This window comes from Peromyscus leucopus, chromosome 1, assembly GCF_004664715.2.
Source record: "Peromyscus leucopus breed LL Stock chromosome 1, UCI_PerLeu_2.1, whole genome shotgun sequence".
Taxonomy (NCBI): Eukaryota; Metazoa; Chordata; class Mammalia; order Rodentia; family Cricetidae; genus Peromyscus; species Peromyscus leucopus.
Window position 1 is genome coordinate 182,845,487 of NC_051063.1, and position 129,152 is coordinate 182,974,638.

Consider the following 129,152-nt stretch of genomic DNA (forward strand, 5'->3'; position numbering starts at 1 on the left):
CACAGTCTAAACCCCAGCCCTAGGGGATCCGATGCTCCCAGCTTCTGTGGCTACCTGTACGAACCTCTACACAAACACATGCATACACATAATTTGGGCGTTCTCTAAATCATCTGCCAGAACATGGCTTCTCTTTTCTCATGAGGACTGTCTCAGCAATAACTCAGCCATGATCACAGTCCAACCACCACCATTGTGCACTAACTTTAGGCCACGTCGTTCTCTTCACAGAGGCCTCAGAAAATTGGCCGACGAAGAACCTTGGGGAAGATGCGCTCTTCCACTGCCTCTGTCTCCCTCCCCCAGACAGACTTCTGTCTTGATTGTTAATTCCCGTCCTGGTTACCATCCATTCCCCAGCACAAAGCCAACCTCTTGTCTACTCTTAAGGCTTCGGATCCTTCCCCTGTAAACTTCAGTGATCAGAGGCTCGGTCTCCCTCGGGGTGTGGTGGGGATTACACAACACCGTTGGGTCTCCAGCCTCTTTGCTGGGAAGAGAATGTGCTGAACGAGGCATGCATCGATCCAGAGGGGGCTTAGCAGCTAATCATGTCCTTGGATGCAGCTGCCTGGATACACGTGCACACACAGGATCTTGGTCTTGGCTGTGCTGTTTGTCCTTGGTTTAAAACTATCAGCAAATGCTGTGGGATTCAGTGGAGCCAGAGGAAGTGGGGAGTTTAAAAAAAAAAAATTTTTTTTTTTTTCAGAACAGCATGTGAGGGTCTACAAAATGCAACCAGAGCTGATCTAAATCTTGGGGGTAAACACCGAGTGAGCTATCAAAATTCCTGACATTTACTGGGGGGCAGAGGGCAGAGGGGCAGGAAATGAGTGAAGAAGTGGGTAAATTATACAAGGTTCTAAGAAGCAGCCTTGTCTCAAAGACGCTGCATGAAGTGTGAGAGCTCGGGCGAAGCCTGAAGCTTAACTTCGGGATTCGGCTGGCGAGATGGCTCAGCAGCTAAATGCTCGCCACCAAGCCTGGTGACCCGAGTTGGGTCCCTAGGACCCAAACAGTGGGAAGGAGAGAAGGGATTTGTCCTCTGACCTCCACACATACACTGTGGCATGTGTCCACACCCCCCATAAATAAATAGATATTTAAAAAAAATAAAGAAGTGTGAGATAGACGGTGGAGTTGGTAAGGAACCCCGCACAGTTGTTATTGGAGCATACACCTCAGAGACACAAGGGGGGGGGGGATCAATTCGCCAGACTCAGCAAACAAAAATACAGAACACCCAGTTAAATTTGAATTTCAGGTAAACAGCAAATGAATGTGCGATTGATACTGTGCTTACATTAAAATATTATTCAGTACACTGCCATCCAAACCAAACCGGTGTCCCCGAACCATGAAAAAGGATGTCAGCACACACATACCACATGTCCCAGACACTTCACACCCAGATTATTTGCCCAAGAAAGATGGAAACACGACTTCCCCCACACACACTTGTACATGAATATTCATATCAGCTTTGTACATAACAGCAAAACCTAGCAATAACCCAAAAGTCCACAGATAGGGGGATAAACACACTATTGCGTACCTACACAAAGGAACACTATGCCGTCACGAAGATGAAAAGATGACTGGCTTTTGAAACAAAATGTAATCCCCTAAAAATAACTATGGTGGAATGGAAGAAGCAGGGAAGGAGAAAGAGATCCCACTATCCAGTTTCAAGTATGTAAAATTCTGGATATTAAAACTGAATGTAGCCAGGTGTGGTGGTGCACACCTTTAATCTCAGAGCTGTGGAGGCAGAGGCAGACTGGTATCTGTGAGTTTGAGGCCAGCCTGGTCTACAGAGTGAGTTCCAGGACAGACAGCCAGGGTGTTACACGGAGAAACCCAGTCTCAAAACAAACAAACAACAACAACAAACCTAAATGTAACGACACAGAGCAGATGTGTGGAAGTGTGGGGCGGTGCACGAGGGAAGGTAAGAAAGGGAGAAACGGAAGTGTCTGAGACCGACAGCTGTGCTCACGGCCTCGGGCTGTGGCGGAGGTCGCCTGGGTGTTTGTCAGCGCGCACCACATTGGAACTGGTTGAGATCTCCTTCCACCATGTAAGTCCAGGGTTGGAACTCAGGTCATCAGCCTTAGTGTCAAGCATCGTCATTGGCTGGGCCATCTCGTCAGCCCAGAACTCCCCATTTTTATCATCTCTCTGTGTATAGCTCAGTGGCATCATATGCATTCACGTAGTGTGCAGACATCACCAACATCCGTCTCTGGGATGCTTCCCATTTTGCAAAACTGAAACTTTGGGCTGGGGGTGTCGCTCAACTGGTAGAGCCATCTTGGAGCATGCAGGAAATCCTACGTTCCATACTCAGTGTCACATAAACCAGACAAAGTGGCAGATGCCTGTTGTCTCAACACTGGGAGGTAGAAACTGGAGGATCCCCCGGGGCCACATGAAACGCAGCCTAAAACAAAAAGCTGTGACTCCACTAAACAGTAGCCCTCCACCATCTTGCTTTCCATGCTTGCGCATCTGAATCTTTTGGAGACCTTATGAAAAATGGAATCACACAATGTGTGTCCTTTCATGTCTGGCTCCTTTCATGGAGCAAAATGTCTTCAAGTTCCATCCATATTGTAGCGTGTGTCAGAATTGCCTTCCTTTGTAAGGCTAAGTAATAGTCCCTTGTATATGCAAATGACATCTTAGTTATCTCACCATTTGTTGAGGGACACTTGGGTTGTGTCTGAGATGCCACCCTTGGTTTCCCTTCTCCCTGTGTATGAGACGGACTCTTATGCCACCCTCACAACCCCAGGCTTTGCTGCCATTTTAGTTTAGGGGAATCCCTGAAAGTTGAGCTGTATTGTGATATTTTGATGTATACATTTTTAAAAAGCATGTGTGGGTGTGTATGCTTCGTGTTTGTATGGGCACACATGTGAGGGTGCATATTTGTGGCTGTGCATGAATGTGGAGGCCTCTGTTGATGTCAGGATTCATCATTCATTCATCTTCCACCTTTATCATTGAGTCAGGGTCTCTCAGTCAAACCCAGAGCTCATCTTCCACCTTAATCATTGAGTCAGGGTCTTTCAGTCAAACCCAGAGCTCATCTCCCACCTTTATCATTGAGTCGGGGTCACTCAGTCAAACCCAGAGCTCATCTCCCACCTTTATCATTGAGTCAGGGTCTCTCAGTCAAACCCAGAGCTCATCTTCCACCTTTATCATTGAGTCAGGGTCTCTCAGTCAAACCCAGAGCTCATCTTCCACCTTAATCATTGAGTCAGGCAGGGTCTTTCAGTCAAACCCAGAGCTCATCTTCCACCTTTATCATTGAGTCGGGGTCTCTCAGTCAAACCCAGAGCTCATCTTCCACCTTTATCATTGAGTCAGGGTCTCTCAGTCAAACCCAGAGCTCATCTTCCACCTTAATCATTGAGTCAGGGTCTTTCAGTCAAACCCAGAGCTCACCAGCATTGTTAGAGTTACTAACCAGCTTGCTCCAGTGATTCCCTTTCTCCTCCGTCTGAGTCTGGATTGACAGGCCGGCTGTCACACCCACCCCGCATGGGGATCCCAATTCTGGTCTCTGATCTTACTCAGCCAGCACTGAGCCACCTCCTGAGCCCTGTCATGTCTTTTCACGGTAACACAGAGCACTGTCCGATTTCACTCGGTCTCCCACGTCCTGTGTTACTGACACGAACTTGTAAGGATCAAATGTGTGTGCTCGTGGAGGTCAGAAGTCGTTATCGGTTATCTCCCTCTCCGCCCTGCTTTTTGAGACAGGGTATCTTACTGAACTGGGAGCTCATCCTTTGGGCTCTCTGCCTCGCAGTGCTGGGGCTACAGACGTGCCCTGCAGTGCTCAGCTTTTTACAGGGAGGTCCTAATTCAAGTGTTCCTGTTGTGCACCAAGTGCTTAACTGACTGAGCCGCCTCCCCCGGATCTCAAAGATCAAATTTTAAACACCAGAAAATGTCACAAAATGGCAGCAAAGGAGGGTCACAGCAAACAAACACCAGCCCAGGCAGGGGCTTCAGAGTGAGTTTTGCCAAACAGCCTTGAAGCTGGGGATTAAAGTCTTTCTCCCATCTGGAACCTGGCGACTGCAGAAACAGTGACCACATTGTGTTCCTTCCCAGAAAAAGCACGGAGTTGCCTGGCTACCCGGCAATGTATATATGACTTGGCAGCTCGCCTGGCTTCGTAGCTGGGAGGAAAATTCCAGGGTGGGATTCAAACTGAGTTTTCCAGCGGCAAATGGGCTGGAAGGCTTAACCCCTTCATCTTGTGGATTTCAGGCCCTAGGTAATACATAAGCCAGGTGATCAGATCTGCAAGGGGGCCTGGGACTCTTTCTCTGCAGAATGGGCTGACCAGATTGTGAGCCAGTGACACAGTCTATCGGCTCCACAAGAGTCAGAACCAAGTTACCATCTTTGAGACTTGGCCTTCAGAAGAAGGCCTTCCTAGCCAGACCTAGCCTCACTCGACTCTCTGTAGTCTTGGAGCCTTGGGGTTCGTTTTGGTTTTTAATTCATTATTATTACTGTGTGAGTGTGTACCACAGCCCACACATGGTGGTTTGAGGACAGCTTTGGGCAGTCTGTTTTCTTTGTCCACCTTTGCGTTGGATCCAGAGATGGAACGCAAGTCATCCAGTGTGCCCAGCAAAGGCTGTGTGTGTGTGTGTGTGTGTGTGTGTGTGTGTGTGTGTGTGTGTTGGGGAGGGGGGATTATGAGACAAGGTTTCTCTGTGAAGCAATCCTGGCTGTCCTGGAACTCACTCTGTAGACCAGGCTGGCCTCGAACTCACAGAAATCCATCTGCCTGCCCCCCCCGGCCCCCCCCCCCCCCCCCCCCCCGCCTCCAGAGCGCTGAGATTAAAGGCGTAGGCCACCATCACCCACCCAGCACGGTGAAGGCTTCATTTCCTGAGCCATCCCGCCGCCCCCAGAGCAAAGTTCTAGTCCATAAACTAAGGGTGATCAGATCCCTCTTGTTGGGTTGTACAACCACTCTGCCTTGGAGCACAGAGGTAAGAGTGAGCTCCTCTCTTCCTGTCTTTTCTCCCGTGTGATGTGTTTATGATCTGGCTTCAATGACACCGGACTCTACTGATTCTGCATAAGGCATTGCCCTGGATTCCTATGCTCATACCTAGCAAGCAAGTTCACCCATCATACAAGGCCCTACCTCCTGTCTGCCCAGTGTCCTTCATCATGCTCTGCCCTTTGTTCATCACAAGAAAAGAATTCCTCCCTCCAAATCACCCTGTGCTCAGATGAAGGCTCCTGCCTGCTCCTCCAGTTTGGCTGGAATTCAATGTCATTCTAAGATGTCTTTCCCAACTATACCACCTGACCAGTGGTCAAATCCAAGCCTCCAAGCCCTGCTTACCAGCTCATACTGGGTGCTACAGGCCCTCTGAAGTCTAGCCTCCCCTCACACATGCTGTAGGTTCCCTATAAAACTCACTCTTCATGTTACACATGGTGGAGCATACCCATGATCACATCCCTTAGTAGGGTCATGCAGGAGGATTATGAGTTTGAGGCCACTGTGGGTTATAAAGTGAGAGGTCCTGTCAATGAAACAAGACAACACAATCACTCAGAACACTCTCCAGCCCAGCAAGAGGGGCACCAGCAATCAAAGACATGTAGACTGACTTAGATGTGAGCCCCAGGATACACACAGTAGAAGGAGAGAATCAACTCCTATACATTGTCCTCTGGTTTCCACTGCACTGGACATGGCACACATACACACATGCATGTGCGCGCGCACACGCACACACACACACACACACACAATAGAGAGGAAGAGGGTTAATAAATATGGACCAGTGAGATGGCCTGACAACCTGAGTTTGATCCCAGGGCCCCACATGGTAGAAGAAAAAAACAGACTCCAATCGAATTGTCCTCTGACCTCCACATGCATGCCATGGTGAGTGTGTACCCAAACATACACAATGAAATGCAATAAATAAATGTAAATAAGCAAAATAACTCCCCTGTACGACTCCCCACATGAATGTGTACATGTTGAGGTAGGCCATCGATGAACCGACCTTCTCTAGCATTTTTTTCTCTACCCTTATTCTGACATTTTCTATTTTACGTGGGGAGGCAGATCAGCTGCACTCTCAAGTCCCACAGTTTAGGGGGAGATGACAATCTAGGCATTCCAATCAGGAATGAAGTCTGTTCCAGGGCTGGGCAACAAGAAGTATCTCAGGAATTGACTCATCAAAGGGCTTGAGACATTTGTGGAATTATGTTGTAATAGAGTCACTGTTTTTCCTGGGATGATTTAGCTAGCGGTACCCATTCCCATTTTTTCACCAGTAGCCATCTTTGCCCCTCTTTTAGATGAGTCCTCTTGGACAGAATTGGGCCAGACTAGAAGTTAACAGCTCCCAGGGACTGAGAAATAAAGATCACATCTTGACAGTATCATTTGCGACTCTGATATTGAACAGCTACAATCTCCCTTGTTTTGTTTAACCCAAGTGAAGTTTATTTTTCTTTCATGGGTACATGGAATAGACATTACAAATAAAATCCCTGTCTTGGACCCCTGCACCTCTCAGATTGGAAACATTCAAGCCATCCCTGGCCTTTCCTTCTTCTCCATCCCCATAGCCAGAGACCATGTATGTACTATGGAGATAGATAACTACTCACAAACGTATCTCCCACCTACTTCTTTGCTGTTTTCTAATCTATTTATTTGTGTGCAAGAGAGTATGTGTACCACAGTGCGGGTGTGGATGTCAGAGGACAACTTGGAGGAATCGGTTCTGTCCTTTTCACCATGTGAAGCAGACAACTGAGAAGCTCAGAGGCAGTTGGCTTCAGGCACAGCTGCATGCGGACGTCTCAGAAAGTTCAGCAGAGATCTCTCATTGTCCATCTCTAGACTCTGATTCTCTGGCAGGAATTATCCCCAGCACATCTGACAAAACTCTCGGGGACACTCTTTATTGGCTCAAGCTGGGCCACGTGTCCTATCCCCAAACCTGTTACAGTGACTTCTGAATGGTTAATAGAGGGATCACAGGAGCTGAGGAGAAGAGAAGCTGCATACATCCTATGGAGAGGGTCGGAGGGGAGAAGAAATTTGGGGTGTCTTCAAAAGCACAAGGTGATTTTATGGGTCTGTAAATACCAGGTGTTGATGACATGGCTCAGCAGGTAAAGACACTTGCTGCCAAGCCTGAGGACCTGAGTTCAATCCCCAGAACCTACACGGTGGAAAAAGAGAACTAACTCTCGCACGTTTTCCTCTGACTTTCACATGTGCCCGGTGGTATGCATGCACCCAGACACATATACAAAATAAAATAAAATAAAATAAAATAAACATGTTTTTTTAAAGAGTAAACACTGGTTAAGCAAAACCTCATACCACTGTAACCACCTAAAATGTACCAGGACCCCAGGGTCAAGTTTAGTGTGCTTGGATAGCTCTTGGGAGTTTCCTCTATGGTCATATCTCGCAACCATCACTGTAGCTTACATACGTTAGGTAGAACAAATTTTTGGTGTCTTTGTCTCTGATCTCTGACTTCTGTACATTTCTACCCTCCACACAAAATACTCACTCATTCCATTGCCCTTTTCTACAATCTTGTGCTCCACTTGGAGCCTTCCCACCCTTAGCTGTTCCTCCAGGATGTTCCTAAGCCTCCCACAAGAATAAGATTTTGTGTCTAAGGCGCATTTTACTGTTTAAAAAAATTTTTTGAACATGTATGTAGTGCATGCACCCTCAATCCCAACCTTTCTACCAACCCCATCCACCCTGTTCCGTCCCACAAATCTCTCCTGTTCACATCTATTTGTGTTATTTTGTGACCCGCTGAGATAAACCAGGGCCATCTGTGAGACTATGGTTTTGGAGCTAGGTGTTGGAGCCTGGTGGGCTCAGCAGAGGAAACACAACTAAAGGCAGTTGTACCCCCACTCCCCAGAGTCTATCAATAGCCAATAGTTCAGATTTAAAGGGGAGGATCTCCCTGTTTCATGACTGATGGTGGACAGAGCTGGTCTTGTGGGGGTCCAGCAAGGGTAACCATAGTTTCTGCTAGTTAATGATTGCAATGGTTGTGTGGATAGAGAACGGCATCTCACAGCCTTTTATGCTTATCTTTCAGTTCAGACGTGCTTCCTGCCTTCCTGGTCTTTAATGCTCACTGAACCTTAGAAAGGGTGGTAGAAGCCATCTGTCTAGGACCAGGTCTACATCCCTCTCTTAATTTTCTGCCTCTCGGGCAGCTGTGAGTCTCTGCATTCACCACTGTTCCCGGAAGGAACGGCTACTCTGATTGTGAGAAACTGGGGGCCACTTTCGATGATGGACATAGGCATCGGTTTAGAAGGTGGTTGGTTTTAGTGGTCCATCTATGTTGTTTAATTTATACAGAAACTAGCCATCTTGGTGATTTTCAGAGACTGCTTCTCTCTCACCGGTATCTCCACCACGGATCAGCCTAATACTCCGTGTGGCTTGGGAATGCATGACCCATAGCAGGCCAGCTAAGGGTATTCTTCTAGGAGCAAGGGAAGCCAGCCCTTCCCACACAGATAGATGACCTGTAAATAGTACCACTCTGAGGTCATGGGGAAGCTTTGCGTGACAGTCCCCTGTCAGTGTACAGGCTCAAATGGAGAAGAGACAGCTGCTGGCTGCCTTCCATCACCCCAGGACAGCTACGCCCTCTCCTCCCTGACAGCCAGTTCCCGGAGCCAAGAAATTCTCTCCCCCACCCCATCCCTTGCTGAAACTGGTTTGAGCACTCTGTCATCCTTAGGCCTCCGAGCCAAGTAGGGGCCCCTGCCTTTCCATGCAGTGGCCATGTGTGTTAACTGAAGACCTTCATCTGCAGGGTGAGACTCACAGCGAAATCATTTGGGGGTGGGGGGGCATTTATTTTACAATGGGGAGTCCTACATGACCACCTGCTGGGAGGGACATACATTCCTGTGAAACATTTCCTACCGTACTGAACAAATTGATTTTAATGCACGGATGGCTGCCATTTGAGACGCCACTCACTTGTGAGGGGACATGACTGCCTAGTGACATCAGGCTGCATGAGAAAGCTGTTGAAATGCATCAGGTTTCAGAGACATAATGCAGCAGGTGTCGGCTAAGGATGGCATCTCTGCAGCTACCCGGTCTCCACTTCCATTCCAGCCCCGCAGGCGACTAGCGGTGTGCCTGGGCATGTTATGTGCCTTCTGTTCTTCGGTGTCGTTGTGGGTGAAATGAGGATGATGCTAAACATGGAAAGGGTGTTCCAGGATGGGTGGTGAGGACCAAGTAGGAGAGCTGATGTAAAGTACACAAGACCATGCCACGCGTTTTGGAAAGCCTAAATAAGCACAAGCTGTGACTCGCCTCCCACTTTTGCTGAGTGTTTCATAGAAAGAGGCAGGCAGAAAATATTTGCCATGTCACCAAAAATATCAGAGGGAAGAGGGAAAACACGATGATGGGTCTGAATCGAGCTGATAGGAGTAGCCCGCCATCTGAATACCCCAGCAGGCCTTCCTTATAATAGCTACGTTGTATCCCACACCATATGTCCTCTTCTCCTGCCAAATACTTAGTGGCTTTCCTCTGAGGTAGTTTCTTCCCTGGCTCTCATCTCCTAAGGCTCAGCGGAGCTGAGTCCTTAGCTGAATCTAAGAATGGGATGGTCACACCCATGATTCAGGCACGGTCACCAGAGCCCCACCTGGGCTGAAGCCTCTGACTTCAAGCTACTTTTCTTAGTGAGGGTTGCAAGGCCTTAAGGGCACACTGACAATGTTTGTTAGGGGCTAAGAAGTTTATTAGAAGAAGGTGTTAACGACAGAGCAGATAGACAACAGCATGGGTGGGTCACTGAGGAGATTCCGGCCCCAGCGCCATTGGGGGACAGCACAGGGGCAGGTTTGAAGAGGAAACCAGGTCCGTGTGGCAGAGTTGGGAGCCGGGGTTCCTTCTGAGGAGTAGGTTGGGGGTTTAAAGCCAGGCTTCCTGAACCCCCCCAGCAGGAGGTAAAATAGAGAGTGGGGAGAAGGGTATGTGGCCAGCGATAACCCTATACCCTCTTTGATGTGAACTTACTTCCCCAGGTTAGAGGCGTGGGCGGATGGAAATCTGTTAGCCTCTCAGAGGGCGCACTCACTAGGGGCTGCCCGCATCTCGGGGACCGAGGACGGGCTTCTGCAAGGCTTGCGGGGGACGCCGCACTCGGCTCTGGATTCTAACAAGGCTTTTTTTCCCCCCTTTTGTTTCTGTTGCTATAAAATACCCTGACAAAAGTAATTTAGAGGAGAAAGCATTTAGTTTCGCTCACAACTCCAGGCAGCAATCCGTCATACTAGGAAGCCAGTGAGGCAGGAACTTGAAACAGCTGGTCACATGACATCCATAGTCAGGAGCAGCGGGGTAGAGTTAATGCATGCAAGCTGGTATTCATTTTCTCCCCTCGCATACAGTCCAGGACTTGAACTCAGGGAGTGGTGCCACCTACTTTTAGGCTGAGTCTTCTCATATCAATGAACATGATCAAGGAAATTGTCCATGGGCACGTCCAGAGGCCTACCTGATCCAGACAACTCCTCATGTTAGCACTAACCATCACAGATTGTGAGGCTGGAGGGGTCACCCTGCTGCAAGTTGGGGAGATGCTAATTGAGTTCCACTGAGAAAAAAAGCAAAAGACAATACGGGACATGGATGTAGCTCCATTGGAAGAGTGCTTACCCAGTACATAGGAAGCTCTGGGTTCAATTCCTAGCACCATGTAAACTGGGTGTGGGTGACACATGTCTGAAATCCCAGCACTAGGAAGGGAGAGACAAGAAGAGCAGGAGTTCAAGATATCCCTGGCTACATTGTGAGTCTGAGACCATCCTGGGCTACAGGAGACCATGTCTCAAAAAAAGAGGGGGGGGGGGCATTGTAATGGACTTTGAGTACTGCATCCCACCTCAGACAGTAAAGCCCACTTCTTTTTATCTTGGTGGATGGACCTATCTGAAATGGTTTATCCACCCTTTCGACTGTAGGTCGAAAGATGTGAGTGGGAATCCTCATTACATTTCTTGGTTTAGGACTGTGGTCCTTCAGACATGACAGCCATTACCACCTTAATCAGAGCAGCCTTGACTGTCTGCAAGAAATCTTCAACAAGGGGGCCTGTTGACTGGTCCCTCCAAGACAGAGAGGTTGGAAAAAGTCATCAGACCCTCACCTGAGGCTCCAGCCACTCTTTCCTGCTCCACCTCCCTGGCAGCTGTATGACATTCTGCCCCAACTGAACATGGTCCTCAGCATCTTGGAGGAGTACACAGAGTAAAGGTGAACTGAAAGGGTCTATCTGTACAGCTATGGGGAAGTTGGATCCCTGCTAGGGTGAGATTTCATGCTGATACAACACCCCTACAAATCCCTCATTTATTCAAACCAATAAAGTCATTAGTTTACCTAGCTGAGGGAATATATGTTCGCAAATGTCTGTATCACTGGTGTGTGTGTGTGTGTGTGTGTGTGTGAGAGAGAGAGAGAGAGAGAGAGAGAGAGAGAGAGAGAGAGAGAGAGAGAGAAGGAGAGAGAAAAAGAGAAGGACAGAGAGAGAAAAAGAGAGAAAGAGAGACAGACAGAGGCAGGGAGACAGAAAGAGACATCAGAGAGATTGTCTCTTCTCTTCACCTGGTTGTTTGGTTGAATCTAGGAACCCAATTAATACAAGAGCTAGGGAAGAGGAGAAAAGCATTAAACCCACATTAATTTTACACATCCATGGAGGTTTTCATCAGTGTATGATGTCCAAAGCAGGGCGCCTCTACACACTTCAGACAAAGAGTTTTATGTTTGAGAAGGAAAGACAAGACAGATGGGTCTCTGACCGGGGGAGTCAACTCCATGCTGTCGCTAGGAGATATATGGGGCCGTCAGGCTGGGGGGAGATAAGGACTACCTCAGGGTATTTACACAGGTTCAGGGCAGCCCCAGTCAATGGCCTGTGGTGATCAAGCCTGGGTCTCAGCCTCCGTGTTTGAAAGGGTCTTTATGGCCTGCTGCTCCTGGGAGAGGCAGGCTGAATGGCCCTTCTTGTGGCTACAGTTCCTCTGGCAGTTTCAGCTTGAAACAGCCCCAGAGCCAACGTGGCGTATTTTGAGATGGGTTTGTCTTTAAATCTTTTGCTTTCCCATGTAAATATCTCTTTCTTTCCTGGATAGTTTGCATGGAATTTTACAAATTGCTACTTTCAGAATTATAGGGAAACTTATATGAATCAATAAGCCAAAAAAAAAAGCATCATAAATATGGAAACAGGGAAGAGCGAGCCAGCTAAGAGAGTGAAGGCGCTTTGCTCTCACCGAGCCCAAGGACCCGCATTTAATCCCTGAGATCCACGTGGTGAAGGAGAGAACTGACTCCCAAAAGTGCACGTGTGCACAACACACGGATACGTAAATAAATCACTGTAATTTTAAAACTCAAATTTAAACAGATATGCGGTGGTCATGGCTCTCAGGCAGGACAGGACTAGGAGCGAAAAAGACTTTCCAACAAACATGAAGGCAATGTATGTCGGCATGCCCCCCCCACACACCCCGCCCTCCTCAAGAGTGCAGGGGTCTTCTGTGGCTAGTCTGTGTTTCGATTTTCTTTATTTTAATTTCTTTTCGTGCAAGTACATCTGGTCCGTTGCGCACATTATCCCACACCCACTACGCTTTCTCTCCTCCCTGGGTTAGTCCCTTTGGTCCCCACAGCTCCACTTCACGTTCATGTTGTAATATCCACACGTGATTTTTAGGTGTCTGTGTAAAATCCAGGAACTGCACATGAGAGAAAATATACCAGTCTTCTGGCCTGGCTTAGCTTGCTTAATACAACTATCTCCCGTTCAGCCCGTGTGTGGATGCTGGCGTGCATGCAAGTGGGTGTGAATGTGGGTATAGACTATAGGATTAGAACAGAGACCATGATGTGGGTGGGGGGGGAAACAGGGGTTGAGGAAGTGGAGGTAGAAGGATACAGGAGAATATGGGGGGGCAGGGAGAAGAGCTGGGGAGGAGGATAAACAAAAACAAATTTTGTTTGAAAAATCCATCATGAAACCTAATGTTTTGTCTACTAATTAAAAACTAAGTTTAAAAAAAATACATTTCTGGGCTGGAGAGATGGCTCAGAGGTTAAGAGCACTGACTGTTCTTCCAGAGGTCCTGAGTTCAATTCCCAGCACCCACATGGAGGCTCACAACCATCTGTAATGAGATCTGGCACCCTCTTCTGTATACATAATAAGTAAATAATCTTTAAAAAAAATACATTTCTAAGATGCACCACTTTCCTGCAATTAATGTAACTATTTTTCTTTATGGAAAATAATTCACATGTATATATGTAAGTATATGCTTAGATAGACAGATAGATGGATGGATGGATGGATGGGTGGTGAGTAGGTAGATGGATGGATAGATAGATAGATAGATAGATAGATAGATAGATAGATAGATAGATAGCTCACATTTTCTATATCTATTCCTTTGTTGATGGACATGTAGGCTGTTCCCATGTTTTAGCTATTGTGAACAGTGCGGCACAAAATCTTGATATGCAAGTGTCTGTGTGATACATCGGTGTGAAATCCTCTGGGTATCTGGACAGAGAGGTACAGCTGGGTCATATAGAAGGCCTATAGCTTGAATCCTAAGAAAGAAAGCAAGGAAAGACCCATAGAGCCACTCGATCTGACAACGAGCTCCCCAGTTGCTCAGCCTGGCAATGTCACTCAACGGAAACCTACCAATACAGCATTGAAATCTCCATTTGTTCATCTGAAAGCAAGGCAAGGCTTGCTGTGACGTCAGACACCGAAGTCTCGGCATTTGGGGAGGAGTGGAAGGAAGCCTGAGTGTTCAGCCTGGGTTACCTTGTGAGACTCCAGGCCAGCCCCAACTACACAGCAAGGGCCCTGTCTCAGAAAACAAAAAGATGGCTCAGTGGGTCAAGGAGCTTGCCGCCATGACTGATGAATGATGTATTCACATGGAGAAAGGGGAGAACCAACTCCAAAAGAGGAGTTGCTTCTGCACCTGTGTTTTTCTGTCTTCTGCATCAACCAAGTCAACAAGCACACACACGGGTGCAATGGAACAATACTCTTGAACCCAGAATGGGTCTTGGACCTCAGAAGAGTCAAGCAGTTCCTGCCTAGCAAGGTCTAGGATGGTGCTGTTGGAAGGTCCCGGATGTAGAGAAAAAGTTTGGCTTGGAAGAGCCAACGTGTTATCTATCAAGAGCATGAGAAGTTGCTGGCATGGTGAGCACTTTTTACCAACTGACCATCTTGCCGGCCCAGCATCAACGTATTAGAATGTACGGTGTAAGTGATCTTATTGCAGACTGTCCATCACTTATGACATCACTTCTGTTTCACCTCGGGCAGTGCACTCATGTCAGTGGGGCTAAATTAGCAGACTGATTGGCAGCAGACTGAACACTCTATTGAGTATTGACTGGTTAAACAACCGCCCTTCAGTCAAGACTGGTAACAGCTGCTTCTCCTCATGTAAGTAAAAGTTCCAGACAATGGAAGCCATTATTCCCAATGTGTTCCTTGACGTTTTTTTAAAATTACATTTATATAGTGTGTGTGTGGTGCTGGTTGGGGGGGGGGGGGGTGCACATGCCAGAGCGCTTTTGTGACAGTCAAAGGACAACTTTCGGGAGTCGATTCTCTTCTCTAGATGCTATTTCAAAAAACAAAACAAAAAACAAACAAGCAAAAGAAGATAAAGGAATGAAAGAGAGCTAGTGAATAAAAGCGCTTGTCCCCCAGCCTGAGACCCTGAGACTCCCCAGGACTCTCATGGTAGAAGAGAACTGACTTCTGAACACAGTTCTCTGGCCTCCATCAGCAGATCCTGCGGCTTGAATTCAGGTAACCAGGCTTGAGGGCAAGCACCTTTCCTGCTAAGCCTTTTTGTCGGCCCTCCCATATAGACCTCGTTATCTGATTTTTAAAATAGCTAAGCCTCCTAAGCAATTGTGAGCCATTTTTGCTTCCTGATGCTCCTTCCTACCTTGTAAAATCTGTACCTGAGGCTGCTAGATGCTTCCAGACAGGAAGCTGAGGGCTGCTGGAAGCTTCTCTTAGCCCCTAGACCACAGTGCTCTTTTTGTAAGGGGTTGGGAAGGACTGTATTCAAAGGGCGCCTCTCTGGGAAAAGAATTGGGCTCAAACATCTGCCTTTTCCCCCCACCCCCTCTGAGGCTGTACAAGCCTCCAGGGTTACCAGGATTCTGATTCAAAGGTCGCCATTCAGTGACCTTCAGACCTCTGATTGATTTGGGAGCCTCCAGCCCTCTGGCCCACTCGCCTCTCCTGGGACATCCCGGGCAGCCACTCCAGACTCAGGGACGCCAGGAGCCTCTTTTCTTAATCCCTCCAGCTGCCGGCTGGAGGCCCCAGCAAGGGCCAGGAAGAAGGCTCATTTTCCTGACCCCAGCAGAAAGGGAGGGGGAGCTGAGTCCTTGTGCCTGCCACCCAAGAACCATATTTCTATACCAAGAGGGTCTAGGGAAGGCTGCTGCCTGACTAGGGAAGAGAAGAAAAAAAAAATAAATTTCAACGCTGTTAAAGAAAAAACAAACAAACAAACAAAAACCTCATGGTTAGCAACACTGTAGGAAAAATTTTATTGAGGACTGTCCCCATACATATAAGGACCTTGGTAATGGACTTTAAGAAAATTTACATTAACTTATTTATTTTGTGTGAAGGAGCATGGGCTCTTGTGGAGGTCAAAGGATAACTTGCAGGAGTCAGCTCTCTCCTTTCCATGATGGAAAGGATGGCTAGTCCTGAGGGCCAAACTCAAGTCTTCACGCTCGGCCACAAACACCCGCCCAGTCATCTCACCGGCCCTGTTTTCCTTTTCTTTATTTTTTTATGGGGGGCTCAGGGGCCAAGATGCAGTGTAACTCCAAACACAGGATGGGCAAATTGGGGTTTTTATAAGCAAGAATCGGGATGCAAGGGTATGGATAGGAAATGGCCAGGTGGAAACACCAGGAAGGAGCTGGGTTCTCTCCCCTCTGACCCAGCGATCTTGCTGAACACAGGGCAGGGTGTTGAGACATCGCCAGGTGACGGGGAAGGTAATCAGATGTGTCAGATGTGGGTTGTAGGTTCTTCCGTACACAGAAGTACGGAGCCCAGCTCAGAGGTTTCGGGAACTCCATGAAAGCCTGACAAAGCCAGGAACGTTTGACAGTATCCTGCAGTGGGAAGCTGTGGCCCCTGATCAGATGTCCATATTCATGAAGACATTGAAAGCTGAGGGTGAGGGGTCCACTCCCATCCTCTTCTTAGGAAGTGACCCTCAAAACATACCTTGAGCTGAGGCAGAAATGGTGGAAATAAACCAAGAGCTCCTTTGCCTTGCTCTGGCATCCCTTAAAAGCCTCAGGTTCGTGCCCCCTCCAAGGGTCCCCTCCCATGAAGAGCACAAAGACTCCCAAGTCCCTACTCCACTGCAAAGCCCTCTGGGGACTCCAACAACTTCAACCCATCCCTTACGTGCCATATTATGGGATGGTAGATGGCTCCTCTCCTGAAACCCTTATCCCTCCCTCCCTTCAGAGCATTCACTAGAAGAATCTTGAAGCACTGCCCAGAGACGATCAGGTGTAAACTCTAAAATTAAACCTTGTCAAACACCCGCAATGGAGCACTCGGTCACTGAACAAGTATTCTGCAGGCCTGTGGCCAGGCACAGTTTATATTCAGGGTTCAGGAACACACAAGAGTCATGGCCCTGCCACCTGGGTGTGGTCGTGCAGGCCTGTAAACTCAGCACTCTGGGGGCTAGGGTAGGAGGGCTGTGAGATGCAGGGCAGCAGGGGCTATATAATGAGTTCCAAGCCAGCCTGGGTGATCTGGTGAGACCCCGTCTTAATGCCCCCCACATCACCATAGACCAGTCAGGCTTTTCTTTACCTGGAGGGGATAGAATTAGGAACCAGACACTGATGACTAAGGCAAGGACATTTTAAAAATGAATAGAGATCTGAGGCTCTAGCTCGATCGGTAGAGCACTCACTTAGCATACACAAGGCCATAGGTTCAATCCCCAGTACTGCAAAATAAAAAATTTCTAAAAATGAATGGGGTTAGGCATTGCCATGCTCAGACACGCCATCAAAAACACAGGGGAGAAATGTGAAAAGAGACCAATAGAATCATACCAAACTTACAAGTTCCATGGCCAGACGATGCAATGATTGACAGGTTATGAAGGCAGTAGGGACCGTGGAGATGGCTCAGATGGGGTGCTTTACACTGGGCCTGACAACCTGAGCTCTGCCCACATGGTAGAAGGAAAGAAGCACATCCCCAAAGTTGTCCTCTGACCTCCACCCATGTGCCGTACACACACACCACACACACACACACACACACACAAAGAAATACACATTTTACAATGGCAATCTATGAAATGAGAGAAAATATCTGATAAAGTGTAGAAGTTTAAACGTAGGAGGGAATTCCAACAACTCAACAATTTAAAAAAAAAAGTCACGTGGCTGGAGAGGTGGCTTGGAGGTTAAGACGCTGGCTGCTGTTCCAGAGGACTGGGGATCAGTTCCCAGCATCACGGACACAGACGGCAACCGAAACATTCACAATAAGTAAGTCTTAAAAAACAACAAGCTGTTGTTGTTTATCTTTAAAAAAAAAAAAAAGCAAGAAGATTAAATGACTGTTTCTCCAAAGACATAAAATGGCCACCAAATCCACAAAATGGCATCTGACGTCATCCATCGTTAGAAAAATGCAAACTGGTGCCAAGATGCAACACCACGAACCAGTTAAGATGGCCACAGGGCCAATGAGATGGTTCAGATGGTAGAGGACCCTGATACCGAGCCTGATGACCTGAGTCCAGTCTCAGGACCCACAAGGTAAAGGAGAGAACCAGCTCCCGAGAGTTGTCCTCCGACCGCTACACGTGTGCCAAGACAGACGCATGAAGCCATACACGCACAGTCAACAATAAATAAATATGTTAAGAGGAGGCAGGGTCAGCAGCTTCAGGAATGCCTGGAACCGCCATCTTTATTTCTAGATCCACAGATTTAACTATCAGAAACAACTAGAATCGTACAGTGTTTGTCTTTTTTGGTATCTGGCCTTTTACTCACACATAGAGCATGTCTCCACATTTCCTCCCTTCTTGTGACTGAGTAGTATCCCACTGTGTGGGCATGCCACATTTTGTTTATTTGTTCATGTACTCATGGACACTTGGGTATCTTCTGCCCCCCAATTAGCGTATGTAATACTTCTACGAACATAAGCATAAGAACATTTCTTCAAGACCCCCTGCTTTCATTGCTTTTGGGTGTCTGTCCGGAGTGGAATTGCTGGATGTGGACAACAGAGACCTTGTTTTGCAAATTCCTGTTGCCCAAGCATAGTGCTTGGAATTCGGGAAACTTTGAACTATGCTTACAAAACAGGCTTAGGGAGATTCCTCTGCTAGGACTCTGGACGCATTATCTCCTCTAAGATATGATCTCTCTGTGTGCATAGGGGTGGTGGAGCTGGGGGTGCCCTTGGGTGTTCATGGAAGCCAAAGGACAAACTCAGTTGTTATTCTCAGTGCAGTTACTGGTCACCATTTTTTTTTTTAAAGACAGGGTCTCTCACTAGCCTGACCCAGGGGCCCCACTGTTCCAGTTCTCCAGCACTGGGATTACAAGAGCATGGCACCACCCCCCTGCTTTTGCTCGATCGTTTGTTATTAACGTGGATGTTGGGGGTTGAATTCAGGGTCTCATGCTTGTGAAGCAAGTACTTGACTGGCTGGGGCAGAACTGGTGGGATGGCTACCCATTCCACTGGGGCTTAAGAAGGCAAAATAAACCGATGCCAGGGAAGCAGGAACAGCGGGATGGCTGGCAGCCTACTGGAACGTCGGGTGGATGCAGAGGGGGCGTGGTCTTCATCCTAACGGGCACTGGCCAGTTTCAAGCAAGGAGGTGATGCCCTCCGACTTTCCTCTTGAAAAGACCCCCGAGGCCGCAAAGTGCTGAGTTCATCAGAATCCCACTCAGGTCCGGGAGTATGTTAGGGAGACACAAAGGTGATCAGGAACACAGGTACAGCCATGGAGACATGGAGGCATGGGAAAGACCTGTACGGGGACAGCTGAGTTACTGCGTAAGACGTAGGGCTGATGGTAGGGTGGGGAGGTGCGACATGAAACACCGTCTTCTGGACATGGCATGCAATCATGGACACACAGCAGCTGTGGCTACCTGCACAAACAAAGAAGCGAAGTCATGAAAGTTGGAGGGGACTCGTTGGGAAGAAAAAGGGGGTGTCGTCAGGAGCGGGAGGGGGATAAGAGAGGGCAATGGGAGAGGTGAGATGGTCAAAATGTAAAGATTTATGACTGGCAAGATGGCTCAGTTATGTAAGGGCATGCCACGAAACTATGAGGACTACAGTTGGGATCCCCACAACCTATCTAAATGCTGGGTGGCCGAGGCCCCGCTCCCCACCCCCTCCCGCCACTGTAATTCCAGTCTCAGAAGTTGGAGACTGGGGACCCCGGAGTAAACTAGCTAGGGAGCCTCACCATACAAGTGAGCTCCGGGGTTTGATTGAGAGACCCTGCCTCAGTCAATAAAGAATACCCAGCACTAACCTCGAGTGGGCCTCCACGCATGTGTACGTGTGCTCACACATCTGTGCGCATGGGCCTGCACACACGCACGCACACACTCACACGCACGCACACAGGAGAAGAAAAAAGTTAAAATGTATGTGAACAAAGACATAGGTCCGATGGAGTTACCGGAGCCAGCCCGCTTCCCACCTCGTGCACCATGTGGCCAAATGCCAGGCAGCCCTTTGCTGCTCACACCGAGCCCATGTTTAGACAGAAACAGTTGGCGGTGGCTGGGCAAGTGTCTCCGGGAGCTAGAGGAGGGTGAGGCGCGAGTTTCCTCCATATGCTGAGCCAGCAGATGTGTGCTTGGATCGGATGACAGCTATGGGGGTGGAGAGGCAAGAGGAGCTGAGGCAACCCAGCCAGACTTAAGCCTCCACAGTTGCTCTGGCTTTGAGGCACCTACGTCATCTGGGGTGCTCTGCTCTCCCCTCCAGACCTCTCTTTTAAAGAATTTTCTTTAAAGTCTTCTCACGATAAAAAGGAGCATGTGTTCTTTGTAGCTGCGTTGGAAATCACGGGGGGGGGGGGGGGGGGGGGGGGAATCAAAGAAGAAGAAGAAAAAAAAAAGTATCCACAAGCAGACAAACCAGAGATAAACTGGAAACATTTTTGAAATCTTTTCACTCATCCTTTTCCACGAAAATACATTCGTCAAAAATGAACATTTGAGAACGCGGTTCATGTTTTTTCAACGGTTTTCGAGTGAACGCCTGTTGACATGTAAAATTCCGTTTTTAAGCATGAGGGTCACAGAAAGGAAGCAGAAACTCCACTGTCTTGGTGGATTTTTCATATTCCACGTGGCTTTGCCGTGCCCACCCCCAACTCCATACATTACCTCACCAGCCTGACTTCTACTCTGATCGGACACTTTTTAGAGACACCATCTCCAGTAACGGCTTAAAATTTCATATCATGGACATGCTTATTTGCCACTCAGCTAGTATTAAATATTTAGTCTATTTTTTTTTTGTTGTTGTTAAAGGTAAAAAGAACTAGAGAATCCTTTTTTTCCCGCTTGTGACATTTCATTACATTATTTACTTCCTACGGGGGAGGACACAGTGTGCACTTATGGAGTCCAGAAGACAAGTTTGGGGAGTCAGTTCTCTCCTTCTACTCACCATGTGGGCCCTGGGATTGAACCCAGGTCTTCAGGCTTGGCAGCAAGTGCCTTTACCTGCTTCCCTTCTTGTGCACAATTACTAAGACTGAAAATATTCAGTGGATGGCATAAATGGTTGAAGATTCTTGAAAAAAGATTAAAATAATCACTTCCATAATCAGACAATATGAAGGCAACGATAGTGTGTGTATATTCACGTGTATGCACATACATGTGTTTGTGTGCACGTGTGTTCATATGTGTGTGTGTGTGGAGACCAGAGGTCGACCTTGGACATCATTCCTCAGAGATCTTTTACTTTTAAGACACTGTTTTCCACTTTTACCTGGAACTCACCAATCTGGCTAAGGTATCCCTTGGGATACGCATGTTTCCATGAATCCAGAACTGTTATTACAAAGCTTCAACACTGTGATATTCAACACTCCCCACCCCCACCCCCTCAGACAAGGTTTCTCTGTCTATCAGTCCTGGCTGTCCTGGAACTCACTCTGTAGACCAGGCTGGCCTTGAACTCAGAGAGATCTGCCTGCCTCTACCCACCAAGTGCTGGGATTAAAGGCATGTGCCACCCCCCCGACCCCCCCCCCTCCCCATGTCCAGCACTTTTATGTGAGTGCTGGAGATTGAACTTGAATCCATATGCTTGCAGGGCAAATATTTTATCCACCAAGCCATCTCCCAAGCCTTTGGGTAACTGCTTTTTCCTTTTTAAACAAACACCTCTTGCTTATTTATTTATACCCGAGTTCTATTGCTGTGATAAAGACCATGACCTAAGGCCGAGTCTACTTCAGCTTACAGATTATAGTTCATCAGGAAGGGAAGGCAGGGCAGGAACTCCAGGCCAGATCCTGGAGGCAGGAACTGAATCAGAGGCCATGGAAGAGCCCTGCTTACTGGCTTGCTCCCTCATTGCTCAGTCTGCTTTGCTATTTAACCTGGATCACTCACCCAGGGATGGCACCACACACAGTGGGCTGGGCCCTTCCACATCAGTCATCAGTCAAGAAAATGCCTTCACAGACTTGCCTACAGGACAATCTGATGTGGACATTTTCTTAACTGAGGCTCCTCTTTCCAGATGACTCTAGCTCATGTCAAGTTGACAAAGAAACGCACAAACAAAAACTGACCTGCACAATTTATTTATGTATCTTGGAGAGAGGCTCTCAGGTGACCCAGGCTAGCCCTGAGCTTTCTACATATAGCTGAGGATGACCTGGACTCTGATGACTTCAGCTCTTTGGTGCTGGAATTGTGGGTGAGCACTACGCACCAGCTCTGTGTGGTGTTTGGGTTGAACCCAGGGCCTTGTGCATGCTGGGTAAGAGTTCTGCCAACCTCAGCCTGGGATAGTTCTTTTAAGGTTTAGAGGGTTTTTTTTTTCTTTTTGCTATCTATCTATCCATCTATCCATCCATCCATCCATCCATCCATCCACCCATCAATCTATCTATCATCTGTCTACTATCCATCTATCAATCTATCATCTATCTACTATCTATCATTCATCTATAATCTATCTTCCATCTATCCATCCTGACTATCCTCTATCTACTACTTATCATCTATGTATCTACAATTTATTTGTCATCCAGTAATTATCTATCCAGTCATGTATCAATCTACCATCCACGTAGCTCCTTATCATCTATCTTCTCTTCACCATCCAGCTATGCATCTATCATCTGCATAGCTATCACCTATCATCTACCTGTTAATATTCTGGACCTTATCATGTTAGAAACTGCATTATGTTAGAAATCGTGATATCAAACAGAGCTTGCTGTCATGGTTAGTCCCTGTCCCAAGGGTGCTCCTCAATTCATACATGTACTTTTATTGGTACATTCATTCTATCACCCCTGACTTTATTCTTCTTTATCTAATTTAGAGTCCATGGTCTATCCTGACAATCATTTGCTATTAGTGTCCCACTGATATGTAACAAATTACCATACGCTTTGTAGCTTAAAACAAAGTTCATAGCCAGGTGCCATGGCACATATCTTTAATCCTAGCACTCAGCAGGCAGAGTCAGCTGGAGCTCTGTGAGTCTGAAGTCTTCCTGATCTACATAGCAAGTTCTAGGCCAGCCAGGGATGCATAGTGAGACCTTTTCTCAGATAAATATTTTTTAAGTTAACATCATTTCATGGTCTCATAGGAGACCAGGAAAGCTCAATTGGACTCTTTCTTTGCTTATAGTCCTCCAGGACTGGACTGGGTTCTAATTTGTGGGCCTTGGAAGAAGAACCGACAGGTCCATCCCTTTGCCATTTCTAACTGCAGTAGCCACTCTCCAAGACACCTCAGTGATCCTCACCTCCCAGTAAAGTGACTGATGTGAGGAACTGAGACTTCCTGCCAGCATCAAGCAATCAATCACTAGCTCTAGGGTGAGCCACCTGGGGTGTGGCTCCTCCTTCCCACCCTCCTCAAGACTTCCGGCCAAACCCAAAATGGCCAAACTCTTTACAAACGTAAGGAAGAAACTCCGAGCCAGAATGATCTAGCAAAACCACTGCTGACTCCCTGGACTACAGAAATGACGAGAAGACCAGGTGTGTGTGATGCCACGTGCCTTTAATGCAGAGGCAGGCAGATCTCTGAGAGTTTGAGGCCAGACTGGTTTACAGCCAAGGGTAGAGTGAGACCTTGTTTCAAAATAATTATTGGGGGTAGGGCGTGAATACATTCAAATACATATGTATGAAATTCTCAAAGGATTAATAAAAACATTGCTTAAAAGGAAATGGCAGGAAATAATACTGTTGACTATTTTCAGCCACTGTGTGTTTTGTGTTTCTTACATTTTGAAAAGTTTTTATTATGTTTAGTTGTGTGAGTATGTGTAGGGGTATGAACATAGGAATATAGGTGTATGAAGAGGTTCTATGCCACTGAAGGTGGAATTACAGGTATTTGCAGCATGGTTGTTAGGAACTGAACTCAGGTCTTCTGTGGGAGCAGAACACACTCAACTACAGAACCATTTCTTCAGTCCCTCTCTTTAAAAAAACACAAAAAAAAGCCTCTGTGTGTGTGTGTGTGTGTGTGTGTGTGTGTGTGTGTGTGTGCATACACACACACATGCCTGAGGAGCTGGATACCCCAGGACCTGGAGTTATGAACTGCCCAGTGTGGGTGCTGGAAACTAGGCCCAGGTCCTCTGCAAGGGCAGGATGTGCTCTCAGCCTCTGAGTCATCTCTTCAGGGATTGAAGTGGGAAGACACAGCCTGAATGTTGGAGACACAACTGCATGGGCTGTGTCCTGGGATGACTGAAAAGGAGGGAGTGAGCTGACAAGTATGTGTTAATTCACTGCTCTCTGCCCTTGACTGTGGACATGAAGAGATGCTTTAAATTCCCACCTCCTTGTCTTCCCAAAATGATGCACTGTAACCTGGTTGGTCTTGTTTGTTTGTTTGTTTGTTTTTTGTTTGTTTGTTTTGAGATAGGGTCTCACTACATAGCGCTATTGGCTGCTCTGGAGCTCATTATGTAGACCTGGCTGGCCTTGAACTCACAGAGATCCACCTGCCTCTGCCTCCTGAGGGCTGGGGTTAAAGGTGGATGCCGCCACACTTCATTTGGACTGTAACCTGGAACTGTGAATCGAATAAACTTTTTGTCTTTTAAGTTGCATTGGTCTGGGTATTTTTTTTTTTTAATCATAGCAATAGGAAAGGAAACTAAGATGACACTCATGATCCAACCACCTCTCCATGGCTACTAGTTGGGTGGTACCAAGCCACCAACGCATGAGCCTTTTGCAGGGACCTTCGTTTCCAAACTTTGATATGCAGGGTATTTACTCTGCCAGAGCCTGGTGAGAACATGACTAATCTATAAGTGGTTTAAATGTGCCCACCCCTCCCCAAATTCATACATTGAATTTCAAATCCCCATTCACTCAGAATGTGACTATACTTAGAGCTGCGATCTTTTCAGAGTAATGGAGGGTTTTTTCTTTTCTTTTTTTAAAGGAAGTGGGATGAATGCTAAGCGAATATGACTAACATCCTCATAAGAATAGGAGAATGGCACTCAGATACCACACAGCGGGGAAGAGCATGGAGTCTGACGCAAAGAGGATAGAAACCTGAAGGTCATGAGAGAGAGCTGTGAAGGAGCCAACCGACTGAGGAAAGAGAGAAGGAATTAATGAAGAAGAAGAAGGCTCTATCAGGCAGAAAGATGGTGCTGGACATGTGCCGTGAGACAGTGCTTTCTGTATAGGACAGGGAAACTGTGCCCATGAACTTCCAACAATACTGTTGCCTGAACAAGACCAGCATGACACACACCATCAGTTGAGTTGCCCGTGTGGCAGGGGGAAATCTCCCAAGGCCCTGCCTGCCCCCATAATGAAGAGCTACAGGCAATTAATGACTGCAGAGAGATGGAGAATCAGTCTTCTCCAGGGAGCAGCCCCCTGATAGATTACACAGTACCACGCAGTCAGCCCTAAACACATATACATACAAGCAACACTAAATGGACTTAGCAGGAGGTAGGAGGTAGGGGTGTGTGTGTGTGTGTGTGTGTGTGTGTGTGTGTGTGTTTGAGAGAGAGTGAGTGAGGAGATGGCACAAGAGGAACTGGATGGGGCAAGTGGGAGGGATGGAAATGTTGTAAATGCAGTTCTCATGTATGAACCTCTCCAAATTTTTTCAAAATAATAATAATAAAAAGAAATTAACATACAAAAGCCCCTGGTAGTGGAAAAAACTGGCAGCCATTAGCTCACCTGAGCTTCATGCACAAGCAAGCATGCTCTGCCCAAATTAAAGGCACCCAAGGAGGTGGGTAGGGTGTTAACAACCCATAAAAAGTCATTGCAGACCTCACCTCTCCTCTTCTCTCCTGTCTTGCCCTCTGGGAACCAGGCCGGATGGCAGGCTTGACATACCTCTCCCCTCCTCTCCCCTTTATCTCTCCTTTCACAAGCTCCCCACTTCCCAGTAATAGGTGTAGAGATCCACCTGTCTCTATACAATTCATTATGAAGAGGCATAAGCACCTAGAAACTTCAGCATCTGCCTCCTAGACTCCCATCAGCATCTTGATCTTAGATTTTTAGCCTCCAGAAATATGTTATACACTTCTGTTGTTTAAGTCACTGGGTCTATTGGTATTCTGTTAGGGCAGCTCTAACAAATAAATCCAGCTAGATAGATATCTGAAATTACAAAAAAGACAACATTCAATGTATTTCTTCCCACAAGAGAGAGCTAGGCTAATCACAAGTCTCTCTGAAGCATGGTACTGTTTATACAGAGGGTCCAGGGGCAGCAGAGGACAGGTGCTGTCCGGCTTTCAAAGACAGAAAGGGATTGACGGTGACGTCATCTGCAGAAGTGTGGTCTCTGGAGTGAGACCCCGCTGGATTGGTTGGCATGCAAAGGCGTGTTTATCAGACTGAGTCCATCTTTGATGGGCTCGGCTCTCCAAAGCAAAGCAATTGTTTGGCTTGCAGAAGCGTGTCCACTGAGGCGAGTCGTCATTGATCAGCTGAACGGGGTTGTATCTGATTCTGATAGCTACTTCCTTCCCTGGCTATGAACCAATATAGCTTTTCCTTAGCTCCTGGGAACTTTCTTATTCTTGACATACTGTTTTTCAGGTAACTGTGGCCCTAATAGACTGTCGGTGGACTGAGGCAAGAATGTGGTCTGCATTACTTATCTAAACACATACAAATGGCCCACAGTTTAGCATTCCATATGTGTGGGAATTATCATTATTTCACTGGGAGAGTGCATTCTTGGGAAATTTGCATGAGAATGGGTCAAGGATGTGCCTATGTCCAAGCTTAACTTTTATTTACTTATTTTTTTAATTTTAAGATTATATTTATTTATTGTGTATAGGGGTGTGGGTATGTGTACATATATAGTATGTATGTATGTATATGTGTGTGTATTTATAAGTGAACAGATCTGTGAGGATGAGCTGGTGCCGATGATGTTGACCATGAATCTGGAACCCTGAGTCCCTCACAGCCTACAATTATGAGTAATTTTCCAAGAGCTCTTCAGTTTGGAGTTAAGCATGCTTCTGGCCCAGGAGAATCTGGTCAGCTCCAGAAGTGACCTGATAGAATCCCTCAAAACCCAAAACCAAAGCAAAAACAAAACAAAACAAAACAAAGAGGCAAAGGGGGGAAAAAGGGAAAACAAAAACAAGACAGGGATAGGCCAGTCGGACTGACGAGAGCTGAAAAGGTGCAGTAATTGATCAAGAGGCAAATCATGAGTGTGAGGACATGGCGGTCGCTGTCGACCTTGACAAGAGAGTTTTCAACGGAAGGGCAGCCGGTAGACCTGACTTTAGTCAAAAAAAGAGAAAATGTGAGCAGAGGAATGTGTGTGCAGAGACTATGCCGCCAGCTCTTCGGAGGTGATATGGCTCTCACTGGAAACTGAAACAGCCGTGACCATCATCACACAAAGGCCCAGGAAGGAAACAAGGTGATCATTCCACCCGAGTGATGCTGGGTTTGAAGAACTTCAGAGGTTGAATTGGCCACTTAGACCTCGTTTAGGTGGAGGTGCGCAGCCATTCAGGGATTTGGGCAGGAGGCAGTAATTAAAGTTGGACTTTCTTTATAGCCACTATGTGTGTATGCCAGTGTGTTTATGTGTGTGTGTTTGTGTGTGTGTGTATGAATATGCGCGTTATGTTTGTATATGTGAGTTGTGCATGTGTGTATGCCTGTATGAATGTGTATATATGTGTGTGTCCCTGTGTGTATCTATGTGTATGTATATATGTATGTATGTATATATGAATGTGTGTATGTGAGTACATATGTGTATGTGTGCATGTGTGAGTGGGTGTGTGAATGTATGTGTGCGTGCGTGCGTGCGTGTGTGTGTGTGTGTGTGTGTGTGTGTGTGTGTGTGAGATAGAAAGGGAGAACATAGAGGAAGTAACATCAGAAGCCTAGGGAGACACGGTGGCAACAAGGGTGTGGTCATGAGGACAGACAGAGACTTCCACGAGAGGTTGGTGGTCAGACTTCTTAGGCAAATATGGGGATAGAGCCCTAAGCCGGGCATCTCCACCAACGCCCTCTGGCAAAGGTCAAGACCACACCACTGAGAAGGGGTGGGAAGAACTCAAGAACCAGAAAGGCAGGGGGGAGGGTGTGAAGTGACATCATCTGGCCATGGCATGGCCGTCACACTCATTAACTCACAGCAGCTGTGGTCACCTGCACAAGACCTGACCAAGACCAAACCACTCAAACTTCCAGCATAGGTGGGCAAGGGGGTTCTCGAGACCCCACCCTTCGCTGAGAAGCCACTGGCGGATGGTGACTTCAGGGGAAGGGACGGTCAGTTTTCTTTGAGGGTATGCCATTGGTAGGTTACTTGTGTCCCAGTGTCCGTCCCACACCCATAAGAATGTGGGTAGCAATGATTGAACTTGGTGCATTAATTTTTTTTAAAAAGGACATGAAGATGGAAGGAGAGACATTTTTTGGTGGAGAGGAGACATCTAGGGAGAGTGGGGGCAGGGAGTGGAAGATGGATATGATCAAGATCCTTTGTAGACACAAACAAAATGGTGGAAGAATGGATACAGAAAAATTTCTAAAATTTAAAACAAACTTTGAGAAAGTTAAAGAGATGTGGAGATCTGGGGAGAGGAACTCGGAGGCTGAGGTGTGTGATCCCTGAAGGCCTCAAAGCATCCACACGGAGCTGCGGGTCCACAGGGACCTCCTGGCCCACATCCTCACCTTAGTACATTCCCTTCATTTCTGAGCTAAATGCAGGTTGGGGCTGAGACATGTCTCCCTTGGCATCCAGTATGCAGGGGGTGGGTGAGGAGGGGAGGGAAGGAATAGCGCTGCTTGGGAGAGCTGCCACAGTCTCTTCTGAGTGTCCCAGAGTCCCAGAGGCACACATTTCCCAGCCAGCAAGAGACGTGCTTGTTACGGTTCTTCCCGATCAGACCCTAGTTCCTGGTTTTTATGATACCTTTTCCCCATTTGGGGAGGCCAATAATCCCCCATCATGTCGTGACTCGAAAGCTCTATATTTTTCACAGTGACCAGCACAGAAAATGGGCATGACTCTTACCTATTGAACTAGATTCTAAACTATACCGCAAGTTAAATTATAAAACCATAAAAATTTATTCCCTGGGCTGGTGAGATGGCTTCTGTGCATAAAGGAGCTTGCCACCAAGCCTGATGACCTGAGTTCAATCCCCAGACCCCACACAGTGGAAGGAGAGAACTAACTTTCTGCAAACTGTCCTCTGACCTCCCTGCATGCATGCTCTCCTCCACCACACACACAATAATAAAAAAGGTAACTAATTTTTTTAAAGAATTAAACTCAAATTATTTTTTTAAACTTTCACTATTATGACCTTGTATCTGTAACCAAGTACAAATTCATAAACACATACATAAATACACAGTCTTTTATTTTTTTAGTGGGTGTTATCTGGTTTTCATAAGGATGTAGCTTTCGGTTGCATTCAGGGAGCAGTACTTTTAAGTCAAATGTCGTGTGCTTGAAAGGCCTTCTGGTCTCTCCTGAGGTGTTGTGACAAACTGGGCTTCCTGCTAGAAAACGCCTCAGAGACCTATCTGCAGGATCTACCATGTATTCTCATTTCAGAAAGGTCACAGGGAATGGATTAAGGGTACAAATGCTGCAGGATAGGGCACAGGGCAGGAATTCAAGCTGAGGCTGTAGTGGCCCTCACCGAATTGGAAACAGTGAGGTGGGGTGTGAGGAAAGAATTATTTTAGGAGACAGCATGAGGGAGGCCGGTGATTGACAGGGCGCACCAGGTGTGGCAGAGACAACATCCCTAAGATGACCCAGAGTTAAGAATATGAGGATATTAAGTTGTCTGCAGGAGCAGAGTCACAGTCTGATGGACACCAGTTCTGGTAGAGTGTGTCCCCTCGCTAGCAGGAGAGACAGTAAGTTCTGAAAGTAGAGCTGGGTCTTTCATCCTTTGTGGGACTCCATGAAAACTGAAAATGGTTCAAAAGTCAGAGGAAGTGCCTGGGGAGCTGGCTCAGACGGTAAAGTGTGTGCCTGTACAAACACGAGGACCTGAGAGCAAATCTCCAACAGTCACGTAAAAAAAAAAAAAGAGTCAGCCCTAGTGACAAGGCCCTGTTATCCCAGTGCTGGAGGCTAAGACAGAAAGAGCCCTGAGGCTCACCGGCCAGCTGGTCAAACTGAAAGAGTGAAATCCAGATTCGGTGAGAGACCCTGTCTCAAAACCGAAGGTGGAGAGCCATTGAAAAAGACTCGTGATGTCAACCTCTGGCTGGCACACACACAAGGGCAGGAAAGGCATCAAAACCACTAAAGTCAGTCTGTGACACAGGCCTCTGAGCCCAGCCTTTGTGGAAGCTGAGGTAAGAGGTTCAGAGGTGCCTGGACCCATTGGGCTATCTCGCCTGCACCAGCTTGTCTATTTGTTTTAAGGGGAGGAGTAAGGAGATGAATTTTGTTTTTACCGGAAGACAAGACATCAGATTCATCCATGTGGAGCCCCCAGAAACAAGTGGATAGAATACTGGGGAGATCAAAAGAGTGTGATTGGGATTCAAGGCGAGTTTAGAAGCCGTGAAGGAGACTCTGATCTGCCAGGGATCCAATATGGAAAACAAACCCAGCACAGAGTTTTGATGACCTCAACACTAAGGCTTTTAAACACCTAATTGAGAGGATGACTTTCAATTCATAAAATCACTGTGGGAGGTAGCTCAGTGGTCGAGTGCTCGACCAGTATATATAAGGTCCTAGGTTCAATCCCTGGTAACAGACATAAATAAATAAAAATAAAACCTTACAAAACCTGAAACACTTGTCTAAGATCCTTAGACAAAGATATGACCTTGATTAATTCACTATTTCACAATTTCCTCCCCTAGTCTTGTCCAAATGACAAATTCTGAAAAATATGAATTGTCCAGACTGGTGATCTAGCTGAGAGGGAGCAAGGAGGAGTCCAGAAAGCAAAGACTAACAGAGACGAGACTTCGACTCCCACTGAGTATTTATAATGCTGTGAACCACATTTATCTATCCACCCATTCATCCCTCCATCTAGGAAAGAATATATACTTTGTGAATGGGATGGTTAACCAGAAAGGCAAGAACAACTCATAACAAAGCATTATGTTGACCATTTTATCTGTGTTCCTGATGGGGCAAGGAACTGGCAAACAATGACCCATTGGTCAAAATGTGTTTTTGTATGGCCCACAGGCCATGGGTTGTTTTTGTTTTTGAGACAGGGTCTCGGAGCCAGTCAGAATGGGCATGGCTTCAGAGTGGAGTGGCCAGACAGACCTGGGTCGGATTTTAACCAGTTCCTTCATGGGAAGGATGACCTTTGTCATATGAAGCAGAAGAGTACTGGGCAGAAAATTGCAGAAATTGTAAGTGTGTTGGGGGAGGGGGAACAGGGTATATGTGTGAGTGTGGTCCTGTGCCCAGTGTTTCTGTAGAGATCAGGGGACCGTCTTGGCAGTTGGGTTTTTCTCTTCCACCTTGTTTTTTGAGGCAGACTCTGTTTTGTTTTTTCTACCATGCTGCATACTGTCCAGCAAGCTTCCAGGAGGTTCTCTTATTTCTGCTCCTCATCTTGCCAAAAGGAGTGCTAGGGTTATAGATGCATATCACCACCTTCCCTCCCCATTTTTAAAAATGCATTCTGAGATTGAGTTCCGGTCATCAGACTTACATGGACAGGGCTTTTTTACTTACCCAGCCATCTTGCTAGATTATATTTATGACTATTAATGACCCCAACTCTATGTCTGGAATTTTCATTTACTTCAGTCAATAAATTTTCCTTTTTATTGAAGCCAGTTTGAAGTTAAAATATTGTTTTAGATCCCAGGTCATTTATGTATTTTTCTCTTTTTCCCCATTGACAGTAAATTCTATGAGAACAGATGGAAAATATATTTTGCTCACTGGTACGGTCTCCTTGCCTAAAACCTTCTCTGACGTTGCAAACATTGCTCAGGGTATGTGAGTGTTTTTATTATTCATTTGATATTGATCTCACCCCAATCCCAACAGGCTCATTTCCACACAACACAGTGTTTGACTTTATTTTCATTCATTTCTACATCCCCCAGACCCTAGCATATGTTCCATGTATGATAGCTCCCTCTGTACCACAAGAAATAAGAGAATAGATACCACATCTGTTTTAATAACAATGCATCCTGTGGACCCAGCACTGCCTAACACACAAAACCCTACTCCCTAATCCTCATCCGTGGAACGACAGACTAAATGGATCGATAAATCGTAAGTACGCATGCAGTCAACGCCACTGCAGTTGTTGGTAGGAGCTTCTGAAATGAGGATCTGTGACTTGATGGGATCTGCAAAGAGTCACAGAACCAACTTTCTACAGTTCTGGAGAGATCAACAAGAGTCTTGCATAAGCTAACAGTGAGTTAGTTAGGACTCCAGAGGATGCTCCCTTCCCCCACTAACTTAGGTTGACTCCAATTGTTCTGGTTTAGCCCCTCTCAAGAGCTGTTAGCTGTTGTGAGCCACAGAGTCAGGTTCATCCTATTACCATGGAAACTGCAGCTGGAGTGAGGAAGGAAGGCTGAGGAATGGGCAGGGATTGAAATTTTCCAGCTCTCCAGGCAGACTGTGTTGGGGGGAAGAAATCTGATCAGCATACCATCGGGTCTCAATAAACTTAATGAACATTCAATGTTTCATGAGGATGTGAGACCAAAAATTAACCATGCTACTGGATAGGAGCTCTCAATTAAGGTGACATAAAGAAGGGCTGGAGAGATGGTTTCAGTGGTTAGGAGTGCTTACTGCTCTTGCAGAGGACCCTGCTTGGATTCAAAGCACTCACGTTGGACAGTTCAAAACTACCTTTAACTCCAGACTCCAGACTGATCAGACCACACACACACACACACACACACACACACACACACACACACACACAGATTTAAAATTTATTTTTAAAAAAGATGATAAAAGTATCACATACAGCACAGCTTTATAAACTGCAATTTGTTTGGGCACAGTCTCCTGATCTCCTTGGACTGTGTAATTGTTCAGAGGTGCTTATTTATAAATTCCATCACAGTACAGTTTTCTTTCCTCCTCCAGCTCTTCTTTTTCTAAAAGGAGAAAAGCTGTCTTCCCCCTCAGACTTAACAGTTGCTTTAGGGTGCCAGACAAAATACAGGCCAGCCAGTATATCCAAGTTGGACATTCTTGTGTGTGTTTTTAAATTGTTTATCTGAAATTCAAATTTAGCTGGGTTATTCTGTGTTTCTTTTTTCACTTGCTAAATCTGGAAGCACTAGCTCTCACACTGGGTTGCTTTGTAGCAAAGGCAACATCGGTTTTATCAACTCTTCTATTAGGCCATTCACCTAGCAGTAGCTCTAGACACTGTACTCTTTCAGTGCAAAGTCAGGCACTGGGAAAATAGTTATTGAGTGGGTTAGGAATGCAGTTCAGTTGACAGAGTGCCTGTCTAGCGTGAATGAAATACTGAATTGGATCCCTGGGGCTTAGGGGGTGGGAGGCAAGATGATCAGAGGTTCAAAGTCATCTTGGCTATCATAGTTAGTTTGAGGCTAGCCTGGACAACATCAGATTTTTGTCTAAAAATGAAGAGAGAGAGAGAGAGAGAGAGAGAGAGAGAGAGAGAGAGAGAGAGAGAGAGAGACATGTCACAGAACACCTATTCCCTGCCAATTACCATTGCAGATGAAATAAATAAATACTTCATGGAACCCATGTTGGCTCTCTCCTTCAGAGCCATAAAAATCATAGATGTGCCTTTTTCCTCTCCAACATAATGAAACCTATTGAAGGTAACTCTAAACTGGAAAGTTACTTTGAAAGGATTGCAGGTCCTGGTGTAAAAGGAGTGTGCACAAATATGCATCTCAAAGAACCTCAGATCCTTGGGTACAATGCATAGAGGCCATTCTTCCACTGTCCACCCTCTACAGAAGAATCAGTGAGTAACCTATAGCAATGGGCATGTGCAAACACTGGGAGTCAGACTTGGAAATAGATGGGATAGGTGAGGCTAGCTACACGCACAGAGTGCCTAGGACAGGAACTCATAGGCATCCATGCAGGTAGACGTCTCAGGTGGCTGCCCTTGGCAGCCCATTGGGAGTCAAGGATTCACTTGATGACTGCACAGCCCAGATTCCTGAAGGGTTAAAAGATCCTAGAACCAAAATGAACACTAAAAGCCTGGGGCCCTCTCCTACCCTCCCCCCCCCACGCACAGCTGATCTGTTCACCGAACTTGGTGTTCCTAATTAGCATGGACCAGAGGGGAAGAAAACCTGTAAGAAGCTTAGCAAGGGGTCTAAGAATCCTTTGCCAAGGTACCTGACCTTTAAGTCCCTTTATTGAAATTCTGTTCACGGAAGTCAAAAACTGCACCTAGCATACAACTCAGTGGTGGTGTTTTAAGGAAATTTATGGAGTGGTAGTTCCTTGCTGCCGATCTGTTTCCGGATCAGCTGTGGGCCATCACCAGCATTCACTTTCAGAATACTCCCATCCACCCCTCACCCGGGATGAGGTGGAGTGGGGGGGTCACAAAAAACCCTTCCCATCAGCCTCTTTGTGTGGGTTGTGGCTCCCAGTTCCAGGGAAGCACCCATTTGTTGTCTTTCTTTAGGTTTTTCCATTCCCAACATTTCATAAAAAAAAAAAAAAAAAAAGGAATCTTCGCAACTTGCCATCACCTCTTTTAACTAATCAGCCCGTTTACCAGAAGTTTGGGATCACTCCTAAATGTTTTAAAAGTTCAGAAGCGCGTGCTGCAAGGTCAGGTGAGTTACTATTGAGTGTGTCTAGAAAGAAGACGTCTGGCCACTCCACTCCCAATCCCCACCACCACCGACCTTACGTCTGGCTTCTTTGCCCAGTTTCTCTTCACCCTCGATTGAACATGCTTGTTATTTTCTAAGTCACTGATAAAAAGACTGTTAAGGAGTGCCCACTTTGTCCTCTACCTGGCTTGGCTTTGGATCTTGGTCTTCTCCCTCGCTACCCATGTGTCTCTAGCACCATAGTTTGCAGGGAACACCAGTTTCTGGATTAAATGAGTCACTGGAGGGAAAGTTACTGCATAGATGGAGTCCATCTGGCTGAAAACATTAGCTCTACATTTCCCACAGGGATTCTTAATTTTATCTTTCTACTCATCCATCCATCTAACTCTTTATGAACTCTCGAATTAAAAAAGAAAAAAAACCCACCAAACTGGGTGTGATGAGAAATGCCTTTTATCCCAACACTCAGCAGGCAAAGGCAGAAGGCTCTCTGAGTTTGAAGACAGCTTTCTCTATACAGAGAGTTCCAGGCCAGTCATGGCTACATAGTGCGATCTTGTCTTAAAAACAGACGTGAAGCAAAGGGTAAAATCCTAACCAAGGTGACATGGCTTCAGAGTGGCTATTCTAACCGTATAGAAGTCCCCTGAGATATATAAAGTTTGGGGACGGAGCAAGTGTTTGAGTAGCTATTAATCTAGCTGTGTGGTGTTTTGATGTGTGAGTTCATTATCTCTGGTCTTAGAAAGGAATCTTTGAAAAAATTATTTCATGTGTGTGTGTGCATGTCTTTGGGTACATGGCTGCCGCAGTGTGTAAAGAGAGGTCGGAGAACCAAATTTCAAGGGTTGGTTTCTTCCAGTGGGATCAAACTCAGGTCATCAGGCTTGGCAGCAAGTGCTATTATTACCCACAGAGCCATCTCATCTACCCTACCTATCTAGAGAAAGAAGGTCTCTAGTCCAGGGTGGCCCCCCCAACTTCCTACATAGACAAGAATGATCCTTAACTTTCTGTAGCCTTGCTGTGCTGGGGTCACAGGCTTGCACTGCTCTATGTGATTGTAATCAGTGCTGAGGATCGAATCCAGGGCTTAGTACGTGCTAGGCAAACATTTTACCAACAGATCCACAGCTCTATCTGGGATCCTGTGTTTGGGGAGGAAAAAAAAATGGTGGTATTAAATACCGCCGGCATCCTGCACCCCACCCCCACTTTTTTTTTTAATGATGCAGGTCAATTTATAACACAAAATTATTTGTTCACTTGCAGTTGATGGGAATTTATTCCTCCTTCCTCCAAGATCATTTTGATAATTTTGGCATTTAATATATTTTCAACAAAGGTTGTTCAACTCTGGAAATGAGGCATTTGCTTGATGTATGCAGATTTATTTGATTATAATCAAATGCTATAGTGTTTCAGAGCGTACACAGTCTGCCGCGGTGGAGACGGGTTAGAGGCTCCACTTCTTCCTAACGGATGGGGTTGTTGGGCATCTTAACCCTTTGAGGCCCGGGCTTCGGGCACATAGACGGGTAACAATGGCGTACTACCTTCCCTGACCGGCAAGGGGATTAGCTAGGAGTCTCCGTGCAAGCACGGTACCTGGCAGCAGACAGGCGATTGCACAACTGTCAGCTGTTGTTATTTCCATTATGCCGAGTTCCTTCCAATTAAAATCACTTGGGGATTGTAAACCTCCGTGAACCAGTTAATTAAAATGAACTGGGAAGAACTCCACTGGTTTCTAGGCCTTGGCACGCTTTGTGGAACGGATGAATTATCTGTTCCTTGAAAGTTGGAAGGAAGTTTCTGCTCCTTCTAAAGTCACCGTTTCGAGTCATGCCTTTTCTTCCCTTTGCGGGGGAGGGTGTGTTTTTGAATACTCCCCCACCATTTAAATAAGGGTTTTTAAAATTTAATCCTAAGAACAGGGTCAGCCAACTCTTTCTGTGAAAACCAAAATAGTAAATTTTCAGACTTTGTGGAACATACAGTGCCTTCTTTTTTTTAAAGAACTATTTTAAAAGTGTGTGTGTGTGTGTGTGTGTGTGTGTGTGTGTGTGTGTGTAGGCGGGCACACCGAATGCAGGGGGCAGGTGCTTTTGAGCTGCTGCGGGAGTGCTGGGACTTGAACCCCAGTCTTCTGGAAGAGCAGCCAATGCTCTTAACCACTGAGCCATGCCTCCAGCCCTACAACCTGGGTTTTAATGGTGGTCAATTACTTAATGGGCCCGTGTGACTTTGAACCCATTACTCCACCCTCTCCATACCAGTCCTCCTCCGTAAAAGAGGATTCGCTGATAGTACCTGCTGTAGACAGGTGTCATGGGGATCTGATAAGCTAACAGCTATTAAGTCCTTAGAGGTTTTCTTGGCACTTATCAGCTGTCGATATTAGCTTCATTACTTCAAAATAAGGTATACCTGGGGTTTAAAATGCCCGTGCTGCGTTGTTAAGATGTCTCTCTCTTCTTTTGCTGCTGTTAAAATGTATAATGCATGAGAATTATTCCTCGGAAGGGTGAAGAAAGTTGTCTATAAAATGACAAGGGCTTGGAGCACATTTTGATGAAAGCACTTCTCTGACATTGCCAAGTTCTTAGTATCTACCTTTCCAGAATGATAACATTTCATTATGGCTTTCAAATTTAATAGCCGAGAAATGTACCCAGTGGTTATTGAAGAGTTCAGACATCTGGCAGATTTGGGCTTGATTCTGAGACCTGCCATCCTTGCTAACTTGTAACCTGGAGGGGAAAAAAAAAAAAAAACAACCCAAGAATAAAAGACACTACCCTTTTAAGGCTCACCTCTCTTCTGTGAAAGCTGGCTGGAAAGGGCAGTTATCTCAGAGGGTCGTTACAGTAATTAAATACAACTTGTGTAAAGAGTGGGGGGGGGCTTACACGCTGTAAAATTTTAATGGGATAGCTATTATTTTTACTATCCTCCAGGGCATTCACTCAGGAAGATCCATTTAAGATTAAAAGCCATTTGCCGGGTTCCTCATTGAGCAGTGTTCCCCTATTACTGTAGCCCGAAGTGCCTAACTGGGGTGGGGTGGGGTGGGGAGATGGCTCAGCAGTTAAGAGTGTTTGCTGCTCTTGCAGGGGGCCAGAGTTTGGTTGCTACCATTCAACACCCAGGCAGCTCATAACTGCCTGGAACTCCAGCACCAGGGGATCCCACCCTCTCCTTTGGTATGTGTATACATGTTTGATGTGTGTGTTTTAAACATGCGGAGGCCCAACGGTGACACTGGATGTCTTTCTCAGTTACAGTCCCTTTCATGAACTGAGGCAGAGACTCTCAAATCAAAAATTTCAAACCTATATTTATACTTTCTGATTCATGCTTTACTTGCTTTTGCGTTCGTTTATTTACTGTGGGAGGAGCACATGTGTAGAGGTCGGAGGACAAAGTGTGGGGGTGGGTTCCCTCCTTCTACCAGGTGGCTCCTGGGATCGAACCTCTGCTGAGGCCTCCTTGTGATGGTTCCACGTTTAACTTTGGTCTCCTGTTGTTTTTTCCCTATTCTCTTGAGCTCTGTCCTGTGGTGCAGGAATGCATTTTCTCTTTTGTTGTGGAAGCCACACTCCTAGTTCCTGCCAGAGAGCCACAACTTCTGGTTGTGGCTCTCTGAACTCTCTAGATGTAAATGGCTGACAGGGCCCTGAAGGGGTCTGATTCCTTCCTGTTAATTATTCTGTAGCTGCCATCTCATGATACTTCTGTGTGGTTTTGTATGTGTGTGCGCACACACATGCATGCATGCGAGCCTGCGTGAGTGCACACATGTGAAGGTCAGAGGAGAGCTTGCAGGAATCAGTTCTCTCCACCATGAGGGTCACAGGGTGGAACTGAGGCCATCAGGCTTGGCTGTAAGTGCCTTTGCCTGGGTAGCCATCTTGATGAGCCCCAGGAAGTAGTCTTTTAATATTTGGACTTAGCAGCAGCGTTTGTGGAAATGTTAGTTACCTTTAACATGAACGTTTAGCTTTAGATTGTGTAACTCCTTGAGCAGGTAAAAAAAAAAAATGAAATTTAATTTTTTCTTTAAGAAAGCTTGGTTGGGCTGGGCAGAGGTGGTGCACACCTTTAATCTCAGCAGGCAGGAGGCAGAGGTAGATGGATCTCTGTGAGTTTGAAGCCAGCCTGGGCTACAGAGTGAGCCCCAGGACAGCCAGGGCTACACAAAGAAACTCTGTCTTGAAAAACAAAAAAAAAAGAAAAAAGAAAGTTTGGTTGGATTTTCTTCACAGAAGGGGTACAATTTGGATCTGCACATGAATTTATGTATCAACCAAACACACACAGTCCCCAGAACTTGTTTATTTGTTTTGTAAATTAGTGTTTATTGTAATCTGACTACTCAAGCAATGAGCCAGCTCGGTCCTGAGGACTTCCAGAGCTCTGCCGGCGGAGACCTCCGGAGTTCCCACTTAACGTCTCCACTTACTTTAGAATAAGCAACTCAGCCGTTACATATCCCAGAGACCTCTTCCTCTCATGCCTCGCCTGAGTCCTGCATCTCAGATATCCACTAAATAAAACTCCTGTCAACCCAATCTCCCCAGACGCAATCACAGGGCTAATGTCTGATGCCTCTTCTCTTTGCCACACATATACAAATCATTAGCGAGATTTATTTATACAGTCTTCAAAGAAAGTCTTGAAACTGTCCGCTTCTCCCTGTCTCCGCTGTTAACTGTGCTCAGAGTCTGTTGTTCTCTAAGCAACTGCCTCGTGGCTGGCCTTTCCTCCCCCTCTCTTTCCTATGTCTGGTCTCCTAGCTCTGGGGAGAGGGAACAGCCAGAATCATCTTACAATGGATGGTGTCAGGCCTTATTTAAAAGTATTCAGACACCCCTTACCATATTTAGGATTTTAGAATTACATTTTTCATAGCTTTTGCTCTTTTTTTCTTTACATTTTTATTTTTCCATATTCGTGTGTGTGTGTGTGTGTGTGTGTGTGTGTGTGTGTGTGTGTGTGTAGTACATGTGCCAGTGTGTGTGCATGTATGTGTGTGTGTTTGCATGTGCACATGTGGAGGCCCTCGGCTGATATCTATATTCATCCTCCATCACTCTTCCATGTTCTTTATTAAGGCAGGCCTTTCAAGCAAACCCAGAGCTCTCTGACATGGCTAGTCTTGCTAGTCAGCTTGCTTCAGTGACCCCTGTCCCTGTTTTTCCCCAGGCTTGCTTCAGTGACCCCTGTCCCGGTTTCCCCACCACCACCACCCCGGGGGCTGGAATTACAGGTATGTGGCCATACACACCCAGCATTTATCTTAGTCCCAAGGATCCGAACTCCGGTTTCCATGCTTAAGCAGCAAATGCTTGAACCACCGAGCCATCTCCCCAGACCTTTGTATTTGGAATTAAATGCAAAGTCTTTGTGTTGTTCACTCTGCAGTCCCCATACAATCTCACCGGTCCTGTTTTATGCCCCACATTGTCCTTCAGACATTCTGGTGGTTTGTCTGCCTGCCTGCTTTCCTTTCCTTCCTTCTTTCTTTCTTTATTTTTCTAGCATTTATGGTTTTGTACAGCGTAATTTTATCCATCTGGAATGTTCTTGCTCTTCCCACACCTGGCTCTTCTTAAAATTTAGTCTTAGCTTCCCTTCCTCGAGGAGCTTTTTTCTGGCTACTCTGTGTCCGCCACAGCAGCATACCATCCCTCACTTGCGTTTTCTTCTCCTCCTTCCTCCTCCTCCTCCTCCTTCTAAGCCTTTAGCATCTTTACAGGTTCATTTGCCAGCTTTACCTACTGGATGTGTCTTCCAAGCTCAAGACTAAAACTCTAAAGACACAGTTAATTAAATAAATGAATTCACGTGGGAACCCTTTTAATTCCATTCACTAGGAGCCATGCCCATGGCCTGGCTTTTGCCCTTATCGGTAGTAGGCACCCGAATATTAATTAACTGGAGGCCAGCCGTATCCACTTCTCCTTATGTGGACTCTGCCTACTGCTATCAATGGTTCCTGACTCACGATGGCTTGACTTACATTTTGTTTCTGACTCTAGGATCGAGGGAGTGTAATTTGCATTCATTGGAAGTTGTATTTTGGATTTTGATCTTTTTCCCAGGGTAGCAATATGTACTATGATGCTCTCTAGGGAATCTGGGCAGGAAGCCATCACTCCCAATCAGCCACATGAGCATGAGGCTAAATAACAGATATCTTCTTTTTTTAATTTTAATTTAATTTTTTTTGCCCTTTGAGACAGGGTCTCGTGTAGCCCAAGCTGGATTCAAACTCACTATGTAGCTAAGGATGACCATGAATTTCTGAATCTTCTCCCAGTTGCTGGCATTATGAGCATGCTTCATCACATACAGCTTTGTGTAGTGCTAGGGGTTTGACCCAGGGCTTTGTGCAGGCTAGACCACTACTCTCCTCACTAAGCAACACTACCAGCTACAAACAGATATCTCACAGTATTCACATTGTTAAGCTATGTTTGGTAGATGAGATTTTTTTTTTAATTTAATTTCTTTAATATGTATGAGTGTTTTACCTGCACGTATATATGTACACCACATGCATGCCTGGTGCCCAAAGAGTCCAGAAGAGGTCATTGGATCCCTTGGAACCCTAGGGGCATGGTTGTGAGCCATCATGTGGGTGCTCGGAATTGAACCCAGGTCCTCTGCGAGAGCAGCAAGTGCTCTTAACTGCTGAGCCATCTCTCAGCTCCTAGATTTATTCTTGAATTTGAGAATTTTTATTTAGTTTTTTTTTTTTTAATTTATGTAGTTTTATTTAGAAGTTAAAATGTCGGTGCTGGAGAGATGGCTCAGTGGTTGCTGCTTGTCTAAAGGACCCAAGCAACTATGGGGGGGCAGCTCACAGTTGTCTTGTAACTCCAGCTGCAGGGGATCCATCACTTTCCTGACCTCCTTGGACATGGCATTCAACACTCACATATTATTAAACTGAATCTTAAAAAAGAACTAGAATATCTAACTAAATAATTTTAAGGAGATTGAATACATCCCAGGAGAAAAGCTTAGGACATGAAGACTTCAGTTGTAAATCCAACCAACTCTTCGAGGAAGAAGCAACATTCACATATCTCAAAGAAATGCAAAGATACTGCAGAGAAAGGAATGCTTGCCCACCCATTTCCCAAGGCCAGTGTTACGCTGACACCAAATCCAGGCCAGGATACTGTAAGAAAATAAAAGTCACTATTCCCGCTGAACGCAGGGGCAAAAATCTTCTACAAAACACCAGCAAATTAAATTTAGCTCATGAAAAGATCAGGTACCATGCCCAAGGGGAGGGCAGGGTGGCTTAACAGTCCCAAGTCAGCTCTGTGGCACACTACGCCAATCAAAGAGATCAACTCACAGCTCTGCAGATGGAGAAAGAGTACTTAGCCAAGTTCAACATCCTTCCAGAATAAAAACCCAGGCAGGAAGTGTAGAAGGCGCACACCTTAGCACAACAAAGCCTGCTTTTGGCAAACTCACAGTAACGCAGTAATGATAAAACAAAACACAGAAAGTTTTTCCTCTAAGAATCAAGATAATTTCTTTCTTTCTTTCTTTCTTTCTTTCTTTCTTTCTTTCTTTCTTTCTTTCTTTCTTTCTTTCTTTCTTTCTTTCTTTCTTTTTTTTTTTAAAGACAAGGTCTCTCTAGTAGTTCTGACTGTCCTGGAGCTCACAACATAGACCAGGCTGGCCTCGAACTCACAGAGCTCCTCCTGCCTCTGCCTCCCCATATGTTGGGATTAAATGTGTGTGTCACTCATGCCTGGCAGGGCAAAAAATGCATTCCTGTCAATATGATCCTGATGTTCCTACCCAGAATGACTACATCAGGAAAAATAAAAGGCATAGAAACTAGAATATAAAAAAGTAAGTTGATCTGTTTGTGGTTGACGAGATTCTACATATAGAAAACTCTAAAGATAACATAAAAGTAGCCTGCCAGAATTAATAGATGAATTCAGTAAACTTGTAGGGCACAAAATCAAATAGAGAAACCAGGACCTTGTACATCAACAATGGACTATCTGCAAAAGAAATCAAGAAAGCCGAGCCAACAAGATGGCTCCGTGGGTCAAGGTACTTGCTGCCAAGCCCATCTACGGCCCTAGTTCAAGCCCGTGGCCCCCACATTGTGGAAGGAGAGAACCAACTCCCAAAAGCTGTCACCTGACCTTTACACACCAAGGCATTCTTGAAATTGAGTGTGCGTGCACATCAGCACTATGCAATGTGGCCTAAAGACTCAACACAGTCATTGAAATTTTAATGAAAAAAATTTTACAAGCACAAAAAATTACAGGCAAAAATTAACTAAAAATGGACTAAAGATTTAAATTCCAAATAAGTCTTGTCTTTTGGGCAATTAAAAAAAATGTTTGATACCTAACTCAAAAACAAACAAACAAACAAAAAAATGGGTGGTGGTGGTGGTTAGCAAACCAATTTGGAGCTTCCACACAATAGAGAAATGTATAGTGCAAAAAGCACGTATAAAATAAGAGAAAATACATGTAAGCCATATACCTGATAAGGAGTTAGTGTCCTAAACGCATCAGGAAGTCAATAGCAATAACAAAAACAATTTTTTTTAAATCAAATCAAATCACTTTATTGTAATTAACTCATCGACAAAGACATCACGCAGCATGTTTAAGGGAGACACTCAATCGTGAGCCAAGTCCCGGACTCTACCCATCCCAGTGAGCGTCTATACAGTTAGGAAGACCACAATGAAGCCCTGGAGCTTTGCTTTTTGACATCGTCACTGTCACTCACATATTTATGCACACACGCACACACACACACAACTATGACAGATTAAAAACTAGAAAAACATTATCTTTAGAGCCTTCTTCATGAATCAAATGTCCTTTACCTGCCTTTTGCCCTTCCTCATCACTTGCTATAACCCGTTCGTGGTCTCCTTGCTTATCATAGTATAATCACACGTTTATCTATATATGTGTGTATGTGTATATATATACAACATTAATGTATGTTATATACACACACACACGTATACATTATAGGCTGGGATATGCATATGGAAACCAAGGTGTTTTGTTTTTCCCTGAGTTTTAGTCACTAGCTTCGTATTTTCCAAATCCATCCATTTAACTGAAAATTCTGTGATTTCCGTTTCTCTTCGTAGTTCAATAATCGTCCATTCCTTTCCCTCTCCCAGGAATCTTTAAAAATGACAGTGACGAAGAACTCTAACAGACATTTATCTGAAGACGCCATCAGGTACGTGAAAGCATGCTCAGTGTTAATAATCATGGGAGAAAGGCAAGCTAAAGCCATGAGGAGATAGATGTTACCTCATACCTTCTAGAATGGCTGTTATGAAACCAATGAATGGGCATGGATGTGGAGAGAAGAGAAGTTAGAGAGATGTAAATAAATATAACCATTGTAGAAAACAATATGGAAGTTTGCATATATATATATCAAAACATACCACCACATGGCATAAAATATAAGCAATTGTTACCTACCAGTGCTTACCTACCTTAAAAGACAAGACATCGAACCATGTTGAATGCACACCTACTAATTTAAAATAATAGTAACAAACCCATCACAAGTTAACACTTGAATTGAAAAAGGTTCTTTGGAACAAAAGCTTACCTGGTAGCATCACTCTACATCTCTGCAAATCTCTTCAGTGCCAGACTTGATGGCAGACAGCTGGATTCTCATCTGCTGGAGCCTTCTGACTGTTACGATGTCACAGGTCCTGCCTCAGGCAAATGTCACTGTACACTCGGAAGCAACAACTGCTGTAAGCAATGAAGACAACACTGTGTGCGTGTGTGTGTTTGCATGTACACACGTTCGCGGGTACGTGTGCGTATGTGTGTGTAGGTGGAGATTAGGGGTCATTGTCTGCTGTCTCCCTTAATCACTCTCTGGTTTATATTTTGAGACAAGGCCTCTCACGGAAGCTCACCAAATAGGCTACACTTGCTGGCAGCAAAGCCCAAGGGACTGTTCTGTCTGTCTCCCGAGCACTGGGATTCTACATGGGTCCTGTGACCAGCTTTTTTATTATGTTGCTGCTGGGGATCAAACTCAAGTCTTCACTTTGCAGCGCCAGCTGAGCCGTCTTCCCAGCCCAAATGGAAATCAGGTTGGCTGACGTGATCCCATGAATTTGTGGATTCATACTCAGAGCTAAAGTCTATTCTAGCGTAAATTTGGAGCAATAGAGACATTTTATAATAATATTTAAGATACGCTAATAATAGAGATATTTAATGACAATGGATACATTTTTTTTTTCAGTTTTTAAGTTTCCGACTAGAACGTTTTATATATCTCAAAGATGAACATTTTATGGATACTGTATTTTTTCAAGAATGTTGAAAATAGGGGCTAGAAAGATGGCCCAGAGGTGAAGGGTACTTGTTGCTCATGCAGAGAACACAGGTTCAGATCCCAGCACTCACTTGGAGGCTCACAATCATCTGTAACTCCAGTCTGAGGAAGAATAGAATGTCCTTTTCTGGCTTCCTTGTATTATGTATTATGCCAGATACCCACACAAATTAAAAAACAAAACAAACAAACAACAACAGCAAAAACCCTAAATCTAGAAACCCAGAATTTTAAAAGGCAACAAAATGGCAGTAAAGGGCTGTTTAATTAAGTACATATTAGCTAAGAATTCTGCAGAGTAGAAGAAAGACCCCTACCCCCCACCCCAACTGATCACTGATATTCCAAGCGTCTTCCTGTTCTAAAGGCTGCGGAAGAAAACCTGCATCCTTAGAGACATTATGCCTGATGGGAAGGTCTCGTCTTCGGTGTTAGATGACAAAGCAATAATATTGTCAGGCCAGAGAGAAAACAAAGAAGCAGCATCTTTAAACCCCTTACCTGGCTATGCTGTTACTCAAAAATGCCTGTTAAAGGTGTTGCAATGATTGGGGAAATGAACCTGGAAGGAAGGAGGGAGACTTGAGAAGGAATGGCCTGGCAATACGTCAGCCAATATGACTAATCTTTTCCACTATAAAATGGATTTGGGAGTGGCTGGGGGTTAAAGGATATAACTAACTGGGTGCCATGGTGCATGCTTTTAATCCCAGTGCTCAGGAGGTAGAGAGGGGCAGATTGATGTGAGTTCAAGGCCAGCCCGGTCTATATAAGTGAGTTCCAGTACGGCCAAGGCTACACAGTGAGACCCTGTCTCAAAACAAAGCGAAAAGCCAAACCTAACGACTGAACGAACAAACAAAAAGGTTTAACAACAGTTAAGGTAAAAAGGAGAAATCCAATGCATTGCTAAGGTGTGCCAGAATCTTTGCTTCCGTACACTGAGCAATTTTTTTTAAATGTTTGTGTATAAATTAAGAATTTAAAGAATTAACAGAAATTGAATGGAAGAATGGAATAAATAAACAAAGGAAATAAAGGCTGGTAAGGAAAATTCAACCAACTCAACAGAAAAGCTGGAAAGGAGAAACTGGAAAAGAAAAGGCGTATTGAAAAATTACGCCAGTGATTGCAAGTGTAAACAGACCCGCTTCCTTGTGTCACTTAAGGGAAGGACTCTGGACTTGTTCACACCTAACAATGTGACTTTGAAATACTTAAAGCAAAAAAACTACAAGAAGTGATGGATAAAAGCTTTGGTGTATTGGTTTATAATTGGAGCTATTTAGAATGGCTAGATAACGCAGACAGAAAAGAACAAAAATTAGTGGCAATGTAAACACAGTTAAGAAGCTTGGTCTTGTGAACATAAATAGAAATTAATGCCTAGCAATTAGAGAATTACTGTTTCTTGCCTAACACCTCAAACAGTTCAAATCAACCATACCTTAAACTAAAGGGAGCCGAAAGAAATGACATATCGCACAGACTAGTTCTATTTGACTGCAATGCAGTGGCTTTTCAAACATCTACATTCAAGAGACATTTCTTTTCTACGTAGAATTCAGAATCGTAAACGCATTCCTTTACGCCACTAATGGAAACAAAGTGCAGATCTGAACCACGATGAGGTATGTGGAATCCGGCTCAAGTGGCACTTGGAGGAGAATTTATAGCCTTCGATGCATATGTTAAAAATTAAGAGAGAATAAAAATAAATGAGATAAATATGCAACTCAAGAAGCTAGTAAAGGGGGCTCAAATAACTAGGAAAGAAATCAAGAGCAAATTAAATGACGAAGAAAGAATGCAGTCGGAGGAATTAAAAGCCACTTTTAGAAAAAGCAAAGACGTGAAGAAGAAAAAAAACCCCAAGAACTGTATCAATAAGAAACATAATCTCATTGGAAAAGAGATTATAAACTGTAATCTGAAGTATTTTATAAGGCTTGTATAACTTTGATACCAAAGCTAGACAAGGACAGTATAATAATAATAAAAAAAGTGTGAACTGAGACGCAAAAATGATATCCAGCTGCACGTGTGTATAAACCAGACCCTCATAGGCACGGTTAAGTAGGGCTTAGGAATGTAAACACATTTTAACCTCAGAAACTGCTGTGATTCACATCTTTAGTAGATAGGAAATCATCAAATCGCAACAAATACAGAAAAGCCATAAAATTAAATTCATGAATGGTATAATTTTTTTTTTAAGCTAGGATCTTTATAACCTCCAATAAGAGGCTCTGCCAAAATGTCCACAGTGGACATCTGTACTCGATGGTAAAGACAGGACTGTCCTTTTTCGCAAGCCTGGGATCAGAGTTATTTTGTCTCACCACAGAGATACAATTGTTAATAAAAGTTTCAAACAAACAAATAAACAAAAAGCCAGTAATTAGTGAAGATGTTAGCATATTAAAAATCCTTGAGAAATCTATAGAAAGATAATCAGATAACAACAACAACAACAACAGAAAACCTGCCAGCCAGTTCACCGGCTCACACACCAACACACAGCCAGCAGCGGCCAATATTCCCTTCAAAAAATGTATAACCCAGGTCAGCTCATGAGAAAACATCATATAAACCCATACTGAGAAATGTTCTATACAATATTTCCCATTGTACATACCCCAAAACAGCTAAGTTTATGGAAAATCAGGAATGCTAAGAAACCCTGAGGGCCTGAATGTAAGTGTGTGTGTGTGTGTGTGTGTCTGTGTCTGTGTGTCTGTGTGTCTGTGTGTGTGTTTGGTGGTAGTGGTGTTGGGGATCCTGTGGTGTGTGTGTGTGTGTGTGTGTGTGTGTGTGTGTGTATGGGTGGGTGTTTGGGGTCCTGTTTGTGTGTGTGTGGGGGGGGTGTTTGGTGTCGTGTGTATGTGTATGTGTGTGTGGTATTGTGGGTTCCTGTTTGTGTGTGTGTGTGTGTGTGTGTGTGTTTGGTGGTAGTGGTGTTGGGGATCCTGTGTGTGTGTGTGTGTGTGTGTGTGTGTGTATGGGTGGGTATTTGGGGTCCTGTTTGTGTGTGGGGGGGTGTTTGGCGTCGTGTGTATGTGTGTGTGGTATTGTGGGTTCCTGTTTGTGTGTGTGTGTGTGTGTGTGTGTATATGTGTGTGATATTGAGGGGTCCTGTGTGTGTGGTATTGTGGGTTCCTGTTTGTGTGTGTGTGTGTGTGGATGTGTGTGTGTGTGTGGATGGGTGGGTGTTTGGGGTCCTGTTTGTGTGTGGGGGGGTGTTTGGCGTCGTGTGTATGTGTGTGTGTGTGTGGTATTGTGGGGTCCTGTCTGTGTGTGTGTGTGTGTGTGTGTATGTGTATAGTATTGTAGGGTCCTGTTTGTGTGTGTGTGTGTGTGTGTGTGTGCGTGCGTGCGTGCGTGTGTGCGTGTGTGTGTGTGTGTGTGTGTGTGTGTGTGTGTGTGGTATTGTGGGGTCCTGTTTGTGTGTTTGTGTGTGTGTTGTTGGGGGTCGTGTGTGTGTGTGTGTGTGTGTGTGTGTGTTATGTTGAGAGTCTTGTTTGTGATACAGACATTAATGGAAAGATGGATAAAATCCAAACGCAGTCTGTATTCTCAAGTTTTCTGCTAGTATTGATTTCTTTTTGACAGTGTCCTGTGCCAAGGTTCTGTTACGATGTTCTCATCCAGGGAAAATTGCAATAGGAATCTTTGTGTTATCTTGACAATTTTTATAAATCTGAAATTATTTCTTACAAAATAACCAAGTAGAAATGACCCACAATAATGAATAGGAAAACACCTCCTGAAGGCAAATAGGACCTTTAAAGGAAAAAAAAAATACCTATTACATTATCTTGTTCATATCTGTAGGATCTGAAAAAACAACAGCACAGACCGTGGTCAGAGATGAAGGCATTTGATAGCATGACATTTGCTGCCTTATCTAAATTACTCTCCAGCCTTAATAAAACATGAATACAAATCTCAGGAGGCTATTTCATCAAACTCGACAAGCCCATTTGAAAATTCATTTGGAAGCAACAAGGTGAGGAACGTTCAGGAGCATTTAGAAAACCAAAGAGTGGAGCGGCCCCTTCAGAAGTCAAGGCACCATAAATCGGTATTAATGAATATGGTGTGTTAATACACAGAGGTAGACAAATGGGCCAATGGAACAGACCAGACACATGAGTGTCTTCCTGATATAGAAACGTAAAGTGTGTGTGTGAGACATCCCTACCAGTAGAAATACAAAAATACAAAAGTCAAAAAATGTCCTAAAACCTAATCTTTATTAGAATATTAGATCTCTATTAATTTTCTTGAGGGCAGTTTTCCTTAAGCCAAGACTCCTAAGGAAAAGGTCATTGGATTTTATAGTACCAATATCTGACACTGTTTCAAAACCCAAAGGTACCACGGCTCTTTGCATTTTGTTGGCGGTGGTTAATATGGGGTCAGAAGGTAACTCGAACTTGGGGGAAAGGGAGGACCTTTCATTTGCTTTGAAAGATCATTCTATGGGCCTTCCACAGTCAATCCAGTGCCATGTGGGGAGTGTCAGAAGGAAGAATTTGGAATAAAAGAAACTTCGTAGGAAAACTGGGTGGGACTCTAAGGGACAAATTTGGGGTGTGTTTTGGATATAGTCAGTGGGATATCCTGAAATAAGAAATAAAAAATTTTGAGATTTTGCCTACAACAACTGACCCTGTTTTTAGAGATGAGGAAAGAGAAAAACAAATATGGCGTTTGATATTGGGGATTGAATTCAGTGTCTCATGCATGCTAGGCAAGCACTGTGTCAAATGAACCACATCGATCCCTAGCCCCTAACAGGTTTTTTTTTTTGTTTTTTTTTTTAAGTGCTTTTGAGTTGCCTGTTAAATACAGGAATGAAGCATCTGGCTTTCATGTGGATTATTGAATATATGGGATTGGGACTGTGTGGAGAGTTTTGTGGCGTAGGATTAAATTTGGGGATCTAATGGTGGATGACTAGGCATTTAAACCTTGTGATTAGGTTAGGAAATAGGTGGCTACCTAGGGAGAGATTGTGTAAGAATGGTGGCCATGTTCTGAGGAGAGAACATTCAGCATTTGGAGGAGGCGTAAAGGAAAAGTGGGCTCTGACAGGGGAATAGGCCATGGATATGGATACAGAGGACCCTGCAGTGTTGCCCCAAATAAGACACAATGGCGAGGGCTGTTGTGACCGCTCCATTTCAGCTGTTGAATGATTAAGCATGAAGAGAATTTGTAAAATGGTCACGCAATTTCAGGGACGTCAAAAGGAAGTCTTCATGGCATATATGTTAGCCAAAGACGTGTAGTGAGGCTGTGGGGTCGGTGAAAAGAGATTGACAGCGGTCTGGGGAGATCGTGAGCTTGGGGAATACTGAGGAAAGGGGGTCCTATCTCTGTGGCAGCATACTGAATTCTCAGAGAACCGATGACCCATGACCCAGAGATAAACCGGTTTTTCATGTAGAGGGGATGGAGCCCTTTGAATATGTTAAAATACACCCCTACCCCAAAAAACTTTAACAAGACATTAGGATTCCCTGGGGGGCTCCGAAACCAAGCTCTGTGGAGTCCTGAGCATGGACGTAGTTTAACAGCTCTCCTGGTGAGCAGAATGAATAGTCAGATTCAAAGCCCGAAGCATAGTGTGGCATTCACCTTCACTGCATGCGCTTGTATAGGAAGGACAGTATTTTCATTCATATGTTATGCTTATGTGGCTCTCAGAAAAGAGAAAACCTTTCTAAGGTTCGGAGATTTAAAACTACGTAGCCCTCCCCCCCCCCAAAAAAATAAAACTGCGTACCCTATTCATACCCCCCCCACGTCTCTATCTAGCAAGCAATCATGAATAACTCTTTAAGTACAAATATAAAATTGAATATAAAAATGAATCTGACGTATCAGATTTGCTGTACTCTTAGGTAAAACTGTTTTTAATCTATGGACCACGGTCTTGCGTGTTTTTTTTTCCTCTCCCTTTAAAACGAAAATACTGCATTTTATGTGCCTAATAAAAATATATAACCTGAAATTTTAGCGGTCACACAAAAATACAATTGTGTGGATTTACTAGAATTTAATTCTGTTCTGCAAAGTACATTTTTAATCATAAGAAAGGACTCTCCGTAAATACCCCCAAAATTAGTCTTTCACACACCTGTACGTATTTCCTTTACTTAAATTCCTTGGCAGTGAAATGGTTCCATCAATAGTACATTAACAAACTTTTAATAATTCATCGATTTTACTGCCAGGGAAAAAATACCGTTTATCTGCCAAGGAAATTCATGGGCACGGAGAATAAAGCCAAAATCATCTTTCTGTAATCTGCCTCCCCTCCCCCATTCCTTTTCCTAGAGGTAACCAGTAAAAATTTTCTTGCACATCGTTCCAGAATCTTCGCCCACATTTCTATTTATTTTTAACAAAGAAACAAATGAGAGGAAAAAAGAGAAAACCACACTTACCGTTCCGTTTGTACAAACTTCAGCAATGCGTTTTATTTCCTTGAATCTATTACGATCTTGGTCCTTTATGGCAGCGATACCCCGTTATTTCTCCCGGTGACGAAATTTCTATCAGGAGCAGGCTTGGTAATCTACGCACTCACCCCCCCCCCCTCGCAATTTCTCGCTAGTCTACGCAGTGGATTCGTGCAACGGTGGTGACAGCATGCGATTCAGCGCACTGCCATAAACCGCCTTCACCCGGTATCTCAGGTTGGCGTTTCGCTATGCCGAGTCAAGTCAAGATTCTTCCAGCCATTTGTATTGTCCTGTGACTTGCGGTCTCTTTGCCCCCCCCCCCCTTTTTTTTGGTTTGCCTTTGTCTGTCCCTTGATGGTTTCCAATATCTCTTCGTTTATTAAGGAAATTAGCTTAGTGCTTGGGTGTTGCAGGCAGAAAACTCCTTTCTTCCACCTTTATCGTTCGTGGTTAGACCTCAACGTATGTTTTTGCCTCGATTTTTCACGGCTTTTTTTTTTTCTTTTTTCCCGTTTTTTAGACAAATATACGCTTGTCCTTTTTCCCCCTTTATCTTCTCAGATTTTGCATTGGGGCATCATTAGTAGGTATTTCTGTTTCACCTCGATTTCTTTTGGGGGGGCTGCATCCCTTCACACCCACATCCCATCCCCCTTTTCCAGACCCTGCTTCGGGGCCCCTACCACGGACTCCGTTGACGTCAACTCCCTGCCTTGGCGCCAAGCTGTTGCCTTGGCAACCGCAGTCTGATTGGCAAGGTGTGGGAGGCGTGGCGAGGGACCGAGGCTGGTGACAGGGTCTCGGATTGGTCAGAGAAGAAGCTCCGCCTCTGCAGAGGACCCTGACAAGGAGGTGTCCCGCAGCCCTTGCTGCAGACGCTGGGGAGTCAGGAGTCGCGGGAGGACGAGCATTGGAGGAGAAGCAGAGAGATGTCCACCCTGGGCTGGTGGCGCCGCTGGGCGCCCGGTTCAGTGTGGGCGCACTAGACTGCCGACCTCGGTCGGGGTGTGTGAACGGAGTGCGGTGCTCCGGAGGTAAGTCAGCCAGCTACCTGCCTGCCCAGTGGCATGCACCCTCTTGGATACCCGTCTGCAGAGTTCAGACAGTGTTCAGGGTGCGTTGCTGCGGGCCAGGAGCGGCAGAAAACATGTCACAGTTCCCCACGGGTGATTGACAAGGCTGCAAAAACTGCGCCTTCGGAAAGGTGGTTCGCCACGAGCGGCCGTGTTGCCGCGGGGATATAATTTCTGGGGCTAAGACCTGAGGGGTACTCCATGTATCATCGAGGCCTCGGAGCCTCGGAGTCCTGGAATCTTAGGATCTTAGGATCTTTTTAGGGGCGAACCACCCAGGATCCCGGCAGAGTCTAGGCTCCCTGTCTCGTCTGCACGGCAGACGATGCCCGAGTCCTGTCATAAGACCACCCAAGTGGACATCAGAGTGCGGTCTCTGAGTCACCTCTTCTGTGGTTTCATTTCCCTTGCTCAGAAGAGTCTAGGGGCTCTGCGGTTAACCCGATCGCCGGGGCGCCTGGCGAGCAGGGTCTCCGCAATCCAACCATCTACCGCTATGTGCGTGCGGCACTGTCCTTGGGGCGGGTCTTGTTTTGCCGCAGTGGCGGCGGGCGGGGCTAAGAGCAGCATGGGGGCGGAGCTAAGAGCGGCGTGGGGGCGGGGCCAGAGCGGAGGCCGTGAGATACTTTGGGGCTCCGCCCAGTTTGGCGCCATCTTGGAGGGTGGAGAGAGGTTGGTGGCGCAGGCTTATCTCAATTGGCTTCCTGTGGCAGGGGGCGGGGCTAAGGCCGAGTGATGGGCAGAGGCGGAGGCAGCAGGCCCGGCCCACCCGGCGCCATCTTGAATGGGTAGCCGGACTGCCGCGCATGCGCGGCTCTCGTTTCTTGGCGCAGGAGACGCAAAGGCCAAAGTTAAAATTTAAGTGTTTTGGGGCACGATATCTATATTTCATATGCTGACTGGCCGCAAAGATGCACCCCAGTTATTGTCCTGACTGACTGGCGCAGTGGTCTGAGTCCCCCCGGGCATCGTCTGGAGCCGGCACGGCCACTAGGTTGCCGCGCCAATGCTGCCACCTCGCGGCCTTCGATCTGAAGGCTGGCGCGATAGGTGGACGCGCTCTGGTCATTTTTCTGCGGCTAGGTTTTTGGGGGGCAGCGCCCCCCTCCAGTCGTCCCCGTCTGATGTGTCCTTTGACCCTGGGGTGTATCTGGCTCCATCTATGAGGAGCGCTGTAGGGGTTACAGTCAAGGATTGTGGTTCCCCCCCCCCATGTCCGGTGGGCGGGCCCGAGGGCGGGGCCAGCGTCCTGAGTGACAGAGACAGCCGCAGACACGTAACCGTGTGGGCTGCCATTCAAGATGCAGGGGGGCGGGCCTTAGGGGAGGGGCTATCATCCTGAGTGATAGGGCCCCGCCCACCCCGTTGGCGCCATTTTGTTGGCCAAGGGCAGGGCTTCGATGTCGTCAGCTGGTATCTTGAGTGACAGCTGGGCGGCCTTGGTGCAAAGAGGCGGGCTAGAGGGAGGGGCTTTCTGGGCCTGAGTCACCGCAGAGCCCCGCCTACCCTGACGCCGTCCTGCAGGCTGCTGGCAGGAAGGGGGCGTGGCTGGGAGGAGTTACGAAGAGGGAGCGCTAATACGATGTGGGCACCATCTTGAGTGACAGCCCATCCGGCGGCAGGGGGTGGGCCTGAGGGAGGGGCTCTCGTCTTGATTGGTGGATGGGCGTGTGTGACGCCCTCTGCGGGTGTCATCTTGAGTGACAGCCGGGCTTGCTTGCGGCAAGAGGCGGGCCGGGGGGAGGGCCTCTCTGGTCCTGGGTACCCGCAGAACCCCACCCAGCCGGGCGCCATCTTTGCTGGCCGTGGACAAGTATGGCGCAGACGCCATCTTGACTGACAGAGGGGCTAGCTGTCGGGGGGCGGGTCTAAGGGAGGAGCTTCCTTGCAATGATTGATGGGGCCACACAGGATGGCGTCATCTGTGTGCCATAGATGGACCGCAGGAAGGTGTGATCCTGAGTGACGGCTGGACTGATGGGCTATGAGAGGCAGGCGCCAGAGGGAGAGGGTCCCGCGTGGCCGGCCCCTGAGCCCCAGACACCTTGGCGCCATCTTTACAGGCCACAAGGGAGCCGCTGGCATTCTCGTCGCGGGCGCCATCTTGCACGCGAGCTAATCCGGGTGCCAGGGCAAGCCGCAGGGCGGGGTTACCCTCCTGAGTGACGGGCGACATGTCCCCGCCCACCCTGAGTGCAAACCAATGTTGGCTATGGGGGTGGGTCTGAGGGGCCCCGTGTCATCTTGAATGACAGCTGGCCTGGCTCGCTTCGAGAAGCCGCAGCCAGAGGGGCGTGGCCTCTTGCGGCCTTGAATGGCAAGGGAGCCCCGCCCACCTCGGCGCCATCTTTGCTGACGTTAATGGTGCAGTAGCCACTTTGAGTGACAGCTGGGTTTGCCGCAGAAGGAGGTCCCGAGGGCGGAGCTATGGCCCGGACTCCAGAGTCCCGCCCACTTGGGCGCCATCTTCGCGTGTCCTGGTTGGGGGTTGGCTGGCATTATTTGCGCAGCTGTCACCTTGAGTAGCAGCTGAAGTGGCCACTAGGGGAAGGCCGGAGGGAAGGACCAGCGAGAGCCCTGTTACCATGGCACCAATTTTGATGGTGCGTTTAGGACGCATGCGCCATCTTGAATGACAGCTGGGTTGGCTGCAGGGGGCGGGCCTGAGGGCGGGGTTTTCTCTTCTTGAGTGACTGGGCCACAGAAGCCCGCCCACCCTGGCGCCCTCTAGGTTGGTCACAAGGGGGCGCCTGGTGTTCTCTCTGCAGATGTCATTCACATCTGGGCTTGCGGCAGGAGGCGGACCAGAAGGCGGGGCTCTCTGGTACCGACGGCAGCGCCCTACTCCCTCCGGCTCCATCTTTGCTGAGCGCTAGGGGGCATCTGGATTTTTCCGCTTTGCAGGTGTCGATCCAGATGACGTAGCCCTCACAGCCTCACCCACCCTCCCCGGCTCCATCTTTGTTGACCGCTAGGGGGCATCTGGTTTTTCTGCTTTGCCGGTGTCGATCCAGATGACGTAGCCCTCACAGCCTCACCCCACCCGCCCTGGCTGTGCATGTCACCTGTAGGCAGCAGGTCTGAGGGAGAGGCTGTCTTTTTTATAAGTAGCAGCTGCAGAGCCCCGTGTCATCTTGGTGGGCTAAGGACTGGGACCTTAACAGGTTTCATCCTGGGTGCTGCAGAGGGCAGGGGTCGCAGTGCCTCCATCTTATATCCACACATAGTTGACTGCGGACACTCTTTTCATACATAGGTACCAGAAGGTAAAGGGTGGAGTCAGACGCAGTGGGAAGGAAGAGGTTGTTGGGGGGGGGGGTACTAGGAGGGAGTGTAAGGGGGGGGGGGAGGAGTCACTGGCAACACCCAGAAGACTAGAGCGACTAGAAGGCTATTTTGGCTGTCAAACTATGGGTGAGCTCTCCCAACACTGTTTACTCGGAGATTTTAAATCCCTCCTTGACCATTTGTTTTCCTCTAATTTTCACCTGCAACATGTTTCCTTGCACTTAGAGGACGGGAATGTCACATAGCTAATTAGTAACCAATTAGGCTCTCGAATTGATACCTTAATCCAGAGTCCCCTTGAAGATACCAAGAGACCTCAGGAATTACTTCAGTGCCCTTGACATAGGAAAAGGCTATAATTAAAGTCCAGGGCGCAACATGTGTCTTGGGAAGAATTGATGGCCCATGACCTTTCATTCTGGGTGGAGTCCTGAACTCATTTGATGTCTGCCTTTGTAGGGAAAGAAAAGGTGAAGCTGTTGTGGGGTTGCCTCCCACCCAAAGAACACTAATTGTAAAATAAATGCAGTGCTTCATGACTTCTTTTTCTTCCACAGCTCGGCCTCCTTCATCTTCTGTCCTTCTTGAGACAACTGGCAAGAGGAAGACTAACTAGGTCCTCCAACAGCGAAGTGGCTGGTCCAGGTGAGTTTTACTCACACCTCAGAGTACCACACCCTTCCTCACACTGACATTTTCCTGATGTACATATATGCCACACAACCATAAGAATACCATGTGTACTCTCTGAGAACACACATACCTGTCCGGTGGGTCATGACATTGCTAGGATTTCCCCCTCTTAGCCTTGCTCCTCCTTTCCAGTCTCCTGTCTTCCCCCCTGACGCTCAGGCACTCCTTCAGGCTTCCTGTTTGCCTTTTGCTGGGTGATTTAAGGAGCAGAAGAAATTCTATTTACCTGCCACCACCCTAGAGTATTCTTTGTGTCATGTACTAGGAACACCATCTCAACTAGAAAAGGAAGTATCTTCATGGAGTATTTATTAATGGGGGAATTAAAAATGTATAAAACATGATGGTATAGTTTATGCCCTTGAAAGTACACATTTGTACAGAGAAATTAACTTAATCGGGAAGAGGCCAGATGGGGCCTCCCTGAGATACTCAGGAACCTTAATGAGCTCTGAAGATTATAAATGGTATGTTTCATGGGGAGAATAGACTGATCAGAGGGGTCAAAGATGTTCCTGAGGGATGCAGAGAAGAGCTGAAAACCTAGGATGTCTGGAGCAAGAGAAGAGACAATAACTGACCAAAAAGGTAAGAAAAGGTAAGTTGGGGGGCTTCATTATGAGAGGCCATAAAAATCAGTGGTAAGTATTTGGGCTTAACCAGAAAAGCAATGGGAAGCCACTGAGGCGTCTGAACCACAAGAGTGACATGCAGATCACATGGACACTTGTAGGGACCATCTGCTTGCAAGTTGCAGAGCGCAGGGTAGCCATACTTGGTTCGGGGAGAACACCTTGAGTTCGGGTGAGAGATGCTTGGCTTAGAGTCCCACCGCTGGAAGACGAGAAGGGGCATGTCGGCGTGGTGCCATCAAGGGAGACCTTACAGAACTTGCTCCCTTTTTTACTAGTTTGCTGACTGATTCAGACCAGACATGATGAATCACATGATGAGGAGAAGTGAGCAGACTATCCAAAGGTTGTGCATTTGTTCAATCCATCTGCAAGTGTTGATACTCAGCCCATTTGGGACAGAATCATGCCAGGCTCTGGCACTCCAGAAGTGAGTGGTATACTCCCTACTGAATGAGAACTCCTTTTACCTACCTGGAAAGTAAGGAAACGTGCTTAGCAAAAGAGCTGCCTATGCTTGCAGGGAAGCGCTGCCTGGGGAGGGGCTGACACGCAGAGCGGGCCCCTGGAGCTGGGTTGGTGTTTTCCCCGGCCCACAGGAAGGCCCCAGGGATCCAGGGGGGCGGGTTCCAAGCCTGCAAAGAGCTAGAGATCTTCCTGTACTGAAGGATTTGTGTGCGTAGACCCACATTTTCAAAGCTCAGGGACTTTCCTTAAAACTATAGTGACATGGGAACTGAAAACAAAAATGCTCCTGTCCCCTCAAATCCAGTTCAGAAATTCACGGTGGGAGAGGAAATAGCAGGGACCCAACTATAGGAAAGTGTGTGATCAGCAAATTCTCTCCCTGTAGGCAAACCTACATGGGAAATGAAAGCATAATGAGGAGGTTGATGGGTGAGTATGAAATCAGAACAAAAGGGGTAGAAGAACCTTGATAGCACTGGCCTTTAAGACAGCCAAGTGCGACCACCTGGTCATTGTGATGCTGGTTGCTATGGCGATCAGAAGACCAGACTCTTTATTTATTGCCCTGTTCTCCACCATCTCCATTCAGGCTAGGTCTGATTAGAGAAGATCTCTTGCCTGTAGATGGTTGGATTTGCCATGCATTGTGACTTAAATTCCCATGCCCCTCTCCCCTAAAATAAATAAGATCAGCTGGCCATTCAGATAAGGTCAAACATGTCACGCTGGTCTAGAAGACATTTTGTGTCTTTGAAGTAGCCTTGTCTTAGTGCTGATCATGAAACTTGAACACTTAGCTATTATTTCCTCTCTTTCTGAACTTTGGGGAAACCCCTCAAGAATGGACAACAATAAGGAGATTTGGCTGGAGTGTGGTAAGTGCTAAGCTTATGTTGGGTAGAAGAAGCCCAGGATGTTATAGAGATGACCTGGAAGAGCCACTAGACTAGAGGGTAGAGGTCATTCATTCCTTACTCACTTTCCCATGTCAGATTACTGCCCTCCCCCCCCCCAAATCCCATATATACTCCTTTCTTATTTTTGATTGGACCAGACTGGACACTTAAGCTTAGAGAGGTAGGACCAGAGGCTAGTTCCTAGAGACCCAGTTCCAATGCCTATGCCCTAGGGAGTCATCCGCTTCTTAAGTCGTCCCACGACGACGAAGCTAGCTGCCCTTGTCCTAAGCATCCCAGCTGACCCTTGAGTGTATGTGAGTGGGAGACCCACTACCAGAAGAAAGCAGGCTGAAGCACGCACTTTCCAAAGGGAGCCTTGGGGTGAAGGGACGCAGGCTGATGACCCTGTTGGGGTTAGGGCACTGAACCTGAGAGGTGAGGTGAGGCCTGGGACTGGGACAGCACTGGACTCCATGAACACACTGAAGTAGAGAATGCCGGTCTGCAGAAAGAGGCAGGAGACTGGAGCAAACGAGAAGAGAGGAGGAGGAGGAGGAGAGACTGCACACCATGCTGTCCCTGAGAGATGACAAGAGTAACCTCCTCGGTTCCTGACTTTAAAGTTCTCAATTCCAGCCCCCTTTAAATGAGGTAGGTAGAATGAGTTAGCGGGCTGAATGTAGGTGCGCCATGATGAGGGCCCAGAGTAAGTAAGTAGAAATGGGGTAGGAGGAGATGGGGTGGAGCTCATCTTTCCTCTGATGGGGATGTGGGAACGTGAGACCAAAGACTGGAAAGTCACACGATTTCTCTCATCACACACAGCCCCAGACACATTGAGCCCCTAATGTGTGTGTCCCTGTTTATCAGAATGCTCCCCACTCCCTACTTGGGATGAAATACCTAATAAATTCTATCTTTCTTATACATTGTGCTAATTGACATGCCACTCTTCTAATTTTGAAGTGAGACAGAAGTAAAGTCTTATAAAATATTCAAAGATTGGCATCAGTGTTACCATACATACCACAATGGCAATGGCACTGACCTGTGGGTGTACGTATTCCAGGTCGTAAGTTGAACTTATTCTCCATACAAAAGACTGTTTCATGCCTCTGTGTTTATGAACAACTCTTCAGAAGTGGAATAATAGCCAATCCTCCTCTGCCCAGCATGGGAAGGCAGGTTCATTCCTAGCCCGCATCACTTGGCTTTTCTCATCAGCTTCCCTTGGTCCTAGCTCAGAGTCAGGCTAGTAAGTATCTGTGGGCTACTCGGGTGCCTTTGGCTAGAATCCACTTATGCTAAGGTTCCTGCATGAAGAGAAAGCAGAGGGGCATGGGAGAGTCAAGACATGAAGGAAATAGGTTTGCCATGGGTCTGGGATTCAGTCTTGGTCTGTACAGAGGATGAAATGAGAGTCGGGGAGAGGGAGTTCAGAGCCCCCCTTGAGCTTGAGTGCTCTTGACTGGGGAAGAAAAGCAAATGGCAGCAGGTGTCCCAGGCGGGCTTGGGGAGATACAGGAGTCGGAGAGGAAGGGGCCTTGTCCTGGGGACCCCAGCAGAGCAGTGGGGAGGCTGGAAAGCCAGAATAAACTAGGGAAAAGGGAAGAAAGAATCATTAGATTTATTTCTAATTTTTCAAATAGTTTTTTTTAAACTTTATTATAAGAAAGTTGCAAATTTAAAAAAAAAATCACACACATAGATAAACCGCACCCAAAGACTGACTGTGAATTTAAAATAACACCCTAAATAGACGTTGGGTTTTGGGTTGGGTTTTTTGTTTGTTTGTTTATTTGTTTGTTTTATTTTTGGTCTCTCCATTTCATGAGTAGCAGACATGAATGTATTTGAACATTTTCTTCCAGCTTAGTTTATATTTACTTCCATAGATTTAGATAAACACACAGCTGTAGTTTTCGTGTGAGATCAGGTCATTCGCCAGCCATTTCAAACTCAAGCTCCTCGTCTATGATTGTGTTTCCTTAGGCAGCAGCATCCTTTTTTATTACACACAAATCGGTATTTTTCAGTAAGAGCAACACACGTATAGGCTTAAAAGTCTTTAGTAGGGGTCGCAGAGTGGCTCAGGGGTATTGTACTGGCTGTGCAGGCCAGAGGATGTGGGTTCAGATCCCCAGTGCCCATGTAAAAGCTGGGTGTGGTAGCCTATACATATAACCAGAGCAATGAGGGCCTGGGAAGGGGAGTCCATAGGGCTCAGTGGCCAGAGAGTCTTGCCAAAACAAAAGGGCCAGATTCAACAAAAGACTGTCTCAAGCAATAAAGTGGAGAGTAATAGAAGAAGAAACACAAAGCCCACCTCTGGCCTCGGTATGCACATGTATGAACATATATGCACACACTCATACCGGTACACACATACACATGTAATAATAAAATTTTAAAACTAAAATGTGTTAGTAATAATACTAAATTTGATCAGTGGGTGTGGCTTACAGTTTCTCCACTGACTATTTTAGAGTACATGAACGTATTGCTGTGTTTTACATTTATAGTAAGGAAATAAAGCCATGGCATTCATCAAGAATGTGAATTGCTGATTAGGTTACAACACATTAAAAGGCTTTGTTCTCACTTTCAGTTATTAATAAACTCAGGAGGCATGTTCTCTTCTGGGTACATTGACTTATTTTAGTTAGATTACAATATGTTTGTCACCAGGCTTTAGTGGCCTTCCAAAGAGGTATAATTGAAATACATCATTTTTTAGGGAGATTTGATTCAGCACTGGCTCTTGCTAAGGTCAAAGACTATCTAATCTTGGAAATAAATGCTTGAATAACAGATCCAACAGTATAAAGTGATGGTTCTTGTCTCTTTTGTTGAAATTGACTTTTCATTTACTCCTAAGAATAATTTACATGTAAATAACCCAACTATTTTTTCCTGATTTAAAAATCCTTCAGTATCAGTCAATTAAGTCCCCATATGTGTATGTACTTCCACACAAGTGCATATCTGGACTTCCTTATATTCCTTGTGTTGGACAGAACATGTCTTCATACATCAGGGTCATGTTACAGATAGTCTCCCACCTTTCCTACACCTGCTTTTGTAGAGTGCTCATCATCTCTATACATTTATTCTCTAGAAGTTGTTTGTGACTTTGTCAAAGCTCCTCACAAGAAAGGCTAGTGTGTGTGTATGTGAGAGAGACAGACAGACAGACAGAGACAGACACAGAGACAGATAGATAGATAAACAGAATGTGTGAGTGTGTGTGAGAGAGAGACAGAGACACACACATAGAGACAGAGAGAGATAGATACACAGAGAATGTGTGAGTGTGAGTGTATGTGAGAGACACCCATACAGAGAGAATAAATATGTGTGAGTGTAAGAGTGTGTGTTTTATGCATGTCTTTATTTAGGATATAAATTTTGTGTCTTTCTATACATTTTTAAAAATTTATCCAGACTTGTAGGTACTTTGCAAGCATACTTATGGGAATTTATTTATTTTGCTAATAATGGGATTTACTATTGCTAAATTTACCATTTTTTCAGTTCAAGATAATACGATGTAATATACAGCATTATACAAAATAATTATATTTTTGTATATTCAATAATAATCAAAATAATCCAGGATTTCCACCTTTCTCTTCCTTTAGTTGCATTAGTCAGGGCCTCCAAAGTAAGGTGGACTGGTATTTGTGGTAGAGGGAAAGCCTTCTTCCGCACTTCTGGAGGAACGCCTTCAATGTCTACTAATCTGTCTCCTTGCATTTATTTGAGGGAGATCTTTATTGTATGAAAGCTCCTTGAAATGTGGAATGGTGCTTCTGGGCTCCCTCTCTTCCCTTTAATTCTTTATAAAGTTTACCCAGAAGAGCACCATCCTTGGATTGGTAGCACAGTCTTTTGTGGACATGGATAATTTATTTTTTAAATTTTGCTAGGTTCGACTTATTAAATATTTTTGCATGTATGGGCAGGACAGATTTGCTATAAAACACAACAATGAAAAAGACAAATGAGTCCTTTCCTCAGGGTCCTATGGGAGGAGGGTATACATGTGGATACTTCAGTATTCTGTTGTGTCCATTCATCTTCAGGTGTATCTCTGAGCCAGTACCTTTTAAAAGAAGAATATCTTTTATTTATTCTTTGAAAATTTCATACATGCATATAATGAATCTTTATCTTATCCTCCCACCTCCATGGGACCACAAAGTCAGACTCATGGGACCACAAAGTCAGACCTTTGTATTGGTGGGCTTTCTGAGATATTCTGGGCTAGACTTCCTCCTCGGTCTTAGTGTTTCATCTGATGCTTTGACACATCAGTATATTAGAGACCATTTTGCACCCATTTACTTAGACTTGCCTAATTCTTTGAAAGGCTACATAATAATTGACCGGTGACTAGGCTACGTCTTGTCTATTTCCAACACTGAACGATGGCCATATTTCTTGACTATCTCAGGGGTCATTCATAGCAGTGGGGCTGATAGGAGTGAATATACACACTTCTCATTCTGATGAAATCTGAAATTCTGCAAGCAGCACACAAGTGTCTCCTCATTCTCTTGCAAGCACACAAACAGGAATAGTGTCCAACTTTTGATTTTTTTTTTTGTTTCTAAGCCCCTCCCCTCCCTTTTTTTTTAAATTCACAAATGAGTTTTTTTTGTATTATCATAGGAAAGGGTACATCTGGTGTCTGGTGTGGGTTTGATTGTTTTCTTCTCCCCCCCCCCCCCGTCCCTCTCTTTTTAAAATATTGTTTGTTTTGGGCTGGAGAGATGGCTCCATCAGGAAAGTGCTTGCTTTGTAAGCATGAAGACCGAGAGGATCCCCAGAACCCATATCAAAAATTAAATTCAGGGAGGGCGTCGTGGCGCACGCCTTTAATCCCCTCCACTCAGGAGGCACAGGCGGGCGGATCTCTGTGAGTTCAAGGCCAGCCTGGTCTACAGCACTAGTTCCTAGACAGCCAAGGCTGGTACACAGAGGAACCCTGTCTCCAAAAAAAAAAAAAATGTTTTACTTGAGGTGTGAGGCTGGGCATGGTGACACATACCTTTAGTTTCGACACTTGGGAGGGCAAGCCTATCTCTATGACTTCAAGGTTAACTGATCCACCTACTGAGTTCCAGACCTTATCTCACACAGAAAAAAAGAATCTGTGGTGTTGATATTTGTAATCCTAGTATCGGTAAGGTGAAGATGGGTGTACCAGTCTATGTGGTGAGTTCCAGGCCAGTGAAAGACTCTATTTCAAAAGAAAAGACAATTGGCAACTGGGCAACAGAGAGACTAAGCGTACATATGTGGACACGTCTTAGACGGTACCTGAGGAAATGATGCTAACCTCAGCCCCAAAAGGACCAACCAAGTTTGGGGACTGACACCCCTCAGAAGGTTGTGTAACAGGGAAGGAAGAGGCTTGGCCTCCCTTAGGTGAGCTGATAGAAATAATGGAACAGTCCCTCACTGTGTAGTTGGGAGCTACCAGCAACTAGTACCTGCTTGGCACCTGAAATGTACTGGTACAAATGGGAGAGTGGGTTCCCTGCCTTGAAGTGGGGACAGCACACAGAGTCGATGGGGATGTGGTAGTCTCCGAGGCCTAACTAGCAAAGAGAAAACGTAATCATTTGTCACCACAGTGCTCATCGTTGAGCACCATTGACATCTCTGTATGGTCGTCCATTCCTCTGCAGAAGTGGCAGGGTCAGGTCCATTTCTGGTGTTCTCCCCTTTAGCACTTTGGCTAAAGAGGAACACTGACATCCAATCTTAGTCCTGGCTGGGGGCCTCGAGAACATTCCCCATGCTGTGCATTGCCAAGTTACACTTCTTAGGAATCTTAGCTTTTTCAAGATAAGGTATAAAGGAATGTAGGTGCTGCTCCCATTTCACAGATGACAGAGTCCAAGGTACTAGATGAACTGCCCACTGTCACGCAGCCTGAGAGCTCCTCAGATGTAGTTCTGGGGCAATTCTTATTCCTGTGCCCTGGGCAGCACATGCTGGTGCCCAGCCTTTGACTTCTGCTACACGCACAAAGCTCCTTCCAGTGTCCAGGTCCATGCGTGCTACCACAGGCTTTCTGTTGATTTGTGTGTTTGGTTCCTCCAAATAAGACCTTTGAGAAATACTGACTCCAAATCACTTGCCTACCACCAAACCCGAGACATTCTGTGTGAGCTAGAGAGTAACATGACTAAAGAGCTAGATGCCATCCCAGGAGAAGCCCCAGCTGGTCTGAAGTTTGTCGGCAGAGGTTTTGGAACTTACTGTATGTGGAATCTGTTGGGCCTCGGAAAACCCTGCTTAGGCTCTGAAAATTCTGCCTCGATTGGTTACAGGCAGACCCTCACAGCAAGAGGAGATCAGCCGGCCATCCCTGAAAAGCTCAAGCCCTTGGGTGTGAGCAAGACAGACTGTGAAAAAGTCACCACTCCACCGGAGAATTACAAGATGTACCACCAGGAAGGTGAGACACTGCAGAGGTCAAAGGTAGCTGGCTTGGACAGCATTCCCTAGGCCTAGGTCTGGGCACTACCGATGACTGTTCTGGTCCAGTCATTCTCTCTCGAGGGGCAAGGAAATAGGGCCACCCACTAGATTTGGCCGCTTAATGTCTCCATATGTGGCCAAATGATTCCTGGAAAACCAACTGTCCCCAGCTAAGAACTACCACTGAGCCAGCAGAAGAAACGTAGACCACCCTAAGGGAGGAAGTCCATTAGGTAGAGAACCTTCCATTACTGTCATGGTGTGCTACCCTAGGAAGTAGCCTGTTGGCTGCTTTTGTGTGGGAGTGAAGTAGAGATGGTTGCAGCCATGTTCCCTACCCAGTATTCAGTAGCAGGAGTAGAGAGATGCCACTAAAGTCGGGGGTTGAGGTGAAGACGAAAGCTCTGACCACTGGAACTGCTGGGGAGGGGTGGCTGTATGCGGGAACACAGGCCAGCTGTGCAAAAGCATTAAGTCACTGTCTGGTGTCTTCTCAGACGACACCAACAGTGACATGACCAGTGACGACGACATGAGCCGTTGTGGGAGGGAAACCCCACCACCTCGATCATCCCATTCTTTGAGCAGTGAGTACCCCACCCCACCAGGGGCCCCATTATAAAGGGGCACAGAGGTGTCAAGGCCTCTGTGAAGGCCACAGAGGATGCCAGAGTGTTGAGCATCACTCAGAGAGCTGAGGAGAGCAGTTTCATTGAGGCATTTTTATATTGAAACAGACACCTACAACAGAATGACATGCAGGGATCTTAAAACAATGAAATATTGATACTATTTATCATCTACTTAAGGCTGTGCTAGCAGAATTGCTCCTAGGGTAGACACGTGTTCCACTTTCTCAGGTTCTTTCCAGTGGAATGTTGTATAATTTAAAGTCAGCTAGCCTGTGCTAGACATAGAAGAAGGTCTATGGTCCGTTTCCTGGATTTGGACTTGACCACTTGGAAACTGAGAGAACAGTTGGGAGGTCTGAAGTGGAGCTAGCTTGCAGACTTGACTCCAGTCCTTGCTGTGAAGCAAGCCCCACTTGAGAAAAGTGTGTAGGAGAGCTACTGAGCCTATGAGTCTGGAACCTTTCCACGTTGGAAGCCATCTCCTCGAAGGAGGCATGTGTGTACACATGAAGGAAACACAAACATGTCAAAGCACTTCTGACCACTCAAATACCTGACCTGCCTAGGTGACCGAGACCAGGAGCGCAGGGGCAGAAGCAGAGAAGTGGAGCCTCGAGACCGCTGGCCATACATCAGGAATCCCAGAAGCAGTAAGTCGTCTGCTGGCCAGAGGCTCAGGACAGAGGCTGTGGGCACAGGGCCTCAGAGGGCCCTAGCACTCAACTTGGGTTGTATTCCTGTCACTAAAATGTCTAGTCCCAAGCTCTACTTCCTGCACTTCCTCTCACCAGAGCCGTTTCATGCTGCGTACCTATGTCAGCCTATGCTGTTGTTCACTCAGCATTTTTCCTAAGCAGATATATTTAAAAAAAAAAAAAAAAACAACTAGATGTTTCTATATAAAATGAAAACCTGTATTGCTACAAAAAAGAAAAAAATATAAAGTACTACAGACAGATATGATCATGAAAAGTGAACACATTTTCAGTACAGCAATGTTGTAAGGAAACCATGCCTGTTATGGTTTCAGGCAAGGGTGGGGAGACACTGCATCAAGTGCCCCGCCCCGCCAAATTAGCATGCCATGACTAAACACCATGTCGATGTATTCTTGGTATTCCTGCCACCAGAAACTATCTCTTGCTTCTCCTGGACTTGAAAGATGCTGCATTTTAGCAGCAGTGCATCCTAAAATTGTAATCAGGAAGAGATTTGCAAGTCCACCACACTTACCAATAGTTTGGGGGTACCTTTGATGACCCTCTAGGCTTTATCTCTGGTCTCAGATGAGGGAACCCAAGAGAGTCAGTGACTGACAGCAAGAATGCAGACACCATGCCCGGACCTACACAACTGTGGTGTGAGTCTGACTCTAAGATAGGAAGGAAGGAGGCGGCAGGGGTGCTGGGATGTTGCAAGGCCCTTCCACAGAAAGCAGAGAAAACATACACATTTTTTTTGCACACGCTCATATCCCAGGTGGGTTCTGAGGTTGGCAGGGATGCCTGAACCCTGCCCTGTTGGAACAGGTCTTACACCCCTCTGATGCCTCTCTTCCTTCTAGGGCTGCCTCATCGGGATCTTTCCCTCCCTGTGATGTCAAGACCACATTTTGGACTGGAAAGAGATGATGACAGACGTTCCATGGATTATGAGTCTCGATCCCAGGTATGCTCAGGTTTCCTTTCTTTCCAGAAAAAAAACCTATCTTCATTTCACACCAAAGATGCCCGCCTTTTCCCTGACGATGTCTTCATCTGCCCCTAGATGCCCGCTCGTGGCTGAGAGCCCTCAGTCACTCTAAAGAGGAGGCAGGGACCATCCCAACAGGTGACCAGTGGCCAGGGTCACTGCTGCCTGTCTTTTAATTGATCTGCACAACCAGAGGAGTGCTTGCCTCCTCAGTGTGTGTGTCACGTGACAGGTTAAGCAGCAGCAGGACTCCAAACATCTTCCTGGGCCCCAGGAAGTCAGGGGCATTCAAAGTTGGGAGTCTAGAAATTGGACTGGGCAGGGAGAACACAGGCTCTGGAGCTGACGAGAAGGGGCCCCAAACCTGGCTCTGCCACCTACTGCTGTGTGAGATTGGGCTACTCGACTAAGCTGAACCTCAGTTTCCTCATCAGTGAAAATGGATGTAGGGATTGTCTCCCAGCTCCATTGTGAGGAGTCAGTGAGTCACACACCCATGTGTGCCGTGAGTTCCTAGTATATTGTCTGGCACGTGGTAGACACGTTGTGTTAGCAGTCACAGCAGTCATTGGTTCAGGGGCAGTCAGTGGTAGGGCGGTTGGCAAAAGGGGAGAGGACATGGGCCTTGAGCTGGCTCTTGACACAGGAAGAGGAGGAGGAGACCCTTGGCATCAATTAGGCCTCCGAAGAGAGGGAGGAGCCAGGGCCGTCATCTCCTTTGCAATTAAGCATCTAAGCCCTGGGATACATGGTCATGGCCAAGGCAGACAGGACCCCTGCTCTGAGATGCTGTTGCCCGTGTGAATGTTCACCAAAATGACAGCATGAGTCTGGACTTGGATCAAAGGAAAATGCCTTCAGGCAGCAACACCTGACCTCTGAGGGGCTGGGAGGCATGGACCAGGCTGGAGGCCAGCTCTCCCAGCCTTTAGGGACAGTACAAGCAAAGGCTTTGTGATCAGAAGTAAGTGAAAGCCAGGCATCTGGCAACCAAAGAAGGGCTGCACTGCTGGTGTCTGATAGCTGAGCTTCGTCTAGTTTCGCTGCTTATATTCCTTTCCGTGTGCGAAGAGTTGCTAACCAAGGGCCATGTCTGCAGAACGCACAAGTCTGGATGCCGCAGATCCCCAGTGACTCAGAGTAGACACAGGGGCTAGATGGGGCAGATCACGTTTTGAGGATGTGCAAAACAGGAAGTTCTCTTCCTACCTTTTTAATCGCATGTGGATCCCTTAATAGCTCATATGTATAGCTCATGTTGTGAAAACCCCAACTGTGCCATGTTAGCATTGCCCTCAGGCTACCTCTTGCACTCAGACTTGTTTGCAGCTCATGAACATTTGAGGTACCATAGTTGATGGCAAACAAAAAGCCAGCAACTACTTCAAGGCTACTTAAATTAACCTGTCTTTGTACAAAAGCACCATTTTGTTTTATTGAAGCAGTATAGTTCAGACTTTGATCTATGCAAATTAGACAGATAAAGTAGATATTAAAAATAATACATCTGCCATCGCCCTTGGGCTCTGGTGTCCCAGGGATGGTGACCCTTTTGTCTTCCACACTCCCAAACTCTTGGCTCCTTCCTTTGCCTCTGGCAGCCTCCCTATTGTGGGCTCTGGTTTCCTGTGTCATCACAGGTACATCTGTTACCGCTTGCCCTGTCTTTCATTGTAAGTGAATTCCAATGCCCCCACCAAACCTGGGTAGCACAGAGCACTTACCTCCAAGGAACTGACCATATGGAAAAGAGGAGAGAGACCCCAAAAAAGACTTTCTTCAGCTTTCTGGGGTGGTAGTTCTGTGAAGTTTGTAGTGCTTCCTGAAATTTTCTTTGTAGTGTGGTTTTGGTCCTCATTTTCAGCCCTAACCTAGAAAGACTTCCATTTCTGAAGCTCTACTTCATTTCTTTGCCCTAATTTTTGTGGTTCTCTGCTGATTAATAACTAGACATGAGCAGTTGCATAGATAAAGCTTCTTCAAGTCTGATGCTTGTTTTGTTTTCTTTTTGCTGTATTTCCCATGTCTCTGTTAAAGTCCCAGCCTCTTTCTAGTAACAGAACAATAATAAATTTAACATCAGAACACTGATTTTTTTGCATAATTTCTCTTAATATTTAAACAATAACCACATTGTGGAATCTTCACTCACAACGTTGCAATATTGCAAGTTCTCACCATTTTACTATGAAGAACCCGAGGCTCTGAAAGATTTCCATATCTAAGGTCGCACAGCTCATACATGGTGCAGTCTGCTTTTGACCCGCCAGTTCTCTCCAGCTCCAAAGCCTGTAGACTCCCACAGCACCCTCTCCATACTCCAGGATCCCCTTCTGGCCTCAGTCCATCACCCCTGACATTGCAGCTCACCAAGGCAGTGAAACTCCAGTACTGCCTTCGGGTGACAAGCAAAGGTCCTTTAGAATCCTGCAGAGAAGACTCTCCTGAGTATGACAGGCAGTTTTGTATTTCTTTTTGAGAGAAATATTTATTAAGATTAAAAAGACAGCTCTAAGCCGAGAGCTTCGGATGCATTAAGTTACTTGGAAACCACACACACTGGAAACTCTACTCTGTAGCCATGCTATGCAGTAGAGAGACAGGGAGGGAGCTTAAAACCACACAGTCTGACCAATGTCTGCTAGAGCACATTTTCTTTCTGTTCCCATGAGTGCACCATGCATGCTGATTATTTAGCCTGCATGGGCTTTCCCAACAGCCCCTTTTTACATATTGTAATTTCACCTACCACTTCAAGGCCCCACTGGAGGCCCTTTGCAAGACCTTTGCTCACTGTTCAGGCCCACCCTGAACTGTCCCTCCAATAAACCCATGTAGCATTTATTATCTGTATCCCAATTTACTGTTTATTGTTCTCTAATTGTTTCATGAGTCTTTTCTCTCCAACCAAATTATAAGCTGCATGAGGGCAAGGAATATGTGTCATGCGTCTTTGGGATCTGCCTCAGAGTGTAGCACAAGGTAGGTACGATGTAGGCCCCTAGTAACACTTGCCTGGGATCGCTCAGAACCCCAAATACCGTGAGCACTTCCTATATAACTCCATATACGTAGCTCCCATGTCGCCAACATTATTCTCGTTTTGAGCATCCATGGGGACAGATTCCATTGAGAGGCCTATGTTTGATGTTTTAGGATGCTGAATCATACCAGAATGTTGTGGAACTCAAAGAGGACAAGAAGCCTCAGAATCCAATTCAGGACAACCTGGAGAACTACAGAAAGCTGCTCTCACTGGGTAAGCACGCCCTTCCTTCGGCCACTTCCAATCCTGTGACTGGAGCCTTTTGTTACCTTTGTTTCAAGTTATTTGAGTCCATGCCTAGTATATTTGGACCTTGAGGATCACAGGAAGTCTTTGGTGACCTTGCCCATCTGTGGAGAAATGAGTTTTGAGTATTAAAGAAATCCGTCTAGCTTTGGTTGAAGAATATATTGTATAGACTGCGGCTGAGCAGGGAGATGGCTTTTGTCACAGACTTTTTCTATCCGATCCCAGGTCCCCATGTGGACTCCTTCAGGAACCTAAGCTAAATGGGCAGTAGGCAGTTGCTGTGACAACCCATAAATCTGGGGGATTTGTTGAAGTTAGAGACATGGAGATGTAGGGGAGGAGCATCGTAGCACGAGCCTGAAATCACAGGGCTGTGTGCCGAAGCTGAGCATCACACATTGAGGCGAGCCTTGGCTACCTACCTAATGAGACTCTCTAAGAATGGAGGCTCTCAAAAAAGTGATCCAAAGGCAGAGACTACATGAGGGTACCGAGTTCATGCGCCTATGGAGTCTTTGTGTAGTTTTCTAGGTACGAATGCACTTAAGGGAGTCAAAATGTGGATTGCACCCGATTAGAAAATGAATACAAAGAAAATGAAAGGCATTCAAAGATTTGAATATGAGACAGTTGGTCTTTCCTGTGGGTGGTTGGGGGGAAAAGATCCGTTTATGACGCCGAGTCTGCGTCTTCCACATAAATTTGAGCTGCCCTTTTGTTCTTGTAACAGGAGTACAGCTTGCCGAAGATGACCGACACTCTCACATGACACAAGGCCACTCTTCGAGGTCCAAGAGAAGTGCCTACCCAAGCACCAGCCGAGGTGAGTGACAGGCCACCCCCACATGGAGACACTTCCACATTTCACATTCGCAACCACCACTGGCAACGCACACACTGTCCTGAGCTTAGGCACAAGGGAAGAATTACATGTGGGGTTTCTTTGCAGGTCTGAAACCCATGCCTGAAGCCAAAAAGCCGGCCCACCGACGCGGAATCTGTGAGGATGAATCTTCTCATGGAGTGATAATGGAAAAATTCATCAAGGATGTGTCACGCAAATCCGCAAGAGCGAGGGAGCTGCACGAGCGTCCTCCTCCTCCTCCTCCACCTCCGAGGTTCCCCAGGCCCAGTGACAACTGGAAGGACGGTGCGTCCAACAGAAGAGAGTCAGTGATCCAGGAGAGGGGTTTTGAGGGGAGCGCGTACAGGGGTGGCTTCCGGTTCAATGCAGACCTGATTTCCAGAAACCGAGTGCTGGAAAGGAAGCGGCGTTATCACTTTGATTCTGATGAGAGGGGTCACGAGCATAAGAGCTGTGTGAGGAAGAAGCCTTTTGAGTGTGGCAGTGAGATGAGGCAGGCTATGAGCATGGGTAACCTGAGCTGCCCTCCCGTCCCTGAGTCTCAGCCGATCGATTTTCCGGCAGATCCGTATGTGTGTGATGAGTGCGGGAGGTCGTTCAGTGTCATCTCTGAGTTTGTCGAGCACCAGATCATGCACACTAGGGAGAATCTCTATGAGTATGGAGAGTCCTTTATCCACAGTGTGGCTGTCAATGAGGTACAGAAAGGTCAGGGCGGGGGGAGACGCTTTGAGTGTAAGGAGTGTGGAGAAACCTTCAGTAGGAGCGCAGCCCTGGCAGAGCATCGCCAAATCCATGCTAGGGAGTACCTTGCCGAATGCAATGACCAGGAGAACGAGGACACCATCATGCCTAGCCCGACCTTCAGCGAGCTGCAGAAGATATATGGCAAAGACAAGTTCTACGAGTGCAAGGTGTGCAAGGAGACCTTTCTGCACAGCTCGGCCCTGATTGAGCACCAGAAAACCCATGGCAGAGGCAACTCAGACGACAGAGAGAATGAGCGTGAGCGCGAACGCCAGCGCATGCGTGCGCGTGCACGGGAGCTGCGCGAACGCGAACGCGGGGAACCCTTTCTGACCTGTCCAAACTTCAATGAGTTTCGGAAGATGTACAGGAGAGACAAGATCTATGAATGCAAGGTGTGTGGGGAGAGCTTCCTTCACCTCTCGTCCCTGAGGAGCATCAGAAAATCCACACTCGAGGAAACCCCTTCGAAAATAAGAGCAGGATGTGCCAGGAGACCTTTGTCCCAAGTCAGTCCCTCAGAAGGCGCCAGAAAACTTACAGGGAGAAGCTGTTCGACTTTAACAATGCCAGAGATGCACTGATGGAAAGCTCAGACCCCGGTGACCACCAGAAAAATCGTTCTCGAAAGAATTTCTTCGAGGGCAGGGGATATGAGAAGCCCTTTGCCGAATCTCAGAAGAGTCATACTATAACAAGACCACCTACAAACGAAGATGACAAGCCATTCACCATCAGTGTCAACCCCAATGACAAGCCGAAGTCCCCTACCATGGAAAACGGCTCCCAGGGGAGACCCTATGAGAGGCCTGTCATTCACAGCTTGGGTCCTGCACTACCTCTGAAGAGTCGCGGCGCATTCGGGTTCCCTAAACCAAGATCAGTGACGGAGTCTAGCACCCAGACCACGGGAGGCATTCTCCCCAGAATCCTCTCCAGAGGGAGCATCTTTGAAGGAAAGGAATTCAAGAGATCCATCTTCCACAGCTTGCCTGCTCCCCGACCTCTGAAACGTCATAGGGCAAATGACCTGCTTGGATGCTACGATGAGGAGGGCGAGTCCTCCATTTACATCCCAGAGCTGAGCAATAAGCGTCGGAAGATTCCTACCGGAGAAGACACTTATGAAGGAAGCAACAGCAGCAACCACACGGATTCCATCCCCCCGGGTGTACCCCGCGCTGAGCCTCCAAGCCTTTCTGGAGAGCCCCGTGAATCTAATCAAGATGTCACATTTTCAGTGCCCAGCTCAAGTGTTCGCGAACACCAGAAGGCTCGTGCCAAAAAGAAGTACATTGAGACCAGGAGCAGTGAGGCCTCTGTAATCCACTCCCTGCCTTTTGGTGACCTGCAAGCATTCCGCCGTAGAGCGAAGTTCTTTGAGTGTCAGGAATGTGGGGAGGCCTTTGCTCATGGGTCTGACCTCATCGAGCACCAGAAGATTCACGACAGAGAAAGACCCTCTGGGAGCCGACATTTCGAGCGATCTGTCATCCGCAGCCTGGCCCCTAGCGACCCTCAGACCAGTTATGCCCAAGAACGCTTCATTCAAGAGCAAGTGCGCAAATTCAGAGAATTTGGACAACGCTCTGCTACCAGCAACAACCTCAGTGTACAGAAAACCCATACCCAAGAAAAATATGCCGAGGAGCCCCATGATAAACAAACTCATGGTCAAAAAAATTCATGACAAAGAGCCCAATGGCCAAGAACCCCATGGCCAGGAGCCCCATGGTGATGAGCCCCAGGACAAGGAGCCCCTTGATCAGGAGATGCGCAACGAAGAGCCCCACGGTGATAAGCCCAATGGCCAGGAGCCCCATGGTGATGAGCCCCATGACAATGGACTCCTTGATCAGGAGATGGGCAGTGAGGAGCCCCATGGTGAGGAGCCCCATGGTGAAGAGTCCCACGGCCAGAACAAAGAAAGACACTACCATTCAGGCCTCAGGTTCTGATGACCACAAGAAAGATGACGCCGGCGACATGATCTATGAATGCCAGGACTGCGGACTGGGCTTTACTGACCTCACAGACCTCACAAGCCATCAGGATGTCCACAGCAGAAAGGATCTGGTTGACAGTCGCGAATACGCACCCTCCGAAGTTCATGCCACCCCGTCAGCGAATTTGAGAATAAATGCTCTGGAGAGAAGCTGTACGAATGTCCAAAATGCGGGGAGTCTTTTACTCACAGCTCACTGCTTCTCGAGCATCAGAGAGTCCATGAAGAAGACCAGCTGTATTCTGTAAAGGCCTGCGATGATGGTTTCATCGCTCTCCTGCCGTCACGAGGCCAAGGAGGAATCGCGCTGCAGAGAGGAACCCGCCGCCGTTACTGGGTCAGCCATTCGATGCCGTCAGTGCGGGCAAGGCTTCATTCACAGCTCCGCCCTCAACGAGCACATGAGACAGCACAGGGATGACGAAATGCTGGAGCAGAATGAGTTGACGGAGGAGATTTTCATCCAAGGCCTGGCCCTCACCGAGTACCAGGGAAGCGAGACCGAAGAGAAGCTTTTTGAGTGCACGATCTGTGGGGAATGCTTCTTCACTGCCAAACAGCTCGGAGACCACCACACCAAAGTCCATAAGGACGAGCCCTATGAGTACGGGCCCTCCTACACCCACGCCTCCTTTCTCACCGAGCCCCTCAGGAAGCACATCCCACTGTACGAGTGCAAAGATTGCGGGCAGCCCTTCCTCGACGACACGGTCATCACCGAGCGCATGGTGTTCCACCCCGAGCGAGAAGGGGGATCGGACATAGTAGCCGCCACTGCCCAAGAGGTCGAAGCCAATGTCCTCATCCCACAAGAAGTCCTGAGGATCCAGGGGTCAAATGCAGAAGCGGCCGAGCCGGAAGTGGAGGCCGCCGAGCCGGAAGTGGAGGCTGCAGAGCCTGAGCTGGAGGCCGCAGAGCCCAATGGAGAGGCCGAAGGGCCAGATGGAGAAGCTGCCGAGCCCGACGGAGAGGCGGAGCAGCCCAATGCAGAGGCGGAGCAGCCCAATGGCGATGCCGATGAGCCAGATGGAGCCGGCATCGAAGACCCAGAAGAGAGGGCTGACGAGCCAGAGGAAGATGTCGAAGAGCCGGAGGGAGACGCCGACGAGCCTGACGGTGCAGACATCGAAGACCCCGAAGAGGAAGGCGAAGATGAAGAGATTGAGGTCGAAGAACCGTACTACAACTGCCACGAGTGCACAGAAACCTTCGCCTCCAGCGCAGCCTTCGGCGAGCACCTGAAAAGCCACGCCAGCGTGATCATCTTCGAGCCCGCCAACGCTCTCGGAGAGTCCCCGGCTACCCTGAACGCGCCAGCACCAGCGCCAGCGGGGCCGAGCAGGCGGATGATGACAAGTATTTCAAGTGCGACGTGTGCGGGCAGCTCTTCCAAGACCGCCTCTCCCTCGCCAGACACCAGAATTCTCACACTGGCTGAGGAAACACAGAAGAAAACCAAACCTTCCTCCCAGAACCAGACCCTTAAAACACTCACAGCGAGAGCCTAAACCAACCCAAAATGTTAATAGAAATTCATCTTGCTTATTCTCATACCGGACTTCTCATCTCATCATCTCATTGGAGAACTCAGACTGAAAAGTAGAGATTGAGAGCAGAGACTTCTTTCAGTCTTAGCTCTTCCCTATGGACATCAGTGTACATTCAGGAAAGATAGAGCACACATCTCATTTTTCATCTCAGTAACTAACTAGATTGAGGGAAAACCCAGTGCATATTCAAGACCACAGAGGTTGCCCCAATCGACTGTAAATGGCATCCCTTTCATACCCCATACATGATTCATGCCGTGTATATAAATGAGCAAATCACAGCGAATCATTGATACATATATTTGGATTTAGTGTGCTATATATAGAATTTACAGTTTACTATATACAGAGCTACCTAGCCTGGGGCTCTGATTTTTTTTTTTTTCCTGAGGAGGAAGAGAGCAACAATTTAGCATATATTTGTAAGTGTTGTCCATCCTGCGGAAGCTTTACTGTGCATCATTTGAACCCCATTAGTATCCTTCCCAGTAATGGACTATTTTGTCCCCTACCTCTTAGATAGTCCTGTGAAGGTGTGAGTGTGAAAGATCATGTGTCTTTGAATCCTGGCTGTGTGGAAAAAAAAGACATTTAACTTCCACAGCCATTTGGTGTGCACCCAACCCCCCTTGAGACTGACTGTGTAACCCTTTACAATATGTGGATTTGTCTCTGTGACCCGACCCATCACCACATTTTATAGACCTTACCGTGGTTTTCATGCAAAAACAAAAACAAAAACAAAAAAATATGTTACATTTCAGGTGTTCTTTAAGGTTTGGGTTTTTGTTTTCTAACCCGTTCATCGTGTGTTTGATTGTGAATTCCTGAGACCTGAAGCTTTGCCCTGTAAATCTTCGTGTCTTTGCCTTTAAAGAGTGGGTGACAACCGTCGCTAGATCACAGCAGTGCCTAATGAAGGTTGAGAACCACAGGAGAGGCTCTTACGTTGTAAATAAGGAAGCGGACTGGCAACCTTTCATTAACTCCGCTGTGTGCTTCCTGCCTTAAGTGACAAGTGGCAGCGTCGCTTGAGTCACCTGTGTGGTGTTGTGTGTGCTTGCCACAAGTCAGTGTGCTCCCTGGGCGCCCAGGAGCTAGTATCCTTAGACCTTTGTATCTCCAAACTTAATCCCCCTGTTCTTTATGTGTCCATCAACCCCAAGTCAAACTTGCATTTTAAAAAAGCAAAAACACACACACACAAAGCTTTCTTTATAGTTAATCCTAGCTTAACATGGACTCAGGTTCCCCAGCAGCCTTAATTTTTTTTGTTCCCATTGTTCTTTCTCATTGAGCCCTCCTAAGTATTTCTGAGCTTTCCATAGAGTGTCACGTCTGTCTTGATGTCATTGGTTGTCCTCTTGAACACAAAATGACTTCCCAGCTTGAGATTTCCTGCGTCCTATACATGGACTGCCTGCGCTCCTTTACTTCCCCTCCCCTCGCATAATGGCTATATAAAAGACAATTTTTTGGCCTTCTGTTGGCTGGGGAAAAAAAAAATTAAAAATTTTAAAAAACTTAAAAAAAAAAAAGCGGATCTGTAGCTGAAAGATCGAAAGCTGTGTACAGATCTTCAGAGAAAGTGAAGTGAGATAACCTGCTGAGGAAATGGGTCTGACTCTTAGGCTCCTAGATCTGTAGAACTGGGGCTCACAGGGAGTGTGTCAAAGACTCAAGGAATGCCCAAGTCTTGTCTTCGGAGGTTGATGAGTAAAGAGCAAGAACTAGACCTGAGTGAGCCAAAGAAGGGAGTCCCAAGATAACAGCAGATCTAGGAAGGGAGTGAGACAGGCCGAAGAAAACACCATCAGCAGGACTGGAAGGTCAGGGTGGTAAGAACAAATGGAATGAAGTGTCCTGGGTAGTTGGAAGAAAGGCTTTTATGATGGCATGGCACAGGTGAAGGCCAGCTGCATAGCGAGACCCAAGGTTGGAACTGACATCCAGGGAAATGGAGGGGTAATGACGCGTTGGGGAAGCACCCTTGAAAGAGAAGTCAGTGTTGACGTCATCGGGTAAATTGGGGGTTCGTTATCGTTGACAGTGTTACCCCCCCACTAGACCCCTTTTAGAAAGCAACTTGCCAAGAAGTCTGAGTGTCCATTCTAACCGTAACTGAGTGAGTAGAAGATTAGGAATAACTGAAATGCCAGACTGTAGAAGAATAATTAAGTCAAAGTGCCCTGGATTCTTATGCAGTTGTTTAGAAGCAATCATCACGGAGAGTTGTGTAGTAGACATTCACAGAATATGGAGTGGAGAAAGCAGGACACAAAATTATATTTATACTACAATTATAAACTGTTTAAAAAATGTACGCTTATAGTCAAAAGCTATTGTGTTGTTGTAGGCTTATAGTCGAGCATTATTTTCTTAAATTTCTAGAATGTTCTTTATGGTAGTGTTACTCAAAAGTTAAGGATCACATTTCCATCGTGAACATAATTGGAACTCATTATGAAACAGTTGGAAAATAGCAGAAAAGTGGAGGAAAGATAATCCATGTCCCACCATCCAAAGATAGATATACTCTTTAATATCTTGTTTTCTTGTTGCTGTGCACAGGTTTATATATTATAACTGTGTCAAAACGTGTATTCAAGATAGTTGTTCTAGTATTCCTGTGTAATTACAGTAAATACTTTGATCTGAAGTTTTCCCTATGCTCCTTGTAACAGTATCCTGATAATAAGGCTTAGTATGCAGTGTCACCATTATAAGCATACTATGTACCCAGTGAAAAATTGGAAAATACAGTTGAAAATTGAAAAGAAAAATCTGCCCATATTCCCCATATCCAACAACTGTTAAGATCTTCATCTGTGTTCTCCATCTTGTGTCATCGCACAAACTTGTGATTAAAACAGTGTTAAATAGATTTGCATAATGTCTAAAACAAAAACGTGGAAACAAAAAATAGTGTTGGGGTGGGGGGTCATGGTTAAATATTTTGTTCCAAATTTCTTGAATAATCTTTGGTGTTTGGTAAAAAAAAAAAAAAAAAACTTTATGTATGTATTCTGTATCACAAATATAAAGACATACTCAAAGAAAACTGGGAAACTGTTGTGAAGTAGAAAAAGCAATTATATTTCCAACAAGTTCCTAGTAACATCTGATCTGCGCACCACGTATGTGATTATTAGGACATCCTCGATAAGTATGTAGTGTCATCAGATGGAAGAAGTGTGGAGAAGTGTGGAATAGCGGGGTAGCTGTGTGGATTACAGTGAAGTGCGTTTTCTCAGTTTCTTGGAGGGGTCTTTATCATAGTGTTCTAGTAGGCTGCCCTTATTGCTTATATTTCTATTATATATGCAGTATGTGTCCATCCTAGTAGCCTCAAAGATGTGGAAATGTAGAAGAGACACTCACCCATATTCTCATCGCCCAAAGACTGTGTTTAACATCTCAATATATTTTCTTTTCTTGTTTCTGTGCACAGGCTTTTGGTTTGTTAATATGGTTGTAGTTGTTCTATCTTGTAATAGTGTCAACAATAAAATAAAGTTAAAAATAAGATCATTCTCAGTCTCTTCTTTTTCCAGTTTATGTGTTTGGGGTTGGTAACTTTGTGGGACTTGTTTCTGTGATAAAGTTAAAAATTCAAAACGTTAGTGGCCCCTTAGCCTTACAAAGTTTGGCTTACAAATCTGGCTCTTCGACAACAGCTGTGTGTATGTACATGCGTGAATGGATATTTGTGAGAGAGGATAGGCACATACACTCATGCCCCAGGGTGGTGTGAAAGTCACACGACAGCCTCTGGGGTCAATCCCCACCTTCCCATTATTTGAGAAAAGATCTCTTTGTCCCTCACAATGTACCCCAGAGCAGATGGCTTGTGAGCTTCTGGGGATACTGTCCCAGCCTCCAAGATTGCTGTAAAAGTGCTGAGGTCACAGATACAGGCTCTATATACGTTCTGGAAATATAAACTCAGGTTTTAATGCTTTTGTTACAAAGTGCTTTGTCTTTTTTTTTTTTTTTAAAGATTGTATATTTCAATAATGACTTCTCAGGGAATCTATGGATTCTACTTGGGCCCATGTGTTTAACTGCACCCCGAAGACTAAATCATATTTTGATCACAGTAAATCATAATCACCCAGTAGTGGTTTTAGATTTTGTTATAATTGTAAATATATTTTGATTAGTTGATGGAGTATTTTTAATTGGAAATATGAGGTTCTAAAAACAAAGGTTCATGAATCCTTGATGTAAGAATAGTAATATTAGGGTTTAGTGCCTCAATGAGGCATTTATTCCTAACTTTTGCAGAAGATTAAAAAGTGTTTATTTCAGTTCATTATACTTTAGCCCAGGTTCACCAAAAGGAACATAACAGTTTAGCTGGTTATTCTAGCTATCATGGAGAGGGTGTGTGTGTGTGTGTGGTACATGGAGGCCAGAGTTTAACCTTGGGGGTGCCATTCCTTGGGTACCCATCTTGTGAGGCTCCCTAATAAAGCCAGGCTGGCTGGCCAGTGGTCTCCAGGGTTCCTCCCCCACCCACTGACCAACAATAGCAAAGTTCCGGGATTACAAGTGTGTGTCACCACACGTGGCTTTTTATATGAGCTCTGGGGATTAAACCCAGGTCCTTATATTTGAATGGAAAGTACTATTCCAACTGAGCTGTCCCCCAACTCCTCTGAGAGTTCATCATTAAGCATGCTTGCAGCTTCATAATGACCAGAGATTTAAAGTCCATTAGCTAACTGGAGCCCTATAGGTGACCATGATGGGAAGACCATACACAATCCATGGCTCCTGCATCTCTGATTCCATAACTCAAAGGTGATGGCCAATGCACTTCACTTCCTCTGGATTAAAAGTGTGTGTCATCCAGCCTCAAGGTCTGAATCAAAGACAAGTTGTCTTCTCGCCTCAAGGTCCAGATCACAAGTTTACCCTCCATTTCTGGATTATAACTCATTCAAAATATAATCAAGTTGACAACCAAGAATAGCCATCACAATCCACCCTTTGTCAACCTGACACACAATCATATCTCCTTATGTCATGATTAATTTCCAAATGTAAAACAATAACCAGGTCATAATTATGCTTAAGCATTATAACTATTCCACGTAGAATCGCAAATGCATTATATATTTAACTAGGTCATAATTATATCTAATATGATATAACTATCCCTCATACAACTGCAAACACATCATAAATTTAGAATAGTGGCAAGGATTCATCCAGTAATTGATGGAAACAGATGCACAGATCCATAGCCAAGCACTGGGCCAAGCCCCAGGAGTCCTGTTGAAGAGAGAGGGGGTGGAGAGGAAGGATTGTACCACCTTAGGAGGAGTGGGATGGTCAAGGTCATGATGGGGAACCCACAGAGATAGCTGATCTGAGCTCATGGAAGCTCACCAACTCTGGACTGACAGCTAGGGAGCCTGCACGGAACTGACCTAGGCCCTTTGCATATGTGTGACAGTTGTGTAGCTTGGTCTGTTTGTGGGGCTCCTAGCAGTGGGATCAGGACCTGTCCCTGGCACTTGAGCTAGCTTTTGGGAACCCATTCCCCATGCTGGGTTGCTTCACCCAACCGTGATGCAGGGGGAGGAGCTTGGTCCTGCCTCAACTTGATATGCCATGCTTTGTTGACTCCTATGGGAGGTCTGCCCCTTTCTGAATGGAGATGGAGAAGGAGTGGATGGGGGGGTGAGGTAGAAAGGAGGTGGGGGCAGAGAATGGAGGAGAGGAGGGAGGGGAAACTGTGGTCAGAATGTAAAACAAATGAAAAAAATTTAATTAAAAAATAATGGCAATGTCCCTTGGGAGACATCCTTCTAGTATCTTTCACTTACATACGATAACCATTGATATTTCCTTAATTGATGTTACAACATATGATAAAAAAATTGAAAGAAAAACACAAATATCTATACAAATACATTCTTAACAAAATACAACAGAAGTACTCATGTCAGTTACAATCCTCATTTCTGCAACTGGTCCTGTGGCCTTAGATGGTATTTACCTAGAACTACCTTCCTCTACTACCCATTCTGTATTTTCTTCACACTCTGCAAGCACTTCAGCAGGTCTTGGCTCATTTCCTGGAGGATTCTATTGCTGTGTAGAGACACCATGACCACAGCAACTCTTATAAAGGAAAAAACATTTAATTGGGGTGGCTCACAGTTTCAGAGGTTCAGTCCATTATTATCATGGTGGAGAGCATGGCAGTGTGCAGGCAGACATGGTGCTGGAGAAGTAGCTGAGAGTCCTACATCTTGCAGGCAACAGGAAGTCAACTGAGACACTCGGCAGTATCCTGAGCATAGGAAACCTCAAAGCCCATCCCCACAGTGACACACTTCCTCCAACAAAGCTATACCTCTTAATAGTGCCACTCCCTATGAACTTATGGAGCCTATTACATTCAAACTACCACAGAGCCATTCTTGAATAGTCATATGTTGTTGTTGTTGTTGTTTTTGGTTTTGGTTTTTTTGAGACAGGGTCTCTCTGTGTAGTTTTGGTGCCTATCCTGGATCTCGCTCTGTAGACCAGGCTGGCCTCGAACTCATAGAGATCCACCTGACTCTGCCTCCCAAGTGCTGGTATTAACGGTGTGCGCCATCTTAACAAGGGACTTCAGTATAGGTCAAGGCAAGAGATTTTTCCTTTTTCAAGATTCTTCTACCCTGATAGAAGGTAATAGAGAAAAGTAATAAAATGCATGTCCATTGAGATTGCATGACCAACCCTTATGCTCTTAAGGAATTCTTTCTCCCCACCACACATACCTCATTCGAAAGCATAATTAACTCCCTACCACCATATTTAGTGCATGAGATTGGACATCTTTCTAGCATCAGCCGGTATGTGCTCATTGGTTCCCAATATCCAGTCATAATCAAAAGAAACTAGTAGCTAACTAGGTAAGTGATCATATAGATCAGAGTTGGATATATCAAAGAGATATGTGGCCAGGGCAAGCTTGGTTCCTAGTGCCCCATTCTCTTTTAGAGTCTGACTGAAAGGCCTATCCTTCTCACTGTTATAATGAACTACCCGAGGCAATTAACTTGTGAACAAATAAGGTTTATTTTTGGCTTAAGATTGCTGCCCAAGATCAAATGGTTCCATTACTTTGAGATGCTGGCAAGGGTGGCTGAGGGTGGGAGTGTGCTTGCGGGATAAACTACTCTGCTCACAAATCAGGAAGCAAAAAGTGTAACTCAGGATCCAGAATCCCACAGATCCCTTCAAGGGCATACCCTAGTGACCTAAGAACTGTCAATTAGGCTCTGCTTCTCAAAGATTTGTCACTTCCCAAAAGAGCCAGGTGGGGGGACCCACACCCTTAACCGACAAGCCCTACGAGACTCTCACCCCAAACCACAGCACACAAATAATCCATTCATTGGCCAAAAGAAACAAGCTTTCCAAGAATGGCTGAATGTTGAATGTAAACTAGTATTAATTCAAGGAGGGAATGTTGTAAAGTGGGAAATAATTACAATGTTATCAGCAATGGCAAGCAAACCAGTTCCCTCCCCATGAAGGCAAGAAAGAAGGCAAGATTGGTACTCTACCTACCTCCAGTCAGACATCTGATAGCACAATGGTTAGTCACATTAAAGTTACTTTTCCTACAGAGAGGGCAATACTGCATCCTCAATCAAGCAGAGACTTCTATATCTGGAGTTATCCTCCTCCACCCTGGCACATGCCAGCTTCACATTAATATTCATGAACTTATTGCATACCTCATAAACCACTCATATCTCCTGTAGCAATTAACTATGGTCATGATAATAAGGCATGGGATGATTCACAACCACCTAACTCCAGTTCTAGGGGATTCAACTCCCTCTTCTGGCCTCCACAGGCGCCCATACACGTGGTGCATATGCATACACTCAGGCACACACAGACACATAAACACAAAGGAACCTTAAACCATAGATCTTCCTAGCTAGGTGTGGTAGCACACACCTCTAATTTCAGCATTCAAGAGGCAGGTAGATCTCTGGATTCTGAGGGCAGGCTGGACTACACAGAGAGACTTTGTCTCAAAACAACAACAAAACTTCCATTGGTACACAAGTGCTTCTTGTTCACACCCCTGGGATAAGCCCAAGACGGGCTAGGTGACACCATTTATCTTAATAGGGGCCACTTTTATGTCTAGTGCTGTGTGTGATCTAACCTAGGCCCTAGGTACAGCATTTCCATCTTATTTCCTTTTCCTGTTGCTGTGATAAAATACTCTGACCGAAGCAACTTAAGGGAGAAAGGGCTTAATTTTTATTTCATAATTCAAATATAGTCCACCATGGGACATGGAGGTGGAGAGTAAAGGAAACCTCAAAGCCCACCTCCAGTTGACGCACTTCCTCCAACAAGGCCATACCTCCCGATAGCACCTCTCCTGAGGAGGCTTTGAGGGCCATTTTCATTCACATCACCACATCTCGGGGCATCCGACTTGGTGATTGTCACCTTTTACCCACTGAGCTCATGAGCATTACCCATGATCATTCATTCATTCTGGCAGAAGGGCAACAGAATTGGTGAACCGGCCCGTTGCCACATGGAGTTAGCGCTACCCACTTCATTGTGTTGGCTACAGCAAGCTTCCTGGGATGAGGAAATTATACTCCGCCCTCAAGAGAGAAATACCATACCCTGCGACACTGAGTTTGAATATGAAGAGACGTAAAGCCATAGCCGCAGCAATAACTCATACATTTTCCTCTGTCTGACATATATCCTCCATGCGCTGTAAATCTATACAACAGGGGGAGGCTCAGTTGTGATCAGCCATGAGGAGAAACCACTTGTAGAAGCTGAGGAGTTTTTCTACCAGCCGGGAACTATGCCCAAACCTATTCTGTGGCCGTGATGGTAACGTAGGTTCAGAAGCAAAGAAGTGAAAACCGAGTAGATTGGTGACTCGCTTCAGTAGTCCCAGCACTTGGGAAGCTAAGGCAAGAGGATCATGAAGTTGAGGTCAGCCTGGTCTACATGGTGAAACTCTGTCCCAAACAAAACCAAACCCCTTTTCCCCAGTGTATCATTACGTAGTCTGAAAAACATCTTTCCTTTTCCTACCATGGGCCTCTGTCAGTTTAGAAATTTTGCAACCGAAGGCAAGTTTTCCACCAGGAGACGCAGGAGCTCAACAGCACCAGAAGTGGAGCCACAGAGGGGCAGCGCCCGTAGAGCGCTTACAACGCCCTATCTTGCCGAGGACTACATTTCCCACAGGGCCTTAGCGCGCTGTGTTCGGGCTCTGGGCGCTTCATCGAGAAGAAGCCGCGGGCTGGGCGGCGCGCGAGCTTCTGGGACGTGTAGTCCGGTGGGTGGTGCCCTCGAGCAAGGGGACTTGGGTTTGAAAGTCTTCCCGCGGCATTCCACTCCCGGTGACCGCGGGCTGCGGTGCCTGGAGGAGAGTGCGGCTGGAGAACCGAGCGCGGGGATGCGAGGCAAGGACACGGGAGAGGACTGAGAGGCCAGGGTGTCTGCATGAGGCCTGGGACCCCCACCTTGTCCAGCTCCGTCGAGGACAGTGGTCTGGGTAGGGGGTGCGCTAGGGAAAAGTGTGGCATAGCTCTCAGAAACTTTTGTTACTTTATGGAATTTCGTGTAACTCCAATTTGGAGAGTCTGGACCCTACAATGTATCTGGTTTTCCCTCCAACAACCTTAAAGTCCATGGGCGGCTTAGTTTGTCTCGCCTGTGCGGTTGTAGCTGGTGCTAACTGGGTTATTTGAACTCGGTAGACACACATTCTCTCCTTGTGAGGGTGTGTGTGTGTGAGTTTGTGTTGGACTTTCTAACCGTGTTTGCTTTTGTGTACGTGTGAGCTGCCCGTTGTGAGTTTTGCCCAACCGCCCAACTGTGCCAGTGTGGCTGAGTGTGGATTTGTACAAGCTTGGATTTGTACACTGGGTGACGTGTCTGTAGTTGAGCCTGACTCCATGTCTCATTCTGTGGGTCTACTACTGTGTCGCATGGTGAGTGTGAAATTTTTATTACATTTATCTATTTGTGCGTTTGCATGTGTGTGTGTGTAGGTATTTGGACAACTTTCAGGAGTCGATCATCTCCCACCCCGTGAGTCCCCGCGACGGAACTCAGGTTGCAAGGCTTGGCAGCAACCGCCTTTATAGCTGAGCCACCTAGCTGATTCCAGATTGTGAGTTCATACTGTGCCTCTCAGAGGGTGTTGGTGTGGATTTTAGGTCTCTTTGTATCTGGTATGGCGGGAATGTGTTGGTGTGGTTTGAAAGAGTTGGGGCTCAACTCAGCTGTGGGAATTTGAGTGGTCTGGGTTTGTGTATAGTTAGTGAGTTGCATTTCACCGATTTGTATGCAACGGATTCTGTACTCTTGGGTGTGTTTTATGTGTATTTGAGTGTGTTTGCTTATATGTAGGTAAGGGTGATATTTTGTACATACAGGAGCCGGTTTGTGTGATCAAGAAGTTTGATCATTGATACGCTACCTGGATATCTATTAGCTAAACCTGTGGGTACCCAAGGGAAAGTTGCACCAGGCAAATCATTTTACCCCTACCCAGTGACCTGTGGCATGAAACCCTGGATAATTTCAACCCAAGCCCAGAAGACGCCTCCGCAGTCCCAGTTCAGGCAGAATATACTGTTCTAGGACTGAGGCGCTCATGGAGATAGATGACTTCAGAGTGGCTACAGGGCAGTGGCATGGGACCAGGCAGAGGGGTCTTTCCTACTTACTAGAATGTGCCTGCTGGTGTCGGGGCACGGGGCCGACTAGGGGGTCTGGTGAAGGGTGGGCAGGGATCCAGATTGGGAACTGAGGGGTTTCTGAACCACAGAGCCACCAAGTGCCTGGATGTCTCTAGACACCAGGAGAAGAGGAGAGAAGACAGGAAATGGAGGAAACTAGAGTTTGCTCAGAGGAGGGGGTTGTGGTGGGCTCTTCAGGACACACAGCCAGGCATTGCAAAGAGGGATCTGGGAGCCCCTGCGGCATATTATTCTAATGAGCCAGGAGGAAATGGGAGGAGTCTTCCCAGACTTTAAACCGATCGGTTGGGAACCAGAAGAACCAGTTAGTCGTTTGCTTTGATGGGTCTTAGAGGGATATTTTAGAGAGAGACCCTTAAGGGAGTTAGGCTATGTCCAGAACCGTGGGGAGTTCAGGGAGTATTTGGGGCTCCACACAGGACACGTATGAAGATTCCTGGATGAGAAGGGTGCTCAGGAGAAAGTTTTGAACATCTGCAGCAAGTAAGTATGCATTAGTGCTCAGCTGTGGGTGAGGGCAGGATGCATCACTGGATGGGACTTGGTACCATTGGACCCCAAATGAGGCTGAAGTCGGCCTTAGAGTCAACCAGAGAGAAGTCTTCCATCAGGAGGGTGACTGGGAATTTTAGAATGTACTTCTGACGATGGCATGTCCACACCTGAGTACGCTCGGAGGGGATCTCAGCGTTTATAGATAGAGGCCAGGCTGAGTGGGCAGATTCCTCAATTTTCTTGGCATATAACTGTATGTCTGTGTGCTAGGGTGGTCTCGGTTTTTCTCTGAAAGATGTGTTCCTGGCACCTCAAGTGTGGCTGGATTTTTCCCAAGTCTGAAGGTATATCAGCATGTATGTGTGAGAATCTACCACGGGTCTCAGTGTCTTAAAAAAAAAAAAAGCCTGCAAAGTTGAGGGTGTGTTCAACAATTCCATTATTGTTGTTGTTGTTGTTGCTATTATTTTTGTTGGTGGTTGTATTTCTCTTTGATAATTTCACACGCGTATAAAGTGCATTTGCTAACAGCCCTTACTCCCTTTTTACATCTCTCCCACCTCCCCCCACCCCTCCACCCCATAACAGGTTCCTTTCTCACATTTACGCCTTTCTGTTTTGTGACCCACTGACTTTAACCAGGGCCGGCTGTGTGGCTGCAGGTTTGGACCGATCCGCGGGAGCCTGGTGGGCTCACCATTTGGTATACAACTGAGGGCAGTGACTCTTTCTTCCCCAGATCCCATTAGGTGCCATAGTTCAGTGGGGAGCCTCTCTCTAATCCGCGATGGCTGCTGGTCACCCCAGTCTGTAACCTCAGTCTTGTGTGGTGGCTGCGAATTCTGGAAAGTACAACATTGTAAAAAGAACGAAGTGTGTCTTTGTGAGTAGCAAAGTTCGTGCCAGTCTGTAAAGGGGGTCACCACATGTTGGAGGGCATTTTATGTCTGCTGAACCTGCCAAGATCCAGTCTCGGCTGCCTAACCACCATTCCTGGGTACTGAGCCCTGATGCTTCTTCGGGGCAGAAGCATAAAACTCGGTGATCCACGGATCCTTTTTTTTTTCAACAGCAGTTTGCTTCTTCCAGGAGGTCGCACTCACAGGGAAGGGGGGGGGGGGGGAGGGGGGAGAGCATGGCCACGTGTGGCCTAGCTGAAGACGTCGACGATAGGGACACGGTGCGGGGTGGGGTGGGGTGGGGTGGGGTGGGGGTGGAGTGGGGTGGGGTGGCGTGGGTGGCGTAGGGTGTGGGGGGAGTAGGGGGATGGGGTAGGGTAGGGTGGGGTGGGGAGGGATGGGGGTGGGTGGGAAGCTGAGGTCAGAGTGGAGAAAGAAACCCCCCTGGGACCCTGACGCTGGAGAAGCACTAAAATTCAAACCAGTGCACAAAAAGCGTATCCTCCATCTTGGGCATTGTTCAATTACTTGAAACATTGGGCCTTCATATTTTTAAAAACCTTTTTTTTTTTTTTTTTAACTTTTTTAAGTAGGTATATGTGTGTGTGACGGGGAGCTCTGTCTGTGCATGCGTGAGCACAAGTGCTCATGGATGTCAGATCCCCCCTAGAACTGGCTGTTGTGGGCAGTTGCCAGCCACCCTCTGTGCTTGCTGGGAGCCAGACTCCAGGACCTCTGCAAGAGCGACTGGTGCCCTTAACCACGGAGCCATCTTCCCAGTCCTTGAATCCCCATGTTTAATAATTTAAGAAATATTTTTATTTATTTATTTGTGTGTTGGTTGGTGTGCGTGTGTGCGCACATTCTGTAGCCCTCAAATGTCATCCTCACTTTTCATCTTCTTTCTGAGGCCGGCCGTCTCTAGCTCTGCCGCTGTGCTGTGTGTAGCCTAGGCTGGCGGGCCGGCCTGTGAGCTTCTTGGGCGTTGCCCGACTGTGTCTTTTATTTCGCTGGGGAAACAGACTAGAACGGCCGTGCCAGCCCTTTTACCTCCCTTGTGGGAATCTGAACTCCAGTTATCAGGCTTGCGTACGTGGCAAGCGCTTTGACCCACCTCGCTATCTCCCTGACCCTCTCCACCCATTTTTGTTCTCGTTTTTGTTTGTTCGTTTGTTTTGTCTTTGGGTGGAAAATATAAAAAGGTCAAACAACCAGCCTAGTGTTCAAATTAAATACAGGACAGTTAAAATACAGGACACCATTTACATTTGATTGCGAATAATTTTTAAAATAATTTTCAAGTATTATATGGGGTATATCTATAATTTTTAAGCTAGTTATTAAATACATTTTTTAAAAAATAGTTCCTTGGGGCTGGGACATGACAGCGTCAATAAAATCCCTGACGTGCAAGTCTGAGGAACCCAGGTTCTGCCCACACAAAACACCAGGCATGTAATCCCAGCACTGGAAAAGAGGAGCTAGGAGGGGCCCAGGGAGTCCTTGGCCAGCACATCCAGCTCAATAAGTGGATTCTAGATTGCAGTGAGAGCCCGTTGTTCCAAAAACAAGATGGATGGCTCCTGAGGAACGACACGATGTAGATAGACCTCTGGCTTCTACATGTACACGCATACACACACACACGCATACACACACACACCCCCACATATGAACATACACACACACATACACACACACATACACAACACACACAATACACATACACACAACACACACATATTCTTTTCTATAGGCATGCCCCAAGTAGTATTTGGGATGTTTCTATAATTGAAAATTGTTCTTTGCTTATCTGAAAGTTAGTTTTACTGTATTCCATGCGTTTTTATTTACCAAATCTGCCAACCTGGTTCCCTAAGGTCTCACAGCTAAGAATGGTCAATCGGGAGTCACCCTCCCTTCATCCCCAGAAAAAACTGACTCCATTACACACCTCTCCACTGTGTCCTCGGGCTTGTAGTAATACCCAAAGAGACCGGGAACTTGAGCACAGCAGAGTTTGATTGACATCCTTACTACAGAGCAGGCTTCTCCTGGTGCCTTGTGTTGAGGGGTACCGGGAACCAGCCATCTCCACGGGTGTCCTGTAAAGGAGTTGTATAACACCCTCATTTCAGAGTCCGTGGAACCTGAGGAGAAGAGTCATTTACTCAAGGTCCAGGTGAGGGGTATAAGTATTTTTGTTTCTTTACTATTATCACATACGACGCTGGGATGTAACTCAGTTGGGAGAGCGCTTTAGCCTAGCATGCAGGGAGCCCTGGGTTTTATCCTTAGGACTGAAGAAAGTAGGCAAGGTGGTGCATGTCCGTGTTCCCAGCTCGAGGGAGGCGAAGGCGAGAGAATCAGAAATCCAAGGTCAGCCTTGGCTATATATCTAGTTCAAAGCCAAGCTGGGATACCTGAGATTTTTGTCTTAAAGAAAAAGAAAAGTGTGTGTGTGGGGGGGGTTCTGTGGATATCATGGGGAGTGAGTAGAAAACTTCTTAATAAAGGGGAAAAAATTGGCACCAAAAAAAAAAAAAAGAAAAGAAAGAAAGAAAAAGAAAAGTAGTGGGGGCGTGGGGTGAAGGGAGCAATCAGAGAGTTAGTTACTAGGGAAATAGCCAAGCAGGTTAATCACATAAAAGCCAGGTAGGGTGGGGTGGCCTACGTGTAATCCCAGTGCGTGGGAAGAGGAGACAACCCCCAGAGAAAGCTGGCCAGCTAACTGAAAACGGGAGGGTCTAGTGAAAGGCCCTGCCTCAGCATATAAGATGGAGAAGAATCAAGGATGATGCCTGATGTCTTGTGAAACCTTGGGGCTCCACGGCACATAGACACAATGTGCACACGCACTCCCTCCATGTGCACCTCCCGACCACACGAGAGCATTCATGCATGCGCGCGTGCGCACGCGCGCACACACACACACACACACACACACACACACACACACACACACGTAGTCAGGCGAAAGAATTATAGAGGATTGCATGATGGGGCTCCACCCAAACCTAATCATTCCTGATGGAGGCCCCATCTCTAAACACTGTGGTCAGATTAAGTTTCTACTCTGTGAATACCGTTAACCCAACACATTGGGCTTAAAGTTCCTGCGTGAGTCCAGGGAGGGCTGGGGACAGAGCTGGGATTTGAACCTGGGCATTTAAATTTACCACTTTAGAATGGGATGAAAACAACGTGGGCATCTGGATGCTTACTAAGAGCTGTCTTTACTGAGTACTGGCTGTATTCCAGGCACTAGAAGTAGATATGATTTACAGTTGAGAGTTTCCCTCATCGCCTTTACGTTCATAGTGATCAATCTCAGGAGCGATCCAAGAGAGAATCCCCAAGGAGTTACGGTATTTCTTTGAGAATGCAATGTGCCGAGGTAAATTATGGGCATATTCAAGGCTGAGGCAAAGGGAAAAGATTTATTAGGAGAAAATGGAGAGACTGGGGGCTGAGAGATGGCTCAGCAGTTAAGAGTGTGCTTTCTTCTCTTGCGGGGGATCTTTCCCTGTACCCACAAATAGGAGTATCACAAATGCCTGTAACTCCAGCACCCTCGGTGGGCACTGCGTGCACATGAATACACACGCACACACACACACACACACACACACACACACACACAAATAAATAAATAGTAAATAAATAGAAAGTAAGTAAGTAAGAAAGAAAGAAAGGAAGGAAGGAAGGAAGGAAAGAAAAAAAGAAAGAAAGAGAAAGAAAGAAAGAAAGAAAGAAAGAAAGAAAGAAAGAAAGAAAGAAAGAAAGAAAGAGAAATTGATGAATGCTGCTTAGATACAAAGCTCATTGGTTTTGAAACCTGAAGGATCAATTGGCACCAGCTCATTGGTAGAGAAGCCATCATAGAAAAGTGTCCTGGCAGAGCATGTCAAAATGCTGAAGGTAGAATTTGTTACACAAATATGTGCACTCATGCAAAGTGTGTAGGTCCTGGGTGTGTGTGTAAGAAGGAATTTCTCATGAAGGCCCAGAAAAATCATCTAGAAAGTGCTTGTCCCAGCCAGCAGTCATAAATTCTTGCTTTAATTTTTTAAAATGTGCTCGCTCTTTGTGTATATGTACATGTGCCTCCTGCTTGTGCGAATGTGTGACACACCCATGCAGTGCCTGTGGTGACCAGAAGAGGTCATCAGATCTCTGGCGCTGGAGTTACTGGCAGTTGTGAGCTCTTCTGTGGGCTGTGGGAACTGAATCCAGTTCTTCTGGATGAGCAGTAATTACATTTAACTGCTAAGCCATCTCTCCAGCCTTGAGTTCTCTCTTTTTATATAACTTCCCGGCTCTCACATTGGCTAGGTGGGATGAAAGATTTCGTGTAGGTAGCAGCAAATTTCACAGTTTTCCTGCCCTTTCTTTTCTGTAGGCTGGGCAGGCTTTGAACTTGGGATCCTCTTCAGCCTCCCGACCAGCTAAGATTAGAGGCGTGAGCCGATCCGCCAGGCTTCTTCGACCTTTCTCTGGCTCTTTTTCTTTTTCGACTTTACTTGCTCATTTGTTTGTTTTGTGTGTGTGTGTGTGTGTGTGTGTGTGTGTGTGTCAATAGGTCGGAGTACATCTTGCAGGAGTCAATTCTCTTCCATCATGTGGGCTCACCAGTATCGAGTTTATGTCCCCAGGCTTGATGGCAGGAATTTTTACCTCATCCATCCACTTCCACCTTCTCTTCAAAAGGACCCTCCTAGGGCCATCAGGATGGCGTGGTGGGTAGGGCATTTGCTACCTAGCCTGGCGACCCCAGGACCTTCACATGTGGGAAGAAAACACTGATGCCACACAAATGCTCTGGCGCTCCTCAAAAAAAAAAAGTTAAAAAATACTTTAAAAAGAACTAGGACCCCTGGCTACCCTTGCCAAGCATGGCATACACCAGACGCTCTCCACTGATCACCTCATTGACCGTCTAGGGGAGAGGCCTCGTTGACATTGCTTTCCTATTAGGGACATGGAGCCTGAAGACATTCCGTCCCCACCTGAGGCCGCCGAGCTGCAGAGTTAAGGATTTAAACCCAGACCGTCCGGCTTCCCTAACCCTCACCTAGTAGTCCTACCTGTATTTCATACCATGCGGTACTTCATTCTCTCGTCATGAAGAGGAAGAAGGACACAGAGGTGAAGAGTAAAACCTCAGGTACTAAAGGTAAGAGACCCGTGAATGCTTTCAGAAAATGCAGGTTCGTATAGGATGGACCTTCCAGGCCTGACCACTGATGGCGAGGGTTTAGACACGAGACCCTCCCTTGCCCCCAGCATCTGCTCTCAGAATTCTCTCCGGGTAGTATGTCGGTTATTTGTCTATTGCTGCGATAAAACACCATGGCCAGGGCAACTAAGAGATTCAGGTGAATGAGTGCTCCCTGGGTAATTCTTCAACGTTCTCTCTGTGTTGGTAGAACACTTTCAGAGTCAAATGTTGGGATCGAGCCGTACAACCTTTCTTAAAATTTTGAATTACAGCTTTTTTGTTTATCCACCCCCCACCCCACCCTGTGGATGTATGATGGTAGTCAGAGGCTGACTTTCTGAATTAGTTCAGTCTTTTTACCATGGGGGTCCCAGGGATCAAACTCGGGTCCTCGGGCTTAGGAGCCGGTGCCTGTTACCCACTAAGCCATCTTGTTGGCCTGGCGCAATGATGTCTAATGTGCAGAAGACATTACAACTAAAAGTAATATTACTTCTCCTTCCTCAGCAACCTAGATCTTCCCCTGGAGGGAGTGCTTTCTGGCTTCTTATGCTGCCCAGAAAGTGCCACATTCATAACCAACTCTTTGTGTATCCATTACAGGTGTGAACTATCCATTTGTGTATCCCATTGCATGTGTGAACTATCCATTTTGTGTATTTACCCATTGCATGTGTGAACTCTCCATTTGTGTATCCATTCCATGTGTATCCACATGTGTGGAAAAGTATGCATAGATGCTTTTAGTATCTATAGTATCTATAGTATCTATGCATAGTTTTTCACACATGTGGTCGCCTCTACTGCGGGTACCACGCAGGGGTTTTGCTAGAATTGCTCTGAAGACTCACATACCCGCCCGGAATGTAGGGCAGTGCACAGTACACATCAGCGTTTGTCAATTGCATCCCCATTGAGGCTTTATTGTGAATGGGTTTTCCTACTCTTAGAAGCCAGAGTGGCCTCATGAATCCTTCCTCCTCCACCAGCCACACCTTCACCGAATCCTGATCGGACACCAAACCAGCCCCCTGAAAAGAAGCGAAAGATTCCAACCACCTTGCTGCCAACCTGGTACAAGGTAAGCTGTGGGTTTCTCCCTTTGACCGGAAGTTAGCTTGGTCTGGAAAAGGCAAGGACATTCCCACCTTCCTGCTCAGCTCAGGGGTCTGCCCTGGTTGTACATACATCGTACCTGCAAAGGACCACCTCATGGAGGAAGGTTTTTCTAAGAGGTGCGCCCCTCTTTCCTAATTTCTGCTCCTGATAGGATGACACCAACGTCATAATTTTCTTCCTTCTCTTTCCTTAAGATTTATTTTTAATCCTGTGTATGTGTGTATATATGTGCATATGAGTGCAGTGCCCTGGAAGCCAGAAGAAGGCATCAGACCCCCTAGAGCTTGAGTCACAGGTGGTTGTGAGCTGCTAGACACGAGTGTTGGGAACTGAACTCTGGTCCTCAGCACTCTTAACCACCTGGTTATCTCTCGGGCCCTTGCTTCATTTTCTCTATAGCAGGTATCGCCACCTGGCAAAACATTCTATTTTTAACTTGTTCATCACCCCTCTGCTCTTTCCCATCTGTGAGGGCAGGGGCCTTGTCTTCTGTTGACTGGCTGACACATTCCCCTATGCCCAGGAACAGATGTGATGAGTGGTGGAGACAGAAAGGTCTTGATGGTGGGGCGAGGGTGGGGGGTACACTTTCAAGGGCAACGCTAATGCAGATTGTCCTTTGGGGGTGAGAAGTGTATTAGTTCTGTAGATAGATAGCAGCGTGGCAGGTCCCCTGAGAAGTGTTCAGACCCAAGAGTAAGGAGAGGGGGGGGCTTCTTATAGGTCTCAGAGGAAAAAGGAAGTTTTACAGCTTGAGCCCACATCCAGGTAGCAGGGGGAGAGGAGGGAATTCTGCAACAGGAACGTGGGGCTACTAGAACGTCAGGGAAGAGGGGCCCATCTCCTTGATTTGTGCCCGTTATACTAGTGGCTCTCTGGTGTCTCTTAGTCTGGCAGCCTGAGGTCTGTGAACTTCCTTGGGGAAGTAAGAATGATGCCCACCATTCTCCTGGAATCGGGGTACCTTGAGAGTTGGTTAGAGGCTGGCAGACAGGCTCTCCCTCAGGAGGGGGCTTGCTCTTTCCTTTACAGAAGAAAGAGGCCTCTGCAAGCGGACCTGGCCTGAGCAGCCCTCTGGTCTGGATTTTTAACAAACACTTTATACGTCTGGGCTGAATGGGTGATGGACAACGCATGAGTGCATGAATGAAGGGGGAATTAGCGAATGGTTCTTCTGAGGCAGTCAGCCTTGGCATAGTCCACCTGGAGTCCACATCTCCTTCTTATGCTGGCGCTTCTGATTTTTCTTTGGGGATGCCTTGTCTTCCAACCACTTCGGACGAAGCTGATATTTTCTTTAAATTCTTTTAAGTTAATGACCTTCATTATGTTGTCCAAGCATTTAATTTAACATCATTTTCTTTGACAGTTTCACACATGTATACTCTATCCATACACACACACACACTGTCATCTCTTGCCCCCCTCTCCCATCCCTACTATGTCCCAACTAGCACCCCCCTCCTATTTTCATCTTTTTTTTTTTTCTGCCCAGGAGTGGAATTAAGGTTGGTAGCATTAGCACGGGTGTGGGGTTGTCTACTGGAGCATGGGAAATTTAGCAGGGGTTATACCACTGAAGAAAATGACACTCCCCTGGCAAACACTGACCCCTCCCCCTGCAATTATGGGATGTTGATGGGCCTACTCTTGTGCAGGTACCCACAGCTGCTGTGTGTTCATGAGTACAACGGCCATGCCATAACCAGAAGACAGCATTTCCCAGCATTCCTCTTCATCTTCCAGTTCTTACCTTCTTTCCACCTCTTCTTCTACAGTGTTCCCGGGGCCTTGGATGGGGTGATGTAGGGAGAGGTTGATCTGAACCTCACCCCACTTCCAGGCTTGCTCGGGCGATAGTGATTGCTTCACGGCTGGGCGTGTGACTCCGTCCTGACCAGTGAGAACTGGTCTGGAGACTTGCTTTGACCTCAGGGTTGCTTAAACTCCTGGGACAGAATCCTGGAGGGGCACTGTGGCAAGTGAGAGTTCCAGAGGAGAGATGGGGAGAGATGGGCAGCCATCAGCAAGTCTGAAGTACCCGGAGGCTCACATGGGCTTCTGCTCAGCAACTGGAGGACTGGACCGTCTTTCCTATTAGCAGCAACAACACACGCACACATATACATACACAATGCATTTACAGAGATACGCACACATGTACACACATACATATATACATACATACATATACACACCCACATATATATACACACCATACATATACACGTACACACTACATACATATACATACACAGAGACATACCCGCTATACACATACATATACACATATACCACATACACAGAGACATACCCACTGTACACATACATATACACATACACCACATACACAGAGACATACCCACTGTACACGTACATATACACATACACCACATACACAGAGACATACCCACTGTACACATACATATACACATACACCACATACACAGAGATTACATACATATACACATACACATACACATACACAGAGACATACACATACACCACATACACAGAGACATACCCACTGTACACATACATATACACATACACCACATACACAGAGATTACATACATATACACATACACATATACACTATACACATATACAGATACATTATACACATACCCAAATACACATATACCCACATATTACACATACATACACGAATATACATACTACACATACACGCATACATACACATATACAGACTACACTCATACATATACATACACATACACATTGGACACATACATCAACACATACACATACATAACCACTGTGTATACATACACATATACTACACACGTGGACATACCTACATATATATACACCACATATACATATCCACTGTACACATACACCACACAGACATACTACACAGATACACATATGCACACATACACCACTCAGACATACTACACAGACACGCACACATACACCACATACACGTACACAGAAATCATAATGTAAAGGTCACGGGGAGGGTGTAAGGACGGCACAAAGGTCACCCGATGTCTGGAACTTGCTGACATTTCTCCTATTGCCCCCCCGCCATCTGCATACTTGCCTTCAAAGCCATCGAGCGTAGAGTACACGCATTGTAGCACGCGCCTCTCCATACCTCCATCTGTGTTTCCTAAGAATGACGATTGTTTTCGGTACTGGAGACTGACCGGTGCTGCCAGTGACTCTTCCCATCTCACAGATGTGGAAACAGAGGCACGGGAAGCCACTCACCCAAGGACCCCCAGCTCTCTTATGGCGCTGTCCCTGACTCCACACGCCCCACGCCTGCAGCCTTAGAATGCTCACTCTCACACAGCGTTAACCTCTCTTTCCTCCTGTGTTCTTTCCTCTTGAAGCTCTTTCCCTTCGGTCTTCACCTTCTGCGTGACCTCCGCTCTGCTCCGCTCCGCTCTGCCTCCTGCCTCCTGGAGCTTCACCTGTCATCTGCTCTTTCAAGCGTGTGGAGAGGACTCCTGGGCATGTTCTTCTAGCACCCACCATGCCACACTGGGATGCCCCCGAGGCCGTGTCCAGGTCCCTCCTCGCTGCCCTGCCCTGTGTGCTCTAGAAGGACATATATTTAGCTGTGGCCATGTGAGGTGGTTGACTAGACCAGAGCTGCTGTCCTTATGGGATAGCCTGTGTGTGAGCACTTGGGGCTGGCCAAACCAGGGGCCTTTGATCCTCTTCTTCTTCCTTAGGAAGTTGAGGAGGGTTCACCCCAGTTCACCCTACAATCTGAACCAAAAAAAAATTGGGGTGTAGGAAAGGAAGTTCCTTTTCTTTGGTCCTTCTGAGAGCAAATACGGGACCAGCGAGATGGGGCCAGCGAGATGGGGCCTCAGCGGGGAAGGGTGCTTACGGTACCCAGTCTTTCCCAACGAGCCATCTCTCTAGCCCTCGATTATTAAACATTTCAAAAGCTTCTGCTTATGTCACAGGTTTCCAATATCCCATCTGCCAAACCTGGGTTCAGAATGGGAAGGCTGTGCCTGGTCACACACCCCTAGTTCCATTTCTATTGCTGTGATAAAAACACCACGACAAAAACCTGATGAAGGGGAGGGTTTATTTGGCCTGTAGTTCCAGGTCACCATCCATTGTTGTGGGGAAGTCGAGGCAGGGACAAGCATCCTGTCCACAGTCAAGAGCAGAGAAAGGACCGCACCTACGCTGCCTGCTTGCTTAGCACCCAGATGGATTTCTCTGCTCTTCCACTGTCCGGAGCCAAGACTATAAAATGGTGCACCCACATTCAGGGTGGGTCCTCCCTACCTCAATGAACTCAATGAAGACAACCCTGTCCCCTCTAGACCAACTTGGTCTAGACAGTTCCTGGCTGACACTCTCTTCCCGGGTGATTCTATGTTGTGTCAAGTTAATAATTGAAACCAGTGAGCAAGCTGAGGGCCACAGAGATGGTCAGCAGTTAAGACCATTTGCTGCTCTTGCAGAGGATCTGAGTTTGGTTCCCGGCACCTACATTAGACAGCTCACAATGACCTGTGACTCCAGTTCTGGGGGATTGGACATCCTCTTCTGGCCTTCACAGGCACCTGCACACATGTGACATAAACCATGTAGACACACACACACACACACATACACACACGCACACACACACACACACACATTAACACACACATACACACACGCACACACACGTACACATTAACACACACACACGCGCACACACGTACACATTAACACACACATACACGCGCGCACACACACATTAACACACATACATGCGCACACACACACATTAACACACATACACACGCACACACACATACACACACACACACACACACACGGTATGGACTTAGTGCGAAGTGAGGAGGTACCAGACCCATCTTCGCAGTCTGCAACGGTGTAGAATGTTGAATACGTTGAATACAGCTCAAACGCCCACCTCTTTGCATCTCCTCTCCTGGGCCAAGGGAAAGACGAGGCCTCGTATGAGCGGTAGTGGGACTTTGGTGTTATAGGAACCAGTGATCTTCAAAGATGTAGCTGTGTACTTCAGCCAGAAAGAGTGGCAGCTACTGGAGCCTGCTCAGAAGGACCTGTACAGGGATGTGATGCTGGAGAACTACGAGAACCTGATCTCTGTGGGTAAGGATCATCTTGCGGTTTGTTCTGGGTTCAGGAGAGCCTGTGGGTCTCAATTCCGAGAGGCTGTGGTTCATATGGGTGAACTCCGCCGTCGGACTAAATTCAGATATTGCAAATCGGATGCTCTTGGCACCATCTGAAGACGGGTGATTTTCAACAATCCTCCACTTCAGAGGTTCAGTGTGTAACTCATCTGCAGAGAGAGAGGAAAAAAACCAGGTGGAATGTGTTGGGAGTCAATGCCGCTCCTCTCACCCCCGACTCTTCACCAGTCTTAAGATGACTAATCTGGCTTAAGTCACAGGAGCACAGTTAAGCCAATCCCGATGGCCAGTGGGTCCAAGCATGGGCGGATTGGCTAATATGGAAGTGCGCTCCGTTTCCTGGATTAACAGAAATTTGAGCTGCTATGATGGGGAGGTGGGGCAGGACAAGTCGAAGGAGGCGATTGCCTCCATGTTCCCACTGGCTGTTCTTTGCTTAAAATCTCTTGGCGCTCCCCTTTCTGTGCAGACATTTGTCTAGAAAGGAATTCCTGAGAGGCGTGCAACAGTTGTTTTGTTTTGTTTTGTTCTGTTTTGTTTCGTTTTGTTTTCTTCTCCTGTGGAACAGAGTATTACATTTTCAAACCACGGTTGATCACCAGGTTGGAGCATGGTGTTGACCTTTTTGCTGAAGAGAACAGTGTTCCCAGAGAGCGCCAGCAGCAGCGCGATGCAGGAGTCAGCAGAAGAGACATCTCTGCAGGTGAGTCGACGGTTTTCATGAGGACATTCTGTCGTCTCGGTCACACAGCAGCCCTCTCCTCTGTCGCGCCGGGGAGTTGACAGGGCGTCTGCAGAACTTGATTCATTCGAGGCAAACTGTGCCTGTCGCCCAACCCCAAAGAGGTTGGCGATCTCCACTTTGGTGGCACTCTTCGTCCGTCTCCTTGTCCTCAGCGGTTGCAGGTGACAGTGACAGTCTGACTCCAGACATGTCTCCTGGATCTCTTTTCCTCCAGTGATGACGATTCCGCACTGCTCTTTCAGTTAATGCTCCCACCAGAATATTTTACTTTTTATTTTCAACTGTGTGTGAGTGTGCGTGCATGTGAGGGTACGTGTGAGTGAGTATATGGGAGCGTGTGAGTGTATGTGTGTGTGAATGTGAGTGTATGTGAGTGTGTGAGAGTGTATGTGAGTGTATGAGAGAGTTCTGTGAGTGTGTGAGAGTGTATGTGTGAGTGTGAGAGAGATATGTGTGTGTGAGCGAGAGTATATGAGAGTGTATGTGTGTGAGAATGAGTATGAGTGTGTGTGTGTGTGTGTGTGTGTGTGTGTGTGTGTGGTTTATGTCACCTGTGTGCCGGTGCACATAGCTATGCTTGGCTTTTTCTGTGGGAACTCTGTTCCTCATGTCTGCAGATCAAGTGCTTTACCCACTGGGCATCTCCCCAGTCCCTAACTTTCCTCTTTGGGTCTATATATAGTTCAGTGTCTTTACTGTTCAGAAGATGTTGACATCATTTTTTTTTCCCTTTGAGACTGGTTTCTACCTGACCGTAGTCTTTTAAAGTATCATTGCTAATTCACAACCCTCTGCTGACTGACAAAAATAGCAGTGCACTTCTGAATCACGTAGTCGGTACCCACCACGTTCGGAGCTTCAGAAATACACATAGACGGTTTTCATGAAGGCAGTATCTTAGCATGCACAAGTGGGGTGAGGGGGAGACGCTGTCTTGCTATATAGCCTAGCCTGGACTTGTTCTTAGAATCCCCTTGCCTCAGCTCGGAAGTGCTGGCATCGTAGGTACACTGTGTCACACTCAGCTATTATATGCAGTGAAGAAGAATTCCGAGTGACAGTAAGTAGTGTTCGTTGAAAAGAACGATCTTGGGATGGTGAGACGGCTCGGTGGGGAGGGTAAAGATGCTTGTGTCCCCCCCCCAAGGCTGATGGCCTGGGTGCAATCCCCCAGCTCCGAGTTGTGAAAGGAAGAAACTATCAACAAGTTGTCCTTTGACCTCCACAGGCATGTGGTGGCATCCACACGCCCACATCCACACTCAAAGACAACAGTCCTGGTGCACACCTTTAATCCCAGCACCCGGGAGGCAGAGGCAGGCAGATGACCTCTATGAGTTGGGGGCCAGCCGGGTCTACATTGTGAGTTGGAGGATAGCCAGGGCTACATAGTGAGATCCTGTCTTAAAAGGAAACGAACCGCCAATACTCTTCTTAGTCTAGCTTCTTTTCCCTTATCCTGGTCTTTTCATTTGTTTTTAAATTTTGCATACGCAGGTACAGGCTTCAGGATGACATTTTCTCACATACTTACTTGTTCTTGTCCATTGTCCGACCCTCTCCCCATGTTCCCCCCAGTAGCTCCCTTTCTGCATTTACAGGCATGTTTTCTATCACCCTCCTTTTCTCTCTCCCATCCTCTTCCTTATAGTTTTTTCCCTCTCTTGTGGTCCCCTTTCTAGTTGCATGACCTACACTCACCCCCTCCTAAATATGTGTACACACAAACAGGAAGACTGGAATATAGGCTCTCCATATGGAAGAAAATCTGCAAGTTTTGTCTTCCTGAGTCTGCCTTATTTCTCTTAACATAATAGTTTCCAGTCTTTTGAAATTCAGTATCCAACCTGCTTGATACTAAACAGTGCATACTGTAGCCATACTTCAGTTGTCCAAGAGCAGACAAAGCTAATTCGCCATGTTAGAAGCCAGGGTTGGGGCCATGGGACGGCTCAGCAGGTAAGAGCACTTGCCACAAAGCCTGACAATCTGTTGGATAGATCCCAGAACCCATACAGGGAAAGGAAAGAACCAGTTACTGCAAGGTGGCCTCTGACTTCCACATGCAAACTGTGGCACACCCCCTACCTCCACCGTCACATGAATTCCAAGAATGTGAAGACAAAGACTAGAAAGAAAATGAGAAAGGGTGGGGTGGACGCTTACCTGCTTCTGGTCGTAATCTTGGTGCAACAGGCATGACTGTACCCAGTCTGTGAACACCAAACAAACAAATATTTTATATTTTATACTTTTATACATATGTTATATTCTAATTGTTAGTAAACCTTTTTCATTAAAACAAAACCAGACATGAAACAGATGTTTCTGTTCTAAATCTCCTTCATGGAGCTGGAGAGATGGCTCAGTGATTAAAAGTGTTTACTTTTCTTGCAAGGACCAGGACTCAGTTCCCAGAACCTGTCTCAAGCAGCTCACAACTGCTTGTAACTCTAGGTCCAGGGCATTTGATGCCCTCTTGTGGCCTACACAAGCACCTGCACTGGCATGTATATACTCACATATAGACACACACACACACACACACACACACACACACACACACTTACCTCTCTCTCTCTCTCTCTTTGTTTTTATTTAAACTTTTAAATCTCCTTCAGGAAGGAAGACAGTAAATAACTCAAAGAGAGAAATCCCAAAGCCAGACACTTCTAAGACAACGTCACGGGAGAAGCTGAAGAAAGCAGATCGAGGGGGTGGTTCCAAGAGTTTGAGGGCAGAAAAGCCTTCCAAACGTGATGACAGGCCATCTCAGAACAAGGAGAAGCCATTTCAGAACAAGGAGAAGCCATCTCAGATTAAGGAGAAGCCATCTCAGAACAAGGAGAAGCCATCTCAGAACAAGGAGAAGCCATCTCAGAACCGGGAGAAGCCATCTCAGAACCGGGAGAAGCCATCTCAGAACCGGGAGAAGCCATCTCAGAACAAGGAGAAGCCATCTCAGAACAAGGAGAAGCCGTCTCAGAACAAGGAGAAATGTGGTTCATTTTTGACAAGAGAAGCAGGCAAAGCAGTCACTCCTGGGAATAAAGCGCGTGAATCTGTGACCCCTGGAACATCTTCGAGTCAAACATCAGCAACTACAACACCAAGGAGCACCCTTCAAGAAAAGTCAACTTTGGGGAAAGCCTCTCATGGAAAAACACAGACGGCCAGCAACTTCACACAGCCCAAGCTTAAGCCTGCACGACAAGGTAAGAACCACTTTAAATGTAAGGAATGTGGAAAAACCTTCAACCAGACCCTCCACCTTGTGGAGCACGAGAGGATTCACACCGGCGAGAAACCCCACAAGTGTGACACCTGCGGTAAGTCTTTCAGGCACCTCTCGTACTTCCTCACACACTATCGAATTCACACGGGGGTGAGACCTTACAAGTGTAAGGAGTGTGGCAAAGCCTTCAACAGCAGCTCCACGCTCAACAATCACCGCAGGATCCACTCGGGAGAGAAACCCTTCAAATGTGACGAGTGTGGTAAAACCTTCAAGCAGAGCACCAAGCTCACTCGTCACCAACGGATCCACACGGGGGAGAAACCCTACAAGTGTGGCGAGTGTGACAAGTGCTTCGGCCGCAGCTCATCCCTGAGGGAGCACAAGAGGATCCACACAGGAGAGAAGCCGTACCGCTGTCAGGTGTGTGGGAAAAGCTTCCGGGTCAACTCGCACCTTTCGGAGCATCAGCGGCTCCATCTGAAGGTGAAGCCCTACAGGTGTGATAAGTGTGGCAGGCACTTCCGAAACAGTACTTACTTATCAGAACATAAGCAGTCCCATGTGCCCGGGGCCCGAGTGGACTGCCTAGAATGCGGGAAAGTCTTCGCTTGCAAGGTAGCCCTTATCAAGCACCAGAAAAGACATGACGCCGACTCCAGATATCGGTGCAAGGGATGTGGAAAGAGTTTTAGGTGTAAGTCAAGCATCCAACGGCATGAGAGGCTTCATGCTGGGGAGAAGCCTTTTGTGTGCACCAAGTGTGACAAAGCTTTCACTGATAAAACCACATTGAACAATCACTTGAAAATCCACTCTGGAGACAGGCCAGATCCATGTGCCCATTGTGGGAGAACCTTTAAAAAACTGGCTACCCTGCTGCTTCACCAGAAAAAGCATGTTAAAAATAAACCCACCGACAATGTATAAAAGACCTTTAGCCAGAGCTCCCCTCTCTGGGTCTTTGGGACAGAGTCGAAATGAGAGAAACTATGTACGTGAACAGTTTCTTCATTTCTTAGTAGTTGTTTCCTTGTAAGCCAGTAGTTGAACACAAAAGACTGATTTTAACCCTTCCCCTCCTTGGAGCATTTGTGCAATATAAAGAGACTTTGTTGTTGTTATTATTATTCCAACAGACAGGTGCCACTATAAACTGGCACCTATGGACAGAGGCAAAGGACGCTATCAAATATCCTACAATGTACCAAGCAGACTGCCTTGCCTTCCAGTAACTAAGAATGACTTGGCCTCTCTCAAGCAAAAGCCATATGGGCATTTGAATTTGAGAAGGAATCCAGGTAGAGTGTTTTCTGCCAGCCACTACAGTAACCACTAACTAGGTATGGCTGTTCAAATGTCAAGGGATCAACATGAAATAAACATTTAAATGCAATCTCTTGGTTGCAGCATCAACATTTCAAGTCCCCAGTGGGCTGGTCGCTTCTCTGGCCCCTGATATCATGGTCAGCTAACATTGTCAACACCACAGAAGATTCTATTCAGAACTGGTTTAGATCCCAGTGATCAATAATTATCTCATGGGATGACTCTGAGAAACTAACTTCGTGATATTGAATTTGTGCCTTTTACAGCGGAATGTAGCATTTTGTACGTTTTGTGAATGTGTTGGAGCCTGTGACGTTTGGAGCACTTTCAGATCTCCAGTGGGTCAGTGCCCCACCCACAGGACTCCTACCTCTGTGTGTTCAGTGGTTTACTGATAACATCACTGATAACTGTGAGCATTTGTGGATCACTATCTACCTATCAAGTATGGTGCTGAACTCTATGTGAATTAGCAGACCTAATTCTCATCAGAGTCCTATGAGATAAGAACTGTTGTGTACCTAATTTTCTGTTGAGAAAACCAAGGCTTTCTTAAAAGAGTGTCTATCTCTCCTCTCTTCTCTCCAACCCCTCTTTTTTTTTAAGTTACAGGACACCTACCTCCATTGTGCCTCCGGCAGAAGGATCGGTAGGTTGCTAACAGTATTACTGATACATTTGAGTGTTTATTAATGTCTTTCTACCTATCAAGTATGGTGCTGAAATCTTTACATGAACTATATCAGTTAATCAATCCTACCAGTCATAGGAGATAAGAAGTGTTATGTATATTATGTACCTTATTTTCTTTTTCATCCTCTTTGGGTTTTTTTTGTTTTTGAGGCAGAGTCTCACTGTATAGCCTAGACTGGTCTCAAACTTGTGACAGTTGTCTTTCCAGGGCTGGGATGGCAGGTGTGAGCCACCAAACCTGGTTGAGCTGCTTTGTAAAGATGTGTTGTTTCTAATTTTGCACTTAAAGCAAGACTGCGTTGCTAATTTTATATTGCACTCTTTCAAATAGATAAGATTTATTAGAGATTTGCATAAAATGTACCTTTAAAATGTGTGTGTGTGCATTCGAGAGTGTGTGTGTGTGTGTGTGTGTGTGTGTGTGTGTGTGTGTATGCTTACATTTCTGTGTAAACAGCTCCTGACAGCAGAAAGCAGGAGCTGGGACAGAGGTCAGTAAACATGAAGTGTACAGATGTAGGTGGATCTAGCCACAGTCACGTGGAAGGTTTGGTACATGCCACACGGACTCATTTATGAATTTTCTGTCCAATGGTTGCTTGGAGGCATATAAAGATGACATCGAGTATTGGAACAGAGACCCAACATCTCATGAAGCTGAAAATATTTTCTCTGTGATCTTTGATGGAGAAAGCATTGGCTGGCCACCTCTGAATGGCAGATGAGCTGGAATGGATTAAGACTCCTACCTCCAATGTGCCTAGGGCAGAATGCTTAATAACATCACTGATAACTGTGAGCATCTGTTGATCATATTCTACTTGTCAAGTGTGGTGCTGAACTCTATGTGAATTAGCAGACCTAATTCTCATCAGAGTCCTATGAGATAAGAACTGTTGTGTACCTAATTTTCTGTTGAGAAAACCAAGGCTTTTCCTTAAGAGTGTCTATCTCTCCTCTCTTCTCTCCAACCCCTCTTTTTTTTTAAGTTACAGGACACCTACCTCCATTGTGCCTCCGGCAGAAGGATCGGTAGGTTGCTAACAGTATTACTGATACATTTGAGTGTTTATTAATGTCTTTCTACCTATCAAGTATGGTGCTGAAATCTTTACATGAACTATATCAGTTAATCAGTCCTACCAGTCATAGGAGATAAGAAGTGTTATGTATATTATGTACCTTATTTTCTTTTTTATCCTTTTTTGTTTGTTTGTTTTTTTTGAGGCAGAGTCTCACTGTATAGCCTAGAACTGGTCTCAAACTTGTGATAGTTGTCTTTCCAGGGCTGGGATGGCAGGTGTGAGCCACCGAACCTGGCTGAGCTGCTTTGTAAAGATGTGTTGTTTCCAATTTTGCACTTAAAGCATGATTGCGTTGCTAATTTTATATTGCACTCTTTCAAATAGATAAGATTTATTAGAGATTTGCATAAAATATGCCTTAAATTTTTGTATATTGTGTGTGTGTGTGCGTGTGTGTGTGCGTGTGCGTGCATGAGAGCACACACTTGCATTTCTGTATAGATAGCTCCTGATAGCAGACAGCAGGGGCTGAGACAGAGATCAGTAAATCCAGGAGTGTACAGACCTTGGTGGATCCAGCCCCAGCCTGCTGGAAAAGGAGTTTTAGTATACACCATGTAGACTCATTTATGAATTGCCTATCCAATGGTTGCTTTGAGGCTTACAAGGACAGCATCAATTTATTAGACCAGAGACCCAGCATCTCACGAGGCTGAAAAGACTCTATGGCCAATGGAAAGTTGGCTAGCCACCTCTGAAGGGCTGGTGAACTGGAGTGAATTAGGGAGGAAGTGATTCAGAAGAAGCAAAGGCCGACTCTGTGGAACTCTTGTGCCACATCCTTCAGTGTTGAAAATATACAGTATTACAATCCAATACAGACCACCTACGTGTGTTCGTCTGCATGGCCATGTGTCCCTGCATATTAGAAGACATGTTTTAGGAGCCGTGGAGATTGGTTCAGTGGTGAAAGCCCTTGCCACGAAAATGTGAAGACCCAAGTTCAGGTCCCCAGAATCCATGTAAATGCCAGAATGGGGGTGACAGCCCTCCTGTAATTCCAGACTCAGAAGGTGGAGACGGAATCTCCAGAGCAAGCTAGCTAGAGAGACTAGCCACATGGGAGAGCTCTGGGTTTGACTGTGAGAGTCTGCTTCAACGAACAAGGTGGAAGAGTGATAGAGGACGGTTCCTGACATCAACCTTGGACCTCCACACATGTGCATGAAAATGGAAAAAGCAAAAATTAAGTTGAGATGACAAGTTCCACGAATAGCAGTTACCAGCATTAAATGTAGGTCCTAACCTGCTGTCACTTAAAAGTGCCAGTGACAACACTCTCAACGGATCTTGTTCAGGTCAAAGAACCGTGTCACCCACAGTTTGCAAAGCTCTGACAGGCAACAGGACAGCAAGTAATGTGACCATCCTCTACTGCCTCCTCTACCAGACCCTCAGCAATGCCGGAAGGACTTATCCGAAGACAGATAGATGGTGGCTGGTCCCAGGACACCCACCGAGCCTGTGATCTTTAGTGTGCTCCAGATGCCACCAATGGAGTGGGGAGTAAGGGTCTAGTGATGACCCCAGGCTCTGTGGACTGTCTTTTTATCTTATTCGGAACACTGTCTTTCCACACTTTGCTCTAAGAGGGTAAGAGTGGGCAGATATCTTATGGTGAGAGTAAGGAAGCCACAGATGAAGAAATCCCAGGACTCTGGTTGGAACTATCTCTGGTGATGTGGCTGCCTCACTCTTGAGAGGATCACACAGTGGGACTAAGATGTGTTTTGTGGGGGAAGTGACTACATGTGGCCAAGTATTTGTACAGAGATTGTTTTATGACTGTGAGACATTTGCATGTGTATGGGATCGGCTATGTGAGGTAGCTTCCCCTAGTAAGAGAAAAGGGGGACTTTATATTTACTGTGATCCCTTTGGTTGCAAACAAGAAGCCAACCGGCACGGGAAAACGGCAACTGTGGACATGCATGCCTGGGACAGCTCCTCGCATGAAGGGTTTGTGATGCTGTGAACCTTGATTGGAATCAAGAACTTGATACAGCCGAGACATCTCTTACCTCTGGGTATTTCTTTGCATGGCACTTCTCTCAATAGACTGAAGCATTCTCCAGCAATGGCTTCCAGTGTGGGATGCTTTTCAAGCTTAGAGGAAAGAGAGTTTCTCTCACCCAGAGGAAGATCCCAGCGAGGCTGCTGCAGTTTTGCGAAGCGGTCTGAGGACAGATTGGTCCTTTCTTATCCTTGGGCAAATGCAATAAGAACTTAGCACTTCTGTAAATATGTTTGAAGATGTTCTCTACAGGGGGATGCCAGAGAAACAGGACCCATTTCTCTGCAATAGCATGAACAGTGACAGAGCAGTCAGAGGACAGCCTGATTGAAGCATGGTCAGCAATAACAATGACTCAAACATGCTCTATCTCGCTCTGTCTCAAAGCATGTTGATTTGTGTTTTGTTTTGTTTTGTTTTTGTTTTTCATGATAAAAGTAGTATATTCATAGGCTGGCAAGAAGACCAAGCCAGTAAAGGTGCTGATTACTAAGCCTGACAATGTGAGTTCAATCCCAGGGTCCCACACGATGGACTGAGAGAACAGACTCTGGTAGGCTGTCCTCCCAACTCCACAAGGGTACCCTGGGGTAGAACCCAAGCACATGCATATACACACAATAAATAAATGTAATAAAAATGTATTCTTTGATTTGTAATGCATCTATGGATATTGTTCAAAGTATAGTCAGAAGGTATATATGAAGGTTTATTCTGACATTTATTCAACAAAAATGTATACACAGCAAATATTCAACAATGAAATGTATGTTGTACATAGTTTTCTTTCTTTCTTTCTTTCTCTTCCTCTCTTTTTTCCTTTCTTTTATGAGACAGAGTGTCTCTGTAGTCCTGGCTGTCCTGGAATTTAAACCAGGTTGGCCTTGAACTCACAGAGATCAAGCAATCTCTGTCTCCTAAGTGGCCGGGATTAGTGCATGATTTCCATACCCATTTGTATATATATATGTATTATAATGCATGTACAAGAAAAATAAAAGTAGACTATTAGTCTTATTTTTGTGTTTGTTTTCTCGAACTATAAGCAATCTTTTAAATAATAGTTTTCATTTATGCCTTGAAAATTTCATACATGTGTACAGTGTATTTTGATCATACCTACTCTGTCTTCCAAATCCCCCTGACCTCCCCCACTCCATGCACACACAATACATCTCTCTCCCAACTAAATATCCTTATTTAGTTTTAACGCCAATGAGTCCAATTAGTGTTGCCCGTGTGCTCCTGGGTGTGAGGCCATTTACTGGGGCACAGACAGTCTTCTAGTGGCCATACTTCTAAAGAACAGTGACTCTACCTCCTCCAGTAGCCACCAACTGCCAATAGCTCCATGCCTAATAATTGAACTGGTTTTCCCTTCTGCGGGTCATGTATATATATATAATGACCACAGCTGCTGAGAGTTCTAACAGGCATACCATGTCCACAGGATAGCATTTCTCAGCACCCCTCCTCATGTTCTGGTGCTTACATTCTTTCCACTCCCAGTCTCCCACACTCTTCCCTTAGCCTACAGGGGTCAGGTTGACACAGATGACCCATCCATGGCTGAGCGCCCACAGTGAGCAGTTATGAATCAACCACCCCCCACCACAAAAAGGAGCGTCTGACCTAGGGGAGAGCTGTACAGGATCTGATGCAGGAGACCACATGGGTGGGCCAGCAGCCTGGCATAAGCTTCTTAGGCTCAGGCATGTTTTACTCCCTTAAGCTGTGGAAGTAGGGTGGGAAGGGCCGTTCCGTGGGCTTCTCTGAGGCCCCTTTCACCCACTTGCGCTTTTCCATCGTGACCCTGGGATGTTTACTGAGCCTGGCCCGGCTACCAGCAGCACAGTGTTACTTAGAGCAAGTCACTTGCCTCGGCAAGGCCTTGGTTAGGGGTGTTCAGCTGGAATCTCCAGCTCACCCCTGATGGATCCAGCCACTCCTCCCTCTCCAAACCCCGCCCTGTCAGAAAAACCACCAAAAGTCCACTCGTCCCCCAAAGCCCCTAGCTGCTCAAGACCCCACCTAAAAAGCATACCATACTTGGGTACAAACCCAGCCTGTGGCAGTCACATGGCCATCCCTCGAGGACAGGGTATTTAAACCCTATCCGCCCTTCCCCCACCTCCATCTCCGTCGACCGGAGGGTCACCGGGAGTGCTTTGCCCAAATAAATCTGGCCTTTGACTTTTTAATTTGGCTTGATTTGGCTTACTGCGTCGGTGGAGAAACCTATTATCGGGCTACAGAAAACTCTCAGGGGGCACAGTGCAAAGCTTTGGCCTGTGTTCAGGGGTGGGGCGGTAATGGAGGCGTGTAACGGAGGAGCCACGCGGTGGAGCTGTCAGAGCCGGTTGAAACCAGCAATGCCTGGTAGATGCCAGTAAGGCTGGACTGAAGCCCAGGAAGCCCAACTCTGACAACAGCATCAACAGGCCACAGGACAGCCGATCAGTCCTAGGGGTGTCTCTGGGTTGTGCGGGGGAGGGGGGGTCGTGTCACGTGGACATTCTAACAAAACAGATTAGTAGGAACCCCGGAAGTCGGGGCTTAACACAGTGTGAGAGAGGCTTTCCCCCAGCAGGGCCAATGTCATATTTCCTTTTCCTGTTACTGTGATACACTACTTCCGGTAAAAGCCTCTTTTGGGAGGGCGGGTTCATTTGGCTCACAACTGCAGATTACAGTCTTATCATTTCGGGAAGTCTAAGTGCGGGAGCCTCCAACAGCAGCCAGTCACATCCACCCACAGTCAAGAGCAGGGAGAAATGAATTAATGCACGCCAGTGTTCAGCTCGCTTCCTCTTTTTCATTCAGTCCAGAGCCCGGCTTATAAAATCACGGTGCCCATATTCAGGGTGGGTCTTCTTCCCACCTCAGTTAAATCAGCTTAGAATCCTCTGGGACTGGAAAGACGGCTCAGCAGTGAAGAATGCTTGATGCTCTTGCAGAAGATCAAAATTAGGTCCCCAACACCACCACATCAGGCAGCTCACAACATCCTGTGACTGCAGCTCCAGAAGATTCAACACCCGCCCTCTTCTAGGCTGTACAGGCATGAGAACACACACACACACGCACACACACACACACGCACACACACACACACACACACACACACACACACACACACACACATGAGCACGCGTGCGCGTGCACACACATTAAAAAAAAAAAAAAAAAAAAAAAAAAACAGCCCTCACGGGCTAGAGAATTCCTCATTAAGACTCCCTATCCAGCAGAGTTTGGGAAATCGGAGCCAGAGAGGTCAAGAACACAGCAAGAAAACTCACAGCATCAACTAACCTGGGTGTTAGTATCCTGTACATGTGCAGCGTCTTACATCATCAGCAGGTGCTGGCGACTACGTACCCGCTGCGTGGTCACGCAATCCCTGCCTTAAAAAGCCAGACGCAGACCCCACGCTCTCCCTCTCTCCTCTCTGCTCTCTGCTCCGCTCCACTCCCTCCCCATCTTTCTCTCTCACCAGGCCTGGTCCCTTTCCCCACACCCATTTTTTCCCTCCTAATAAAGCTCTAAAAACTAACATCGGGGTCTGCCGTGGCCCACGACTTTTCTGTCAGTAACCAGCGTCACCAACCAGCGACATTTTACTATGACTGGACTCACTGGGGCTCACAGTGATTGAACTGACAACCAGGGAGGCTGCATGGGACTGACCTAGGCCCTCTGCATATGTTACAGTTGTGTGACTTGGCCTTCTTGTGGGACTCCTAGCAGTGGAAACAGGGGCTGTCTCTGATTCTCTCACTGGCTTTTGGGACCCTACTCCCCACACTGGGTCACGTTGCCCAGCCTTAATACATGGGAGGTGCTTAGTCTTACTGCAACTTGATATGCCATGTTTTGTTGATGCTCATGGGAGACCTGCCCTTTCCTAAATAGAAACAGAGGAGTGGATTAGGAGGTGGGAACAGAGGTGGAGTGGAGGTGGGATTAGGATGAGGAGGGAAGGGATGCAAAACAAACAAACAAACAAATAAATAAATGAGTGAATGAATAAATAAATTAAAAAAAAAAAGACTCCCTTCCAGGGGGAAAGTTTCACAGGGTTCCACCTCCTAGACAAAAACCTACAGGCAAGGGCTGGAGAGATGGCTCCGTGGTTCAGACCATGCACTGCTCTTCCACAGGGCCCCAAATCAGTTCCCAGCACTCACCTCAGGCATTTCCACCTGTAGCTCCAATTCCAGAGCTTTATCACCCTGCCTGTGGCCCCTGAGGGAACATACATAACTCGCCTCCCCCACAGACACATACACAATGCACAATTAAAAACAAAACAAAAAAAAACCCACAGGCAACTGTAACTAAAGTTTTCCTGGCCCTGCCTGGCCCAGGTCAGGACAAATCTCTCTCACCCGCCAGTCCCGCAGCTGCTCAGACCCAACCGAGGAAACACAGAGACTCATACTACTTACAAACTGTATGGCCGTGGCAGGCTTCTTGCTATCTAGTTCTTTTATCTTAAATTAACCCATTTCTATTAATCTATAAGTTGCCACGTGGCTCGTGGCTTACCGGTACCTTACATCTCGCTTTTCATGGTGGTAGCTGCAGAGTCTCTCTGACTCAGCCTTCCACTTCCCAAAATTCTTCTCTCTCCTTGTCCTGTCTATACTTCCTGCCTGGCTACTGGCCAATCAGTGTTTTATTTATTAACCAATCAGAACAACACATTTAACATACAGAACATCCCACAGCAGGCAACTAATGGACAGCAGGAGAGGGATATTACCTTCTCCAGGCATGAACCCTGGACTGATTATGCAATACATGTGCTCATCCCTGAAACCACACACACACACACACACACACACACACACATACACACACTAGACTCAGCAGGTTGTATATATTTGTGCATACTTACACACACTCACCACACACACATGATTATGTATATATGTGCCAATAATAATAATAAAGGCTATCAGCTTGAGAGGAAGGGAGGAAACGGAGGGGCTGGAGGGAGGCAAGGGAAAGGGAAAGTGAAGTAATTCTATTTTAAGTTAAAAAATGTATAAAATTTTAAAAAATATTTTTTAATCTCTCACCAATGTGTCCAAGATATTTTATCCCTGTCTCACCTCAAAGAAATAAACTTAGGGCTGACAAATTTTAAAATGAAAGATTCATTTCCATATGATTCAATAATACGTCAACAATCAAAACTCACCATCACAGCCAGAGACAAATCCCAGTGGATGTAAGAGGCCCAGGAACCATGGTGGGAAATGTTGTGGGCCCTGGCCCCCCACTGTGAGTGGCTACCGCCTTGCTTGCCGACCTTGACCAGATGTCCTCCCTATTTAGACTCCCTGCGGTTTCCTTCTCACCTAAAGATTACCAGAGAGATCACTGGAGATTCTTTGTTCTTGTATCCTGCATTTGGTGTAAACAGCTTAGATGCAAGAATGTAGAACATTCGGTAGCAAACTTCTGCCTCCAGGGATCCTCCATTGTGCTGTAAGCCTGTATTTAAGGTTTCCTCCTTTTTCAATAAATGGTATTTGGCATTTGGCATTTCAGCTGTCTTTTGTCTCTATTTTTATCCGCAGCCCTCGCTCGGACATGGTGAACGGATATCGGTAACGCTGGCGTTACTGCAACAAATGTGACATGAAGTCTCCTGTAAGACTCAAAAGTCCAGGAAGCATACGAATGGGTCTAAAGGCTGTGTGAGTGACAACGTGGTGGTTTGAAAGATTGGCTCCATAGGCTCACAGATTTGAATGCTTGGTCATTAGCTACTGGTTGGGGATTTGTAGGTGTGGCCTTGTTGGAGGAAGTGTGTCACTAGGGGCGGGCTTTGGGGTTTCAAATGCTCAAGTCAGGCCCAGTGTTTCTTTCTTCCTGCTGCCTTCAGGTCCTGATGTAGAACTCTCAAAAAAGTGAATTGAGCTACTTCTCTATCACAATGTCTGCCTGCACACCACCATGCTTCCCATCATGATAACAATGGACTAAACCTCTGAACTATAAGCCACCCCAATTAAATGCCTTTCTTCATAAGAGTTGCCATGATCTCTTCACAGCAATAGAACATCCACTAAAACACCATGTGACCCCGTTTTGTGAGTGTCTCCTATTGGGTTCTAGGGGGATCCAGCCCCTCGAGAGTCTCCTCCCAGGGTCTGGGAAGAATCTACAACCAGCTGATAATTTAATCTTTGATGATTTGAAATGAATCTACGTACACAAAACTCTTTACTCCATACGCTTTATACTTCTGAGTCAGTTTTTTCCTCTGCACTGCTTCGGTTCTGCTCTCGTGCCTAGCTTCTTTCTTACCTGATTCCTCTCTACATTTATCTGCTGTTCTCTAAGTTCTATCTTAATTCTCTCATCTTAGTTTTGCCCTGTCTAGGTTCTTATCCATCTAGTTCCTCCCCATCTTAGCTCCTCTCCCATCACCTTCTTCCTCATCTTGGTCTTCCCCATCTGGCTCTTCCTCATCTTCCATCTCGTTCCTCTAGTACTCTCCTCTAGTCCATCAATCTAGTTCTTCTCCATCTCAGTTCATTCCTCTCCAGTTCTTACCCGTCTTGTTCTTCCATTCTCTTTTCTCTTCTCTGAAAATAAAACTGCCCTTTTATCCCTTGGCCCCTTATCTTTCCAAGCTATCTCTGCTCCTGCCTGCTCTGGGATGGTCTGAATGTCAAATTGCTCTGATTGGTCAATAAATAAAACACTGATTGGCCAGTAGCCAGGCAGGAAGTATAGGCAGGACTAACAGAGAGGAGAATTCTGGGAAGTGGAAGGTGGAGAGAGACACTGCCAGCCGCTGCCATGACAAGCAGTATGTGAAGATGCCAGTAAGCCACGAGCCATGTGGCAAGGTATAGATTTATGGAAATGAATTAATTTAAGATATAAGAACAGTTAGCAAGAAGCCTGCCATGGCCATACAGTTTGTAAGCAATATAAGTCTCTGTGTTTACTTGGTTGGGTCTGAGTGGCCTTGGGACTGGCAGGTGACAGAGATTTGTCCTGACTGTGGGCCAGGCAGGAAAACTCTAGCTACACCTGCCATTTCTGGCAAGTATGCTTGGTTGCTAGGCAACTTGGCTAGGCAACTTCCATCACAGGTAGATGAACCTATAAGTTGGAATACTTTAGTTCTGAGTTAATTGTTAAGTGTGGATCTAAAACTAGAGACAAGACTTTGGAAAGGAGAAAGTTAAGCTTAATTAGCACATCAATCAGACCTTCTCAAACAGATAGTCTAGATGCTTAAGTCTGTCCTTAGAGAATACAGAGGTATCTCTGATGAGATACTTTTGTCCCTCCAGGAATGGTCCTAACCAGATGCTGCTAATGACAATAAAAGCCTGAAATTAGGGATCCTAGCTGTATTACTGCACAGAAGGTTATCTAAATATTCCTTAGTAGAGGGGAAATTGTGCCCAAAGAATGATGGAAAAGCTATAACAGCACACAAGAAATTCATAGCAGGAAACAGCTAATAATCAAAAGCCAATATCACCAAGACTCCTTGAGCCTCAGCTTGGCCTCTGGAAGGCCCTTGGCTTCTTCCAGGTATTAGCTTTGTCATAATCAGCTGAAATTCTACTTCGTGTATTTTTGCAGCTTGTAGCAGCCTCCTAACCTTTGAAGAACAAGAACTGCAAACAGAGAATCCTGAGTCTGAGACTGTCATTTAATGCATAAGGCCCTAAATTACTGGGCATGGTGGCACACACCTTTAATCCCAGCACTCAAGAGGCAGAGGCAGGCGGATCTCTGTGAGTTTGAGGTCTGCCTGGTCTACACAGTGAGCTCCAGGATAGCCAGGACTACATAGAGAGACCCTGTCCCAACAAACAAACAAATAAACAAACAAGGCCCTAGATTCAGACCCTAGACCACAAAAATAAATAAATAAAATGAGTTTTGCAAAATCTTCACATCTAACTATTTACATTGAAATTATATGTTAAATAAGGATTTCCCTCATTTTAATGAAACCCTAGAATTTAAATAACGTAATTGTTGTCTGCTGATTAAAAGACGCTGAGTAAGTGCTTTGTGGGGTCACACAGCAGATTTGACTCTTCAGGTGTGTGTTGGTGTCTCTGTGTATGTGTACCTATGTGAATGTATACCTCTCTGTATGTATGTATATTCATGTGTCTCTGTGTATCTCTCTATGTGTGTGGTGGTTTGAAAGAAAATGGACCCCATAGGCCCATAGGGAGTGGTACTCTTAGGAAGTGTGGCTTTGTTGGAGGAAGTGTGTCACTAGGGGGTTGGCTTTGAGGTCTCAGAAGCTCAAGCCAATTCTCTTCCTGTTACCTGCTGTCTTAGTCAAGCTTTCTATTGCTGTGAAGATACACCAAGGCAACTCTTATAAGGACAACATTTAATTGGGGCATCTCACTTACAGTCTCAGAGGTCTAATCCATTATCATCATGACAGGGAGCATGACAGCATGCAGGCAGATGTGGTGCTGAAGCTGAGAGTCCTACATCTTGCAGGCAACAGGAAGTTGACTGAGACACTTGGTTGATCATCCCGAGCATAGGAAACCATTCCCACAGTGACACACTTCCTCCAACAAGGCCAAACCCACTCCAACAAAGCCGCACCTTCTAATAGGGCCACTCCGTATGAGATTATGGGGCCAATTGCATTCAGACTACCTACCACACTTGCTGATCTGGATGTAGAACTCTCAGCTCCTGCTCCAGCACCATGTCTGCCTGCATGCTGCCATGCTTCTTGCCATGACAATAATGCACTGAACCTCTGAAGCTGTAAGCCAGCCCCAGTTAAATGTTTTTCCTTTATGAGAGTTGCTCTCTCAGGCCAGGTTTTCCCTGTCTAATTTGATTTAGTGCACAGATAGAGTCAAACCAGGAACAGAGAGTTGTTGGAGTCCTTTCTGTCTGTGCCTTTGAGCCGCTTCTCTTAGCTCGAGTTTCATTATCCAGAAATCAGGCTTCCTGTGAGCAAATAATTCGCCTCACAAACTTGTGTCAGCACAGCAACTGACAGCAAGCGACACACAAGCCACACTAACCATTATGCCGTCGCTGCCATCATCAGCATTGTGCATAAAATAATTACTGTATAATTTTAGTATGCCCTGAGCCTGGATCTTGACCCTTTGGTAAATCGCCTTAGTGAAAATAAATGGGGATGGGAAGGATGGCTCGGGGTTGGACAGTGCTAACTGTTCTTGCAGAGGACCCAGGTTTGATTCCCAGTACCTACATGGTGGCTCTCAGTGATCTGTAACTCCAGTTCTAGGGGATCCAATGCCCTCTTTTCACCTCCTTAGGCACTGTGTGCATGTGGCACACAGACAAACAGTCAGACAAAATACCCATACATATAAAATAAGAATAAATAAATCTAAAAAGCGGGGAGAAAAGAAGCGGGGCACTGTGTCACACGCCTTTAATCCCAGCACTCGGGAAACAGAGGCAGGCAGATCTCTGTGAGTTTGAGGACAGCCTGGTCTACAGAGTGAGATCCAGGACAGCCAGAGCTATATAGTGAGACCCTATCTCAAACTTAAAAAAAAATACATATATATATGTATGTATGCAACAAAAAATACATATATATATATATATACACATATATGTATATATGTATATATATGAAACAAGTGAGGCCAGGGAGATGCCCCAAGGACCTCAATTCTGATCCCCAGAACCTTTATAAATATCCAGCAATAGTGGCTTGTGAATGTGCCTGTAATCTCAAAACTGAGGGGCGAACACAGGAGGATTCTGGAGACTCACATGCCAGCCAGTCTAACCAAGACAGAGCTTCAGAGTCAGTGATAGACCCTCCCTCGAAAAAGTAAGTCAGCGAAGCCATTGAGGGAGACATCCAATGTACAGTGCTGGCCTCCTTACACACCCATACTAGCAAGCACACACACACACACACACACACACACACACACACACACACACAGAGACATACTAGCAAGCACACACACAGACACACAGACACACACATACTCACACAGACATACACACACATACATACACACACATACATACACACACATGCACACCCTTACAAGCAAGCACACACACAGAGACATACATATACACACACATGCACACAGATATACACAAACACACACAGACATATACACACACATAAATACACACACATATACACACAGAGAGACATACACACATGTGTGTGTGTCTACATGTTCATACAGGAATACACTACACACAATAAATTTAAAAAATAATAAACATATGAATTATAAGATGGCCCCTAAAAAGCTGGAAAACAGTCTTTATTTTATTCATAAAAAGAAAAATGTGCAAGCTAGAATGATTCTAGGTAATTATTTCCCAAATCTGATTTTTACAAAACTCCAGCAACTGAACAGGACAGTGTGGATGATGGCTCTCTCACCTAATCTTGTGACTCCCTAGGTTTGCTGCTGGAGGGCAGTTCTGAAATCACGCTCAGAAAGCCACACACAGTGACTCACACCTGCAATCCCAGCATGAGGGAGGTTGCAGCTGAAAGATTATTTTTAAATTCCAAGCTAGCTTGGGCTTACACTATGAGTTTCAGGTCAGCCTGGGCTAGAAACTGAGATTCTGTATAAAAAATTTTTTTATTTTTTAAAGAGAAGAAATAAAAGACAAGACATCTTTGCCAGAAAGCCAACCCCTTGTCTCAGCAAGTCTACTCCAAAGGGATTTGTGTAGCGTGATCCTAATTAGTCTTATTAAACACAAACCCGTAGTCAGATATCAGGGTGAAAGCTGAAAGAGCAGAGAAGCAAAGCAGCCAGGCACCAGAGACTTCTTACCTCTACAAAATCTCAGACAAAAGGGGGGCAATCCTGTCTCTATGAATCCTCAGACTGAATAGGTGAGATCCTCTCTCTACCTATTTTATATTCCTGTCTCCACCTCTCTAGTGCTGGGATCAAAGGCATGAGCCACCACCACCTGGCTGTTTCTCTTTTAGACTGGATCCATCTCATGTAACCCAGGGTGGCCTTGAACTCCTGATCTTCCTGCTTCCTCCTCCTAAGTGCTGGATTAAAGGTGTGTGCCACCACTGCCTGGCCTCTATGATTATCTAGTGGCTAGCTCTGCCCTCTGATCTCCAGGCAAGTTTTATTAGTCAGAACACAAACAAAATATCATACAACAACTTACCTTCAGTGATTTTTCACACGAGCTGAGTTTCTGAAGGACCAAGCTGTGCATTCCACCTTGGCTGAAGCAAAACAGCTCAGTCAAGCATCAGTCAAAACCCAAGTAAACAAAGTAAGCCATAACCGCATCACTAAATCCAATTAGCAATCACAAACAGGGAACAAATGGTCTGTAGGCATGTGGCATGCAGACATATGCAGGCAAACACCCATACACCTAAGTCAGTAAAAAAAAAAAAGGAGGGGGGTTGGAGATTTAGCTCAGTGGTAGAGCACTTGCCTAGCAAGCGCAAGGTCCTGGGTTTGATCCTCAGCTCAAAAAAAAAAAAAAAAAAAAAAAAAAAAAAAAAAAAATCAAACAGGAAGCTGAGTGGTGTGGTGCAAGATATGAAGATAATGGGAACAAAGAAGGTACAAGTGCACCATCTTTTGTAAATACATAGGAAATAAGCAAATATTTTTAAAAAGGAGGAAAGGAAGGAAAAGAAAGAAAGGAATTGGGATAACAAGGTGGCTGTTCTAGAATGTTATTATAAGGTGTGTTACTTTTGTTTATGTTGCATTTATTTAACTCTGTGTTGCTGTGTCTGTCTAAAACACCTGATGGTCTAATAAAGAACTGAATGGCCAATAGCAAGGCAGGAGAAAGGCTAGGCAGGGCTGGCAGGTAGAGAAAATATATAAAAGGAGGAATCTGGGAGGAAAAAATAGAAGGAGTAGTCAGAGAAGGAGGAGGACATCAGGGGCCAGCCACCCAGCTACACAGCAAGCCACGGAGTAAGAGTAAGATTTACAGAAGTAAGAGAACAGGACAATTTAAAGTTAAGGAAAGCTGGCAAGAAACAAGCCAAGCTAAGGACGGGCATTTATAAGTAAGAATAAAGCCTCTGTGTGTAACTTATTTGGGAGCTGGTTGGTGGGTCCCCCAAAGAGTTAAACAACCAATACCATGGCTCAGCTGGTAAAATCACTTGCCATTAAGCCTGACGATAAGAGTTTGATTCCTGGAACCTGCGTGGTGGAGGGTGAGAACTGACACCCACAACTTGTCCTCTAGGCTCCACCAGTGCAACATGGTGCCCCACACCCACTCATGCATGCACACATAAAGCGTAACTAGAATAGAATAAAGAAAGAAATGTTAAAGTAATAATAGCAAAGAGAGGGAAGCAAAGACAATGATGTAAACATGTAACTATATGTAGTAGATTTCTATAATTATTTAATTATTGATAGTAATAAATTTATTTCACTACAAGTATAAAATGTATTTTAAAAATGGGTTATTGTTTGAATGTTCCCCCAGGCCCATGTGTTGAAGGTGTGGTTGTAAGCCTGTGGCACTCATGGGGGATAAGGGTATCTTTAGACCCCAATTTCTAGTGGAAGGAAGTTAGATCATTAGAGGTATGCCCTTGAAGGAGAGAGTGAGACCTCAGCCTCCTCCTCTTCATGTTTCTGTTTCCCAACTGGCACAAAGCAAGAAGATTTGCTCCACCACACCTCCCCTGCCTTGATATTCTGTTTGCCATTGGCCCAGGAGCAAACAACTGGGACCTTGGAAGCCATGAGCCACAATATGTTTTTCCTACTTGTAAGTTTATCTCAGACATTTTGTCATAGCAACTGAAACTGAACACAGGGGCCTGGAGAGACGGCTCAGTGGTTCAGAGCACTGGCTGCTCTTTCAGAGGACCTGGGTTCAGTTCCCAGCACCTACTCTGTGGTTCACAGCCATCTGTAACTCCATTTCCAGTGGATCTGGTGCCTTCTTCAGGCTTTCTCAGGTCCTGCACACACATGATGCACAGACAACACGCAGGTAAACATTCATGCACATAAAATAAAAGTAAATAAATCATTTAAAAAAGAAACATTAACACAATACATATTATGTAACATTACACGCTGTTTCATTATACATCATACTATGCTATTCACATGTGAAATGTTGTGAAATAATCTTTTTGTACACTGTGAAGATACGTCACTTGGATGGGTTTCATAAGAAGCTGAATGACCAATAGCTAGGCAGGATTTTCAGGGCAGAGAGAATGCTGGGTAGAAGAAGGTGGAGTTGCCAGCCAGACACAGAACAAACAAGATGTACAGGAGGAAAGGTAATAGCCATGAGCCATGTGGCAACACATAGATTAATAGAAATGGTTAATTTAAGTTATAGGAGCTAGTTTGAAACAAGCCTAAGCTATTGGCCAAGATTTCATAATTAATAATAAGTCTCTATTGTGATTTGGGAGCTGGCTGGTGGGACAGAAAAATCTGCCTACACACGTGTATATGTCAAAACATAACAGAACATATTTAATATTTATGTTTTAAATTATGAATACAAACATATTAATTTATATAATGTATATACACATATCACATTCATGTTCATAAATATATATGTACATAAACATATGAGTATGTACATCTGTGACTATACATATACATATTCATACTTTCTACATGTTACTCAAACAGGCCCGTTTTCCCTGTCACACAGTAGGCTGTCACTAAAAAAATGAGTTTTGAAAAAAAATTTTATTCATGAAACGAGCAAGCATGAAGAACTGAAAGAGCACATTTCAAAATCACAACATCTAACATAGTTTGGAGGGTATTTGTGGGAAAGAGAAGCAGAATTGTACATAGTGAGTTTGAAGTCAGTCTGGGTTACCTAGCAAGGCCCTGTTGATAACAATAAGGGAAGAGGAGAGGGGGGAAGGGTGTAAGTGTTACATCTCTGTCCTGGAGGGACAGATTTCCCCAACGCAAGTGTTGCCGCTCTGAGGGAAAAGGTATCCTGGCAATCCGGAGCCAAGGAATACCACAAAGTCACAACCACACAACAAAATTCAGGAGGGATTTCTTGGGAGGGAAAAAACCTAGGGGGTGGCTGCCTCTGTTTGGGGGAGAAGCCGCAGGGAACGCCCGCAGAAGACAGGCTTTATATAGGGTTCCTTTGGGGGCAGGGGAGGGCTTTCCAAGGTGGCCTGGGATCGTGGGTTTTTGTGACCTGATCTTGAGGCAAGCTGAGGGATTGGAGGATTCTGTTTCTTGGCCCTGGTCTTAGCGTCAAATCAGGGTTAGGGTGTTCTTTCCTTGGCCCTTTTACCCTAAAAAAGGGAAAGAAGAAGGAACAGTTAAAACATTGAGAAAAAGGTGATTAGAAGTGTGCTGTTCATATCCCCCCCCCCCATAGGGTTTCTCTGTGTAGTTTTGGTGCCTGTCCTGGATCTCGTTCTGAGACCAGGCTGGCCTCGAACTCACAGAGGTCCATCTGGCTCTGCCTCCCAAGTGCTGGGATTAAAGGTGTGCGCCACCACCGTCCGGCTATGCTATTCATTCTTAAACAAACAAACAAAACCATTTATTTATTTATTGTGTGTATATGCCACAGCACACACGTGGGATTAGAATAATTTGAGGGAGCCAGTTCTCTCCTTCCACCATGTGGGTCGTGGATCATCAAGCCAGGCTGCCAGCTACTCTCCCATAGCGCATTCTCCCAGCCCAGGGAACTTTGGTTCTTCTGGTCTGTGATCCAACATCATAGAGGTTCACAGGATGCATGTTCAGAAAAGGCCAGGGTTGCATGATCCAAGGGTGGAATTTTGGCCTCCCTCTAACCTCTAAAGTCACCCACTCATACAGGTCTAAGTGAACGATGGGCGATTCTAACAAAAGCACAAGTTTGTTTTCTAAAAAGTAGTCTGGTGGATACCACAGTTCAGAAGATGCACCGGGACTGTAAAAGCAGCCAGAGACGACAATACATTGTTCGGCTGGCTGACCTGCAAAATTACAGATTTTTAAAGTCATTGAAAGCACGGTTGGTTGAAATTTTCCTTGTTTCCTGTAAGCGATGGGGGGTACCCTGGAAGATCATTTCAAAGCCGCTCAAACGGTCACCTGTGTAATTGTGTGGGGATGGGGTGCGACAACTTGAGCGCGTCACGGAAGACGATTTCACCGTTAACTGGTTGTTTTCAAAAGTTTTGAAATTATGTAGCAACGCTTCAGCAAGCGGAGGCATTCACTCGAAGGCCACAGCGGGTTGCTTGCACCGTCCCTACTCGGGACATCAGCTTTGTCCTTCGCACCTCACCTACCCCGCGACCCCACCCACCACGTGACCCTTCTCACTCCGAGGCCCCACCCACTCCCATGGACTTCCGTTTTCTGCTCTACGCGGCAGAGTTGCCCCAGTGCACGTGCCTGAACCTGCCACTGCGCCTGTGCTCTCCTGGAGTGCAGCCTAGCCCAGACCTTCCGAGAGTATGAGTGAGTGTGTGTGTGAGGGGGAGATTGAGATTCCGTCCTGGGGACCCGAGGCCGAGGGAGGCCGGTAAGCACAGACAGCCTGGGGGTTCTGAAATGGGTTAAGAAGCCATGGTGGGCTTTGCTGCGGAAAAATGACTGCGTCGTGAACGAAGAGTTGGCCAGACCTCTAGGAAGGGACCTGAGCTTGGAAGCTGGCTTTGGGAGAGACTCGTGACCGGCCAGGCTTGGGGAGCCCAGGAAAGCTGGCGTGTGTAGGTGGCCTTCCTGCCTCGCCATGGCCTTGTGCATCCCGACCACCATTCCCTCCCCACAGCCTGCATCCACAGCTTCCCCAGCCCTGGAACTTGGTCTGTATCGTCGATAATCACCTGCAGCCGTCTCAATCTGCCCCTCCTCTACCTCAGCCTCTCCCGATGGACACCTCCTCCTTCCACCTGTCCATCCTCACCTAACCCGCCTTCTCCTCGTTCCTGTTCTTCCTTCTCAACTCTACCCCATTCTCTCAGCCCGTCCCTCCTGAGCTTATGCTCCACCTCCTCCTCAGACCTGGACCTCTCCTCAGCTACACCACCTCTCATTTAGCCTGTCACCACTCTTCAGATAGACCCAGCCCACTACCTTATCCAGGTTCCTTCTTCTCTGTTTATATACCGGAACTCCTACCTCAGCTCCAGCCTCCTCAGCGATACTCCACCTCCTTCCTCATTTATGCCTTACCCCATCTCTTTCAGCAGCCCTGGTCCTCCTCCTCAGCTCTACTCCACCTCCTCCCTCATCTATGGTCCTCCTTCAGCTCTACTCCACCTCCTCCTCATCCATGGTCCTCCTCCTTGGCTTTCCTCCACCTCCTCCCTCATCCATGGTCCTCCTCCTTGGCTTTCCTCCACCTCCTCCCTCATTCTATGGTCTCCTCCTCGCTTTCCTCCACCTCCTCCCTCATCCATGGTCCTCATCCTTGACTTTCCTCCACCTCCTCCCTCATCCATGGTCCTCCTCCTTGGCTTTCCTCCACCTCCTCACTCATCCATGGTCCTCCTCCTTGGCTTTCTCCACCTCCTCCTCATCCATGGTCCTCCTCCTTAGCTTTCTCTCCCTCTCCCTCATCCATGGTCCTCCTCCTCAGCTATACCCCACCTCCTCCCTCATCCATGTACCTCTTCTACCTCAGTCTCACAGCACTCAGTGCCCCTCACCATCTCGGCTCTTCCCTCCTTCCCTTCACTCCCGTTTTCTTCCTCTGCCCTGTCCATCCCCCTCTACCTCAGTCACTTTGTCAGTGCTGACCTCCCTCACCCAGACCTTCTCTCTAAGCCTGTCGGTATTTGACTAACTACTTTCATATTTTATGCTTTTTTTTTTTTTTTTTTAGTGTAAGTGGACTTACACTCCTTTCCTTTAATAGCAAGAGGCCCATTTTCTCATTTTATGTTTAGAGGTCCGATATATCTTATGTGGCTCCATATCCTTCACAAGACTTACTATAGCCTCATCTCTTCGTTTTGGGCATCCTAAAAGGTCCATAGTACTATCTCATTCTGGCTTTAAGTTGCACATCACTGACAACTAGTCAAGTTGTGTCTTAATTTATAGTCATTTGGCTGTCTTTTCTCAATGTATATAATAGTTTTTTTTTTTTTTTTTTTTTTTTTTTTTTTTTTTTTTTTTTTTTTTTTTTTTTAGATTTCATTTATTTATTATGTGTACAGTGTTCTGCCTGCATGCCAGAAGAGGGCATCAGATCTTGTTACAGATGGTTGTGAGCCACATGTGGTTGCTGGGAATTGAACTCAGGACCTCTGGAAGAACAGCCAGTGCTCTTAACCTCTGAGCCGTCTCTCCAGCCATGTAATAGTTGTTTTAATTCAAGATTTTATTTATTTATTTATTTATTTATTTATTTATTTATTTATTTATTTATTATTTATTTATTTACGAAGAGTCTAATGTATCCCAGGCTGGTCCTCAGTCTCTGTGTAGCAGATGACCTTAAACTCAGGATCTTCTTGCCTCCGCTTCCTGAGGACTGGATTATAGGTGTAAAACCACTGTGTGTGGCTTATTTAGTGCGGAGGATTGAACTCAAGGCTCCTGATGCTAGGCAAGCACTCTACTGGCCAAGGTATATACAGCTTACCTCGTGGCTTTAAAATGAAAATGTTTGTTGTCAGATGAGTTCAGGGCAGCTTGACACGCCGTCTTTCCCCTTCAGTACCATTTCCTGGTGGACATACGTCTGTCCTTCTGTGCATTTCCAACTCGGAGACAACATCTCTGTATGCCCGCAATCTCTGTGAGGGTCTGTTTAAACATTAGTGAGAAGTAAGCCTGCCTCCCTTTGCTTGAGGGCACCTCTGCCATTTTGTGCAATTCTAAGTATACATTTGCACCTGGAATTTTTTTTTTTTTTAATGTTTAGGCTGGGACTCAAACTCAGGTCCTAATGCTTGCGTGGCGAATGCTTTACTGACTGAGCCATCTCCTCAGTCCTAGTATACATTTGTAAGCCTCTCTGTAATAGCTGCAGGTCCTGTGGTCTTGGTATCCTTCTTGTCCCATGTAACTCTACTCCCTGTCTTCCACAGTAGGACATTCTGGAACAGCCTGCTTTCCACAGTATCTCCATCCTGTAAAGGCCATGCTGTAGAGGCTACATGTGAAAGAAGTTTGGGATTCAGGAAGAATGCTACATCTTTCATCAGCAACGGTCAAGAAAAGAATCCAAACCCATCCACGTAGAAAGCCCAGAGGCTGCGGAAGCTTTCCTTCAAATGAGTAAGCATTGGTGTTTCCTGGTGACTGGGCCTCACCAAGCTTTGAGCCACATTTAGCAGCTCTGCCAGCAATGGCTGCATACAGGGATCCTAACTGAGGAGCAGATGAGAGAACAACTAATGCTGGAGCATTTCCAGACCACCCTGCCAAGATGCTGGTGGGTTCAGAGCACCCGAGGAAAGGCAAGGAGGTAGCCACTCTCTGGGCAGAGTTGCTTCTGGTGTCTGGAGAGACAGGGAGGGAGCAGACAGACAGACAGGGAGGGAGCAGACTGTTGTTCTGTTTATTGCACATCTGCTGTATGCTTGGCTTGCTGGTAGGGAAGGAACAGAAATATGTTGAATGAAAAGAAAGAATTTTGCACACACCCAAGCCAAACCTGTCTAACCTCATCTGAGATGGAAGAAAATTCAGTGTGATTCCTGCTGCAATGGTTTCTGTTTCTCAGAGTACCAATTTTGTCCCCTGTGCCCACCCATATTTCTTAACCCAGTGAAAACTTTATCAAAACGACACTCCTCAGTGGGTGGAGGAGAGTTAAAAACATGTATTGTTCTTACAGAGGACCTGAGTTTGATTCCCAACACTCATATCAGGCAGCTTACAGTCTTCTATCCTAATTAAAAATATGTATATACGTGGGACACCTGCACTCATGCACACATACCCACATATATACACACTTTTAATCATAAACAAAAAATCAGAACTACTGAAGAATCTAGACTTGATATGTTAAATATAAATGTCATATTGATGTAGTGGGTAGCCATTCCAACTTGGTTCTGGAAGTTCCAACCCCCATTGAGACTCTGGCAACTGTCACGCCTACGAGGCGGGGCGAGGGGAGGCGCCTGGGGACCCGAGAGCTGGATGGGCCAGCGCTCGCTCTGGGCGCTCTCTCGTGCCGGGACGCTGACCAGTGCAGATTGACTGTGTAGAGCTCCGGAGAACACCGTTGGACTGCATTACACCTTCCCCAGACCCTGCGACCTACCCATTACTTAATTTGTGAGTTTCGCCATTAAATAAATATCCTTTTAACTACGTGGAGTGGCCAAAATAATTTCTCCAATATATTGATTTTTATGTTGATTCCTTAATCTTTTCATTTGAGGGTGAGAATGAACTTTTAAGTGAATGGCTAAATGTCCAGTTCAAGAGGTTCTAAAAAAAAATGAGAGATTAATATGAGGATTGGAAGTTCAGCTTTCCCAGTATCTGTTAGTCTCATAGGAATTCAGGTCATTTGGCTGGCACTAAAGAGGACATTTCAAAAATAGGAGAAAGCCTCTAGTCCTTTGAATAAAAATAATGGCAACTTACAAATAAAATATATTAAATATATACTACATAAATATATAATAAGAGACACTAGTACATATATACCAAGAGGGAAAAAATCCAGAATCACAGGTATTTCTAGATGAAGGGTGTAAGGCATGGACAGGAAAGTGTGTGGCTAGATTCAGACATACTGTACCTTTTGACATGGAAACATGACAAGGTCCAGAACCATGCAATCAAGTTACAAAAAAAAATAACAAAAACAATATCAAAGTTTCCAGATCATTTACAGTTTTGTATTTGAGCTGCCTCAGCTGCTCAGAGCCTGTGGGCTGTGGGCTGGATATGCCTCGTTGAGAATACTCAAGCTTGGGGGGAGAATAGTAAGCTCACAGGCCTTAATTATACTTATAAATGAACGAACTTGCAACAAATATGAGTATTTTGCATAGCTCAGTAATGTTAGCATATCATGAACTAAATACTAAGGTTAGTATACATTATATCTTGATCATATCCACATCTCATTATAGTCTCCCCAGGACCCCATCACACCTCCCTCCCAACTTCCTATTCTGTCATTATTTATTTATTTGCTTGTTTCTTTTTAACCCACTGAATCCAGTTAGCACTGCCCACATGTACAAGAGTATGGGTGGTCCACTGTGACATGAGGAACTTGCCAGTGGCCACACTCCTGCAGAAAGTGACTCCTCCTTCACTAGGTTGGTGTATTAATTCATTTGATTCTGGTAAGCAGCAAGCTTTTGCAAGAGGTATTGCTTTTTTATTTTATAAGACACAAAATCAAGCAATTTGCCTATGCTTATGATTCCACCATTTTTGTTTGTTTGTTTGTTTGTTTTAAGAGTTTACTAGTTGCTTCAGTG

The 129,152-nt window shown here is 46.1% G+C and overlaps 2 protein-coding genes and 1 long non-coding RNA gene across 3 annotated transcripts; 2 read left to right on the top strand and 1 right to left on the bottom strand.

Annotated features, from left to right (window-relative positions):
* Positions 1–18,081: 18,081 nt before the first annotated feature.
* On the bottom strand, positions 18,082–52,346 carry LOC114687076. Its single transcript, XR_003733645.2, has 3 exons — positions 51,597–52,346; positions 44,389–44,540; positions 18,082–19,336 (listed from the first exon to the last, which is right to left on the bottom strand). It is a non-coding gene; the product is annotated as an uncharacterized LOC114687076 (long non-coding RNA).
* Positions 52,347–52,461: 115 nt separating this feature from the next.
* On the top strand, positions 52,462–77,443 carry LOC114687074 (paternally-expressed gene 3 protein-like). Its single transcript, XM_028861772.2, is given in 17 exon segments — positions 52,462–52,648; positions 56,533–56,620; positions 57,579–59,318; positions 65,012–65,139; positions 65,660–65,749; positions 66,361–66,444; positions 67,359–67,462; positions 70,643–70,745; positions 71,512–71,604; positions 71,731–72,822; positions 72,825–74,071; positions 74,073–74,317; positions 74,319–74,503; positions 74,506–74,681; positions 74,684–74,722; positions 74,725–75,688; positions 75,691–77,443. Coding segments are annotated over 15 exon segments (4,701 nt in total). The 5' UTR covers positions 52,462–52,648; positions 56,533–56,620; positions 57,579–59,313; the 3' UTR covers positions 75,837–77,443.
* Positions 77,444–86,740: 9,297 nt separating this feature from the next.
* Positions 86,741–105,811, top strand: LOC114687075 (zinc finger protein 479-like). Its single transcript, XM_028861773.2, has 6 exons — positions 86,741–87,206; positions 93,095–93,293; positions 94,328–94,419; positions 99,459–99,585; positions 100,198–100,332; positions 102,996–105,811. The coding sequence occupies exons 2-6, from the start codon at positions 93,242–93,244 to the stop codon at positions 104,537–104,539; spliced, it is 1,950 nt and encodes a 649-aa protein (XP_028717606.1). The 5' UTR covers positions 86,741–87,206; positions 93,095–93,241; the 3' UTR covers positions 104,540–105,811.
* Positions 105,812–129,152: the final 23,341 nt, after the last annotated feature.

Bases quoted from the DNA above. Each gene is read 5' to 3' on its own strand.
- LOC114687075 (XM_028861773.2), top strand. From the start codon at position 93,242: ATGAAGAGGAAGAAGGACACAGAGGTGAAGAGTAAAACCTCAGGTACT. The intron at 93,294-94,327 runs GTAAGAGACCCG...CTCCTCCACCAG, and splicing joins TAAAACCTCAGGTACTAAAG to CCACACCTTCACCGAATCCT. The intron at 94,420-99,458 runs GTAAGCTGTGGG...TTGGTGTTATAG, and splicing joins TGCTGCCAACCTGGTACAAG to GAACCAGTGATCTTCAAAGA.